Source organism: Dicentrarchus labrax, unplaced genomic scaffold (assembly GCF_905237075.1).
Source record: "Dicentrarchus labrax unplaced genomic scaffold, dlabrax2021, whole genome shotgun sequence".
NCBI lineage: Eukaryota > Metazoa > Chordata > Actinopteri > Moronidae > Dicentrarchus > Dicentrarchus labrax.
In genome coordinates, this window is record NW_026136701.1 from 2687710 (window position 1) to 2812643 (window position 124934).

A 124934-nucleotide genomic window follows, 5' to 3' on the forward strand; every position below is an offset into this window, starting at 1 on the left:
GTGTTTAAAAAATTGGAAATTGTGGAAATTAAATGAATAATCTGTTATGGCCACAAGTGATAAAGAGACATGTATTGGAAAAAATGTTTGAAGATTTGGAAATAAAAAAAGTAATTGATTTCTAATGCCACCATTAGATATTTCTATTTGATGCTTCACCGATGTGCCACAATATTTTTTTTTGAGTTTGAATATCTCCATTTGGGACCTTTCCAAGCAAATAGTGATATATGTGATTGTTTTCATTGTCTCCATGACACCCTCTGGCCACCCCATGTATATTTCTCTAGATCCGCCCCTGTCCTTCACATAAAAAGGTTTGGGAAGCCCTGCTGTAGAGGACACAATTATGCCCTAAATGCTTACATGTCTTCCCAAAAACCTCAAACATCATATGACAATGAGAATAAACACTTCTACTGCCTTTAGCTCCTATTAGCATTGTTGCTATATCACAAACAGGTCTAGTCTTATTTACATGAGAAGACTGTCTCTTCCTGTTTTACAACTGCTGGCTCCAAAGCCGTGGGCGTTTACATAGAGCACGTGGAGGCATCCTTTGGTCAACGTGCGTTTGTGTCTCTCATTGTATGGAAGCCCATTTCTGCCAATGTGACAGTGGAAAAAAAAAACTAAAATCTTTTGAGTCTAGACTTTGACTTTCTCAGAATATTGACTTAGTATCTCAAAATAATGAGAAACTTTTAAAATATTTTAAATTAGTATCTCAAAACTTTGTCATACTAGGTCATTGTGTTGAGATGCTGTATCAAACTATTGCGAAAGTTTCTCAATATAATAACTTACAAAACCTCCCGTCACACTGGCGGAAATGGTCTTCCATAGTCTCCGCCCAGACAAACAGTCAGTAACAGACAACCAGCGCAGCGACAGACAGACACACGGCACTCTGACAGAGCCAGCAGCAGCGAACTACGTTAACGTTAGCTAAAATGAAGGACAGTATTTTGTCACGAATGTTGGTGATTATCTTGTGTGCGGCGGTTTATATCGCCGTGTTGGTGGTTAACGCGTTGGCCGGAGCGGGCAGAGGTGAGTTCATGTAACGTTATTCACATTTTTCACTGCTCTAAAGTTACTCTGGCTTTTCTGAAATACGTGAAATTGGCACGTTGAATTTGTATTATGTGTATGAAGCCATTCGTTTTCTCCTGAACGTTAACGCTATACAACTGTGTGTTCAACAGTTACGAAAGTGCTAACTGGAAGGATGGGAGGCTCCGTGTTATCTAATGCTGACTGTGTATTGCTGGAAGCTCATTACGTGTCTGCCGTTTTCTTATAAAACAATGACTCACATTAACATTAGTTACTTCCAACAACATGCAGGCCTAACCTGAAGTCGCCATGTCTACTGGTTATGTAGTTAGCTGGTTATTAAACTCGACATTTAATCTACTTTTGTTTGAAGAGCCTTTGTTGAAAGAAGACTTGCTGACAGAAATGAAAGGATGAAAGGAAACCTTCTCTAACGGTCAACAGCTGGTAGTGCTGTAAAGCCTTGCATCTTTAAAATCTAAAAAAGTTGAATAGGATTCGGTTTATGGTGCTCACATTAAAAATGACCAACCTATCATATCTGTATGTAAAAAGCTGTATATAGTGTACATACAGCTGTTATTCTATTTTTTCCATTTTCATTATATCTTGTATTTTCCTATTTGTTGTGTTGTATGTGGAGCTGCTGTAGCAAGTGAATTTCCCCAGTGTGGGATCAATAGAGTCTGTCTTATCTAATCTAATGTCAACAGACATGACTGTTAGTAGTGATTATTAGAATGACCTTCGATAACAAAGATATGGAAAGAACTAAAATAAAGTTAACATAAGCGCCTGTGGTCTCCCTCCACCCTCTGGTGCTCTTGGAGAGGAAAAAAGAAGTCATCTTAAAAAGGAAAAAAATCCCACATCCATGGGTGTGGCACAAAAACTATTCAAGGCCTCCAGTGTTGATGCTCATTGGTGGATGTTTTTCCTCTTTTTGTACTTTTGAGACTTTATACTCTACTCCAACCTTTTTCATCAAGGGAGTCCTTTTCTATCATTTAGTAAACTGACCATCATATTCCATATGTTTAATAACAATAACAGTAGAGAACAGCTGATAATCTGAACAATGAACCCAACAGTGAACTCAGTAACTGCATGAAGTTTGTGTAAAATGAGAGATTTGGATGAATTTGGAGCAGATTATTTCCTGAATATTGCATGTACTGAGATGAGGTTTTGGGAACTTTTTCATACAGTTCTGACTGTATGATATTGTTTTGTTATTTATTTTCTAAATCAATCATATATACTTAATAGACCTGATGCTTGGCCATATGAAATATCCATAAAACATGCCACTTGGTCAGTATACTCAATGATAGGAAAGAAGTCTCAGAAGGAAAAAGGCTGGGAACCACTGTATTAGGCTATAGTGTGTGTTCAGGTCACCGTAGTTACTGTAACTAGCTACGACAGTAAAATGCTGCATACACACTGATGCATCAGTATTAACAGTGAGTGGTATTTTTGATGAAGCAGTTTTACTTGTAGTGGAATATCTTTACATTGTTGAAGTTAGAGCTGTGTGTTGGCAAGAATCTGGCGATATGATACGTAGCACGATACAGTGGTTACATTTCATTATATTGCAATATGTTGTGATACTGTAAGCAAGGAGATATATTGCAGGTTTTTTAAATCTAATTTTAGGAAGTTGTCATGATATAAAGCAGTGTTCTTTCAAAGTGGGGCGGAAAGTTTGAGGGAGGATGAGAGAAAATGATCTATTGTGTGTATTATTATAAGATCTAATTTTTAATATTATTTAACATATAAAAATGTTATTTGCTTCATTGATGACAGAAATTCAGTGTTGACCTGGTGGCGATATTTTTATATATTTATATACATTTTATGGACCAAACAACTAATCAATTAATCGAGTAAAATGATTGACAGCCCTAATCTTCAACCTTAAAGTTACAGTTTGTGTTTGGCCCATACAGAAATGCTTTTCCCAGTTTGGTGGGTACTGCAGAGCCCTGACATCAACCCGTCCAACCCCACAGGGATGAACTGGAACGCTGACTGAGAGCCAGGCCTCATCAGCCGGGTCAGTGTTGATCCTCTGTCTCAGGACTGACTGGATGTCTTTGTTGTTGTTTTCCAGGTCCGTTCCATGTCTCTACAGGTAATATGTCGGCCCGCTACGAGACAGAGATCACTCCGGCTGGCTGGACCTTCTCTATCTGGGGTGTTATCTATACCTGGCTCACCCTGATGGTCATATACATCACTTCATATGTATTCAGAGGGTATGCAGAGATTGACATAGTCACACCAGACATTACTCATGTAGATTTAATCTGTTGGTCAGAGCATCATGCAGCTGAAACTGATATTTCTCTTTCTGTGAATAGATCCTGGGCTCAGTGTCTGCTGCCCTACGCCTTCTATTTTTGCTGGCTGTCCAGCATGGTGTTGAACATGATATGGCTGCTGCTGTGGGACCGAGAGTACGTCTACTACCTTTACTTATTACTACAAGTGCACAGAAACAACAACAGCAATGAAAACAAATAAGGGTGTAATGTGGATGTGGGTCTCACTATGGGTGAGAGGAGGGCATTGAGGAGGACTAGAAGCACCCTGAAATGAACCATTAGTATTATTAAATGTAAAGATAATATTATTAACCTCCGTCTTGCTCATCTGCTCTGTTTGTGTCATGGCCACACACATGCAAAGCAGAGAGGCCTGTGTGTGTGAGTGAGTGTGTGTGAGTGTGTGTGTGTGTGTGTGTTTTAGTGTGTGTGTGTGTGTGTGTGTGTGTGTGTGTGTGTGTGTGTGTGTGTGTGTGTGTGTGTGTGTGTGTGTGTGTGTGTGTGTGAGTGTGTGAGTGTGTGAGTGAGTGAGTGAGTGTGGCTTTGGCTGCTTTCACACAACATGGTTCCTTCCACAGGGTTGTGCCTCTGGTATTCTGTAAGTGGTCTGAGAATCCATTTAAATACAATGTAATAGTATGTTATTTCTGACACATCAATCTATAATATCAAGGCCTTAGATAGACTAAGTGACGGATATAAAGACAATACATTTCATAGCAATCTTTGAACTGTCCACTTGTAATAGAAAGTTGTCTTTCATACTGTTGATACGATGCATTTATGGTCCCTCTGTCTTTTTCTCTGGCTGTCTTGCAGGTCGATGCTTGCAGCTCTGGTCGTATTAATCATGATAGCCATTTCCAACTACGGCGCTTTGTTCTTCTGTTGCTTTGCCACGGATTACTACGGACTCTGGTTACAGTCGTACCATCGCAAAGACCTAGGCTGTCTCTATATACTGGTACGGCAGAGTGTGTGTGTGGATATATGGGTTTATTCAGTACACTGCTGATGGCAGTTAAAAACACACTGTCCCCTGTGGGTGATGTCATCTTTGTGCTTATGCATGCTGATATGTTTAGGTCCAGAATGGTTTGGCTCTCTACACCACATGGACATCCATCGCCTCGCTGATCAACTTCTCAGTGGTTCTCCACCTGTGGGGTGTGGACAAGAGCACAGCAGCAACGGCTTCTCTGTGCATTCTGTTTGGAGAGGTGATGGGATGGTAAGCTATGACTGGACAAGGTTAAATGATGCTAGTAGAGACACACTCACCATGTGAGTTTTGTTGTCTGATGATGAATTAAAGTTGTAGTTGCAACCCCCATGTCTCACCCTCCCTTCCAAAGTGTGTAGGACAGACTATGGTGGCTACGACACATGTGAAAAACATGAAACCCCCTATCTAGAGCCAGTATGTGTGTACTGTAGAAACATGGAGGTTCAACATGGCGGGCCCGCTCCCTCTGAGGATAAAAAGGGCTCATTCTAAGGTGATGATTGCTTGGTCTTTGTGTGCAGGTTCATCCTTGAGAACTGGGTGCTGGACCGTTGGGTGCGTAACATCCTGACAGTGTACCCTGTGGTGATTGTGGCCCTGGTTGGAAACATCTTGAAACATTTTAACCGAGCTGATCCCACTACGAATTCTGTGTTTATGGGTGAGTGTAACATGCCGGCAACACCAGTCCTGCTTCCATCTTTACAGCCTAACAAGCTAACCAAGTGACTGGTTTTCATCTGACATTTCTGGTGAATGTAGGAATCCTCTCTGTTCTCAAGAGCTTTCCATTTTTAAACTGTGAGTTCTGGTGGTTAATCAGATAATTTACTGTTGCATTTCTCTCTTCTTCCTCTTCTTTTGTGTCCTATCAGTTGTACTGCTGGTGTTGGCGTGTGTCTTGCTGTTTTTCCGAATCTGTACCGTCATCTGGAGAAACATCAGGCGACCTCTCCACTCCCCAGGCTCAGCGCGGCTGATGGTATCACCCCTCGACGGCAGCAAATTCAAGATCTTTTATTAAACGATAGGAACTTGTACAGTCCTGTACCCACTGCAGCCTTTTTAACTTTCAGCCACAGACTCACACTTATTCACACTTTCACACAAGACACTGCAGTGCTCAAGGATAGATTTTAATATGAAATGTTACGCTTGTGAGGTTGTTTAACTAGTCACAGATTTGAAACTGTATTTCTTTTAATGAGATGTTAAAGATTGGCTTGAAAAAGAAAGAGAAAGTGTACTAAACCGCTGCTGTTTTCACTATTTGCCAATAATATTGTTTATATGTAAAGTACTTTTTATACAGATTAATTTGTGTGATTTGATTATCATGTTTTGATCATTTTTTGGGCGCTTTAATTTTATATCTATACACTGATAATAGATACACTGTCACTATATGTTTTATGCTTTTGACTATAATTAACATTTACATGAACAATCATTTTCTAAAAGTACTTCAGAGCTTTCTTAAATTCATTCTGATTTTCCAATTAAAGCAGTCTTTTTCACATCTAAGGCAGTTTCCTGAATATATGTAAAGTCAAATGCAAAAAAATTGTATTCTGTTGATATATACCGTAGGGGATGTGTTTCCACACCATTAAACAAATCTGTTACATGGAGACCATGTTCAAAGACCCCACACATAAAGACAGTCTGAAAGAAGCGCATATTAAGGATAAGGACTGAGTAAATGCAGAGGTGCTGGCACTGATGGATCAGCACTGTTCCTTGGTGAGTGGTGACTTCTTGAGAGGTCATGTCCTACTGCTTGCACTTCACAAAGATTTAAAGTACAGTTTCCCTCATCACAGCAGCTGTAAAAATGTGTTTTAAGTGTGAAATACATTTTTTTTAAAAGATGCTAAAGGGCACAGAAAACGACTGGTAGGAGCCAAAGACAACATACTTTGACTCCACAACAAAGGGTACATTGCTGCTCCTCCAGTCTTTTTCTGGGATCTCAGAGAGCAGCTACAGTAGTCGTCCCATCCGTGTGTTTAGCATGGTACGGTCAGATGGTATTGCTTTGACTATCACATTCCCTCGCTAACTTCTTGTTGGAGACCTTATAGGGCTTTGTCTCAGTCTTTGTTGGTAAGATCTTCCAAATGCTCACAAAGAATTCCCTGTGCTTTATATTTGGCTATGGGCACATCCACTGTCACATCCTGTCACATATATGAGATTGGTGCCAAGCATGTCTGAAGATTGGCTGAGACAGGACAAAGGGGGGTGACAGTGAAGAAAATGGAGGTGAGTTACTGTGCATGAGAGCTGCTCCAGCTCAGTGGCTCTTGTCTTCAGCTTTCTCACCAGGGTAAGCCTGTGGATTTGTTTGTGATCCCAGAAGCTTTGAGTACAGCTCATGCGGTAGTAGTGTCCACAGAGAAGAGTCGCCGGGTCCTTCAGAAGAGCCAGACACACGCAGCAAGGTTTTGCCTCATCCAGCGGACATTTTCCTTTTACCGGTGGTCGGAGTTTCATTTCCTCACAATAGACAGAAAGCTATGCTTTGATCCAAACCAAAACTCTTCCTACTATTCATGTTCATTTGCTGATCTGCAATTTATTTGCAAGTCAGCTGTTGCACCTCACTGTATGTCCAACTTGCAATTCTGTGAAAGAGGAACAAGGAAATGTGTGGCCAAAATGGACAGATCGCGTTGTGTGACAGCAGAATTGAACAGGACCTGCTTTCATTCCAGCAGGAGGCAAAGCTTGAACTTGAACTGCCAGTGTGTTTTTAACCCTTGTTTAGAAAATGAAGTGAAGCATATGTCACAAAAAGAGTCAAAACACATTTACATTGTAAAACACAAAGTACACTGTTAAAAATAATGCAATGCATTTACTGGTTTGGTCTGTTGTTGAGAAGCTTTGACACAGTTTGGCTCAGATTATTCATAACTACTTCATCAGACATCATTCGTCAGATTGTATAATATAATAGTCAAACAGGCTGTGAAAAGAGTCTACTGTAAAGAATTATGCTTTAACTATTTAACTATTTTATGATCATAAATCATTAATTATAATCGTGAAATACTGCAATCACGCAGCTGTTTTTGCCATCAAAAAGATATCAACAAGGCGCAAATTACCACAAGAATACTCACTCCTCTACTGTGTGGCTGAATGAATGGAACATGAGAAGAACAAAAGAAAAACAAAAAAGGCATAAAAAGGAGAATATCATGCAGACGTGGTTAGGATAATTAAGTAGAAATGAAAGCAAGATGGAAATAACTCCTGCTGCAGCAACACATACGTGTACTAGTGGAGTAGTACAGTATGGTGGTCTCCAGCAAATGTGATAAAAGGTAGTGAGTTTTGTGCTCCAAAATAATGTGTTTTAAATGTATACCTTTTTCTATTGAGCCATTTTAAATTGAGTTTGCAGAAAGCTTTTAGTGGTGATGACGATGCATTGTTGTGTAATGCAGAAATAACTAGGCCCAGCCCTCATAAGATAAGATAAGATGTACCTTTATTCATCCACTTTAGGAGAAATTCAAAATTGACACAGCAGCACAGGGGAATGTAGTGCAAAAGAAAGAGTACAGAAGTACAACAAGATTTTACAAAATAAAATATTACAAATACACTATGTAAGAATGGGGTGCAAATATTTGAGCAGTTTGACTAAAAACTAAACTACATGTAGAAATGAAATATAAATAGTATAAAAAGTTTGTGTGTTGTAGGTAGGAGTTTTAAACCAGTCTTTGTCTGCGGGGGTTGGAAGAACTGGGTGCTGTGGTGTTGTGGAGTCTGATGGCTGATGGTACAAATGAGCCTCCAAACCGCTTTGAGGCTCGGGGCTGGGTCAGTCTGTAGCTGAAAGTTCTCCTGAGCTCAGTTTAGAGAGGATGACAGGGGTTGTCCATGATGGCTTTCAGCTTCCCTCTCATCCTCTTCTCCGTCACAGCCTCCACACTGTCCAGCTCCATCCCCACCACAGAGCTTGCCTTCCTCACCAGCTTTCTAATCTTATTGGCACCCCCAGTGCCGATGCCTCCCCCCAACAGACCACTGCAAGGAAGAGGACACTGGCCACAACAGACTGGTAGGACATCCGCAGTAGCCGAGAGCACACGTTGAATGACCTGAGCCTCCTCAGAAAGAACAGTCTGCTCTGACCTTTCCTGTAGAGGGCCTCGGTGTGATCTGTCCAGTCCAGTTTGTTGTTGAGTGTGGTTGTTAAGTAGTGGGGGACACATGGGTGTGAACACAGTGGCACCCCGAATGAATCAGATCCAGAAAACAGCACATACATACAGTGCTCAAACTAGACAACATATCTTGCCTTGTTTTCTGTTATTTTGAGCTTTACTTTCAGGCCCTGATGCTGGGAGTTTGTTTTGTTTGCTTTGTTTTTTCTGCCCTCTAGTGGTCATAATTTCTTAATGCAGATTTAATAATATTTGTAATCAATTGTATATTTTTTGTTGTGGGGAAAAAGGTAAAATCTCAATAAACATTGTTTTAAAAAAATAAACAACTATAAAAGCATATTGCATTTGTAAATTGCCTCTGTAAATGTTATAAGGAGTTCGGTCTAGACCTGCTCTATTTGAAAAGTGTCCTGAGATAACCTCTACTATGAATCGGCGCTATACAAATAAAATTGAATTGAATTGAATTGAATTTGCTTGAGAAAAAAATATTTGCTCTGTTTTTCTGAATTTATGAGGTACCTCCAGAAGGCTTTCCATTCTCAGGACTGGCTCTTAGCCCCCCTAACTATCCCATAACCAGAGTTCCAGTGGGCCGACAAAGGTCAGAATAATAAAGCAGATTTGTTTTCTTTTTTCTTAATGAAAACTTTTCTCTGAATTCTGAGATAATAATCTCATTAATTCAGGGCAAACCTTTCTCCAACACCTCATCTTTTGCAACACTTAAAGGTAAAACATCTTCTTTGATATCACTGATTGGGGAATTCAACATGCTTCATGGTTTGAATCCATATACACAGCAATGATTTTTTTTTGCTCCATTAGACTAAAAAACACAACTAAATAAATAAATCGCCACACATTCAGAGCAAGTATTCCAACTTTACAGTGCTGTTTTAGTCCAGAGGAGGAATCTGTAAGTGTGCAATAATCATATTTTACCACAGAGACAGTGGAGATAAACCTGTGCATACTAGTTTATTCTTGACCAGTGAATAGTAGTTTGGGGATGGTTTTGCTAAGATGTGGTACAACATCTGAATGTTTGTGGTATATACAAGATTCTATAAGTATTTCAACTTTAATTTATAATGGAATCTTTTACAGCTAAAGCTAAGTGGGAAAGAGGTTACAGAATACTGAATTGGGATCAATACCTAAAGAGGCTCCATTTTTTATTATTTATTTATTATTACAATATGATGAATACCATTCATAGTACCTATTTACACTAGAGGGACTTCACAGGATGAACAACAATATTACAGAAATGTGGCCAGGGGGTAAAACAGTGACCTATATACACATCTATTGGGGATTTATTAGGGACACAACCAAGACTATCACAGGGTTAATACAGCGCAGGGACACATCAGTATTTCTATGAGATACACGCCAAAAAGCATGATTCATTAAAATGGTCTTAATAGCTGGAATGGTGAGTCATCTTCCACTTCCATGTAACTCGAGGAAATAGTCTCATACAGTATACGGCCTGTGAAAAAACATAGTATGAGGCATTTGGAAAATATGCGTGGGAACTATCAGACACATTGTATTCACTGACCTATGGTAGGGAGGGAGGGATGAACCTGGGAGGGTCTTGATGGGTGAGAGGAACTATGCTTTTTGTTATTTTTTCAAACTTCACTGATGATGTCAAAATGTTCTTAGTTGATATTTTCAATATCAGAATCACTTCTGTTGGCCAGGTAAGTGTGTGACTCCGGTTTCATGTTGCTCTCATTGTACACAGAAATAGGCATACATACAGTGAATGGTAAATGGTCTTCTGAACACTTAAAACGCTGTTACACATGTCACATTCACCCACTCACACACATTCATACAGTGATGACAAAGGCCATCACATACAGAACCTAACTCATTCATACACTGATGGCACAGCATGAGGAGCAATTTGGAGTACGACATCTTTCCCGAGGAAACTTCGGCATTGAGCCGGAGGAGCTTGGGATCAAACCACCAACCTTCTACTCAGTCTGCCTTCTGAGACACAGCCGAAAAAGACAACAAGCTTGAGAAGGTAAACATACACTGCTATGTGCAGATATAATATATATACAATAACACTTGTAGACAATAGTGCAGAGTGCAAAGGATGCTGGAATAAATGTTTTTATGTCACAGATACTATACACGAGGTAGGTGGATAGGACAGTTTATACAGTATATATGTGGACCGTAAGGTTTAATGTATGTTTTAATGAAATCAACACTACTAACGTTGTCTTAAGTCATATGCACACATAATGCACATATAGAAGATGTTAAGGAAATCATGGAAATTGTATTTTGACAATATTCTATACCCATATATATATATATATATATATATATATATTCTATATCTTCTTGGGATGGCAAGATATAAAATATAGAAACACTGCTGGAAAAGGGAATTTATGTTGTTGTTTTTAGCCAATCTAACTCTCTCCTTCTCCACTCCACTAGGTGGCGCTGATAGAGCCGACCGCCAATAACTCCAAAGAAGAAGAAGGAGAGGAAGTGCAGAAGTGCGGAAGTGCACAGTAGTACTGCGGCTTGTGTCTGCTGTCCGTAACGCTCAACTTTACGTTCAGCAGTCTTTACTACCGTGTCCAACATGTCCAAAAAACCAATCTCCGACCGCTTTAGGAAAGTAGACGTTGATGAATACGACGAGAACAAGTTCGTGGACGAGGAGGACGGAGGAGAGAGCCAGGCCGGGCCCGACGAGGCGGAAGTAGACGGTCTGCTCAGACAATATCCTTTAAAGTGCACCAAGACAGCCTGGAACAGCCTGGAACAGCCTGGAACAGCAGTGTGTAACAGCTAACGTTAGCTAGCTTTAACAACAGCTGAGGGCTAACAGTGAGCTCTGGGTTGAAGTTAGCTAACGTTAGCTAACAGCTGCTCTCTGTAGTTCTCTGTAGTTTTCTGTAGTTCTCTGTAGTTCTCAGGATAAACTCGAACTGTGGGGTCGGGTTGTGTGAGACACATGTATCGGGTGTAATGTGCAGTTGGCAGAACCTGTCCGTTGAATGTCTGTCAGTCCACAGAGGGTGTGGTCGCTTTACTGCTGCAGAGGACACTACGGAAGCCCATTACGGCCAATGTGAAGTCATTATAATGAGCAACGTTGTTTAAATATGGACACAGTCACTGTTCCTCACAGGAAGAACACATGGCTGCTCACTGTACGTTGTGTCCAGCTGAGATGAGGAGTTAGGCTCAGTGTGTAGGAGAAAGTAGAGCGGCTGTACAACTGCAGACTGTTTGTGTGAACATGTGAGCACAGTTTGATTCTCTCTGTTTTTTTAATGCATTCTCCTCATTTCATCATTCAGGGAGATTTTTGTGTTCTGCTGATTTTTGAAGAGGGATTTGTCCGTGTTAATATTTCTAAAGGCTTTCCCTAACTGGGCAGGTTATTGAAGGCAAAGTTATTTAAAGTGCTGTGGCCAAAATAATGTTACTGTTAGATGAAAACTGTGGTCAGTTCAGACAGTGGAGTCCATGAGGAGTGTCCCTTAAACACTGGCCATCATTTAGGGCCCCGTCCAGTCCTGTACTGTTATGTTGTTGTACCCTGACAACAAAATGATATTCTTATTTTACTGCTCCTATTTTACTCCAACTATAAAAACTATTCAAGTAAATAAATAGTCATTTATTTTCTGATATACAGATATACAACGGTTGCTGAGTAATGTATATGTTGATGTTTTCCAATCCATGTCACGTCTCTATGTGAACGTGATGATTCAACTCAATTCAGTTTTATTTGTATAGCACCAATTCATAACAGAAATTATCTCAGGACACTTTTCAAATAGAGCAGGTGTAGACCGAACTCTTTATAACATTATTTACAGAGACCCAACAGTTAGGATATATAATGAATCTTACTTATAGTTTCCTCCAACTCCTCTGGTCTGTACAGCACTTTGGTTAACAAGGGTTGTTTTTAAACGTGCTTTATAAATACATTTGGTTTCATTTATGTTAGCTAGGCCCCATCATAAGAGCGTGCACCAGGGCCCCTTGTAACTACTGGTTAACACCACTGGTTAAATGGAATCTCAGAAACAATGCACATGAAAGATGCAAACTAAATGCGAACACTTCATCATACTTTGGATCATACTACACTGGATTCAATAGAAATCCAGATGAAAGCAGTGATAGTCCCCTACAGTACCGGGACCAGGACTGTATGGTGTGACCAGCTATTTTTAATAAGTAAGGCTTTTATCTCTCTTGTCCTCTGCTGTGTTCATTGGGCAGCCCCTTCCTTCCCATGATGCTTTTGTTGTGCAACAGTGTAGAGATTTCTCCACAGCAAATTAGAGTGAATCAAAACTAATGAATTAGTGAGAACAATACATCAGCAACAGAGTGACAGTATATAACATTTTCTGCATGTGTTGTTTGTGTAAATAATGTAATGTAATAATATGCATGTTTTATTTGCTGTTTGTTCACTGCTCCCATTACCATACCTTGTTAGACTGAAAGTCATGAGCTGCTTCCAGGCCTTTAAAATGAACGATTAAGAACACACAGACATAAATATGAGCAGATAATGGAGCGTTTAAGGGCCAGGAGCAGCGCTGGCTCTCAGGAGACGGCTAAATGAGGATTGTTCCTCACTCTGTGGTGGCAGTGTACAGAGGCAATACTCCTCATTTCTCTGTTTATTTGGTTGAAAATCCAAATGTATCTGTGTAGTCCTTAACTCTTGTTTTGCACGGGGAACATAAATGGAGCTCTCAACGCCGTGCTAAAGAATCCTCCAATCAACACCAAGAACCAGAACGCCAAGGTATGAGTTCTCCCACTGTGTGAGTGCAGAAGGTGATGGTGTTCTGTTGCAGATGGCTGTCACATTAATAATGTGTCTATTTGGTTGTTGCAAAGTTTAGGGACCCTCTTGTTCCTCTCCAGCTCTTTATATCCTCCAGTCACTTTTAGGATGCCTGTTAATTTACAACTGTACTGTAGTCTATTCTTATGTAGTTTAAATTGGATGTATAGATCACGTCTGTGTGTGTGTGTGTGTGTGTAGGAGAGGGCGGAGCTGCTGGTGCTCAGAGTGCTGAGCAGTTTTAAGAGCAGTGACATAGAGAAGGCAGTGGGCTCTCTGGATAAAGCTGGAGTGGACCTGCTGATGAAATACATCTACAGAGGCTTTGAGAAACCCTCCGACAACAGCAGTGCCGTGCTGCTGCAGTGGCACGAAAAGGTACGTAGTTAACAGGGGGCGCTACGCAGAATTTTCTTTGTCTGGAGCACAGAACTATGAAATGAAACTATATGGTTTAACTCCCCTTTTTGCTCTGTGCTCCAATAGCAGTTAAGCAAGCCTCGGTCAACTTTCTCCTGTCCTGTGCTTAGATATGCTATGTGCTAGGCTAATCTATGTTGGAAAGACAACCAAGTCGTGTTTGTGTACAATGATCACTGAGGCCCGGATATAGATAGTGTGTAATACAGAAACACTGCTCCGGCAGCATCATAAGCAAGAGAGCGTTTCATTGGCTGCTAGATTAGTACACACCCTGAGTGCAGGAGTCATCAACCACTTTTTACCATTTTTCAGGACATAAACTAAAATACCATTAAGAATATCTTTAAAAAAAACAAAACATTTTTTGAACATCTTTTTAAATCATTGTTGGGCTAGGTACTGAGTATAGGTCACTCATTGCACAAGACGTGATACAAACATTTAAAACATCAATTTTGACTTTTGCTCAACTGTTATTGGAGCACAGAGCCAAAAGGGGCGGGACTTAAGAAGGGTCAATTATGCCTCAGGTCTTAAATCAGAGGTTTCAGGCAATATTTCTCAAGGTGCACACTCATTCACACATATATACAATATACGTGTGATTATACAACACAACATAAGAGCAGCAAACACAATTACTAAACACATGTGGACATTGTTGATAAGAGACTGTATAATGTGTTATTGGCTGTAATAAGAACACTAAAAAGGAAGCAGGGGCACAGTCAGAAGAGTACAGTGACTGCAATAGACTCCTGTCACCCAAGGAGAAAGTACCAGACTCCCTTCAAAAAATCCCAGTTTTGTGAATTGTTGAGTTATCGGAAGCACCAACTTTGTGAAATGCTGCCTATGACAAATTGGTATTTCTCTGTCTTGGTGTGAATATTTCATATTGGAGGCACGATCGTGTACTTGTTTTTTAAACCATTATATTGTGCTTGAGCAGCATGGATTGGACAGTTGCTGCAGCCAGTGTTGTCACACTTCACAAGAGCTAGCTCCAAGTTAAGTTTTCTAGATTAAAATGAACTAGTTCAGTCCAAACTTGAATGATAAAACTCAGTGTTGAAAATCTGATGAAGACAGAAACTGTAACCCTATGCAGACACTAGATCTGATGTCTGCCTTTAATGTGTGTCCACAGGTTCTGGCGGTGGGAGGAGTGGGCTCTATAGTTAGAGTCCTGACTGCCAGGAAGACCGTCTGATGGTCCATCTGTCAGCAGACGTTAGTCAAACACAACAGACCATGGGAGCTGAGCACAGGGACAGGCCTTTCCTCTTTCTGTTCTTGGACATGATTCCCATTTTTATACTGAAGCCGGGCGTCTTCCTGATGCAACTCTTTCCTCTTTTTCTTGTTTCTGCATTCACTACGTTCAGTCATACCTCTGGGATTTAGAAGTGCTGGCAGCGAGGCAGGGGAGGCGCTGGCACCTCTAACTGCGTCTGCCAGCTGCGCAGAGAACAGGCACATTTCAGATGCTTCACTTGGACACATTCTGTCCCGAACTGCTTCACAGCTGCTCTGACGCCTCTCCCTCTCTACTCTGCTCCTTTCTTCCTCCCTTCTTCTTCTGCTCTGAGGTTGAGGAAATGGGAAAGATTGGTTTTGGAAGGAGCCACATAGACTGTTTCCCTGCCTTTTGCATACTGGGATTGGAGTGCTTTTTCCCTTAATCATTCTAACTTTGTTCATTTTCTATTTTTTTCTACTCACACCATTGTTGGATTGTGTGGAACCTGGCTTTCAGGTTATAGTGCTTGTTTTTTATATCTGAAATAAAGAGAAATAAAGCGCCATGAATATCCACTGATTACTTTGCTGTCTTACTACTTATAGGTCCAGTGTGTAGGACTTAGTGGCATCTAGTGGTGAAGTTCCACATTCCTCCCGTCACCTTCCCCTTTCCAAAGGATAAGAGGAGAAACATAGCTATGAATATTGAATGTTACACACTGGACCTTTAATGACTTTATACTAATAGGTGACAGAGAGTTAAGTAATGCTGTTAGTGATTTAGAGGACAGACGCAACTGCACTCTGTGTTCCATGTTAAACACACACGCACAGGCACAGGCAGTTTGGTTTGTGTGTTTGTCGCTCTCTCTTCAGCTACAGTATTAAATGCATCAACAGGCTCAGACTGGCACATTGACAGGTGTGAAACATGTTTGACAAAATAATCAGAACTCAAAGTCCACACATCTGTTTTTAATAGACACAACTGAGCAAGTGAGATGCAGATTTTGTCAAATTAACAGACAGGAGCAGTGCGCACACGAGGGCGGTGTGTAGGTTTGAGAAACTGTGGTACATCCTCACAAATATTGGCTGAATTGAACACAGAGAAATCATTCAATAGACTGCACTCTTTCTTTAATGTAGTGAAATAATTATTCAGGAATATGACAAATGCTCCGCTCATCAGACCACCTGACTGAATATGGTCCATTCGTTGTAATCATCAGCTACCACTGCCCCTGAATGCTGCACGTTATGACGGTTGGATAAAAATAAACAAGTCACACTTTAACTGCCAAATATGCAACTATAAATGCTGCTGACATAAAACAATCTAATTTTTTGTAACAACAGCAGAAACCAGGTGTCATGGTGACACAGAGGCTGTACTGAGGGCCAAATGTTGGGCCACCAAGTCCTCAGTTCATACGCACAGAAGCACCGTCAGTTCACCCAGTCACTCATGATTAGTGTATCCGCCCCCTGGTAGTCGGTGGCAGCAGCCGTGGCGGTGCCTGCAGACCACGTTTGACAACTTCCATCCTCTTTTGCAATACTGCTCATCAACGTAAGGAGATGCATGCAAACTTTACATTTCTCTGCCACGGTACAAAAGAAAAAGAAAAGCCTATTGTTTTCCTTACACACAAACTGGGGCACGGTCTCGCCCACAAACAGAAAAAACCCTGTTTTGCTGTAATGGTGGTAATTAAAGGCTGCAACAATTAATCAATGCCAACTATTCTGATAATTGATTAATCTGTTCCTCCTGGAAGTTGCAATGGCAACAGTTAATGCAAAATCTTTTCTGCACATTTGACTTTCAGTCTTTTACCAGTCAGTCCCCCGTTTACGTAACTTTGAGCCATGTGTCAACCTACTAGCGATACGGTTCTCACTGGAACCAGTTGCCTTTCATTTTTAATAGATACAATAACCGATAATTACCTGCTTCTCGTGGCTGATCCCGATGACAATGGCATTGAGGTGTGGACAAAACAAGACATTTGAGCACCTTGGGCTTTGTGGAACATTTTTCAAAACGTTCTGACATTTTATAGCCCAAACAACTAATACATTAATTGAGAAAATGATCGATTGATCTGTAATGAAAATAACTGTTAGTTGCAGCCCTAATATGGTTTCTTGTGGGCGTGACAATGTACCCAGTCAGATGTGGAATACAATGCGGCAGTAAAATAACAGGACATTTCTGGTACAAACAGGTTTGGCATCACATTCGCTCACACACGCTTCAATTGTCACAAATGTAAAGGGCTTTCTATTCTTGGAGCTTTCAGGCTCCTCAGTTAGCTACATGGAGACTGAAACAAACCGTAATAATACATTTACCCAAACCCTCGCTGTGCGTCTGTCCTCAGAAACACACAAATGGACCCTAATGTATGAAAATAACCCAGTGACAGACGATCACCTTCCACTGGGGCTTAAACAGCAAGGGGAGTGGGTTTGTGGAGATGGCCAATACTTTAATGGTCTATGGTGCTGCAAAAATACCCTCCCAACCCACCCCACCCAACACACCCCACCCAACACACACTCCTTCACTCCATGTTACAAAAGACATTTATAAAAGGACGAGCCATAGAGAGCAGCCACAGATAATAGAGGACTTTTCCTACAGGCAACAGATCAAGACAACAGCTACGAGACTCACAGTTCAGGGTTCCCCTACGAGTCCGAAACCCCCACCAGATTACACAAACAGCACTGAGACGAGCCCCACTGACGGTGACTGTTGCTGTCATGCGTTCATACTGTCGGTCAAAGAGAAACCAGAGCTCCTTTCGCTGGGTGCTCTCCCTTGTTCCCCGTTCCAGTGATAACTGCAGCCATTCAAAGCTTCACCATTCTATAGTTTTATTTGAAAGACTAAAGAGACATGTAAAAAAAAAATAGAGAACACTCAAAACATCAAAACGGTCAGGTTCTTCAGTGTGAAAGCACATCTTACCGACTAGTATTCATGTGGTTTAACAGGTGCTTTCTCAAAGGCCCCTGTACACACTGATAACAGCACGGCACACTGTGCCAGATAGCTCTGATAAAGTAAAAGGTTGCTACCTGTGTCTGACTGCGAGATCACTTTAGAGGAATGTCTACAGAAGCAAAGAAAGGGCAGGAGTAATTCGAACTTCATAAACAACTTAAACCTAATTGTGAAAATTGAATCAGTGCTGATTTACTTATAATAATTGATGTGGTTTGTCTTAAAAAGAGCTCATTTCAAGTGCAATTCCAAACAGCTGTCAGGGTTCACAAATTCAGACGGAACATTCAAGTGCCAAATATTCAAAAACAGATATATTAAAGCTGCTCAGATTCAAATAGTTATTTCCAGATACATTTAAAACTGATTGTAAAGTCCCCTCCAGTCAGAAATCAGTGTGTCTTCTTGTCCCTACAGTGTGCTGTTTGAATGATGTGCAGAGTTTGACTCTAGAAGGATGTTTTCACATTCATCTGCTGAAAGTGGAAAGTTTCTCTGTGCTCATTGAAAAGCTGATTTTAATTTTTATGCAACTTGTACAGTGTGATGTAGAAACTTGAAGCCACCAGTGCACATCCACTGAGAATGGACTTTACAGTGAAGGAGGAGACATCTTGTGTCCAGCAGGAAAACTTATGAACAACATTTGCATATTCAGAGATTCTGGAAGTTTTAATGAGGTAGAAGGAGGAGATTACTGTTTAAGGATTAAAATGCAGAAATTATGCTTTTTTTGTAGGAAAAAAACCCACATTATTGTTCCAAGCAGACTATTTGTGTATGTGTCTTAATCCATGTCTGGAGGGGGTCTTTAAAGTCAGATCAATTTGATTGGATTGCATTGGTGGAATTCACAAGGAGAAATTTAAACTTAAACGTTCAGAATTTAATTTTGTCAGTCGTATGATCCAAGAAAGACAAATTCAGATTAGACTAGAAACCCCAGACTCTGAATTTGTCAAGAAAAAAAAAAAAAAATTGCAAAACTTGAAATTATCTGAATTTTCAAAGAGGGGAATCAAACCACATAAATCCACATCGATGGTTCTAAAAGTGAAATATTTCAATTATGGCCTTTCTTTGCTTCCATATGTATCAGATTTATCTTATATAGAGTTGACAAGCACATGCCCATGTTTGTGTATGTGTACATGTCAATAGGGATTTAAAGTGTATCTGCCGAGCAGTCCCATTTTGACAATATGGTCCTACATTCTAGACAGGGGGTCTCCAGAACTCCAACTTTGATCTGGCACAGACCAAAATCACAGCGTACAGGGGCCTTTGCTGAAGACAAATATAGTATAATACAATGTTTTTACTTGGACATTGCTGGTTGAGACTGTGAATGGACCCTGGATTTCAGAGTTGGAGAGAGTCTACAACCACTGTTACTGTAGCAGTCCATTATCTGTTTGATTTAGCTGCTGTACTGATCTGCTACCTTCTACAGAGAGAAAGATAGAAAGAGACACAAAGATACAGAGAATATAAAACAAGGTTTTTTTCTTTTTACAAGAGTCCTTTAGAGGGTTTCACCAACCCGTCCACCTCCTTCAGACACACACACTCCTCTCATCGTGTTTGTGTGTGCGCAGGTTTAGTCAAGTCCATGTGTTTACTTCCTACTGGTGAGTGTGTATGTGTGTGCGTGTGTGTTTTTGTGTGCGACTACTTGTGTTCTTTAGTCGGAGCGAAGTAGAGCTCCATGGGTTTGTTGACCTTCCAGTACTTTTCACTGACCAGCTCCAGGGAGAAGGAACCGTTCAGGACCTGTGAAAAGAGTTTAAGAGTTCAAACATCCATTTCCTGCTCTGCACCCCTCACCTTCTATAACCGACCTCTTTCATTTGTCAGGATTAGCTGAGCTCAATCTAATGCAGAGCAGATGCAAGACAAACTAGAGAATATCTTCTGCTGCAACCTCCAATTTCTCAGCTGTTTACTTATTTCATTGCTTTTATTCTCTTATTTTAGTATTTATTTATATCAACATGTTAATGGCTATTGCCTGCGATTAATCGCATTAATGTCATAGTCAACTCGCAATTAATCGCACATTTTTATCTATTCCAAATGTCCCTTGATTTCTTTTTGTCCCATTATGTTTTTCTCATTTTAATGCTCTTATCAACATGGAAAAGTGGATCGGCTTGCTTTGTCCAAATGTTGTTTACTATTGAAAACAACATTGGCATATATTGTAGTGTTCAATTTCACACTAACATTCTCACTTGGAGCAAATAATCTCTCACACAATGTAACACTGTCCATCAATAAAAGGGTGAAAAAAATACTTTGTCACACAAACAGCCCCTTCAACAGCCCTTTCTAAGGGATCAAAACAGGGTCAAAATAAAATTACAAAGTGCACATGTAAGGTAAACTAGGACTCAGCCTATAGTGTAGTTAAACCATGGCTTAATACTTTTCTCAAGTTTGCTTTGAACATAGCAGTCAGGCTACTGCTCTTTATTCACCAGAGGCTCAACCCAGCCTCTTATTTCAGAAAGAATGAACAGTAATGGTTACCAATAAAAGGTAAGCCTACTACTTCTTTGCTTTGAGCCAGTTACTCAAACAGACAAGCCTGTTGACATTTTCAGACAACAAGGAATCCATCCATTTCGGGGTCTCGCGCTCGCCATCCACTCAAAACGTAACGTCTACGACTCTTAAACAAGTGTGTGCGGCCTGCCTGTTGTTTTGTTTCCGGTCTAGCTAGATCCAGTGTGGTGTTGTAGTTTTTCTTAATAACGCGTTAAAATGACAGCACTAATTATAATTATTATTATAATTATTATTATTAACAGTGCTGGGGTAAATTGTTATTTATTACCATTTGAGCTCCTTCTCCCCAAAATTCAGACTTACAACCATTCAAATCCAGTTTTGTTCATTAAAATCAAAGTAATGGAATATTTCCAGCTGCTGAATATTACATTTTCATCTTCCAAACTAGTTTCCTCCACGATTACAATCGAATCTTTGCTGCCAGAGGTGGTAAATGGTAAATGGACCTGTACTTGTATAGCGCCTTTCTAGTCTTCCGACCACTCAAAGCGCTTTTACACTACGTGCCACATTCACCCTTTCACACACATTCACTCAGTGATGGCAAAGTCCATCGAACAGAAACTAACATTCATACATTTGATACCCATTCATACACATTCACACACCGATGCACAGCCTCGGGAGCAATTTGGGGTTCAGTATCTTGCTCAAGGATACTTCGACATGTGGCACCAGGGGCTGGGGATCGAACCCACAACCTTCCGATTTAGGAACGACCCGCTCTGCCTCTGAGCCACAGCCGCCCTAGGTGGCTGGCTGTTCTTCATTTGATACCCAGCAGTGTTTGCTATGAGTTAAGGACGCATTATACATGTATATGTATATATAAAACTAATCAGTGTGTGTGTGTGTGTGTGTGTGTGTGTACTCACAGTGAACTGGTTTCCAGCAGTAGGTATGTAAATGGTGTACTGTTTCTCTGAAGCTGCCTCCACATTAACAGGACTGGCCTCTGCGTTTCTCCTCAGTTCCTCCAGAGCCAGTCTGACGGCCAGGTATTTAGACAGGTGATCCACGGTAGCGTTGCCAGACGTCTTAATGTAGCGAGGGACGAACTCCACACTGCGGACACACACGTTCAAGCATGCATAAATGAGCAGGGTAGGCACAGTTGATGAGTGGTGGGGTGATCAAGCCTGATTTCATTAGTCCTACGTAGGCTCAGTTTCAAAGTTCAGACACACCTCCATAACTAATGTTTTATGGTGCTTTGTTTTGAAACTGCCTTGCAGGAACAGTTCCTGCTTATGTCACAGAAGTGTCACAAGTTGTCAAAACCAATATTCCCACATTAGCTTTAAAGTGTAGCTACTACACCAGAGAAATCGGACCGTTCTTTATGCCTGCTGTATTGTGGCACAGTTAAGGCACTGGTATAGTTAGAAAAGTATCAATTATTCCTTGGTATTGGTTCATCTGTTATTTGATGTCTGCTGTACAGCAACCATAAGGAGTTTAGTCATCCTTTTTATTTGTGAGAGCAGTATGAGTTGGAGCTGTAGGTGTGTGACACTACCTGTTGTGACCGTCGTCTTTCTCCATCAGGGTGGGATGTGGCCTGAACACCAGTTCTATTTCGCTGGCGCCGCCATCGATCACAGAGTCCCCGCCCCCGTTCTCAGCAGCGTTGTCCATGTCTAAACCGCTGTCGTCGCTCGTCTTGGTGCGCTTAATGCTCGGACCTGCCTCCTGGAGGGAAATGTTCAAATAGATAGCGTTTGAATGATGGCAAAAGTGGTCACATCATTACAACTCACAGTAGTGTCTAATGTTTTCCACTTGTACCGCATGTATTTTGGCTGCACTGTAGTGTACTTTAATGTCAAAGTTAGTACCTGGTACACTGAATGCATATGTGTTTGATAACATGCTAAACATCATAACACACCTGGTTGCTGTGGACAGACGCATTGCTACAGTGGGAGGAGTCTCCGTTGTCCTCCGCTCCGCTGCCGTTCTCCACTGTGTGTCTCTTACCGCGCTGCAGTCTGACAAAAACAATTGCAAATTATACCTATTAAGCAGACAATGTTTGAAGAGCATCATCTACGTGTCGACTGACAGATTAATAACTGCCAACTATTTTGATAATCTATTCATCGTTAAAGTAGCTGAATGCAAAAATGCCAGAAAATGCTGTTTTCAGCCTCTGAAAAAAAGGTGATTTAACTGCTTTTCTTTCATTTATATCATATTACAACAGAATATCTTTGGGTTTTGGGCTGACAAGACATTTAAAAGACACCACCTTGGACTTTGAGAAACTGGGACGACCACTATTTTCTGACATTAATGTAGAAAATAATCTGCAGATGAATTGGTGATGAGAATAATCATTAGTTGCAACCGTAGTTGAGATTGCGTTGTGTACCTGGTCATAGCCTGTATCTTCAGCCCCTCTTCTATGCTGTGGGACAGGGCTTGCTGGTTGTTGTGTTTGCTGATGCGGGCCAACACTCTCTCCTGGTGAGCTTCATACTCGTCACGGCTGGGATAAATCTTGCCTGATGAGTTAATATAAGACAAACTTATGGAATATAATAATAAATTAATTAATATTTGACTCACTAAACTGTGACAACTATAAATTAATCCAGATGTGAACCTCTGTGAACCGTTGTGTGGTTACTTACTAATCAGAGCATCAAAATTAGGGTCTGGACGCAGCGACCTCTTGGACACCAGCTTCTTACGACAGGTAGGACACTCTTTATTACTGCAAAGACAGGGAGGACAGTTTGAAACTCTCATCTGTACCATCAACTAAGAATCCTACTATTAATGCAAAGCAGGAGTGACGGTGCTGGTATTGTATGAAACTACAAACACATCACATCAGTTGATACCATCTTATGCTAGCTTGTCGGGATGGGGGCTAAATAATGCTCCATAGTTAGGCGCTTGAAAAACCTTTAATTTTTAAAGTAATCCCATGACCTCTGACCTTAAGATATCCAAATGAAAATGGGTTCTATGGGTACCCACTAGTCTCCCCTTTAAAGACATGCCCACTATATGTTAATAATTTTTTGCACATGGTATAAATGTGCATGCTAAACAGCATACATTAGGGATAAGTGGAAAGCTGAGAATGCAATACTAACTGTATTCATGTGTAATGACGTTTGTCCCCATAGCAGCCATTTCATTGTAGTGAGACCATTTTTTTGAAACTTGACTTTACTGTACAAAACAACTTGTGATAATACAGCCTCATGAAAATGTCAACAGTTTTTGATACCAAATAACAGCATGAAGTTTTCTACAGTGTTCCTCAAGGTCTTGCTGTCGTAATGTGGCATTTTCGAGGGGGTTTTGGCAATTTTTATCAATTTTCAAGTGGTCAAGATGAAATTCTGCACCAAATTGTGTCAAACCAGAAAATGGCTGCCACAACTTGGGAATGGCCATTATAATTACACTTCAACGATAATGTCCTAAGCCCTTATACACTTTCAATATTTGAATAGGTGCCTTCAGGTTCCCAGCTTTCATGCAATGTATATCACTTTATATTACTTATATTTTGACTTGCAAACAATACACTTCCTCTGAAAAACTAAATGAGAAGAGTCAAACCTCAATATGCACAGGTGCTTAAGGCTACATGTGGGTACTTTAGAGCAGACAATGCATAACTGACTGACACAAACATTTTCTTTGGCATTTACTTAACAACCTTTTAGAGAGTTTGTGGTCAAAAGCACATTAGAACAAATGTCACTGCCTGCAGGCATAAGAGAGCCGCAGACTCATGAGTAACTACTCCTCCAAGCTGCTCGTGTGTTTTTCTGCGCTGACAAACAGTGTAATAACATGTCATTTGACATGATTTAATGGTTGATCACAGGAGCTTGTCCAGAGCCAACATGTGTAGAGCTGAGTAGACCCCAATTTAATTGTATGGGCTAATATTAGATGAATACATTATTTAAAGGATATGTTTGCATTTTTTCCAATACTCACGTTCCCATATGTACATTGAAACAGTTGGTGGTCGCTGTAATTGTTCCTCCTGTCAATTCTTGCAGTGAGATCCCTTTCTAAAGCAATTTAAATGTAAGCAATGGGGGACTAAATCCACAATCCTCGTTCTGTGTAAAAATGACTTCTCTTTCAGCTAAGATTTATTATTTGCACAGAAATATGACACTGAAACTGCTTTAACAAGGGGTCTCTTTGTAGTGTGAATGGACATGAAAAACCATTAATGCTAACTGTCCCCATACATTTAAAAGTACACTAATTCACATAGCTCTCTCACTATTCCCACAGTTGTTTACACACTTTTCAGTTCTGCGAGCTCCAGTACTTAAGCTTTGCAGTCGGAGCGTTGGATTCTCTCTACATTTATCTTGTCTGATTGTAGACACTCTCCCTTATCTCAGAGGTCACTGCTACTCATTCTCTACAGCTCTGACATTCACAGAACTGAATCAGCTGGTGTTCCCACCCTCGGGTGTAGCAGAAACCTGAATACCACTACAGGGACAGCATGGGCTCACTTGGTTTTCTACTGCATTAGAGAACTCACCCAGATCTCAATGCTGTGATGATACAGTCAGCGCAGAAGCGGTGCAGACATTCTTTGGTTGTCATTGTGTTCTTCAACATGTCCAGACAGATGGGACACATAAGTTCGCTGTGCAAGGACCTTGGCGACACTGCTATCTCCAGTCCATCTGTTATAGCCTCCTGTGCCAGTACGAAACAGATCGAGATGAAGGTTAGTACGCACAAAGATACATCCAACTGTGGAGAGGTACTCGGTTGATACAGATCACAGGTGCTAAAAATCTCACAATCACAGCAACTGAAGAGTCATCATTTTGGATATTGCACTCGTCAGTGTTCTATTTTCAGGAGCATGGGGGAGCTCCAGATCTGACTGGGACTGTGTCACAGTGATAGTTATATGAACTGATTATGTCATTTTTTGGTACACGTCTGCCAGAAACACAAGTCAACATGCTGTGTGATTAGGAATGAAGACATGAAAATTTCATGTCATGGTTATCTTGGCCAAAATGACTGCACCTTTAAAATGGTACTAAAACCTACTGGAATCACTACCTTAGATTTTACATATTTATTATATCCATTGAGAATTAATCTCTTATGGTGGTGCTGATATCAGTGTTTTTTCTCACAATAATACTGTATATCATCCCATCCCTATGTATGATTGATAAAAATCTGTTAAAACAAAAACACATTAAGGGTGCTCCAATCAGGGTTTTTGTTTTTAACAATCACTGAAAGCATAACAGCGGACACCGAACACTGACCACTGGGTCTATTTAAAGTCTGATTTATTGAACTATTCTTAACAACACTGTGTATTAAGTATTCACGTTAAGAGATGAGAAAGTATCATGAATTAACAACTGTTTATTTACTGGCAAGCAACATATTCCACTCTCTCTCTTAGAGATACAACTTAAACCAGAGCAGCCTACACTGGTTATTGGGAGTACTTTAGAACTTAATAAATATACAGTGTTTCCCACAGAATAACTGTAGCGTAAAGTAATTTCTTATTCACCATTTTAATTGGACTTTATAAGCTTATTTTAAGGTTGGTGGAAAAACTACTTTAATGTGCTTCGTCCCTTCTCAAACAGAGCACCCTGACAAACCATGGTAGGAATTGTTACCTGTGGTGTTCTCTGTAGCTCATACAGACTCAGCTCCCAGGTCTTACTGAGGGGTTGGACCCCGTTGGTCTGAACTGTCTGAGTCATCACTGCAACACTGAAACACAAAAAAAGTTAGTGGGAATTTTTGGGTGCAGATAAATGGACTGCACTTTTAGCACTTCTCTACCATAGCAGGAAAAAAATACTCTGAGACACTGACACTGACATACGACAGGAGGGATGGAACCACAGACCCTGAAATTAATAGACAACCCACTCTAGCTTCTGAATAATTTAATTTCATTCATTTAAAGTTATGAGCACTGGGTTAATGTAAACACCCTTCTATATAGTAGCCCTGTTTTATAAATCAGTGTCATCTTTTTCTAAATTTTACTTTGGTCATGGCTCATTTGGATTATACTCATTCTGTTTTGTCTTGGGCATTCCATACACCAAAAAACTCAGGAAGTTAGATGTGAACAAGCAGCTTCCATTACAACATACCAAGCATGTCCTCGATAAAAAAGACAAGTATGAGCTCAGCCTGAAGTGAGGTTGTCAAAAGGATCAATACCACGTTTAAAATGATTTAATAGTATCATTCAATAGTATCGAAAGTACTAAAGCTAAAGTAGAAAACAGATCTACAATCAGATTTTCAATCCAAGGCTACACAGATTAAACAATTGTAGTAACAACAGTATTTTTTTCTGTACAAACACTGTACTTAAAAAGAAAAGAAAAAAAATATTATTTTTTTCCCCTTGTTGCCGTGGTATCAAGTATCTTTTTTAAACTAGTATTAGAACCCACCCGATATATATCATAGCATAAATGTTATCAGTAGGAATATTTTCCTGGTACTGATGTTTAGCCATTTATTTTATTTGTATTTATTCTTGATTTTATCAGTGTACATTTCTAGAACTGGTTGACAATTAGGCCTATATGTTAAATTATAATAATAATATTTAACTGAAATATTATTTAATAAAGTTATATGTATTCTAATTCCAGCGCAAAAAAAATCGCTGTATCGACTGCTATATTGGTAACCAGTGATTTCCCCCCCTCTACAATCGCTATTGGACTCAAAAGACCCATATGAGCCAGGCTAAATAATATTTTATCAAAGTTAAATTCTGGAATTGGGACCACTTTAGCCAAGAGAAACTATTGAGTCCATTTGTACAGCTGGTGGTGGCAGGTCAGAAGGCTTACTACAGTACAAATCTGGGGCCACATATTTGTGTGTTTGTTATCCACAGGCCTATTTTTAGGAAACGGTTGTAGTGCAATGAATGGACATTTTCATCACTGAAATGGTTGTGAAATAACAGACAGATCTGATTTTCAGCTGTACACATATCCTTGAAGCTTACTGATCAAGTTGACCCCATTAGTGAGAAACTATATTTCAATAACACATTTAAGAATTGGTATATTAAACAGTGGGGATCTATATTTAATAAAACAGAAGTATTTTATTTAGAGCAGAAGCACAAATGGAGGGGGAGAGACACCAGCTGCTTCTAATTTTATTCAGAACATCTGAATCTGACAAAGCTGCTCTTCATCATGGCTGTTCATGAGTATCTATATCCATGTTCACCATTTCTCATCATGTCTCGTTGTTTTTTAAAGTAAGACTAAACACTTTAATATGCAATCTTGAATTATTCTATTTGCAATTGCCATGCATTCACAAACATTTGTACATTCATTGTGGAAAAATGACAAACAAAAATTACATCACCAAAGGAAACGTACTTGACGCTACTCAAAAAGGTTGGGTCATGCTTGTTTAAATACATAACTACTGCACTACATTTGCATTGGCTCTGATTGGTTGTTTTCATTCAGGCCCGGTGGATTCTTGCATAAGCCACCAGGAGCACTAGAAGGAGCCAGAGGAGGTGCAAAATGCAAATATGACCAAATGTTCATAAAAATCACCTACTGCAGCTTTAAAGTTGCTTAACAATGTTACAGCATTATCCATCTTTAAGTGAAATCCCAGGAATAATATATTGCTTATTCCACAGGAGTAAATAAATATTTATCTTGAGAGCTAGAAAAGTGATTTTTCCAAATACCATAACTCAATTCAGTTCAACGGACAATTCAAAGAATTGTTTGGTTTTTGATGCCGCTTTGTCGATGCCATCTGAGACCTTGGGGCGGTGCATAGCTTAAATTCATGACCAAAATACCTTGGAGTGAACCCGGGGTAACCCACACTGGGTACTGGGCCTAATGCTATCAGCCTTTAAGACAAGACAAACAGATAAACCAAGAAATCTGAGTGTCAACATTTCAACTGCACCCTCAGATTGCCGCAGTTGTGTGGCCATGCTGCCATACATGTGACAGAGAGGTGAAAGTGGGGGTGGTCCATCAGAAACACACTGGGTGGCTCTAGGCCAACTCATCTTCCCACAGAAGCTTAAAAAACGCCAAGAAAGAGAAAAACCAACAACGGAGACACCAACCACAACTTGTGATTCCCTGTCCCCCAACCACCCTCCATGTCAATAAACAAAGCCCAATGTGTTATCATTACTGACTCAGTTTAAATACATGTTATCTACGGTTATGGGCTTCCATATGAGGATAGTTTTACTAGCTAGCGCAAGACACGGGGCAGCTGTATACTGACATTTGGTTCATCCCTTCTAATTAGCACTAACTATTAATAAAGAGCAGTAAATAGACAGCCCCCGCACACTGATTGCATGTGGAATCCGTGGGGCTCGGCAAATGCTAACTAACGTTAGCTACCACCGAAGCTAGCCAGTCTTCTAACATTACAGCCAAAATAAGCTTAAGATATAGCATTTATGTTACCGACAGAAAAGCAGGCCGTCCCTTCGTGTGTAATTAAATATTACAGCTAACGACACAGAAAGCTAATATCTCAAATATTGCGAGGGAGTCGTGAATGTAATTCGTCGCTGTGACAGAGGGAAAAACAACAACAGAGAAACAGCCGCCGCACCGATCTCCTGAGGTAGGGTTAGGGTAAGGCTTCTGGTACCTTATTTACCACTATTTAAACAGTTGCAAAGTCGAATGCGACCGGTTACAATATACTAATACACACATAACATCAAATTATCTCTAGCTTGCATAAAATATAATTGTTTCTGTACTTACATTTTCAGTTGTGGCTACGAGACGATCCGCGTTTAGGCGAAGGCAATATGGCGGACGCACACGAAGTGATGCAGTCTGGGAAATTGAGGCACTATGCCAAAGGGGGCCCGGGGTCACAAATCAAAAGGGAATGTACACATCCGTTCTCCGCCGATAGATTATTGGTCGATAATTGGACATTTACTTTATACCAATAATAAAATGAAAGCAAATTAATGATTAGCCGATATACGAAATTTATATTATTATGATAATAAAAATTATAGCTGATAAATTATAGGCCAATACTAATAATACCAATTTATTTTAAACATTTGATAGTTTTTAGGTATGTTTGTGATTTGTTTGGGGTGAACCTAAATATTAAAATAAATAAACATTTGAAGAGAGCAGCATCTTTGCTCACTACATCTCAGCCTTTCTCAACAGGTTATGAACATCTTTTTAAAATACAAAACTGTTAAATTATTGGTTATCTTATCGGTATCGACCATGAGGAGAAGGCAATTATCGGTTATCGGTATCAGCTAAATCAGCCACCCCAGCTGCCACCCTAATTTGGTATCAAATGCTGTCAAATCTAACACATTAATTAAATACATTTCAAAAATAACATGTTAAAAAATGTCAAATGAATTATCTGTTATGGCCACATTTTAGACTAAGTGATGAAATGAAAACAAATAAAACTGAATTGAATTGAATTGAAAATAGACATGTAGGCTATTTGGAAACGTCTGAAAATTTGAAATGTAATTCTGGAAAAATAATATAATGTTTTGAGTTCAAATACAAAGTGCTTTACAAAATAAATGAAAAAAAACAAACAACAAAAATAAAATATAAGCGATCATAAAAAACAAAGTTAAAATATGAGAAGAAAAGAGAAGCAAACAACACAGTGACAACATCAAGAATTACAAATCAGCCATCACAAAAGCCTATCCTATAAAAACATGTTTTAAGCAATGATTTAAAAGCAGGCAATGTGCTGACAAGCCTTATGTCCCCGGGCAGGGAGTTCCAGAGCCTAGGAGGCCATGATGGCAAAAGCCTGGTCATCCTTAGTCACCATGACCTAGGGACAGCTAACAGATAGGCTTGAGTATCTCAGGATACGATTGTGAGTGTTAAGAGCTCTGTGATGTAACTAGGGGCCAAGCCATGTTGGGCCTTAAAAGTTATTAAAAGAATTTAAAAATCAACCCAGAACTGAACTGGCAGCCGATGAAGGGAGGCAAGAATTGGGGTTACACGAGAGCTGCAGCAATGAGTACAAGCTGAAGCTGAGCTACTGAAGATTCACTGAGGCATGTACACAGAGCATCGCAGTAGACTAGGCACGAGAAGACAAAGCCATGTATAAGCCTTTCTAAGTCAGGAGAACTCAAAATGGTTTAACTTCGGTGCTATTTCTGAGGTGGAAGTAACAGAATTTAATGAGATCGTTGACATGTTGTTTGAAGTTCAGTTGGGAGTCAAAGGTAATACCTAGATTTCTTGCTGATTATTTTATTTGGTTGCTAATGAGATCACAATACAAGCAGTGGCCCCAAGCCAATTGTTTTATTGATGTATCCATGTACCCCTTTTTTATTTTATTTTTTATTTTATGCAATTATCATTTTATGTTATGTATTTTGAATGGTATGTGCTGATATTGTTTACCTGGATTTGTATGTTATCCTGTTGTTAATAAAAAAAAGATTAAATAAATAAAAAGACGAAGCAAACCCGTTAAAGCATTGCTTGGCAATGGAGAGGACAGATAGTGTCAAACACAGAAGATAGCTCCCGATAAAGCCTAAATTCTGATGGGTGAAGATTTTGGACACTGAAATGAGCTAATCTGAAAAGAAGGGATGGTACAGGAGAGGGAAACTGGTGTATAAATACAACACGTAGAGTCTATTCCCTGCCTCTCTCTTCTCTTCTCACCCCTTCAGAACCTCAGATCAGGGCTTTCATTCATTCAGATGCTACTCTCCTCTGTGCTGTAGTTTTGCATTGTTACCACAAGGAGATGTCAGAGCTCTAGTGTAGTGATCAATTAGAAATGAATTAGTGATGTTAAGTACCCAGTAATTATTGATTTGGTGATCTGCAGTACAAAAGATGTGTAACATTGGCTGGGTGGAAGCTTTTTGGATGTATAAAACCATTGTTTCACATCACCATTTAAATGGCTATATTTCCATGTAAAGCTGCACAAATTGGCAGTAGGGAAAACAGTGCAATAAAAGTGTCAAATCACCGCATTTAAACAGCATAGTATGGTTTCCTAACAATGGAACAAGGAGCCTATCAGCAGATAAAGGATCAAATATTTGGAGAACCTTGTGGAGACACATTTACATTACTGAGGCTTTAAAGGGCTCATACAGTGTACACACATTAGCACAGGCAAATGTTATAATGATAGTAATTAATAGAATGACTAAAGGTTAAAAAAAGATGAGACTGAGTGTGCAGTGGCTCCCATAAGTGCTTCTGGACACATCTTCAGCTGGTTGATGAGAATCTTAGTCAATAGTCAATAGTAATACTTGTGGTTGATTTTTTTAAAAGGATAGCCGCACATATTTAATGAAACACCAAAGAAATCAATGCACAAAACACAACACTCTGTCAACAGACTGATTTCAATTAAGATCAAATAAAAATTTCTATAAAATATTAATTAAATTGTTTAACTTTTTCTTTTCTCTTCGGTCTATGTGAACTGATAAGATCATTATTGAGGTGAGGAATGTTTCCCTACAGGGGGTCATATGTCGATCAGTTATCTTATTGGTACCTGCCAAGAGAAGCAGGTAATTCTTGTTTATTGAAAATCCATATTGTACATCCCTGCCTAGTAGAGCAGGGGTGGATCTAGGCTGCCACCCCTAAAAACTGACCAAGCATTTACTAGGGTGGCCGCTGCCACTCCATGCCACCTGTATAGTTCCGATGCCACCCTCTGGCCACCCAATCAATATTTCTCTAGGTCCGCCCCTGTAGTAGAATAACACAACTTGAAATATGCCAGACCTACAAAATAAATTCTTAAATAAAAAAAACAAACAAACAAAAAAAAACCACCCAGAACAACTCTAACCGAAACAACCAAAATGCTAAAAGCACGAGACCCAAAATGTGAACCATATGAACCAATATCGTGTGTAGTGCGCGCGAGCCCTAGCGACACCAGAAGGCGTAGCTACATCAAAAGGGGGTCGAAATGTGGGAGGAGGAAGGAGGGGAGTGAGGAGGGGAGCAGAGGTAAGGGGAGGGGAAGTGTTGTCGGTCCATGACATGAATGAACCATGTTCGGTAACGGAGGCTTAGCTCTCCCGGTCTGCTCCTTTCTCCTGCTACACCTCCCGGTTCTCCCGCTAACCAACAACTGGCCCGTTAAGGTAAATAGCTTGCAGAACAGTTAGCAGTTTGTTCACCTCTCAGAGCCGCATCCATTAGCAGAGTGCTTAAAAGTTCTGAAGGGGGTAGTAGTTTGCTCCAATGGAGAGTAGTTACTCAAAAGTCTGTCACTTTGATTCTGTCTTGCTTATCGCCAAGGGCACTGTCTAGTTTTCACCTTAAATGAATTCTTGGAGCCGTGTTTCAATTCGGCTAAGATATAATTAACCCAGCAACGAGAATGTGTGAATTAAACTACAGTCCCTAGAGTAGTACGGGCTTCGAAAACCCATTTAAGCATAGTGTAATTGTGTATGTGAAGGTAAGCTAACTGTTACCAAATGCGGGAATGTCACTGTTCCTTCGGCGAACCTCCCAGAACAGTTGATACTTTGTTGAATTAACGCCAGTAGGATGCTTGGATGCATGTTGCGTCAAGGAATGGACGGTGACGGCTTGTAAAACGGCTGTCTGAGAGCTGTTTACATTGGACGATAAACAAGGCAGCAGTGAAGTGACATAAATGATCTAAACTGTAAATGGAGTTTGGTGGACCTTCTCTCCAGAGCAATTATAACGCTGTAGAAGGAGCTTCCTACCACTCTAATTCTGCTTTCCATCACATGAACGTGACCTGTTATAATGTCTGGTTTGTTACAACACTAAAATACTTTCTGAAGGGGGGTGGGGGGACTAACTAACTAATGTTTGGACTAACATAGTGCTGGCCCCACATGGTGTATCTAAAAACTTTGAGATGAAACAGAAGGAATGCTGGCTACTATATTAATATGTTCTAATTAAGAACCTGAAGTCTTTTTTGGGTTGTCTTCTAACTCACAATTTCCACATTCTCTCCTGTACTCCCCTTCACTCTCTAGCCTTATCACCCTCATTTCTATGACAAATACATGCTTCACTCTAGCTTCATTATTATAAACCTACTCTTACAGCAGCAGTAGTAATAATTATGAAAATATATTTTTTGTCGTTTTTGCTGAAACTTTTTCTATAATCCACTGGGCCTGAAAGAAAACATCCTATCAGAGGCCAGAAAGAAGTTTGATTGTTGAGTGTCATTCCCAGGGTCCCAAAGCATCTGTATTTGACGACCTGGGAATGAGACTCAACAATGAACTATCTGCAAGCCTCCAACCCAAAGTTTCAATCTTTCTCAGCTCTGATTGGTTGTTTTTGTTCAGGCCCGGTGGATTCTTGTAAATGCCATTTCTCTCTCTGCCATAATGACAAAAAGTATTTTTTTTAAAAGTTACCTACTTCAGCTTTAAATTAGACATATGTAAGCCTAATATGGTAACTAGCATCAAGAAGGTTCCGGGTTCAAATCATAGACTGTATAATTAGAAATGGACGTAGTCTCCATGGTGTCACCCATAGGTTTCTGAAGAGCCGTTGTGAAGCTCAGTGTGGTCGGCGCTGAGGCGGGCTGGATGAAGCCTGGTTGCTGAGAAACAGACGCCTGTGATGCCACCTGTCACTCAAAGCAGCCACGTCCTTCATTATGCTTACCTTTAAGTCTTAATGTAACTTATGGAGCTGAGTTGTATAAAAAGATTCATTGTCATGAACGGTGAAATTAGTTATAGAGACCAAAAGTGTTTTTTGTACTGGCTGTAAACATGTTTTTAATATGGGGGCCTTATGGAGACTGACTCACTTCTGGAGCCAGCCTCTAGTGGCCGTTTGAGGAACTGCAGTTTTGGACACGCTTCATTTACCAGCACAGATGGTGCCGCTTGGTTCAAACCCACTGTTCAGTTGGGGGCTTTTTGTGTGTAGTTAATTGGTGGCTCTAAATTGCCTGTAGGCGTGAATGGTTGGTTATTTCTATGTGGCGACCTGTCTAGGGTGTATCCCGCCCAATGTCAGCTGGGATTGGCTCCAGTCCCCCACAAGCCTTCAAAGGATAAGCGGGTGTAGATAATGGATGGATATGGTAACTTAATTACACCTAAAGGCTCTGACACAACGAACCAACATCGAAGAATTAGTGTCTGAACTGTGGCATCGCCATATGTTGCCTGTGTCTTGGCCAAAAAGTGACACGAACACACCACACAGACTACAGAGAATGACCAACAAGCATGTACGTTCGCGCCTGCACAAGAGGCAATAACTCTCCATACCAGCAGGTAGCAGTAGTCTGCATTCATCATTCAAAAAAAGAACATTGGAAGACCTAGGACTGCAGATGGATACAAAAGCAGCTCTATGGATGTAGGTTTCATAAAACAGCTGCCTGTTCTATCTATCAAATGTCTGTATTTGAGTGTTCAGATAACTTACGAAGATACTGCTTATTACAATACAATTAAATACAATTTATGAAAAATTGCCGAGCAGTTTTGTTCAGTGATAGTTCTGGTCCACATCCAGTACTTCATTGTTTTGTCAATTTATCTCCTTGCTAATCCTCCCTAAGGACAATATTTTAACTACACAGCTCTTTGTTGTAGGAAAATCTGTTTGTCTAGTCCAAGTCCATAAGTCACTCAGTAAGTCAGTCTGTCAAGTGAACATTATCTGGCAGGAAGCAAACATGTGACTCCAGTCGCACCAGTTGCAGGATAGCCAACATCTCTGCCTTAATGCTGGAACGTTACATCACTGACTCACCATTTGGCTACACTGTGGGCTAATGTCCAGCTAGCTGACTTAGCCAAAGACTCACACAGTCTGACCATTCGACTGAGTAAAGAAAACACAGTGACAGCCAGCCAGCCTATCAGGGTGTCTTGGGGTCTCAGGGTTGAAACTCTAAACAGATGCACCACCAAAGGCTGTGCAAACAATTGTTTGCAGACACTTTTTTCTCAGCTATGGTAACCACCAGCACTCTCAGTTCTTCTTCTAAACCGTAGACATTAGACTGAACATTCGTGCCCCAGAGATAGCCGATAAAATGCTCCATATTTGTCTGGTTAGCGCCATTTTTATCATTCAGTCCATTCATTGTTGCCAGTTAAAGAAACAAACTTGTGCTGTATGGTGAAGTTAAAAGAGCTCTGGGTTTCTGGATGTGAAGCTGAGTTCTGTGGATGAAGTTGACACATAAAATTGATGGCAACAGTAAAAAGGAAAGTTGTGTAGAGCGCACAACAACTGGCGTGACATCTAAAATGTTTTTTTTTGGCAGACTATTGTAAGACGTTGTCTTCCAACAGTGCTAAAGCACATTATTACACACAAACGTAATGCACCATAGCAACAGTGAGGTAATGCTTTCTATTTGAAGGGTTGCATTTATGTTGTAGCACTGCAGTGGAGAGGTGAACTGGTTAATTCAACTGCATGCACACTAACAGGTTTTCGAGGTATATTTGGCACCAGGCCAGACATATTATATAATAATGTGTGCTCATATTTAGATGTGTTCATATTTGTGAAAAATCCCAGAGTCAAAATAGTCCAATCATGACTTTGCAATAATGGGATAAAGCTTTAATAAAATCAATTTTAGAGCAGTGGACATTTTTACATACAGTGTGTGTTTGTGACCTTGTGCCTGGATTATCACATAATCTCCAGCTTTTTATTTAGTCACTGAACCATGAATAGGCACTGGCACTGTTGCAATGCGCCCACCAAACATAAAGTTGTGTATTTTTTATGCATGTCCTGTTGACATCCTAGAAACACTGTCATTGTCATAGCTTTGATAGTTAGCAACTGTTACTGTCCATTTGAGCTCACAAATATCCAAAGACACACACACACACACACACACACACACACACACACACACACACACACACACACACTATGTGTGTTTGTGTGGTGAATTAGCCAGAGGCTAATCTGACAGAGTAAGGAGCCTGTGTGGGCTTGTTAGGGACCCTGTTGAGACAACACAGTAGTGGGACTTTGAGCCTTGATGTGTGTGTGTGTGTGTGTGTGTGTGTATGTGTGTTTGTCAGTTGAGGGTTTAAAAAATACCACCTAACTGAGACTTAAGCCAATCACATCCTTCAGATGGATGGCAAATTAAATCCATACTTCTAGCTCGACGTGGGGCAGATTAGTCAGTTTTAGGTTTTACGCTGGCACTAATTTCATGTCCGAATAATATGTGTGTTTACAACCAATGACACGATGAACTGACTTTTTTGTATGTACCGTTTTATAGCAGTGGCTTTCTGTATAGTAGCCATCCAACAAACTGTCACATTCAGTGTTAGATTGTTTAATGAATTATTTAAGGGAGCACTGGGTTGCTTTCTCAAGCCAAACAAGTAGTATTTGATTGGTCCATTGTCTAAGTCTTTTTAAAGGTCCAGTGTGTAACATTTAGGAGGATCTACTGGCAGAAATGGAATATATTATTCATAGGTATGTTTTCATTAGTGTATAATCACCTGAAAAAAGGAATCATAGTGTATTTGTTACCTTAGACTGAGCTGCTTTTATCTACAGATGCCACGGGTTGCCTTCCATTTGAGGCCGCCATGTTGAACTGCCGTGTTTTCATGTTGCAAGTAGCACTATTTTTGCACCAGGTAGTTCTATACAGTGCACTCATGCTATTAGTTATTTTTTTAGCACATCTTCTTCTAAACATTAGAGCTGCAACAATTGGTCCATTAGTTGATCAAAAGAAAATTAGTCACAAACTATTGTAATAATGGATTACTCGTTTCAGTAATTTTCAAGTGGAAATGGCAAACAAATGTCTGGTTCCAGCTTATTGGAGAATTTCCTTCTTTTCATTGTCATTCATGATAGTAAATAAAAAGTCTTTGGGTTTTGGACTGTTGGGTGGACCAAAGAAGCTATTTAAAGATGCCATGTAGGGCTCTCAAAAGCTTTGATGTGTATTTTTCATAATTGTTATTTACTTTTGTTATTTTGCTTTAATTGTTTTACGAAACAATTAACTGGTAAATCTTGAAAGTAGTCGTCAGGTTAATTGATGTTTAACTATTTATTTTATCTTTATTTATTCTTTACTTTCTCAGTGCTCATTTCTAGAATTTATATATATATATATATATGTTAAATTATTGAACATGTTAAAGAATATTTAACATAAATATATACATTCATTTTCCCCCTCTAAAATCAATATTTGTATCGGTCACAAAAAACCCATATCGGTCGGGCTCTAGTTAGTTGCAGCTCAACTTAGAATGTGAATGACTAGATATAGTTCTTATCAATCCCCAAACTCAAACTATCTTCACTTAAAGTTGTACTTAGCTGATAGAAATAGTTTTATTTGACCTCATGTGCAGTAGAATGTATTACAGCTGAACTCACGTGCTGGCTGCACCTGCAGAGACATTCTGGTGTAGTGGTCAGCAGATAGAACTTTGAAATGGTTATGTTTGCCAGTAAATTAAAGGTTCAGTTCTAACTAAATGGAGTTTTCTCATTTTGAAATATCCCTCAGTACCTCCACCCTAGTACATGGGAGCTCACAGAGTAAGTGTGTTCCGTGTTCATTTGCTGTGTCTGTGTGTGTGGTGTGTGTCTGCCAGGGCAGAAGTGAAGGGAGGGTGGAGCAGCGTAACATCCATCTACAATCACACAGCTTTGGAAGTCAGAATGTCAAACAGACAAGCAAGGTACTGTAATCACACACTCACACACACTTTTTAATGCATCAGTTTTGGAATGTGAATGTAATTTGTGTCTTAACTGTAAGATCAGATTTTATTGATCCCTCACTAGGGAAATTTACCTGCTACCGCAGCTCCAGATAGGACACAAGAGATTAGAAACTACACATTAAATAAGAATAGAATAGAACAATATAATACAAACAGAACATAAGAATAAGAGTTATATTTACACTACATAGTATAGTGGCAACAAGACCGTATCACCTCAGGTTGTGTTCTCTTGTCTGATGTATGAAGGCTGGTTCAAATTCAACACAATTTGATCATTCTTTTTTAACTCCAACCCCCAAACTTCAGTTTAATGCTCCACCTCTCCCTAAGTGGAAATTACATCCTTGATGTTTTTTTCTGACTGTTGTACTGTGTATATTTTCCCCCAGGAGGAGGTGTTTCAGTGGTGGGGGGAGTGGTCCAGTTGGTCCTCTTGTTCCAGGAGCTGTGGAGGAGGAGTGAGGAGTCAGGAGAGACACTGTCTCATACAGAGGTAGTGTGTTTAAAAAACAACAACAGTATAGTTGCATACACTAGAGGTGTAAATCCTCACTGGCCTTGTGATTTGATTCAATTGTGGTTCACCTGTCAGTGATTCCAATGCACCACGATTTTTGGTGCTACTCAATCTATCGCGTCCTAAATTTTAACATTTGACATATTTTGGTTGGTTGGTATATTTTGGTTTTGGATTGTTGGGTGGCCAAATTAAGTAATTTAAAATGTCACTTTGAGCTCCAGGAAATTATGCTGTTTTAATTTTTTTTACAGAGTTAATGATTCATTTTGAAAATAAGGGTGACCACCTTTGAAAGTTTCCTTCAGCACGCCTATAAAAATCTAAATGTGACCACACTTTACATCTTAGAAGGCTGAAAAATCTCATGAGTGCATGTATGCATGCACATACCTGGCCAATAGAAGTGATTCTGATTCTGAATTTTAAAAGTTTTAGAACTGTAATCAAAATCACCATATGTGAAATTACAGTAACTATTGCTTTTTCCAGTGTTAACCAATTTAGTTAAGTTAAGTTTACCAATAATATTTATGACGTTTCTGCTAAGAAACAATAATGATAAGTATATGTATAATTATACAAGATATCTGCCAATAAACAAACAAATTCATGTTAACATTTTATTTTGCTGTGCTTTTCAAGGAACTCTTCACTTCACAGAAGTAAAAACAATATATAAACACACACACCCACACACACACACATATATATCTATATAAGCATTTTGAGATTATTTACAGCTAAAGATCTTTCACATTATTTTACATTAGACATGTAAATTCACTGTCTATTTTTGTAATTTGATTAATATTTTCATATATTTCAGAAATACAGAAGAAAATGTAGGTAGAGCGCTGATAGAATGTGTGTGTTTGTAGCCATCTTGTTACCTTTGACCTCCCCCTGTCAGACTTGCGGAAGTTTCTGTCAACCAAGATTAACGCCACTCTGCCCTCACTGTTGGCCTTCTGTCTCTCCCGTCCTCCCCCTCTTTCTCCTGGTCTTTGTTCCTCTCCTATCCATTTTCTCCTCTCATGTCTGCCTTTTTTCCTCTCTCTTCTCCTCCTCATTTTACCTCTCCTCCTGCTTTTTCTTTCTCTCCCCTTTCTCTCCTGTCTTACCCTCATCACCTTCTACCAATTAGATGTGACACTCTCACATAGTGACCTCCAGCTCACCTCTTCCTGCTGCCTCTCCTACTCTACCGTCTAAACAGTGTAGGAGGATGGGCCGAAGAAAGAGAGACACAGATAGATAGACAGGGGAGGTGTGTGTGTGTGTGTGTGTGTGTGTGTGTGTGTGTGTGTGGGGGGGGGTTAACATGGTAATGAAAGACAGATGCATTAGCTCCATGTTGGAGTTCTGTAGGTCCTTCCCAGCACACACGCACACAGAATTAGAATCATGTAAACCATAAACTACAGCACACTTCGACAGATCTTTCTCGTACAGCTGTTGCAGACACGTTATGTGTCGTTGTGCAAACTTGTGAAGTTCTGAGAGATGTGTTTCCATCAGCTGGTTTAAAATGAATGAAGAGGTTCTTTCTCCTTTACTATCAAAAAACCCTTTCGAATTGTTAGTGTTCTTCAGAGTCAGCTAATGTTGATCACATTTATGCTTCCTCTGAAGACATAAATGTACTGCATGTACTAGTATGTGCTAGTATGGTCATACAACCACAATAGAAAACCAGTGCAACAAAATCAACCATGCCTATTGGTATAACTGTAGTGTTTTTTATTGATGGTGACTTTGTACTGTAATTGTACAAAGTTTTATGCCCATAGTACCACGCCTATATCATCACATCCATTACCTGTTATCAGTCATTTGTTACTGTTTTGTGTGAGCACAAACAAGTTTGTTCTGTCTGGAAAATACTGAAAAAATCAAGAAGATATGTTTTATTAATCCCCAGTGGGTAAATTCTTTTTTTACCCTATGTTTTACACACACATAGGCCTGAAATACAATCAAGCACACGTATAGACATGTAAAGGTAGAGAGAAGGTTGAGTGATGGGCTGCCACGTAGTGAGCGGTTAGGAGGAGAAACTTAATCAAATTAAAATGATCAACACCAGTATTGGGAATACCTCCAATACTGCTTAAAATGGGGGATTAGTGCTGTCGTGTATTGCCAAGAAAATGTCCAGGAAAGATCCTAGAAAAGGATTTCTTTAAAAGAGTGGTGGCTAGCTAAATGTCAGTAATTTGACTGACTAGATAATAAAGGAAATGTATATGGGTTCCTTCTCTGTATGTTTTTGTTCATGTTTTACAAAGGGTTTAACCTGAGCCAAAACATACAACAATGATAGCAATCATACAAGGTTAGTAGTATACATCTGTAAATAAATAATAATAGTGATGTTCATTTTTTACGCATTTGTATGTACTCAGTATCAGCCGACATGTGAAGTTCAGGTATCATCATGCAAATCATACACATACATAAAATTACTTAAAAAAAAAAGAAAAATATGACTTTGACAGGTCTTAAAAATTGATTGGATTACTGAAGTTAACAATACATTACATTGCATTTTTCAGTCTCCCTTTTTAAATGTGTTTTTGGGAAAAATCGGTTTTGCTCGTGCTGTAACAACTATAAAGCAAAACCGACATGGAACCAATACCAAGTTTCCTTTCCTGCCTCCTTCATTTTCCCTACTTACATTTTGCTAACTTAAGTATCTACTAGGAAGTGGTGGAAAAGCTGAAAGAAGTGTGTCACTTGGAAAAATGGATTGCTCTCTGGAGTTTTGGAAACATTCACCACAACAAAATGAAGGTTGAATTTAAGGGTGAAATGGCAAAGAATAGCGGTAATGTTAGTTAGTAGTCAGTGTATAAAATGCGAAACAGTAATGGGGATAACATTAGCATTAGTCAGTATGAAGCACTTTGAATGTTGTGTGAGTTTGTGCCAAGCGTCTGAGAATTGTATATAAGTACTGTTTGCTCACAGTGGCAGCTGCTCTAGCTACTCATTACAGACACAAAGTCACTTCTCATTATGAGCACTAAATGTCAGTGAATCACTGTTTATTCTACAAGGAAACAGGAATGGGTGAGATGTCACATAAGCTGTGTGTGGGCATAAGAGAATGTATACCAGAGGAAAAGATTTGGAAAAATATGGTTGCGGGTGGTAGAATTTCTTCATCATGGTTTATTCCATTTCCAAACACCCACTAAGCTTTGGTCTTCAACTGACAGCCCACAGGCTCAGTCCTCGCCATCATTGCTGTCTAACATTTCACTCTGAAATCTCCCATAGGTGTTAAGTTGGGTTGAGGTCGGTTGACTGTGAAGGCCATTTTAATACTCATCAAACCATTTAGTGAGCCCTCATGTATTGAAGCGTCTGCATTTTGCCCTGAAGCCAGTAGCGACAACTACTATTACAGCCCGTCAGTCAGTCACTGTTGTGGTCTTCAAGGTCCAGTGTGTAAGATTTAGGAGGATCTACTGGCTTGAATATTCATAGATATGTTTCCACCAGAAAGTAAGAATCGTGTTTTCATTACGTTAGAATGAGCTGTTTTTATCCAAATGCCATGATGAACTGCCATGTTTGTGCAGTAGCCCAGAACACTGGCCCTACATAGGGCCTTCCTTCCTTCTGTAGTGTTTTGTGGCCGCTGTAGTGTGAAGCAAGAGTGTTGCAATATGGAACTACGCCGTTAGATGCCACTAAATCCTAACACTTTTAAAAAGTCTAAAATCCAATAATCTGAATTCTGAATTGATGCATATTTTGTGTTGTCCATGTAATACAATATATTAAACATAAGATATTGTCTCTCCTATATTGGATGTCTCTGTCACCGTCTCAGGTTGTCCACCACCCAGAATGTAAACAGCTCATATTGTGTTGGCTCTCCTAAACAGTACCAGCTCTGTCCCAACCAGGTATGATGCTACACTAATATTGATAATATACTTATTCATTCTCTACTGACTCCTTAAAATTAGAATACAGAGTTTATATGTGTGTGCATGAAGTCTGGCTTAGGCTACCTTTGGGGAGACATTTTTTTACCAAAGACGAATTGGGGACAGCTTGTTCCATTGGGGACAAAAGCTGTGTGCTTTTAAAAATTTAAAAAAAGATACTTTTTGGGTCAATGGTTAAGGTTAGGGTTAGGCAAGTAATGGTTATGGTTTGGGTCTCCAGGGAAATGAATATAAGTCTATGTAATGTCCCCAAACTTGACCTAGTGAACATGTGTTTTTGTCTGTGTTTTTCAGCCCTGTCCCAGCCCCAGTGTTAGCTTCAAACAGCACCAGTGTTCCCAATTCAATTCTAAGGCCTTTGGAAGAAGATACTACCAGTGGATACCTCTATACCCAGGTATAATCTCAATCTGTCAGTCATTCTTCTACCTGTCTGCCTGTCTGCCTGTTTGTCCATTCAGGTATCAATCTTTAACACAGCCAAAGGAAACCACCGTGTCTCGGTATGGACGCTCTCTATACTCTTCATTAAAGGACCAGTGTGTGGGATTTTAGTGGCATCTAGTGGTGTAGTTGCTGATTGCATAACCTGCGTGTAGCCATTACACACCAAATAGATTTTTTTTAAACATTTGTCTACTAAAATGTGTGTCATGTTACTTCCTGTCCCTCATTTTCCACTATATTTTGCTGAACCTCTCGGAGGAAAACAGAGAATTTCATAGTGCATGGACAGATTTATTAGCTTTCGTCACCAATGCTGCTGGTTTACTGGCACTTCTGGGGTGAGAAATTAGCGTTATGAGGCTAAACTATGTTTGTTTTATTAGGCCTTTTGATAGTAAAGGCTAGCCCCTGGTGTAGAAGAACTATGGCGGCTGTGAAACACACAATGCCCTATTTAGAGCCAGTGTTTGGTTTGTCCGTTCTGGACTACTGTAGAAACAAGGTGGTTCAACATGGCAGACTCCATGGAAGAGGACCCGCTCCCTCTGTAGATAAAAACAGCTCATTCTAAGGGAACGAAAATACCATTTCTGATAATAGATCCTCCTAAATCTTACACACTGGACCTTAAAAAAAAGGTTGGCCTTTTTTACTGCAGTCATTTCTGCATGAAATAGTAGGGTAAACACAGGTGTCACCAATGATAGTAGCTATGGGTCCGTTCCATTCAGGGTGCTACTATTGTGCATGTTGGCTCACTGGAAAGATTCTGTTACTCTAAATGTAACGTACCTTCATTTGCTATCACCTGTGTTTACCCGACTTTTTCATGTCAGAAGAGCTGCGGTGAAAAATATGTTGTCAATGGAGTGTCTCCTGATAATCATTGAGTTTGAGTGCTTACATGGAGTATTTAAAAGTGTTACAGCAAGTGTGAAAGATTGACTTCACTCATTTACCACCTTTAGTTAAAACTGCAGTAGGCAACTTTGCATTGGGGCAATCCCAAATAATAACAAGACATATGCTATATTGAAATGTCAATAAAGTAAATCTCTTTTTAAATATGCAATTTCCTGTGTAGCTGATTACATCAGCATCTCCAATAAGCCATGTGACCTGCAGTGTACAACCATCAGTGGTGAGCGACAGCTGCTAGTCCCCGCCCATGACGGTACCTTCTGCCGCGATACCAAATACCATGGAGTCTGTATAGAGGGAATATGTCAGGTAACCAAACAAGAAAAAGTTGTAATTTCATTATTTTTCTGTGGAATTGATTTAAAGCTGTCATATTTCTTTTGTCATATTTGCTAAAACTTTCATTATATCTTGACAGTAGAACATTAGAGAGATAATGAACAACCTAACAGTCTAAAGTGTTTTTAATTTAATTTCTCCTCTCCTCCAGCCTGTAGGCTGTGATGGGGATCTGTACAGCAGTAAGACAGTAGACAGATGTGGAGTATGTGGAGGCAACGGGACATCTTGCCAGCGCGTCTCTGGATCATACAGGAAGGCACTCACACAGTTAGGTAACACACACACAGACACACATGTAGACAGATGTGAATACGAGTATAAATGATGAAACATTAGGATAAGCATCAACGTATCAGGTGTTAAATTTGGTTACAATTGCACTGTCAGCTCTCTCATCAAATTTCACTGTAATTAATGTTTGTGTTTTTGGCAGAATGTCTTGTCACAGAAGCCTGAAACTGTTAGGATGATGTGGGATGGGTTATACGATTGCGATTTGGCGCCCCCAGTTTCAGGGTGCAGTACCACTGTGGTAAATATGGACAGCTGTACTCGTGCTTACTTATGATCAAAAACTAGTGAGTCGACAACTTTGCTTAAACAGGCAAACATCAAGCAAGTACAACAACACAACACTAATATTACTGACTAGTCCAACAGCAAGAAGGTCAGCTTGCCATCTGTCTGCAGCCCTTTTTTTCACAAAGCTCTCGCCAACAACTAAAAGCCTCATCACTGTTTCTTTTTCTCTTCTTAGCTTCCTCCGTCAGTGTCCTCTTCAGTCTTTCCCACCCTGCCGTCCTCTGCCTCTGTTGAGCTTAGTAACATTTACCTGCGCCCCCAGCTCTGGGTCTGAGGCAGATCAGCCATAGGACATCAGAGGGAAAACTAGAAAACATTTTCTCCATAAAATATGATACACTTTGAACAAAATCAATGACGTAGACAGTATTGTGCTGTAAAGCGTTACACACAACCGATCCACAACCAAAAGTTAGTTTAAGAACAGGTGTACAGGGCGCAAAGTGGGAATGATAGAGGCACCATTCAGCCGATTACTCTGTTGGTGAACGCTGCTGGTGTGCACAGTCACCAGGAAGATAGTCTGGCTCACAGGAAGTAAGCTGTTTTGGCCAACTATTTCAGTTGATATTCCCCTCCCCTGTCTTCTGACACTATTTTGCAAGGGCACCATTGTTCATCCTGTGCTCAGCACTGCCCAGGACGATTGTTATTGGTTTAAAGAAATACAAATAAGCCAGTGACCCTTGTAGCAGGTCTCTCTGCAACTGTGGGTTCTCCCAGCACACAACCAAGCACAACAAATCAATTGACAAACACAAATGTATTACTTTTTCGGCTGCATACACTGTCAACACAAGTACTCAGCTTCTTTAGCTAATTCCAAGGCTTCTTTAGCCTATTTCCAAAGTCCACAACGAATAACTCCAGCATTTAGAATGGAGAAAGTGATTACTCAATGAGCACCAGCTAACTCTCTCCTGCAGCTGATTGTAAACCACACCCACCTCCACACCCCTATACCAGAATGATAATGGGTCCAGCCAGACCTTTCTTCAATGTTAACACAGCGCTAAAAGTGTACCAGGAAGAGAAATGTGCAGCCGTCCAATGATAAGAAGGAGATTTGGATCATGTGACTGTTTAAAAAAATGTAATGCATGTAATTTTGTTCCCTGTGTTTCATCAATGAAAATAAAGAGAGATTCTGTTACAGTTTTTATTTTTAAATTCCATTTGAGTAACCTTTTAGGTACTTTTTGTGTCAGCTACATTATGATTTAGTCACAGTTATTGCTTAAAGACATCTGTGTTGTCTCTTCAGCATCTCGTCTTCGACATGCAAAAAAGACCCCTGACTAATATATTTCATCACAGTTTTCCCAAATAAAATGAACACTATGCTGAAATCACAGAAACCGGTTTGATTTTAACTGTCCAGGTTTTGACTTCCAGGTCGGTACAACAGAGGTGAATGCAATTTATGGTGATCAAAGCATAAAGAAAACATTGATAGAAAATAGTTGCCCCAGCAAAATCTCTGTCTTTTTGTTCCAAAGTTCCCTGATGACAGTTTATAACATACAGTCGTGCCAGTGTTTAAAGTAGGTGTTTTTATCATCAGGCTACGTGTTCATCACCAACATCCCGGCTGGAGCTTCAGACATTCAGATCATAGAGAGACATAAGACCGAGAACATCCTGGGTGAGAACCTACAACTCCTTTAAGGTCAATAAACTGAGTAAAGTTTTAAATTGACATTTGAACCACAAAAGAACCAAAATTTGACATTTTTGAACATTTGATTGAACCATTTGAGATATTGTAAATGGTCTTTCCAAAACAAGAACCAGTAGCTATTGAACGTACCACTATATTTATAATGACTTAATCTTTCTGTGGGTTTTTTGGGTTCTGACCCAGTTTTGAATATCGTTGTCTTGGTCCCTCCCCCCCGATGTTTCCCCTCCTATCTAGCCCTCTCAGATGAAGCTGGTCATTTCTTCTTCAACGGAAACACAGTGTTTGACAATCCTCAAAACTTCCGTGTGGCAGGAACAGTGTTTAAATACAGACGTCCAAGCAATGTGTTCTCTGATGGGCTGGAGTATATCATTGCCCAGGGACCAACACTTCATGGCCTGAACGTTATGGTAGTACACACACACACACACACACACACACACACACACACACACACACACACACACACACACACACACACACACACACACACACACACAGGACAAGTATATGTGTTACTATAATGAAGAAGGGATTGTAATACCAGTAAAAAGTAGTTAACCTGTGATTTTCTCTTTGGACATGAAGTACTACAACCTGAACGGGAAGCTCCCCCACATCACCTACGAGTACACCGTCTCCCACATGTCTCATGACATCACAGCTGCAGAGGGCATCACCAACGGCCCCTCCCACTCCCACCTTAACCTCACCTATAACGAGTTAAATGAGGAAGTCAGGGGGGATCAACTTAGAGCGACCAATCACAGCAAGGGGAGTGTGACGGCTGTCCATCACTACCGGCTGGGAGCTGATGACCAATCAGACGTCCTGCTGCAGGAGAAAGAAGAAGAGGACGAGGAGGAGGAAGTAGTGTGGGAGATCAGGACACCCAGCCCTCCACCGCCAGCTGCCATGTTGGTCTACAGACCGGCTGATGTCACCAGTCACGTATTCAGCCAAAATGACCTCGAGGAGCGGGGACCTCCGGTGCCATCTGCCTACCGTGAGTCAGAGATTGATCTGTCTTCTGATAAGTGAACTATTATACTGCCATACGGGGGGGTGTGGCTCAGAGGGAGAGGAGGGTGTTTCCCCAAAAAAAGGGGGGTGGGTTTCCCCCCCCCCCCCCGCCCCCCCTCGAAAAAAACTTTAAAAAAAAAAATAAACCCCCAACCCCCCCTCCCCCCCCACATTTGTTTAAAAATATTTAAAATTTTTTTTTTTTTTTTTTAACTTTTCAAAAATAAATGAATAAAGGGTAAAAGGGGAAAAAGGGAAAAAAAGAAAAAAAATTTTTGGGGGAGAAAAAAAAAAAAAAAAAAAAAAAAAAAAAAAAAATTTATTTTTTATTTTAGTGTTTGAGTGCAAGTCATTTAAGAAGTCAGCTGACAGAAAATGAATCAGTTTGGATCTAAAAATCTGCTTTTTTGGCAATCTGTCCATCTGCACAGCAATTCCAGAGCAAGATATCTTGACTTATGACCACTACAAGTGCTTTGTGGCTAGAGCCCAACTGATATGGGATTTTTGAGAGTGAGATACACGCTCAGAAAAGAAAAATATTTAAAATTGGTTAAATTGGTTTAATTTAAATATTCTTTTAACATTGTCACACCAATTTAATTGTTGAGTTGTTGAGATAAGTTTAATGATGATATAGTGTTTTTCATAAACACATAGCATAAACAAACATTGTTGATATGGATCCCATACATATGTTTTTTTCATATCTTCCCATTCTGCAATTTCTTGTTTCTTGTACTTATTGGCCGTCATATCTGATATATCTATCATAAGCTAATGGCCAGTGTATCATCCCTTTCTGCTGTCACTGTCCATTTTACAGACTTTTACACTGTCCAGACAGCACATCTTTTGGAGTCTATTCTTATGGACTCTGTTTGTTTTTCTGTTTGTTAAGGAAGTTCCTCCAACTCAGTTGACGAGCCATCCACTGCAGATGACAACACTCTACTGCTCTCTTTCCCAGGTAGGAAAGATGAGACATTTCACAATACTTTAAAATGTTTTATTGAAATAACAGGGAATTTTGGGACTTCTGCCTCTGTTCAGTACTGTGAGTCAGCATCACTACTAACTGCTGTGGGATATGCCTCAATATCACAAATCTTTTAAACATAGAGGCTGGATAGGATGAGAATGAATGGAAAGACACTATGCCCTATACAGACTAGGGATGTGTATTGGCAGGAATCTGGTGATATGATGTGTACAACAATACAGGAGTTCAATATATTGCAATACTGTAAGCAAGGCAATATGTTTTAGGGAACGTTTTAAAGAACACGCCAATATATGCATAAAATGAGTTAAAATAAATGTATTACAGTCCCTGTAACATCCAGCATTATACTGCTGCACTATACTACTACGTTTACAACACTGTTATAATCCATACCATATCACAAAACAAAATATTGCGATAAGCGTATCAAATTCAAACACACAGACTCAACAGCGGGTTGTTCTGTAGCTGTACCTTGACTGTTGACCTCAGTGGGAAGTGAAGAGACCATGAAAATAACATTTTAAACAAAGAAAATAAATCATAAATATATTTGAAATAATATATTTCTTTAGTGTGACAGCTATTACAAAAGATTAGTTCTAGACATTTCTTTAAAAACGTATCAGAAAGTTTGTAAAATAAAGATGTTTAGTATAGCGTAACATTGAGTTATCACATTATAGTGTATCAGTTAATGTAAAAAATATCTGTATTAATAAAACCCTACATTTGTGCACTCCCAGGTGGTCAAAGTGTTCATTCTGCAGCCCTGCCAGAAGACACCCCCTATCTGCTACTGGAGGATTTACATTACAACCACACACACTCAAACACACACTCCCTCACACACTCAAACATACAGTCTGTTAAACACAGGCTCACCGATCCACATTCACCAGCAGAGACACATGCAGAAACATTGTCTACCACAGACACAGAAATACACACGGACCCGCAGTTGGAAATACACTCAGATATGCTCACCGCTACTGACACACACTCTGTCACACATGCAGAAAAAGAAACTGGCACACACTCAGACACACACACTGCCATCCTGGTACAGCTGCAACAGGCGTCTGCAGTCGGGGTGGCCAACACAGAGAGGTATGAGGGAGCAGCTATAGAATAGATATCTGCATGTCATTTCATGTAATTCACTACACATTATGCCACAATGTTCAAGTGCTCGAATCTTATTATAGTACGCTCACATAATCCTGATTATCATTCTTTTACTCTGTGCTTCTAATTTATAATGAGCAATACTTCACATAAATTATATTTATAATAAGCACTGGTGGCTTTAGGTTTCTACATCACACTGTACAAGTTGCATACTGGACCAGGACTGACTTCCTAACTATTTGTGATGTCACAAACCCTGTTGGTAGGCCCCGCCCCTTAAAATCTGCTTTTCAATGAGCTCAGAGAAAGTTTCCACTTTCAGCAGATAAATGTGAAAACATCCTTCTAGTGTCAAACTGCACAGACAGCATTCAAACAGCACACTGTTGGAACAAGAAGGAACACTGATTTCTGACTGGAGGGGACTTTACAATCAGCCCTGTGATCTTGTATCTAAACCGTTTTAATGACTGTAGAGGCTTGCCTGCAGGTCTAGGTGTTTAATTAACGTCCTTTTCTCCTGTCCTGTTACATTTATGGGTTTTTATCAAATGAAGTGGAAAATATCAGGTTTCAAAAATGTACCTGCCTCTGTTTGTGTCTTTCTCCAGCAATGACTTTGATGTGGGTCTGGACCCAGATATCAGTCTGGCAGACATGTATCGCTGGAAGGTTTCTGCTTATGCTCCATGTAGCTCAACCTGTACAACAGGTAAACCAATGCACAGCAATCATTACGACAATATGATGACACCCTGATTTAGTCTAGATTTTCTGATAACACATCTTGTGCAAGTTGTTGTAGAATTGTTATAGAAAATATTAGTGTCTGATTGGCTGGTGCTGTAGGTGTCTGTTTAAACTGCTTATCAGGACACCTCAGACAGCGTTCCAGACCACAGTTTAAACATTGTTCTAAATCAGTGTGCAAGATGTGTTACACCTTGTGTATTCCCTGTTAACACTGTGTGTCTGTGTGTATTGCCAGGTATCACCACTAGCTATGCCCTTTGTGTACGGTATGATGGCACTGAAGTCGATGACAGTTACTGTGACTCTCTGACCAGACCTGAGCCCACACATGAGTTCTGCACTGGAAAGGAATGTCCTCCAAGGTACTGCCCTTTCTGGTGTCACTTACTGACTGTCTGCTTTGTACTTTGGCACGGTTTCATTTGCCAGTGACAAGGAAGTAAGGATTTTCGGTAATACTTTATATTAAGGTACACATATTCACCATTAACATGTTTTTTTCATTAGCATGCATATTAGCAACATATTGGTGAGCCACACAGGTTCCCTATTGTAAAGCTGCCCCCTGTTCACACTTAATAAATCTGTTATAGCACACGACTACTGCAATTAACCGAACAGAATTGTTGTGTTATACCTTGAAAAAATGCATAGGAAGGGTATTTATTCATATACATTTTTATCAAGTGTCTTCAAGGCTAAGAACAAATGTACTGCTTTTCTTGTGTGAGAGATCAGAAAAGGAAATACATGTCAGATGAGATGACACCCTGGATATGTCCAGTTAAAGTTATCTGCTAAATTAAATATACAGTATAACCACATGTCCCTATCTTTAATAGAATATCAATAACCATTATTATTATTGAGGGTTCCCAAATGTCCTGGAAAACATTGAAAACCTGGAAAATTTAGAGACTAATTTTCCAGTCATGGAAACACCTGGAAAGTTGTCCTGGAAAATGTTACTGTATTTTAACCTTTCACTCAGCTCTACGCCTCAGATCGCCTACATATTTTATTTGTAGGATAACCTTCCCGGTATGACACTTCACTTTACCAGATGTGGAACGAACTTACAGCAATCTTCTTCTACATTTTTTCTGGAGCTGAAGATGAATTTGATGTAAAATTTAAGAAATTCTACCTAATTTGAATTGTTACTCATCATGAACCCTGCATCATTAACAAAGTAGGACTAAACCTGGGGATAAATGAGTCAATACTAGACCTACCAGAAAAGTATATGACCGTTTGGGAGCAAGTGCTGTCCTGTGAAGAAAAACTCCTGGAGAGTGTCCTGGAATATGATTTATTAAAAAGAGTGTAAAACCCTGAAGATTAGTTGCAAAAAAGAAAGTTTGTGGATTTTTTTTGTATATCTCAAATCAAATAGTTTTATATGCTGTTTGCTGTCATGCAGACCTACCGTGTGAAGTATTTTCAGTTCTATATTTCTTTAATTTTCAAGCAAGGATTTGTGTAGGATTTGACATTTGTTTACACTGCTGATTCCTAGTGGTAGTATCGAAAAAGACACTGTGACAGGCAGGAATGACCCAGGGACATGATGAATTGGCTGAATGCAACATAGACAACATACTGTTGACTACTAAGATTCACTGGCATTGTCAAGATTTCTACAAACAAGAACCTACGCTGAGAATTCAACATATAGAAACAAACAAGAATTTCATACTGAGGTAGAAATTCAATGACTGAACATTTGTATTCACCAAATATCTCTGAAACTGTATGACATTAACTCTCCTCAGATGGGAGACCAGCGGTTGGAGTGAGTGTTCTCGAACATGTGGTGAGGGCGTTCAGTATCGTACTGTGCGCTGCTGGAAGATGCTGTCGCCCGGCCTCGACTCCTCTGTCTACGACTCGCTGTGTCTGTCACATGACCTTCACAAACCAGCCAATAGAAAGGTCTGCCTCGGACAGAGCTGTGGACCCCAGTGGGAGGTGTCTGAGTGGTCAGAGGTAATACAGCAAGCACTGTGCACATCGGTCTGGTGTATTTTGTTTTGCATCTGGAGTATTTCCATGGTTCCTAAATTCTGATTTTGATACCATCTTGAAGTCTGATGTCTTGAAATCTGAAATTAGTGTGATCAAGCAGCAAAAAACATAATGCGAGAGTGTATTCTGTTAACCAAAAGCAAAGATTTCAACATCAGTTATCAAAATATATCCCATATAATTTCACATACTTACATTTTTATTGAGCAATTATCATTAACAAATAAAAAAAAAAAGGAAGAGATTCATTGAAGTACTGAACTGGAGTAAAACTGAAAAAATAAAACCAATAATTAACCTGGCATCCATCCATTAATTCTTGAGTGTGAAAGCCAAACAGCCCAAATGTCTTTAGAGACCTTCCTGGTCCTCCTGGAGGATCTAAGGGCTCCTGGCCAACTGGGACAGTTAATCTCTCCACCATATGCTGGGTCTGCCCTGGGGTGTCCTCCCGGTTGGGTGCCCCCAGGATATCCACCAAGGGAGACACCTAGGAGGCATCCTCACATGGTGTCTGCAGCACCTCGGCTGCTTTGTCTCCATTTTAAGGTGCAGTAATGCAACACTGAGGCAGAACTGTGGTGGTAGGTGAGGAAACACGTTAGCAGTATTGTTGTGCATGTTGATTAGTTACCTCTGACTAGACTGCTCATTCATTCTTCAACTTCATGGTCTTCTGTTAGTATAATGAACATGGCTGTTCATAGTGCTGTCACTGACGGTGAGAGTTGGTGCCCACACTATTAATAACAGGTAGCTGTTGAATCATGTTTCCTGAATTCACTTTGTTGTTAAGCAATTAGTTGACTAATGGATTAGTCAATTGACAGAAAAATAATCGCCACCTACTTTGATAATTGATTATTTGTTTAAGCATTGTTTCATTAAAACATTATAGAAAATGCTGCTTTTAGACCCTCAAATGTGAGGATTTCCTTCTTTTTTCTCATATCATATTAAACTGAATATCTGTAGGCTTTAGACATAAGACATTTGAAGACATCAGCTTGGACTTGGAGAAATTGGGATGGGCATTTTTTACTATTTTCTGACATTTTATAGAGCAAACAATTAATAGATTCATGTGAAATAATCGGCAGATCAATCAATAATGAAAATAATCGTTAGGTGCAGCCCTAGAGTGCAGTAATATTAATGCAGACAGCTTAAATAGAAAATAATTTCAAGACTTAAATTGCATGTGTGTACATACTGTGTTTGCGTGTGTGTGTGTGTGTGTGTGTGTGTCAGTGTTCGGCGCGCTGTGGCTCTCGGGGCGTCCGTACTCGGGAGGTTCGTTGCTCCATGGAAATGAGACTATGCAACAAGTCCTCTCAGCCAATAGAAAGTCAGGAATGTGAAGGCCCGCCCTGTGACAGAAGATGGACAGTTTCTGACTGGGGACCTGTGAGTTTAACACCACACACCCACCCACACACCCACCCACACCCACACCCACCCACACACCCACCCACACACCCCCCCACACACACACACACACACACACACACACACACACACACACACACACACACACACACACACACAGTTAAAAATGTGTGTATGTGCGCCAGTGCTCAGGTGTGTGTGGAGAGGGAAGGATGGTGCGAGCGGTGATGTGTCGATCGTCAGGTGGGGTAGTGATGTCAGAGGAGCAGTGTGACCAATCACTGCGCCCTTTGGCCATCTATCCCTGTGGTGACAGAGATTGCGCTCCCCACTGGGTGGAACAGGAATGGCAACAGGTAAACATTTAAAGAGGGGGGAAAGGGTGTCTCTTTCAGATAAAGAAAATCCAACAGATATATACACAGTACGTATGTAACTTTAAGTTCTGTGTGTTTGTTGTGTATGTGTGTCCCAGTGCAATGCTACATGTGGGCGTGGTGTGCGGCAACGGCAGGTGGTGTGTGCCGGGCTGGAAGGCGGTGTGTTTAAAGAGTTTCCAGACAGCAGCTGTGACCAAACCAACAAACCAGAGACTAGCTCCTCCTGCTTCCAGAGACCCTGCTCCAAATGGTTCACCACATCCTGGTCTCAGGTATCTGCAGTGGTGACTCAAGTAGAAGTACTGTTACATTATTCAAGTAAAACTAAAAATGTTTTTGAATCTGTGTAGAACTCATGTTATTAGCATAAATGTCTCCCATTGCACTGCAAACAAACAGCCAGGTATACCAGCCTATTTGGTTTCTGTTTCTCCAAATCTCGAGTCACTTAATTACTCCCAACTCCTGCGCTGTTCTGGTGACTGTGCTTTTCATGGTTTTATTTAGCCTGCAGCGTGTTTTCTGGCCATATTCGCTCAAGACACATGGAAAAAAACAACAGACGCTCTATCTGAACTGCCCAATTGGTTGATATCCTTACAAAAAAACACTGTTGCTTAGATAATAGAATTTCTATATAAATATCAGTTTTACTATAGTAATTCGATGTTTTTTTGGAACACACTACTATTATATAGTATTACTATAGTATGTTCTATCTTTCTATGGTTTTTCAGACATACAGACGAAAGTTACTATAGTAATAGTATATATTTATTAAAACATCATAATAGCATTACTATAGAAATGTTCTACAGCACGTTAAAAAAACAACTACAGAAACACTATATAATATACAATAATAATACTATTTAAAATAGCATCGGGATACTACAAAGATCTAGATACATGAAATAATATAGGTCTAATATAGCTAAAACAACACTACAGAAAAAACTATAGCAATACCGTAGCTGGTAAAAATTACAATAGAACGCTACAAATCTACTATAGTACATTTTACAATTCTTTAAGTATACTATAGTAATACTGTAGTTCATTTTTGTAAGGGCATGGGTGGTGAAAGGAAGCAGGCAGGCAGGCACTCAAGTACAAGTACCCAAAAAATGACTTCATTACAGTAACGTGAGTAGTTGTAATTTGTTACTTCGACCCCTGGGTGACTGGCACATACAAGTACAACCATAGTGATTTAAAATTAGGGCTGGCTAATTGTATAAATTCCTCCACCTTGATAAATATTCAAGTGTCTGTGTGTGATATCCATGCTTTTTATCAAATCTTTGTAGGTCTGATTATCAATAATATGAAGAGAAAACTGAAATGTCCTTCCCCCTAATGCCCCCCCTCAGTGCAGTAAGACCTGTGGAAGTGGCGTGCAGGTTCGAGAAGTGAAGTGTTACCAGGGGGAGGAGCTGGTAACCAGGGGCCACAGCTGCGACTCTACCCTCAAGCCAGAAGCCCGACAGAGCTGTGAAATTCAGAGCTGTCCGACGGAGGCACCAGGTACAAAAACAAACTGTAGGTGATGCAATATTTTAGCACACTTTCAGCCCTATCAGCTGAGGACAAATTACCTCCCACATGCGTCACTGTGACAGAGTGTTTTTCTGCAAGGCCCTAGTGTAAACGGCGCATTTCCTTTTTCAACATATCTCAGACTTTTTGTGGCTTCTGTGTGTTTATCCAGCGGCAGCTCCGGCAGCATCAGTAGCAGCAGACAACTCCTGCCAAGACAAACCAACAGCCAACTGTGCCCTGGTGCTAAAGGTGAAACTGTGTTCCCATTGGTACTACAGGAAGGCCTGCTGCCAGTCCTGTAAGGCACCAAGACCCTGAAGTCTTAACTGTAACCTCTCACCTCAACCCCTTAACACAAACCACTGGTACCAAAGGTCACATTACATTCATATTGGTGCTACACTTAAGCCTGCTGCTAGCAATGTAAGGCCTTACGAAGTTCATTCACCTTGTAGCTCTTCTTCTGGTCTCTGATGTCAACCTGTGGTCACTGTCTTTAACTCCTGTCTGTCAATGTTATCACTTTAATCTGGTTTCCTCACACCTAGAAATGCTCCTAAAAGTATATTTGTTTTCGTACGTAGTAGTATCATCACTACTAAGCAATCAAAAATACTGCTAGTGGTCATCAGTAAACTTGTTTTTGCACACAAAGCACAGTTTCTGCTCTGTAGCAATATTTAACAACTGGAAGTTTATCTAAAGTACTGACAGCATAGAAGAGCTCTGAACGCCTTAATGACACGAGTACAAGGCTTAAGTCTCCTCCACCTGACGGAGGCCATGCTCATTTATCCAGCATTCTACTAAATCTATTCACTCCTCCCTGGCAATGTGAAGATAGACTAACTGAAGGAGCAAACCAGTCTTTTGATAAACATCCTTCATCCATTCTTCATTCCTGTCCTTCTCACTGTCGCTCTCACCGTTTTAAGGACCCTTCATCCATCCCTCTGTCCATCCCTGCAAGTAACTCCCATCCCATTTTAAAAGTGCTCCCTGTAGTGGATATCTGTAATCTATCCATTCCCTTACCTTTTCATTATGATGCTATGTTCCACTAAAGGTGCATCCAATGCAGATGAAAGCCCTGTGGCAGCTTTATTGGTAACACTTTATTTGGATAGTCTGAGTATTTGTAACATTTAAAAACCATATTAGTTGAGTTTCAACAATTCAACTGTTTCACAAATAAAACCATTTTTTTGATATTACGCCACTGTGGTTAAGGTTTGGTTAGGTTTAGGTACAGAAACCATCTAGCTTAGGTTATAGGTTATGACAAAGCTAAGATTAAAATGTTACAAAGACTAAAAACTATCTGTAGGCGGACTATGTTATCGCTTTATTGTTACTGTGGCAACAGACAGACTGGACCACAGGAAGAATATGCAACTGAGCCCCCTCAGCCTTGGTCCAGACCTGTTCTACATACACATCCCTGTGAAAAAATTGGTCAGGTTGTACTACTGGTGCCATGCAGTTTTTTTTCTGCCACTCAAAAAAACTTTACACAATATACAACGGACACAACGCAGCCTGCTGCCCTAGACTGACTAACATAACAGAGTTGCTGCCAACTTTACTGATCACAAAGTCATTTCTTCATCGTGACAAGCTGATCATTGTCACGACCCCACTTTCCCTACAAAATAGCAAACTTTAGCAGTCCTTCTAAAAGTGAAAGCCTTTTAATACATCCACCAGGCACTGTGAAGGAACCTGGAGGTAGGAACTAGCTTATGCCACCTCTAGACTACTATAACATCAACACAGGTGACAGTTTGATACTAATTTAACCTACTAACCAAATAAACCAAATGCAAACAGTAGCAGTCTAAAGAAGTCAAAATACTGCATATATATAAGTCAAAATACAACACTGAAATATGATATTAGTAATGGTTCAAAGGTTCAATAGTGCAACCACTTAGACAGACAAGTCAAACTGTCTGTCTTTAGAACAGTTTAAAAGACTACTCCACATTTAGCATTGCTCTCCTGTAAAACTGTGCAGCAGATCCAGAGATATTGTCTTTTTTTAGTACACACATTCTTCCTGTTCAAAACCTGGTGCATACATTGCCCACAATCCAACTCAGCAGCTGACAGATTGGTCTAAGATTCAGGTGTGTTATGCTAGTAGCAGCTATTGTAGCCAGCTTCAAGCAGAGATGAGGAGCAGCTATAGTTTTCATTTTGAAACTCTGAAGACGTAAAAGTCTTTAAACAACTTTCTTTTCACATATTCAGTAGCACTAGCAACACCTGAAAACAGACTTTAATGTGTAAAATTGGTGGAGTTTCCCCTTAACATGTTGGATTTAACACACTGTACGATATGCTTGCCTCCCCAGGCTGAGAGGAGAAGGTCAGTATACAGCATAAACAGTCACACCCTTGGAAGTTTTCATGTTTTATTGTCTTACAACATTAAATCACAGTATACTGAATTATCTTTAAAAAAAAACAAAAAAAAATTCCACAAGTATTTCCCCCGGCAGACTGACAACTGTGCCACACCGTTTCCATTCCTTGTTCATGAAATCAAGGATATTACGTGACTTAGAAACGTTCTTACATCTATCCACTGACTGGTGTCTTGTGACCACGATTTCACAGAATTGCTTGGAATGTTTTAGTTCAATGTTTAAGTCTTCATAGTGTGGGTTACTACACTATACACTATACTATCTAACCAGAAGTTGGACCTTCCAGATACAGGTGCATTTATATCATTTATAAATGTTTATTCATGCCCCTTTGCAGACAACCATTTTCAATTTGAAGTAAAACTATATTTTTCCATTGATCTGTGGTGGTGAAAACACACCACACTAAAACAAGTATGTGTAAGTGTGTCCAGTACAGAGACCTGGATGTTATGATGTTATGATAGTCAGAAATGAGCCTCCTAAGCTGTTATTTACACATTTAACTTGTTTGACAAGTTATTTCTTGATCTTTCGAGTGCCTCGACTGTATGTAAAATCTCTGGAGTACTGTTTTCATTACGGGGTATGCACAACTTAAATTAACATAAACAAAACTTCATACAGACTCTACCAAGCTAAACCTATAAATAAGACAGCACTGGAGTTAGGTCAGTTGTTGTCTTTGTTCTCATTCAGTCTTTGGGGTAAGCTAGATGATCAATGTCTTAAAAAATGGTATTACTCTTCTCATGTGTTTCTGGGACAGCTGATACAAGCATATTTCTAAAAATGTTGAAATGTTCTTTTAAAATGGTACGGTTTTACTTGTGAAGAATTTTCTTCCTGAAAGAATTGAAATGGTCAAATGTGAGAAATGTAGAATTCGATGCCAGGGCTGTGAAAAGTAGCATCTGCAGGAGCATTAACTTCTGACTGATTATACTCCTGTAGACATCAGTGGAGTTGCTGGCTTGAAAATAGAAGAATAGTACAAACACGTCACAACCCAGAAACAGCTGAGCACCAGTATGCTACTATACCAACATCACCTATCCAATACACTGTGTACACTTGACTGTCACTGCCAGTCTCACTGTTGTTTACCTGTTGTAGCCCACAGAGCTGCTGTTGTTGTTTTTGCTTACTGTATCACACGTAAAGAATAAAAGATCAGCTGTTTTTGACAATTATCTGACTTCTGATTGCTGCTCCTCCTGGTGACAAACACTGACTAACCCACAAAACTGCTGTACATACAGTGAATGAGGTACGTTTAACCCATTAATGACTAACAATTATATTTATTATGTTAATTTGTTTCTGTCAGAGGTAGAAACTGTCTACCTTTGCTGTGGAAACGTCAAGATATGTGGCAACACAATCATTTTTTATGTTAATGCATTAATAGGTTTTTTAAAAATCACAAAAATAAGTATGAACTTTTTAAAATTCTATATGTTTAAGATCCCCTCCAGACATGTATTAAAACATGAGAGCTGCAGGTTTGGAGATGCTCTGACCCAGTCGTCTAGCCATCACAATGTGGCCCTTGTCAAAGTCGCTCAAATCCTCACACTGCCCATTTTTCCTGCTTCTAACATCAATTTTGAGGACAAAATGTTCACTTGCTGCCTGATATACCCCACCTACTGACAGGAGCCATGATAACCAGATAATCAGTGTTATTCACTTCTACCTCATTAAGACTTCCAGAATCTCTGAATATGCAAATGTTGTTGCTTTCTAAAGTTTTCCTGCTGGACACAAGATGTCTCCTACTTCACTGTAAAGTCCATTCTCAGTGGATGTGCACTGGTGGATTCAAGTTTGTACATCACACTGTACAAGTTGATACTGGACCAGGACTGACTTCCTAACTATTTGTGATGTCACAAATCCTGCTGGTAGGCTCCACCCCTTAAAAATGGGCTTTTAAGGGGAGCTCAGATAACTAGGGGTTACTCATTTTATCCCATAGGAATACTATATAAAATGTCTCTAAGGTCTGCACAGTGGAAATACTGGACCACGAAAAATCAACACATTACCATTTTTCTTTTTGAATCTATATTGTAACAATCCAGAATATGTGTTTTCCTGGGGAAAAGCGTGTGACTAACAACAGAAAACATGTTAAGAAAAACGTGCTAGTTTACTGAATTATGTTTAAACTCAACTAGTTTATGTGCTTTAAAGGAAATGATAAACTTCACTGTACATTAACAGGTTAATAATATAAAGGGAGACTATTGAAGAACAAAACAACTGAACAAACCAAGAAAATAAATTTCAATGGTTGGCAGCTTAACCATGGTAATTCGAGCTGCGGCTGTATGGAATGCAAATAGAGGGGATACAAGGCTTTATACCTTGAGAACTGTAGGTACTTATTACACTATCATCTGAAACATGAGCCTCTGGTGTGTGTATGTGAGAGTGTTGTAATTGAACGTTGTGTTGTTAAGAATCCTCGCCCCTCTTACAACGCACAATCAGCATTGTCGTGGTTACAGGAGATGGGATCCCAATGGGTGGCTCCTTGGTGAAACCAAATCACACAGGTGAATGCACACCAGTTACTCATCTGAGCCAGTCTTGACGAGGCGCTGTGGCTTACAGAGGAGGACCTCCAGGTAGATTTCATTTCATTTTCCAAAGTTAACAAGATTCAGAAACAATCAAGCTGTCATTTTATCATATTAGCTGTCATTTTTTTTTAGAAAGGAACCTTGATCAACCTCTGTGTGTGTCTTCAAGAAAAAGCAGCAGCTCCAGAGACAAGGTAAGTACTTGCACCTGGACAAACGTTGGCAGAGTAGGTGATCCAGGCTCTATGTAAGAGACAAGACTAAATGTAACACTTCCTATGTTGTGAGATAGAATACAAAATATATGAAGTTCAAATCAAACTTGACTAAAGTTAACATTTAGGTTAGTCAGTCTAATTGAAATTCCGGAGCTAGAACTCATTTGTCAGTTTTTCATTTTCAAATTTTTCTACATTATAAATGGCAGCCTGTTTATACACTGCAAAACCAAGAACAGCATATCTTAATAGAAGAAGTAAGTTAACATAACTTTATCCTCCAAACAAGTCACTCAATTCCATTAATTAAATCTTCTCTTATATCTTATATCTCATCTCTGTTAAAGTAATAACTCAGTTGTTTTAGTGAACTTCAATTGCTATAACGCTTAGGATTTTTCAATTTGTGTTTTTATTTCAGTTTATAAATCATCATATGCCCAGATTCTTAATGATTCCCTGAAGTTTAAAAATAAGATGTTAGTCACATAAAAACAGGTAGGCTATTGTTTCCAACTTTATTACAGCAGTGACAATTAAATTAATTGAACCAGAGAAGATAATCAATTAATTGTAAATTGTTTTTATCATACGTCAGTGGTTTCAACAGGTAATGTAAACGGGACTGAAAACTTAAGTGGTATAATTTGTATAAAGAAGATGCACTTAAGTGGTATAATTTGTATAAAGAAGATGCACTTAAGTGAGTCTTCTGACACATTCTGTTAACACATTTAAATAAGTTTGGAGAAATGCTGCATATGTATGTATGTAAATACATCTACTAGTTTCAAGTTTAATTAACTGAAGGGAATTAGTAGTAGAATTAACTTAATTTACCCAAGTTAACTTACCTTCAATTCTTGAGTTACTTAAGTTTAGTTACTAAATTTGAATATTTTTTCATGCCTAAATTGTCTGAGTTAAAACACTTGAATGGTTTCTCTAAAACAGTTTGAGTTGAACTAACTCATTAGGTTTTACAGTGTACCGTGTGTTACCATTTCTATGATGATGAAAATTGACAAATTGTGAAATGAATCCAATATATGTTTGATAAATGGCAGATTCAAAACAAACAGGAAGGAAGTCATCTTACATTTACCCTGAGGATGAAAAGACAGACAGGGTATGAATCAGTGATTATTAGAACTGCACTGAAACGTTTAACGCATTCCTGGAGTGCTGTGGAAATAGAGTTGTAGATTACTGAATGCTTACCCTACCATCCAGGCTTCAGTGTGCTGTTAAAAAATCTATTTGCCAACATTCAGAATGCTATCTTGAACACAGATGAGCATGTGGATTAAGTTGTATGCTTGCATATGGTGCTCTATTTAAATTCAAATCTCTATTGTTAATATTCGTTTTCCAAGTGGGATTTTCAAGCTCCTCAGTTAAACTTTATGGTCAGAAATGTTTTAAAAGGTGGTAATGTTATTTTTTGTATTTGTGTTTGTACTAATGGCGTAATTTTTTTTTTTACTATTGCATCATATTCTCCTTTTGTGTAGTCAAATGTTCTTGCAGTTTTTAATGAAGTAGCTTCAGTTTTTCTCTCAGTCATAGCTTTACCATTGCATTAAAGACAATGCTGGCAATGTATCAACACTGATATATCTTATTCCTCTGTGGCATTGTGGCCCAAAATCTATAAAAAACACATAAATGAGCCACACTGTAATACTGGGCAGTGGTGGAAGAAGAACTATCAAATACCAGCACAGCATGTACAAATACAAGTACAAGTCCTGCATTCAGAATCCTGCTCAAGTAAAAGTATTACCAGCAAATAAAGTATCAAAAGTGCAAAAGTACTTTTCCCGAGTATAAAATGTCTGCTGTGACTGCTATATTATTATACACCGATCAGCCGTAACATTCTGACCACCTGGGGTAGTTTTTTATGTCAAATTTTGATCTGGAAACTCGTATATTGGTTGTCTTGTAACCATAAAGTTCTGGTTCAATCCCTGGCTGAGTGTAGAAATATCCCATATTTTAATCCCTTATGCTGAGCGGAAGGTTGTGGGTTCAACTCCCCGGCAGGATAAATCTGGGTGGATAAAATCAAAGGCAGTGTTTGCCCCTAGCTTATTAGATAGATAGATAGATAGATAGATAGATAGATTTATCCCGAGGGAAATTCAAGAACTTACTTTACAATTACTGCCACTGAGGTGCCCTTGAGCAAGGCCCCTTGGTTGAATTTGGCAGCTTCCAGATGTGAATGTGATCAGGGCGTATCTGGAAAAGAGCATTCCCCAAAAAAGCTTTTTATTAAAGAAAATTAAACTTTATATTTGAGACTTCATTTTTAAAGATTTACATCTTCAGTAGAAACCAGTGAGCTTGAAGCTGAGAGCCACTGACAGGAAGTCAGAGAGTAGTGAGAGACGGACTAACACATGACATGGTTTTGGTCTTTTTTTAATGAGATTTGTTTACAATAAGGACATATAGAATAATCCCAGATGAGTTTGCTGCACTTTGAGAAGCAGACTGGGGGCTCTGGATCATTTGATGTTATTGGCTCTGCAGGAAGACAACTACCTGCTCAATAAAAGCCAGATGGGGCTACATGTCCCTGAGCCCCTATATGTGCATTTCTGGGAGTTATTACATTCTTGTGAAATTCTTACATTATTGTTTTCTACAAATCCCATCACTGAGGGATCTCTGAGGGTCTCTCTTCACCTGTACACCATCCCTTTTCCCCTTGGTGATCGTGTCATATTGATGTCATATTGATTGCTGCATTTGTTAAATATCTGATTCCACCAGCTGAAAGAAAAAGTTTGTATTTGATGTTGCGGGGACATTCATTGCAGCCATAAAGCGACCCCACTCTCTCCCGCTGTCTCCGGTCTGTTGCAGATGCCTCTTAAGGTTGCAGTGCTGCTTTTAGCGGTGGTGTGTGTGTGGCATGTGGACGAGTGTGTGTGCTTCCCTAACGGCTCGGTGGCGCTCTCCTGTGGCAACATGATGCCCATGCACCCACCCTTCACACCCTCCACCGGCAGCCCACCATTCACACTGTCTACGTCCAGTGCCTCCTACAGGCCTGGTGGAGTCATTACAGGTGGGTTTATGCAGCAGCATTCCTACTGCTTACTTTGTGTGAAGCCACTGTATCATATTTACATCCTCTCCTGGGTCTCATTGTCTGTATGTGTGAATATGTTTGTATGTCTGTATGTTCATTTTATTTTTATGACTTATTATCAATTTTTATTTTGTTTTGCAAGTAGCATAAAGGGAACTATATCTGAATGTCATTGTATAACCCCGAAGGAGGGGAGATATAATGTACATGGACAGACAACGACAATATGCTCATAACTTTATGCTCCGTGTTCTAGATATAAGTAATACTCATTGTATATGCACATTTTTGTATTTTTGCATTACATAATTATGAACCCAATATATACTTCACTTACAAGTATACTTATGCTATACTACACTGGTCCCCACCCCTTTTCCTTAAGAGAGCCCTTTTCTATCATTGACTAAACTGACTGAGTGAGATATTTTATGTATATTCCATATTATATTTAATGCATAACAATAACAGTAGAGAACAACTAACAACTACTGTACAATGAACTCAAACAGTGAACATACAAACTGTAGGAAGTTTGTGTAAAACCAGAAATTTGGATGAATTTTGAGCTCAGAGGTCATAGGTCATGTTTAGAAGAACCTATGCTGCATTCACATGGTTTCAGGCAAACCAGATGTCATGTTAGTGGATGACACCAGCATAACTCTGACCTCAGACTCCCCCTTCTCCGCCAACAGCATACGTTGGTGTTACTCCGCTCTGTTGGACCAGTTGCACATACATTGTCTCCTCCCTTTGCTTCACAATAACTCACATTTCTCATGTGCCAATGTTGTCTGTCTCATATTAACATGAATCCCTCTGTCCTCTCACCTCCCTCGCTGTCTACTTGCAGTGACGTTGGAGGTGGTGAAGAACAGCTCCACAGAGTTCCAGGGTTTCCTGTTGCAGGCCAGGAGCAGGGGGGGACACGGTAGAGCAAACTCTTTAATGTTTGAGAGCCTAAATGTTGCTTTGCACTGTCATTCAGAAGAAAATATATACTGGAAAATACTAGAGCACTAAAATGATTAAGTAGTAGTAGTGCTTATGGTACACCACAGATGTGGTTGGCATGGTAACCAAGGCCTGGGTTTTCACTTCTCTGTGCTGGTACTTCATACTGAGTCACTTAAAAACTGTGTCATCCCTGCAGCTGTGGCGGTAAAAACTAACAATGCGTGATTTTTCCTTTGTAAATGCACCATTCAAAGTTGGCTCCTCCTCCCAGGTCAGCAGAGGTAGAACAAGGTAGAGAGTGAATGGGAGTGAGGGAACTACGCTACTGAAAATGAAGCAGTGAGTCAGATAAACATTTCACATTGTTTCACAGCAGTTACGTTCTAAAGCACAAATAAACACAGCCACACACTGCTGTACTGTCTGCTGTGTCCCCACCACAGCCTGTGCACTGCACACGGCCTGCATGCATACAAAAAGAAAATACAGGCAGAGGGCTACAGGGTCTCTGCACACACAGACACCAGCACACACTTGTAGTGGGTCATAAGTGATGATTTGCGAAAGGGATTTTTATTGTATGAGTCTATACATTGTTTGTTGCGCTGTATGCCTTTAATTATAGCGTCCCTGCCAGTATGTTCTGTTTCAACTGAAGAAAATACTGATGGATCATGGTCAAGGAGAAGCTGCCAATGTGTGTACTGTACAGTCAGTACTATTACAAACGTAGTAATAGGTATCACAAGATTGGCCTTGAATGTTTATTAAGGACACTATTCTTCAGTTGGCTTCTATCATTATTAATTTAGTTTGAATTTATTTTCATTTAAAACCCTGTTTTGCTTTGTCATAACCTAAATGCTAAGACAGAGCATGAGAAACTATTTATTTCTAGACTTTTGTATTTTTGGGGGAACCGTATTTTGCCATCAAATGAACTCTTTGTTTTTTCTGCTTCCAGCTCTGTTGTGGCCTGTAGGAAAGTTCACCAACATCGACACCACCCTGTTTACTGCACTGCACTGTAAAAACATGGAGGTATGTGTGATCGGCACAACCCGGACACTCTGTCCATTATATATACTGTCAGTGGTTGGGAAGTTCTGGGTTAGGCTGTCCACAATGAATGAAGTCCAGCTGTGTGTGTGTGTGTGTGTGTGTGTGTGTGTGTGTGTGTGTGTGTGTGTGTGTGTGTGTGTGTGTGTGTGTGTGTGTGTGTGTGTGTGTGTGTGTGTGTGTGTGTGTGTGTGTGTGTGTTCTCGTGCAGAACTCGACTGTCAGTCAGGCTTCAGGAGCCAAGAGGAATAAAGTCCAGCTGACCTGGGCATCACCTAGCAACAGTAACTATGGTGATATCTACTTCAGGTAGACAAAGTTCCACACACACACACATCCTAACATAACATCCTTGTGCTTCTATATTACCCTGACCTCAGTCATCACAACTAAATGCCTAACCCTAACCTAATTCTAACCCTAACCCTAAAACCAAGTCTTGCTCCTCAAACAGGCCGACTATAACTTGATCCCACAAAGCTGTCAGACCCACTAGTTGGCTCCCAGTATTTGGACCCCACAAATGTAGTAAAACGAAAACCCCCCCCCCACACACACACACACACACACACACACACACACACACTATCCTTATCCTAACCCAAATCTAATTCTAACTTAAACTTTAACCAAAGTTCAAACTTCTGAAAGCGAGCATGTGCAACATTTACTGAGCCATCATGGATCGTGATCATTAACATGCATTCTAGTGGTCATTACTGCCACTGAGCCACCATCAATCAAACAGTGCCACACCCGTCACAGCAGAAATGGATCCAAACACCCGGACCAGATCTGACTTTATGATACCTCTTGACAGCGCCACTCTGGTCCAGGACTACACAACATTCTGGGTTCAGCTTAACAGCAGCACTCTGAGACTGGACAGCAGTGGGAACTCTGCAGCTGGAGTGAGTACTAATAACTGATGGACTGACAGACAGACGGAGCTGCAGTGTGATGCTGATGTGTTTCTCTCTCTCTCTCTCTTCAGGCCTTTTCCTCCTCAGCTCTGCTCTTCATCAGTCTGCTGAGTCTGCCTGCCTACTGCTGACACACACAAACACACACAGAAGTTGTGTCTTTTTAAGCCTGTTACTGGTCAAACAGTGAAAATGGAGAAGGTTTTTATTAGTGCAACATTTCCACCTTTGTTAGTTGAACATCCATGTGAATATAGAGACAACATATTGTCACAGTCCCAGCTACAATTAGGAGATCACATGACTGCTTCGCCAACATGAGTGTCTCCAATCAAAACAGACACGCACTGCTTTTTTATTTCCTTTGAACAATGTTATTAGATATTCAGAGACACAACACAGGCATTACTGTCTTTAGGGGGCAGTCCAGGAGAATCGGGATCCTGTCAATCTCCATACATAGTTCTCATGGACAGTAACAAATTCTCTGTTGTCAGAAATCTAATATTCATAGCTGTGTTTTCATTAGTGTATAATCAGTATAGGGATCATTGTGTGTTACTTTAGAATGAACGGGTCCTCTTCTACAGAGTTTATCTTAAACTCAGCATGTTCATTTCTTGTGTTAGTGTGTTTTAGATTCATGTTGTTACTTTAATATCCAACGTGAAGCAGTTTGTACCCTGCCACCAGATTTGTCTGGATGATTTCCTTCATGATGATGAACAGACTTCATATCACTAACCAATATATTACAGCTGCTTTCAGACACAGAAATATATCATGTATAAATATAACTCACTACCTGACTTTGAAACTTGAATTATCTCATTAAACATGCATTTGACCTCCTTCACCATATTATGTTTCATTCATTTACTTTACATTTACACACACAGACGAGAGGAGTCATGTAACAGTTTATTGTCTGCCTATGGCGACTTTAACACTATGCAAACAGAGTAAACATTACAGACACACTGATGGTACACATATGCATAAAAACACAGCTTCAGTTCACAGAGCTTCGTACTATTCTACAGACTGCACTGTGTGATGGTACAGATGTAATGTCACTTTGTTAAAACAGTTCTGTAAGTCCATTATTAAACCAGCAGCTGCACAGGCAGGGGTTGGTTCTCCAGCAGTAAACTGCAAAGCACAATAAGAACAGTGCTACACTAAATAATAACAGGCTGGTTATTGTGAGGAGTTTTATGACTATGACTATAATCACTCGACCAGTAATTTTACGTCTCAATAAAGTAACAGTAGCTCAGCTTCAGTGTTCACACTGCAGGCAGAAGTGGCGCAAATCTGATTTGTTTACTCAAATGTGATCAGTTTTTTCCTGACATGTGCTTGGATGTGCTTGGCTGATTTGGACCACATATGAAAGTGGCCCAAATCAGATACAGGTCTGATTCTGTGAACTTCTGTGAATTCTGTAACTTTCCATTGGCATTTGTCACAATCCTGCGCTGTTGGGAGTCACTCAGTGTGAGGAGGCAGTCAGTGGAGGGAGAGTGAGGTCTTCAGAAGTATTCAGGGTGACACTTCTGTACAAGTAAAACTAGAGGGGTCGAATTGTAACCGGTCCGTTTGCTCCGACTGCATCCACACACACCTCCGTACTGAAGTCAAATCTGGCTTTCTTTCTTTCTCCTCGTCATCATCATCTCTGAACAAAATGCTGTTTGCAGTCCTATGTTCAGGACCGTGACCACTGAATCGGATATGGGCCACATTGAAAAAATTATATGAATAGACAAAAAAAATCAGATCTGAGCAATAAATGAGAATTGAGCGCACAGGCTTGCAGCGTGAACAGAACCATGATTGAAAATGGCGACATCTTATTAATGGAGGTTAGTAAAGATACCAACGCTATCACACTGAGTGAGAATTAGGAAACAAGACTCCAAAGAGACTAGATGATGTGTTGTGATCAAGTCTTAAAATGCAAAACAGAACAGTTGACATCAGTGACAGTTGACCTTAAGCATGTCCAGTGTTCAGATACACACTGACTTTTCTCAGTGTGTTTGAAAACAACTTATGTTGGAACTTTAGTTCATATTGTATATCTGCTGTGGTATTTCTGTGTAACATCTAAAGCTATAAGACCATGTATCTGCAGCATGGTTACACACTAGAGGAAACACTAGAGACACAAAAACAACGTTCATGCACAAAACATTAGTACACAGTTGAATGATAGAAATATTTAACTACATCATAAGGCTTGTGGGGAAAATGAAACAGCTGGAAGTTGTATTAGTATAAAGGCATCAGATGGAGGGTTCAGTATTCTTTATGGAAGAGACCCTTTAAAGCTGCAATAGATAATTTTTATAGAAATAACTCATATTTGATGAAACTTTCACTATATCCTGACAGTGGTACATGAGACGGATAATTTGTGAAACAATCAGGTTCCTCTGGCTCCTCCTAGTGCTCCTAATGGTATTTGTGAGAATCCACCGGGCCTGAACAAAAACAACCAATCAGAGCCAAGAAAGATGTAACAACGCTTTGGGTTGGAGGCTTAAAGAGAGTTGATTGTTGAGTCTCAATCCCAGGGAGTCAAATACAGACGCTTTGGGACCAACCCAAGTGTCTGAATATCAGCAAATATGACAAGAAGTTATTTTTATAAACGTTCCTTATTGCAGCTTGAAGGTATAGATTTAAACAAATTGGAGAACTGTGTATGTCACTGGTGTTAGAGCATGTATTCAGTCACCTTTAAGGTGTTCAGGTCACTTGTTTAGACGGGTCACAAGGACGATCAGGAGGTAGGGTTCAAGGTGTAAAAGCACACAGTGACAGGTTACTGGACTTGAGTATAAAAGAAATAAAAGCACCCGCTCAGTAAGTATGTATGTTCTGCCCATTTTTGGTTTGGGTGCTGGCTGCAGGGTGTTTCAGTGTATGATTATACACATATCAACACCAAAGGGCTGGGATCAGTTATATTTGATTCATTCAAAATATTAGGTCAAACCTTTTAGCCAGCGTAGCACCTCAGAAAATATTCGGCTCTCCAAATACCACCATTATGACCGAGGTTAAAATACAGCAGCATAGGCCGACCCTATTCAGCTATAGAGAGTTCACCCAGGAGGCAGGTTTGTTCCTAAAAGAAGATTACTGTTGACTGTTGTTGAATCCTGAATGAAACCGGTTCAAGAACCAGAGCTAGTTTGGTGGGAAAGGGGTCCTCCTGGTCCACACTTCTCTTCCCAAGAGTTCCCGTTTGGAGCCATGATTGCAGAGTTTTTGAAACCGTTCATTTTACCTCCGTTCACTATCTTACCATCACACTTTAGCTCCTAACTAATCATGGATGTGTGAGTGCGCTACTCGTGCGACTAGCACATATTGAAACTAGATATTACAAAAAAGGTAAAACTTGTGTTAAATTACATTTTAGAGATCTTATAGCTTAGTATTAGCTAGTATTTTCATTTAGAAATTGTGTAGTATTATATGTTTTAAAATATATTGTTTTTGTTTTTTAAAAATATTTCAGAGGTTTCTCCGTACCACTCGAGAGCTCTGTGACACTGCCATGCTGAAATATTTGAAATTTGAATCAAATTTCACTTCATGGAGGGTTTGTTTGCTCTGACTTTTCTTTCTATGCATTTGATTAAGTGTAATTTTACAATTCTTACTTTTCAAAAGAAGTAAATAAAAAGTCAGATTGCTTAATGTGGATTTTGAACTGAAGGAGTTTTTGGTCAGTCCCTCCAGGAAGTTGAGTTTCAACCAATTCAACTAATCCCTGTCCATTCTGCGCCACCTAACTACTAGCAATTTTATTCTCATGCAACTATTTTTGCAATTTTCTCCTTCTCCCACAAAGTCATTGCAAAAAATACTTTAAAACATCACAACATGCATTGCAATCAGGCATCTCAGAAATCCTGGAGGGACCGGTCAGTTCATTTGATGATGTATATTGTTGAGCTCTCTACCTAAAAGGTTTGTAGACTGTACAGGTCAAGAAAATGATTAATACTTGATATTAAAGGACCAGTGTGTAGGATTTAGTGGCATCTAGAGGTGAAGTTGCAGATTGCAGCCAACTGAACGCTGCCTGGGTCTGTATTTGATGGCCTGGGAATGGGAATGGGTGTGTGTAGGAGAAACTACAGCGGCCGTGAAACTCGCAAAAGGCAATACAGCCAGTGTTTGGTTTGTCCCTTCTGGGCTACTGTAGAAAACATGGCGGACTCCATAGAAGGCGAAATGCGGTGTCTGTAGATAAAAACAGCTCATTCTAAGGTAACCAAAACTTAAATAAAATACTTAATAGATGCTCCTAAATGTTACACACTGGACCTTTAATGCTTGTGTGGCCATGGCAGCAGCAGTGTGACACACTCTGAGAGAATGAACACTGAAGAACACTGACACTGTATCAGCTCAGGAGCTGCTACTAGTTTTAATTAAAGGCTCAACCTGGAAATATGCTGCATTTATGTCATAAGGGAAAGAGGTCTGTACATGAACTCAGTTACTTCTGATGACCTTAAATCCTCTTAACTAAGTTTAGTGATGACCTGGAAGAGGAGGGACATTGTGGTGCAGTAATCACACCTGAGATTCTGTCATATATGTAAATGAATGTAATTGGAAGCATCCAATCAGATGTAGCTCCAGCGCCAGTGGGAAGTGTTGGTGGCCTCGCCGCTCTCTTTCTGTGTGTCTCAAAGCCCAACAATGGCCACTCAGAGGTCACAGAGGACCTCCAGCACAGTGGCCAGAGACCAGGCCTGGGTCTCGCAGCTGAACGGGCAGTACTGGCCATTCTCATTGGTCAGCTCGGGCAGACCCTTCCATGGAGACCTAAGAGAGCACAGGGGGGGTCAGAGCTGACAATACACCAGCAATAAAGACAGCAATACAATGATTCAAACAGACAGCTGTACCTCTCCAGGTGAGTATAATGTCGGGACAGAACATTTTTCACCAGGATGACGGTTTTGCTGTAGGTTTCTTCTCCCATCTTCTTGGCAAAGTAGAGCTTAGCACGCAGGAAGTAGCCTACCGGCCACAGCCACTCCTGCACACACACACACACACACACACACACACACACACACACACACACACACACACACACACACACACACACACACACACACACACACACACACACACACACACACACACACAAGAGAGAGTTGGTTATGTGTACAGTAAGAAAAAATGTATATACCAGAGAGGAGGTTTCACAGACAGATAATGACAATGTGAGCAGTGTCAAAAAGCTCATAATGTCATACTCGTAATTCTGCATAATTATACAGCAGACTGAGAGCGCCTTGCTCACAGCACTGGGAAAACAGACCAACAGTCGGATGGGACAAAAAAATGGAATACATGAAGTCATATCGTTTACAAAAAATGGAATAAATTATATTAAATAAAATGATTTTGTGTGTATTATTTTATGAAATGTATTAATTATTAGTGTCTCGTCGTCCCCATTGTTTTCTCCTTGTGTGAGGGAACTATGTAACATCTGGTTTTAAATTCCGTTGTGGAGGACAGCAAAAAGTTTAAATATTTTTACTTTGGACTGCAATGCCGTTACTGTTGTACTCGATTTTACCGTCCTGCATGAGCAAAAATGTGTTTTGGGAAGTCACAATGACACATTGTATATATGTCTGTTATATATGTGTGTATATGTAATAGCTGTTATATATGTGTGTATATGTAATAGCTGTTATATATGTGTGTATATGTAATAGCTGTTATATATGTGTGTATATGTAATAGCTGTTATATATGTGTGTATATGTAACAGCTGTTATATATGTGTGTGTATGTTATAGCTATTATATATGTGTGTATATGTAATAGCTGTTATATATGTGTGTATATGTAATAGCTGTTATATATGTGTGTATATGTAATAGCTGTTATATATGTGTGTATATGTATAGCTGTTATATATGTGTGTATATGTAATAGCTGTTATAGAGTATATGTATATGAAGGCTGAAGATGTATGGCTGCTTGTTGTTTCACTCACTGGTCCTTGATGGTAGTTGAAGCCTTTTGCCAGGTTGTAGTTGTCGTTGTCCAGAGCGTTGTCATAGACACCGCAGTACACCATGTCACTGGAAGGACAACACAAATGCAATATCAGTATGAGCCTGAATATGAAACAAACAGCTCACACACTGTCATCATTACCCTAAACTTGTCATGAAGCAGTAAGACACAATTATATTTACAACAATGGGGGAATACACTAGATCTACCACGTGTGTGTGTGTGTATACTGAGAGTGTGTGAAGATCAGTGTTACTCAGGGTCAAGTGTCTTCATTCCCAGTGGTCCCAGTAGTTTCTTCTCAGCCACGTCCAGAGCCTCCCAGGCTCTCTCCACTGTAAACAGCTCTGGAGCCTTAAACACACATACAGACCTTTTAGCCCATACAGCCACAGATTACTGACACAGCTGGGGGCAGGTTTCACTCTGCTTACCACCACCATGGCAATAGCGAAGTTGGGTCTCAGCTGGTAGTCACACCAAGGGCTGGAGGCTCCGTAGCTGTCCTTATAGATGCCTTTTTTATGCACCAGATCCGGGTGCTTCTCATTGGGGTCATTTGGGGCCCCAGACACCCAGAAACCAGCTTCAAAGGACTGCTGGAGCTGCTGGTTCCACTGGGAGTAGGAGATAAACACTTCCTGACCTGGAACACAGTGGAGAGTGTTTATTAGAGATGGCCGCTGTGTTTCAGAGTGCGGGACACATTTATTTATCTGAAAACACAGGTGTGTGTGTGTGTGTGTGTGTGTGTGTGTGTGTGTGTGTGTGTTGTGTGTGTGTGTGTGTGTGTGTGTGTAATACCATCTCTGTGTACTTTAGCTCCATCATAAGGGAACAGTCCGTTGGCGTGGAGCTCCACCACCCAGCGCACAGCTGACTTACTGAGACCAACTATCTCCACTGCTGCTCCATCTCTGGACAGAAAAAGGAAACAGAAAACAAATCAGACAGATTTAACTATTCTCTTCATTACTGATTAATCTCTAATTAATATCTAAATATGTTTTCAATTATGGGATTCATTATTTGATCTATCTAAGACATCAGAAAATAGTGTTTCAAATGTGTTTTCTTCAGCTAACAGTCAAAAATCTGTGTGTGTGTTTGTGTGTGTGTCTGTGTGTGTGTGTGTATGTATGTTACCTTGGAGTAGCAGGCATGCCTTTGTTCCTCGCTCTCTCGCTCTCTCCCATTTTGTCCATCCATGTGCCACAGTTAAAGCGGTTTCCTCCCATCACAAAACCTGTGGCTGGATCCACCTTAGCAACCACATTGAACCCTGGGAGGGAGAGGAAGAGCTCAGAGATACAGTGGGTGGTACTGAGGAACACACACATCCCCTTACATTATCCTGACCCTACATTACACACACACACACACACACACTCCCTATAATACCTTCATCTCTCATGTTCATGTCTATCTTGGAACCAGCATTTCTCTCTCTGTAGGAAATTCCCTCCAGGTGGCGCTGCAGAGCCTCCTGGATCACATCATACAGAGGCAGCTCCTACACACCCACACACACACACACACACACACACACACATTCGCATGATGATGGTTGAGTGTTGGTTTAATTGAAATTAGTGCTGTCAAATGATTAAAATATTTAATCGCGATTAATCGCATTAATGTCATAGTCAATTCGCAATTAATCGCACATTTTTATCTATTCTAAATGTCCCTTGATTTCTTTTTGTCCCATTATTTTTTCTCATTTTAATGCTCTTATCAACATGGAAAAGTGGATCGGCTTGCTTTGTGCAAATGTTGTTTTTATTGAAAACAACATTGGCATATATTGTAGTGTTCAATTTCACACTAACATTCTCACTTGGAGCAAATAATCTCTCACACAATGTAACACTGTCCATCAATAAAAGGGTGAAAAAAATACTTTGTCACACAAACAGCCCCTTCAACAGCCCTTTCTAAGGGATCAAAGAACTTTCCATTCAGAATATTATTGGCATCCATTTCGGTGTCTTGCGCTCGCCATCCACTCAAAATGTAACGTCTACTACTCTTAGACAAGTGTGTGCGGCGTGCCTGTTGTTTTGTTTCCGGTCTAGCTAGATCCGGTGTGGTGTTGTAGTTTTTCTAACGTTACTAGTTGTTGCAACAGCATGTGAAAAAAACTACAAAGTGTGCTAGGCCAAGAAAAACGTTAATCTCACGATAAAAACATTTACGCCATTAAAATGGGTTTGCGTTAACGCCGTTAATAACGCGTTTAACTGACAGCACTAATTGAAATCAAGAAAGGCTTTATGGCAGACAGCAGAGCATGATGCTAACCTGTACCTGTGAGAGTGTGTGTGTGTGTGTGTGTGTGTGTGTGTGAGACTTAGCTGTACATACCACCTCTCCAGGTTTGCAGGGTTCACAGTCATCAGTAGGGTACATGCGTGTGACAGGGCAGCGAAGGATTTCATGCCCTTTAGGAACGTGGGTAGCGTAGTCCTGAACAAAAGCATAAGTAAGTAATTAAGTTCATCATCACACACCACCATGTTTCCATTTATTTAGGTTAATACATCTAGATACAACTTTTCTAAATATAGTTAGAAATAACTTGTGAAAACAGATCAACTCTAATGGCAAAAAAAAAAATCTATTAAATTGAGATAATCCCTTCTTTCCTGTCGACAGTTGAAATAGTCAGCGCAGCAACAGAATCTTACTTTATGTTTGATCAGCACTGGCTAGTTTGACAGTCTGAACTGAGTTTGGTGCGTTGAGCTGGACGGTTCTCACTGAGAGTGAGCTGTCAATCACAAGGTAGCCACATCTCGTCTATTTTACTCTAAATGGGACCATTGTTCACTAAATGAACATCATGCTGTATGGAAGACTGAAGACTGAAGCTAGAGACTGACACCATCAACTCATTAGGAGCTTATAAACCAAGTCAGAAGTCAGCTCATTTCTCCATAAGACTCAATACTACAGGATTTCTTTTTTTGCTGGCGCTGCCCCCTGCTGGTCCCTGAAAGAATGGTCTGTCCATTATATATACTGTCTATGGTACCTCCTGTATTACAGTGTCCTCCTACCTGGATGCACTGCAGCCACCACCACACAGCATCACGACAGTTGTACCTAGCACAGCGACCCTCGCCCAGCAGGTTGGGGATCAAACCGTGACGCAGCGTCCCCGCGAAGGCCAGGATGATGTTACTATGGAGACCATGAGACATTCATATTAGGGTTTAGTTACTGTGAGCTTTTGCAGGCTGATACTGTTATAAATCTGCTGGCAAATTAAATTTGGACTAGCCACACACACACACAAACACACACACACACACACACACACACACACACACACACACACACACACACACACACACACACACACACACACACACACACACAGAGATATGTACCGAGCCTCAGTATATCTCCCAGTGATTAACATCAGTCCTCTGAGGGCGATGAAAGTGTCTCTGCCCCAGCAACGGAAAATTCCAGAGGAGAAATGAGGAAGACCTAAAGAATATCAATTTGTTAAATCAGCTAATGACTGCCCACCTACTGTATATACTGTATGTCATACAAATCTCATCTTATCTCACACTCCTGCTGATTGAAACAAACATTTTTAAAGGCAATACCTTTAAGCTAAATAAAAATTGTTTTTAATTTCACTTGAATCAATTATTTTCTCAGTTTACTTCAGCATATCCAGAGACACCATTAAGTCTCTGTTGCTAGGCTACCTGCAGCCAATGAGACACAGCACTGCTCCTTCTGGCCTGTGATTGGACTGATGCGGTAGGGAACGTCGTCGATCTTGGTAGAAACTGGAGGGAGGGCAGGGAAGCGTCCAACGCCGCACATCTGGACTGAACCCAGCGCCAGGTGACGGACAAAGCTGGAGCCATTCTGGATGAAACTGTTTGGACGGGAAGGTGGAAAAATCAGGAATCCAGGAAGAAATGTGCTCGTTCGAATTTTCACTTGGCTGCAACAAATTAGTTCATAGTTTTACATTTAAATATTAGATGCCATCTCCAGAATCCACCCTACCTCGACATGAGTTTGTTAGTTGCGTCCAGGGCTGTGGTGTAGGTGGACACCAGGATGGCATCAAAATAACAGGGGATGAGGTAGCGAGGGATGTGTTTCAAGAAGGTGAACATGGCAGCCAACCACTGACCCACCTGCAGACACACAATGTTACAATGGAAAATCTGTTCCAGGATTCCAGCATCCAACTTAAGGGCTGTGGATACTCATTGCAAAAAAAAGGCCCACTGCCCAAACTTTTTATCGTCACATATCCATATTCCTCAACCTGGGGGTCAAAATAATTCAACAGCAGAAACAGCTCCAGCTAAGATACAACCGAAATGTCACAGCAGAGAGCAACAGATACACAGTAAATACATATGAACGCTGACTGCACTTGAGAGAATGGAATCGGTTGGTGGGTAAAGTGTCAGTTAACAGCACCATTGATAATATTCCATTCACTGTCACTATACTATACTGAAGTCTCAGCATAAATATCAGAGGAAGTTATTTCAAAACATGAACAAGTAAAACCATATCTGTGTTCATGGCTAGATACCAGTAGAGATTAGATAAGAAATATGTCTTTTTGTTTGTGGCTTTTTAAAAGTGTAAAAGCCTCACCTGTGCCAGTGGTCCATCTTTGTTTATCAGTCTGTTGGAGACATAGTCTATCAGCCAGTCCCCTTGTCTGAGGTTAGCGCACACAGGATGGCCCAGGTCGTTGTTGGGACGGATATCAGCCAACACTGACATCAGACCTGCACACACACACACCAACTATATTAACACTGCTGTTATATTAGGCCAGTAATGTGAGAAACACCAACGTCCACAATCCGAGTGAAGACAAAACGAGCCTGTCCAGAGGTTTAGTCAAATCTAATCATGTCTAGTCATTTGAGTATCACAGTATTTTGTTTTGTGATACTGTATAGATTCTCTAGAACACTGTATGGAGTTTTGTGTTTAAACCCCCAACTGCTAGATAGCAGTGTTGTAAATTGCAAGCTATCTTCCTTATCTCTGCTGCATGCTCAGCATAATCACAGAGCAAGTGTGTGTGTGTGAGAGAGCTGTGGGTACATGCAGTGCTGCAAACAACAGTCCTGAGTATAATACAACACTTTTAAAATCACTTGGCTGACAGCAATGCTGAATCCTTAAATTTAGCACAAAAATGTGATTTGCTCATTATTTTAAGATACCTTATAATTTGTTCAGTCACTGTGTACACTTGATGAACTAGAAACTGTGTGAAGCATCTGTGTAACTACCTTGTAGTCCAGCATATTTGAAGCTCTCCCATCCTGGGATACTGTAACAGCCTCCACCATCTTCTTGTTCTTCTGAATCGCAGCGAAAAAGCAAGACATTCATGTCTGCTAACGTCAGCTTAGACATCAGCCTGTGAAACACACACAGCTTTAAAGGGTATATATACAAGCTTTTAAGCATTAACATAGCAGCAAACAACTATTGACACATGGTGTCACTCTCCCTCTGCCTGTGTTGCTTTCACAGCCTCTCTGTGGTTTGTTTCCATAGCTGGTCTGCTGAGTAGAGCGACTGAAACTGCTGTTTTTATCATCTACGTCTGTGAATTTTATTTTTATTTCCACCAAAGCAGAGTTGGTGATTGTTGGAACAGTCGAAAGACCTACAAAGACTGTTTTAGTGAGTTTTATTTTGTTTGTGTCAACTTTGAAGAAAGTTATGATGTTACAACGGTAACTAGCTATGTAAAATTAGCGTTTTTGTTTATGGAGTTTGGTGGTGAGTAATAGTCATATTACAGGTGTTTCTGATTAAACAAAAGGTCTATTTTTATAGGGTCCTTTCCATAATGTTGTGTTCGTGCAGCTCTTTTCGGAGCCACAAAATAATTTATACAACTTTTTTTCACATATGCAGTGAAAACAACAACTGGAAACAGAATTAGAAAGTTAAGTAACTCTTGTCTATCACAATTTTATTCTTAAAGGACACTAAGTCTAATTTACAAGTAAAAGGTAAACCTAGTTCAGTTGGGTTTAACCCTTACTATCTGCATACAACCAATGTAGGAGTTACAAAAAGTCATCTCTCAATAGGGCAGCAGCGATGTACTCACTGTGCCAGGGGCATCTGCAGTGCTTCTGGTGGGTTTTCATCTGCTACACTGCCTCTCCTGTATTTGGGGCTGAACTGGGACAGATAGTACCTCAGCATCCCCACCAGCTTTTGGGCCTTGGGGTCCAAACTAACCCTGTGAGGAGGAGAGAGAGCGACAGAAAACTTTGTGACCAACAACTTAACAAAATGTACAATGCTAATGAATTAGCTTTAAAAAAACGATGGAAAGGCAGATAAATATGCCTGGAAATGTTTTCTCAAGGATAATGAAGGTCTATGTGTAGATTACCTGAAGGCAATGACGCTGCCAGGTGTCAGCTTCTGAAAGGTGATTTCCTGCACAAACTCTGACCGGCCTTTAGACGTCACTCCGGCTTGCTTCACCACTGTACTCTCCTGTAACTTTATAAAAATATTAGAATTACTTTATTGATATGCTCATTTATTTCAACCATATGCAGAATTACAATCATCCTATATCTTACACCAAATATTTACCGGTATATGCTCTTTTATTTCCACAGTGTATTCTGGCATGCCGTTGATGTAATTGTCATCCTTCTTGTAACTCCCAGCATGCCTTTCCACTGTTCTTGCCTCCAGTACCACTTCCTCTATCTTCCCTTAAGAGAGAGAGGGGGGAGAAAAATATTCTCAGCATTGGGATTAGGGGCGGCTGTGGTGCAGAGGCAGAGCAGAGGGGGTGGTCCCCTAATCGGAAGGTTGTTGCTTCGATCCCCGGCTCCTCCCAACACATGTCAGAGTATCCTTGAGCAAGATACTGAACCCCAAATTGCTCCTGATGCTGTGCATCGGTGTGTGAATGTGTATGAATGAGTTAGTTTCTGTTTGATGGGCTTTGCCATCGCTGAGTGAATGTGTGTGAAAGGGTGAATGTGGCACGTAGTGTAAAAGCGCTTTGAGTGGTCAGAAGATTAGAAAGGTAATATACAAGTACAGGACCATTTACCATTTAGCATTGGAAAGCCATGTTGGTTATCACCAGTGACCTCCCAAGGCTCCAGACTAACTTTTTGCATTGGTTGCACTGGTGCGCCTTACTGTTTTTTTTTTAGGTGCACCAGCACAAAATTTAGGTGCACCCAAATTTTTCATTGCGTTGCCTTTAACGCCATAAGGTCACCTTTTTACCGCTCTCCATAACTTTCATATAATGTGAATGATTTTTAAACAAGAATAAGGTGTAGAGAAATGCTTGTCTTTATTTGAAGCACAATTATATATAAATAGAAAAATAAAGTGTTTAAAGTGCTTCACTGAGCTGAAATTGAACATTTCAAACTAAAACACTAAGCAAAATAAAACATTTCCAAATAAAAGAGGACCTGATCACTACTACCTGCCGCTGAAATGCAGCTGGGAGGGGCCACTTTCTCTACACACTTGTCACGGCATATCGTGTGTTTTTTAGACATGTTATGTTTTTTTAAAGTTTTGATATGAAACGTTGTTGACCCGTTCACAAATGCACTATTTCCGGCCATATTCTGACCACACTCCTGACAGTACACGCAGTGCATTGCGTTACGTCCTTTGTTGTACCTCAGCCAGGGAAATTGTTTCAGCTAGTCCTGTCTGAAGGAATATATTTTGGCCTTTTTAATTTGGGTCTCGGAGCCGGGCTCTATCCCAGACTCGGTTGTCTCCTCCTCTGGTTCCGAGTCTGATGCTGTCGCCTTAGGACCGGGGCTTGGTATCTCACCAGGGACCGAGGGCTCCGTGTCTTGACGGGATGGACTCTCAGTAGTGGGGATGGATGGGATTATAGTAGTAGGGCTGGTTGTAGGCTTAGTTTTCTTAATAAAAAAACGTTCAATATTTCTGCCTCTCTTGATTTTCCCTCGTTTTGTCGCGTTTATTTTATTTTTCCGTTTCAGTTAGTCAGCTGTTCTGGCGCTCGGGTCGCGTGCAATTTTTAAACACACACAACTTAGCGCGGTGAACAGGACCACAGCCAATCAGAGGCAAAGACCCGCCGAGCTCTGTCTCTTATTGGTTTAGAACACGATATGATCCTACCATGAGTGTGTGAGTTTGGTCACAGGAGAACACAGAGAGATGATGCGCTTGCGAAATAAATTTATGTTTTCACCCGGGCAGCGTCAGGTGCACCAGTGCGACCTAGAAAAATTATTAGTTGCACTCTTAAAAATTCTGGTCGTACTCTGGAGCCCTGCCTCCGCCCAGGACTACAGATGAAAATGAGCTTAAGTTGCATGAGTTAAAGAATTGCTATATGTGACAAAGTGCAAGAAACACATGAATACTACAAAACAATGCAACAAAAATATTTAGAAATGTATTTTCTAACATAAAGATATCGTCATACCAGGTATGAACATGGGTGGGACGTTGGCTTCGTACTGGTGGGTTTTGGGGTTCCAGAAGGCTGTCCTGCACACTGACACCACAGACTGGTGCGTGCTGGGACAGTGACGAGTAATTGCAACAATATCTGCATCAACCTGGTCGACATACACCTGGAGAGGAAGATAACTATTGATTAAACTGATTTCTGGGAAAGGTAGTACAGAAACACAGCTACTGTTAGCGTGCAGCACCAAAGATGGAAATATTTCTGGTCATACTTGCATAAATACATAAAAAACAGATTGCAGAATGAGCTTAGTGTGAGCCGATGTCCCACTAACACACACACAAAGTGCATGATGGTACCTGGATGAATCCCTGGGCAGCCAGTTCCTGGTGCAGCGTGTTGAGTGCCAGTTTGCCAGCTATAATGCCAGACTTGAATCCAACCTCACCTGTGGAGGTTGGGGGCGCTGAGGGGTTCCACTTGGGGTAAAAACGCTCCTCCTTCACCACAGAGATCTACAAACACACACACACACACACACACACACACACACACACACACACACACACACACACACACACACACACACACACAGACATACCAAACACTGTCAGTATTGTCTGTTAATCTTCTAATGCTATTCTTGTAGTTCTTCTACTAACGCCAGCAGTTGAGCAGGTGTATGTTGTATCCAGTATATGCCAGGTGCTGTATGGCAATAATAGATTATATCACCCTGTATACAGCAGCTCAGTGTCTGTATAGAGTATATACTGTATTTTATACACTATATTGGTACTAACTTATCATATTTCCACATAAACATTGTCGCCAAGCCAGTGTGCATAAGCAAGTGTGTGTTTTACTCATTTATTAGACCCCACACAAACAAACTCTTTGTTTTTTGGGGGTCAGTTCAAATGAATTTCAGTTTAAAAAATTTTTGTGAAAATCCAAAACACAGACAATAAGTAAAGAGGGACATTAAATGTGAAGGGTCGAACGTGAATCATGTACCTTCTTTGGTAGCATAACTGGTTGCAGTTTAGCAGCTGTCTCTCAAGTATCTGCTTTAAAATTCCCAGCAGCAGTGCCTGCAGGAAACTATCCAGCTCTCTATCCTCTTTATTATGATACACTAGCTCTGCATAGAGCTTTTCAAATGACAGACTTCACTAGCTTTAATCATATTTATATTTGCAATAAATGAGCCAAAAATGGGGAATTTGTTTCTTTGGGTGAATTCACACATGCAGCATGGTTCATTTTGGGCTGAGGGAAAAGAATGATACATTGTTGCATTTTAGCTCTTGAATTGAATTGAATTAATAGCTTGTATATGTGTGTTTGTGAATAACCTGATGTGGCACTAATTCATCGTATCCTCTGGTGGATCCAGTCGCGCAGCAGGCCATAGAGACCATAGCAGAGCTGGGGAGGGAGTCCAGTGCTGAACGCAGCTGTATAACATAGAGAGGCAGCAGTTACACATGTACACACAGTTAGACATCTAGATAGTTACACTGCAACACAGTGACCCTATCACACTTACTTTTTGATTGTTTGGCTATTATCTCATTTTTTCTACTTATTTGATCAGGTAAAAATACTGAAAGCAGCAACAGAATGAAGGCTACTATTAAATTGGAATTGTATACATTGCTGGAATGATAGGAATTGAATATGGTAAGGAAAACCCACAAACATAGCTTAGATATTATATAGATATCTACAGTGTGTATATATAAAAAGAAGCATTTTCAGTCATCCAACTCCACCCTAACCTGACCTTGACAGATACCCACCTGTATGGGACACTCGTTGTCATGGGTTACATCAAGGAACATGGCATGGGCGATGGAGGGCATCAGTGGGCGGAGACTGGGCTGAACGAGAGCTCCGACCGGCTCACCTCCATAACGGTACACCAATCTGCCTTCTTCGTGGCTGTCACCAGCTGACATGGCCTCTATAGACAGGGTGGGAGGAGGAAAAGTTCATGAGAGGGAGGGTGGTTATCACAACACAGTCCATACTGCTTCAGCACGGTGAGCGACTTCACACAATTCCAACATTCCAGTCTGGCAGTGCAGGTGGTTTTGAGAGCTGATGGACACAAGCTTACCTTCAGTAAATATATTTAGGGCTCACAGGCATGACTAGTCCAGAAAATTCTGGATTTTCTAAAATGTTTTTAAATGTAACATTCAACAAGATTTCCGTCATATATCGATATATTATAATTAGAAAATTATGATGAGTAATTGATTTTTTTAAACTGCCACAAGGGGGAGCCCGCATCTTGATCCTGTCACCATGGCTGAAGGCTCGGCTTGGCTCAGGTCTTCACCCCTTATCCGGTTTATATCTAATAATCTAAACTTTAAAAATAACAATGACCAAAATACTGAGATATAGTATGTAGGTGTGTGTAGTGCATTTTGAACATAACGATTACTGTACCTCGTATGAGCGATGTGATCCCTAGCTTGGTTACGAAGATATTATCCAGCTCCTCGCTGCCGGTGAACAGTTCAGCCACCACATACAGGTTAGGACAAACTGTTCTGGCCACGTCCAGCATGAACTGGTCAACCACAGCAAGGCAACACGCCAACACCAGTGCAGGCCAGTGCAAGAGGTCATGATTTGGACAAAGGAAGAGAGAGGAGGAGGAGGAGGTTGGGGAAGAGATGAGAAAGGAGGAGGAGGAGGAGGAGGAGAGTTAATTTGAAGGGGATGCAGCCAGTTAGTGATAACAAGCCTCAAAGTAACCACACCATGCAGTCATACAGAGCGGTGAGTAAGAGTGAAGAGGTAAAGTGAGAGGGAGGGGATGTTTGGGTGTGAAGAAGAAGAAGAACAATGCAGAACAATGCAGTAAGAAGAGAAGACAAAAACACAAAGTTAGGTCATGCATGAGAGTTGTACCTCGTATGAGGCTGCTTATTCCCAGCCGGTTAACAAACACATTGTCAATGAGCTCGCTGCCTGTAAACAGTTCAGCTATCACATACAGATTGGGTCTGACCAACCGCGCTGCATCTAACATGGCCTGGACAGGACAATACAGCATTACACACAGGGAGAGAAGAAGGGTCTGCTGTTAACACTGATATACAGTATGCTTCTACCTTTATACACACATGAAGACTGCAATGGAATTTGCTTTTACCACTATTTACATGTTTGTTTTTACTGTTTTTTTCTTAAACTAATCCTATTCAATGTTACAATCGTTTGCATATGGACACTATAGCAGCCAGGTCCATTGGTTTTTGTAGTAACCTGACATTATGAGGTGTAGGAAATCTACTGATGTTGCATCGCAAGGTGACATATCTGAACTGAGAAATCTGCACATTTAACACAGAGTTGGTTCTTTACATGGTCAGAAAGGCCGATGTATATGTCTGCCATTTATTCATATAACACAGAGTGCCCAAAAAAATAGAAATACCTGCATGATTTAATGCAATGCAGGATTATAGGCCTACAACAAATCAGGGTTTCTGCAGGTTCCAACAGGTTTTTAAAACTTTTTAAGACCTTTTTAGACAATTAAAAATTAAATTTAAGACCTATTTCAAAATAAAGAAAAAAAGAACAAAGAATAGGAAAGAAAATTGGTATCGGTTTTGTCTGTATTGGTGTTGGTTTGGTAGTTGTTACAGCATGATGAATATTATATATACATATATATATTATATATTATTCCAAAAGTACATTTAAAAGGGAGACAAGTGCAACATTATACAAGTAACGTTAACAAAGCTAAAAGTTTAAGACCTGTCAAAGTCATATGAAGAAGAAGAAGAAACTTTAAGGCCTAAAAAACTGACCCTGCAACACCATGATAAATATAATGCAAAATGTTCCATTGACTCAACTGTACTGGTCATTTTTGAGGCTGTACTTTGTGGTGACCTTGCATAGGACTGCATTCCGTAATATTTTTAGTAGTAATGGATACTATAATAATAATAGTGCGTATAGTATTTTGGTTTTGAGCCTCATCTCAGCTTCTTAATGTAAGTAACACTGGGCTCTGGAAAACTGATGAGCATTTTTCAAGATTATTTTTTTATAAACACTGAAAGAGAGAAGGTTGATTGTTCAGTCACATTCCCAGGTCGTCAAATATCGATGCTGGGAAAGAGACTCACCAATCAACTATCTTCAAGCCATCAGCCAAAAGCCTCTTAATGTCTTTCTCAGCTCTGATTGGTTGTTTTCCCGGTGGATTCTTGAAAATGCCATTAGGAGCACTAGGAGGAGCCAGAGGAACCTGCTTTTTTCACAGATTGTCTGTCTCATGTACTACTGTCAGGATATAGTAAAAGTTTCTGGTAATAATAACAAAAAGTTATTTTAAAAAAAGTGACCTACTGCAGCTTTAAGTATGTACCCAGTTTGGTATCACTCTTTACTACTCAGGGTTTTTTAGCTTCTCCATCTGATCACCAGTAATGAAAAACAAGAATGACAATTTTTGCTCTGCATTACATGTCAGACTAATTTCATTTATCATCATAGTTTTACTTTTTCTGACTAACTACTTCGTAACTTGAGTTGAGTAAGGGTTAACAGGCTTTCTGACACTGTGAACAACTATTAATCATAATGAAAAGTTTAACAGAGGTGGTATTTACCACTGTACAATGCAACTTCTCCCAGTTAAATCAGTGCATTTAAGGACATCTTCCTAACTGTATGATAATATGATAATATATGACAGTACCTCAGCCACATGTAGTGGTGTAGAGTGGCAGTTGTCCAGTCTGACTCCATGGAAATATTTGGCTGTGGTTTCAGTGTATTCCTGCATGTGGGCCCACAGGTACGGGCAGTCTTCAGGGCCCTTGCCATAGCGGAGTTTGACACTGTCGCCCCAGCATACCAGCTCCCGACGCACATACACATTGGAGCCTATATGTAGCACACACACAGATCAGTACTGATCAGTACTACAGTGCAGTGTTTAACATGTAGCCTGAAAATAGCTTATACTCAATTGACATTGTCAGGTCCCTGTTAATGGACACACATATTCAAATGCATTTCACCCATGCAACGTCGAAAGCGACGTGTAATATCTTGGATGTAACAGAAAATGCCTTAGTTACAGTATATTTATCAGGGTTTCTGCAGGTTTCAACAGGTTACATTTAAGACCCTTTAAAGACCTTTTACAGACTGTTATGAATGCAATTCAAGACCTTTTTCAGGTCCATACGGGCAACAAAAGTACAAAGAATCTGAAGGAAAATCCCAGACTTACAAAGTAAATGAATTTATTCACATTCAACTGAACTTTTCTGACTTCCCATTAAGCTCTCATGCCTTTATACCTTCCCAGCCAAATTTTAACATTAATTTATTATTATTTTGAACAGGCTTGAACAGAGCACTCAATGTGCTGTTCTCAAACAAGTACTCGAGCTGGAACTGAACTTGCACATATTAGATGAAAGTAACATTAAAATAAACAATCTTTACTTATTACTTGTTTTTTCAACAGCTGGGTGTGCTTTGGTAAACTGCAGCGTGATATAACCTGCATGGTTAAACTTTCCCCAAAAACGTTTAAAAGTGATACCTTATAAATACTTTATAATTCAATCAAGACATTTTAAGGCCTAAAATTCAGATCATTGGATTTTAAACTTTCTAAGGCCCTGCAGAAACTCTTGTACCTGACTGTTTTCTAGAAGTTAAACATATTTACCTGGTTCAGCAAAGTTGCGCAGTGGATCGTCACCCATCACCCAACCGTTGTGAGCCAGGAAGTGACACGTCTTGTCCGGCTGGTCCAGCAGCTGCAGCTCCTGCTCCAGGGTCATGTCTTGATATGGGAAGGTGAAGTACCTGAAACAGACAGATGAAAAGACCAACTTTCAGCCTTGCTTCACAGCTAGCATTATCATGGACCTTATACTCCTGTTAATTGTATAGGATCTAGTTTAATATTTATACCTGGCATTACTATGTGTAGATGGTGTCAGACTGATATAACAGTGCTTTCACTCATAAATGCAGATTACCAAGTCAGTCTTACTTCTGGGTTTTATTCATAAAGTTTCAACTACTGCCACCTGTTTCAGTAAGAAGGCTGATTTAGAAATGATACAGTGTGTGCTACTAAGAAATGAGTTAAGGGTTACAGGGTTCACACTAAAAGCATATGAGAAGGATATCCTTATGCTACAACTTCACAATGCTCACAGGTTTAAGTTACTGCCCAGTACACATCTAAAATATTTTTGCCTTGCTGGTAGCGGTTAGAATGTGGGAATGTCACTCAGCACATTTTTTCAGACTATGGTTTTTTGAAAACTCCATGAGCAACTGAGCCAAAATATCACCTTTGCACACAAAATAGCTGGGTACATTTCCATGAATCAGCTTCACACCTTCATGCTCTATTCAAGCTGCCATTCATTTCTTTTTTAATTTTTACGTTTTAAGTGTTCTTTTTTGTAGCATCACCCTTAGGACAAACTACTGGTATAGCTCTAAGCATAAGAAAAATGTGTGAAAGAAGTGTCTCTTCCATCTTTCCATCCCTCCACTTCTCTTCTTCCACATCTTGCTCTCTCCTTTAACCCATATCTTTAAATTCCTTACCTGGTAACCAGAGGGTTCTTCCGGTTAACGGGACCAAGTTTGGGGCCATGGTCTGCCAGACGCTCATACACCACATTTCCCACAATGCAGTTGGCAGCCTTAAGGAAAGAAAAGAAGAACAGAATGAGCACTGACTGATTTGTGTGCTTTAGGAACCCTTGGTATGTCTACCATTCCACACTTTATACTAATACTATGTAGAATATACTGCGTTCTAATGTTGACTATGCACTGTTTTTAGTATACATAAAATACATGATGAACCTGTACTATACATGACATGAGACCTTCTGACATTTGCAGTATGTATGTCAGTATCTCATCCCTGACTGCACTAAGAGGTGTCAGGTTTGGCTCCAGCTGGTTCCCATGTGCACTCGCACGACTGCTCAGACATGTAGGATCTTCCTTTAGTGCTCATATTATGCTGTTGTACTGCATTCTAAATATTTATATACCTCCATCAGCAGCAATCCTACCTGATGCTACTTGACACTCAGGGCCTCTTGCAAAAAGTGTTGCACAGCAAAGTGTGCAGATAGCAAATGGTGTGTTGGTCTTAAAATGAGGTCTGGCCAGGTTCATTGTTGGCAAAGCAATTGTTTCATTGACCAACAAAAAGCTGGTCTAAACTCAATGGCGCAGAATATTTAAAGGGTGTATTAATCAGACAGTAAGATGTGCCTACACATGAGGGTTCGTGACACAGATTGTGTTATTTGTTGGGTTTTAGATGTGATACTATAGATAAGTAAAAGAAGCAAAATACATAAAAGTTGGTTTGTGATGTTGGAGAGCACTGTGTGCCTCTAATAACTAAAGCCACAACTGTGGCGTTTTGTGCTCTCTCCAGTTTTCATTACGGACCAAAAAGCCTGAAAGACTGGAGACAGCTGCAGAAACTGCTCCTCTCACTGTAAAAATAACTTTACTGATCTTATAATACATCCATGACCTGTATACATCTTCTTATGTGCAGCACCATATTTCTCCCCTCCACCTGCCGCTCCAGGTTAAGTTCAGCTCTGCTGCATTAAAATCCCAGTTTAATACCGTACAAAAAAGAAAATTTTGTTTAAATTTGACCGAAAATCACTCAGATGTCAATTCTTCCAGGAATAAAATTATCACATGACCTCTGTGTTTGGTGAAATATTGTAGGTAATTTTCAGGGGAATTTTTACTTCACACATTATGGACATGACAGATTCACATGATGGCATGAGTAGTACGATTAAGATCAATTCCTACACATTACTACAGGTCCCCAGATAATACTAGTCCTGTGCGAATAGTCTCTTGTCTCCAGATAATCTGAGAGGAGATGATACAAGTCTTTTACAGCCTGGCAGGATAAGGGTCAGCAGCTCTTTTTCCTCAGCAGAAAACTGTTCACTTCTCCAACTTGCCAAAACCTGTTGTTTAAATAGCAACGTTCCCCTTTAAAGGGGAGGTGGCATTCTGATTTAATGGTTTAATCTGTGTTATGCCCAAAGCATACCTATGGTTAATCAAGAGACTAAATACAATCAAAGCAAAAGTGCAGTTGGACATGCCCTATGTGGACTCTTGAGATGTGCTATAGATGGTTTAAACAGGGCCCTTAAGCTCACCTGCTCCTGATGCTGGTGCATGATGTGGTACTGTTCATCATTCAGCTCGTTCAGCTTCTGTCTCAGCCAACCACAGCACTCCTCGATGTGCTGCGGGGAGGAGCTTTAGAGAGAGGCAGCATTAAACAAAAAATACCACTAGTCTACATTCTGCACAGTGCTACACACATATACACCAATCAGCCATAACATCATGAGCACTGACAGGTGAAGTGAATAACACAGATTATCTGATTATTATACCACCTGTCAGTGGGTGGGGTATATCAGGCAGCAAGTGAACATTTTGAAAGTGCTCCAAGAAAAGGATTCCTAATTGGAATTTTTGTTTATGATGTGTGGCCAACAATGGAACCACAAACATATAATCCTGCAGACTGATTTACAGCTGTCTCTTTCAAAACAGAATCACATGTTAACTTCATGTATGTATTAGGGTTGGACATGTCAGATTTTAGAAATACAAGACAATGATGTTAATTGAGTTGACAGCAAATCTTCAGTATCTCCCATTTTATAGAGACGTAGAGACTGAGAAACAACATATGTTAGTTTCAATTTTCTGAATAAAGAAAAAAAAGAAAATGTCTACAAAACTTAAAAAAATTTTAGTGCCATGCAATGTTTGTGTCAGAACCTGACTGGTTTTCAAATCAGCATTCATGAAAGAATACAACGAACAAGAAAACTGTCATACTTCATACAAAACACAGATATTTTAAACAATGACAGCAGTAGCTTGAAGTGTTGAGTCTGACCTGTGAGGTACAAATGTCTCCAGAGCAGAGTCCATGTCCACTGTGTTGCCATAACGATGGTAATTTGGGTCCTGAATGATCTTCAGGCCCTTCGACCCTCCAGTCTTACTGTGGTCTGGTTTAGTGCCTAAAAACACATACAGACAGAGGATAGTTAAAGTCTGTTAATCAAATGTCTCTACATTGTCTCTCTACATTAGCACACTACGATGTGTATTGGGCTCTGAGCGCTGCTGAACGCAGGCGACCTACACAGCAGTTCTGTGCCTCACTGAAGCTGAAACCTTGCAATTATTACAAAGTTCACCTAGTCCTGCGGTAATATTTCTAATCGTCACTGATCTACACTAATACAGACCATTTTGTAGTAGAGTCCTGAACTGCTCCACAGCGGTGTCCACTTTGATCTGGAAGAACTCCCACAGTTTGACCTGAGGATACACGTCCTGCCACAGCACACTACGGATGGCCTGATACACACACATCAACATACACAGAAAGAAGCAAACACACACATTATCACTATTATTACATTAGCAATTCTTACTACTGTAGAGCTTTCATGGCCTTTTTTTTTAAAAGTATTTTTGTTGTGGCTTTTATTGCCTTTATTAGATAGGACAGCTGGAGATAGACAGGAAAGGGGGGGGCAGAGAGGGGAGACACGCGGTCAGATTTGAACACTCTGCAGCAAGGAAGGCGCCGACCCACTGAGCTAACCGGGCACCCAACAATGATGTTTATTTCATTGAAATAGGCAGAATTAATGTTTCTAGTAAAAGAATACATTAGCCAAGATTATTTGTTATTAATTGTTTTTTAATCCCATGTTCCCATATCTAGTGTATTATTATTATTATTACTATATTATTATATATAATATGTATTGGCTTTAAATCAATTTTTTATAAAATAAAGCTATGCTAAAAATGGTTTGATGTAAAAAGCACAATGTAAATAAAGACTAATAAATAAAGATAATTCAATATAGAATAAATATGTAATAGCCAAGTTCACCGGTGTTTCCTGGTGTTTTCTAAAGTAGCCCGTCTAATGAGGTTGTTCCCTGCCAATCAGTGTGATTCTTATTGTATTTTATCTTCAATCATTTTGCTAAAATTTGTGAACACTGAAGACAACTCTCGGCAGGACACAACCCATCAGCTGAGCACGCACACACACATTCTGTAGAGCATGTGGGGCTGGGACTGATATAGAGAGACAGGCATGTTTCTCTATTATCATGATCGCACTGTTTTGAAGTGGAAAATGGCGATCGGACAATGTACACGCAAAGTGAATCGCAACTTGTTCATCAAAACTACAACTAAAAAATGAATATAAAAAAATATAAAACAGCTGTGTTGTTTACTCAAAACATTTCATGTGCATGTTTGTAATGTACCTAAAACTACTGAAAGCATACACTGCTTCTAACAAAGTTAATAACACCCCTTGTCAACCGTCTGAAGATGTGGTATGGTCATCATCACACTTACTCAGGCTTAACTCATGCCACTAACTACAATTAGTAGTGCAGATAAACACATTTCAAGTGGCAGGCTGAACAAATATCACGGTTGGAGGTCATGTTCTGGCAGCACTTGAGTTGTAAATTACAACCTTTTCTACATTTTGTCAAAGATCTGTACTGCAACATTTAGTATTATGGCCTTTGTCACAGCCCAATAGACGGATTAATGCTGCAATATGATCCACATGTGTATCCTCACAGTCATGCAATGCCATTAAGTGTGTCATGTCCACTCTTTTGTGTACAGTTGTGCAGTGAGTACCCAGCTGGACTGTGCTGACTCACGTTCAGATGGCTCTCATTGGTAATGTCAGCAGGAAGTCCTTTATCTTTGTAGCGTCCCTCTGCTACTCTGGTGGTTAAATGCCAGATAGCTCTGTCTAAGACCCAGGCTGGTCGCAGGTGGGGAGAGTTCACCAGGTTGTAACCGCACTCTGGGTGTTTTTTGATCCACACACTGTTGGCAGCTGTAAAGAGAAGAAAAAGACATAATGTAATCACCACCATTTAGCTATGTTATTACCAAGTGATAAAACAGTCTTAGGTATGATGAATGCTGGAAACTCTATCTCTAACATGATTCCCTGATTGAACAGATACTCTTTACTGAAACTAAATTCAATTTTCAGCTGAAAAGGAAGATTTAGTGGCATATAGTGGTGAAGTTCAACATGATAGACTCTGTAGAAGAGGGAGCCTCTGTAGATAAAAACAGTTCATTGCGGGTGCCCGGTTAGCTCAGTGGGTAGAGCTGGCGACCCATGTACCGAGGCTGAGTCCTTGCTGCAGCGGCCCAGGGTTCGAATCCGACCTGCGGCCCTTTGCTGTTTGTCATCTCCTCTTTCTCTCTGCCCCCCTTTCCTGTCTATCTTCAGCTGTCCTATCAAATAAAGGCAATAAAAGCCACAAAAAAATACTTAAAAACAAAAAAAAATTCCAAGATCAACGATCCTGTGAATGGGCTGAATGTATATATATTTTGAGCAGCAGCTCATGAACCAACACTATTTAAGTACTTTAGAGAATGTTACCATATAAAAAACAATGAAGTGAAAATTTAATTTTTTTTTGTAGTTTGTAGAGATCTGTAAATAGACTCACACACACAGTATTAGTTAGATAGTAAATCAACCACCCGGTGAGTCTTTAACCTTTTAATCTGGCTCATTTTACTGACCTTTACTGACCTTTACTGACCTTTTCTGGGAAAGCCAGGATGGGATGATATGGGTAAACGGGTACACGATGCTAACATACGACAGCACATAGAGTACAGAGCTGCAGTGTCCTTTCTTTTACTTTCATGTTAGTTTGTCCAGTTTTTATTAATGAGATAAATCCCATTTCATGCACTTTAACCAGTAAACTGAAGCCATAACAGGTTTACCACTGATTTCTCTGAAACATGACATCACAACAGCGTCAATCAGGAATATTCTTCTTCTAACTTGTTTAAAATAAGCCATTGTTCTTTTACATATGAATGCATTCTTGGTCTTTACCTCATGGGTTCACATACTCTACACATTAAATAGGTAGGGAAACTCAACGGACATTAGAGACATTGATGCTGACATTGATGCTGACATTTTGTATTATTATTATTGTTAATGCGTGAGTCCTTATCGGTCTAAAGGAGTTCTGAATTTAACCAAATGTCTGGGTGTTGTATCCCTATAATGTCCAATGTTTTCACACGTTAGCGTAGTGTGTAGTACTCTGTGTAGCATTCACTCATTTAGTGGGGTCACCTTCCTCCCTTCAGTGTTCCCTCTGAGGGCTCGTAACTCTGCTTTATGGCTTGATGCCAGTGGCCTCTTTATTAATGTGAAGTCAGGTCCTGGTTTAGCATGCAGCTCACACACACCACATACTTCACAATGCGTGTGTGTGTCTGTGTGTGTGAGAGAGAGACAGAGAGAGAGACTAGAAGGTAATATACTCTGAAAGTTGAAGAGTCTCATGCAGAGTTGTGCATTGTATGTAGAACTTATTAAAGGCATAATTCTAATCTCAAAGTGGATGTTTTAAAGGACCCTTCAAGTTTCTCTAATCCACTGACATTAACTTGATACTAGTGGGGGTCATGGTGGCCTTTTGGCCTAAGATGCATACCACAAAACTGTTCTAGAGAGAGAGAGAGAGAGAGAGAGAGAGAGAGAGAGAGAGAGGGAGCAGTAACTTTAAAACCTTATGATAGCAGGAATGAAAACGGGTCGGGGTGAAAAAGGTGAGAATGATATTACCCCTCTAGGGAGGTCCGGGGGCATGCTCCCCAAGAAGAAAAATTTTAATATTCCATATTTTAAAGCATCAATCTGATGCATTTTGAGATGTCATTTTTTGCCAACCTGGGGAGAGCTGGAGAAACTTAACTTCACTAGAAAAAACTATGCAAACCATTTCATGCCAGCCTGTCACTGGGTCTAACATTTACAGTATATGAGGCACAATGTGGTAAGGGTACCACAAATGGCTTAATGCATAACCCCCACAAGAGATGGTGGACATGCTGTAACTTAACTTGTCTACTCTTCCATCATGATTGACAGCCAATACAATGTTATGTAATTCAGATTTCACTGGAGAGGGATAAGACAGTTTTCTCTCTCAGGATGCATTTAGGCCATTAGTAGGCCCTGAGTGTTAGGGACGCTCATTCCTCACACTAACCCCTGGTACAGTTTATTAAGTTTATAAGAGAACGTCCGACATGCACAAGCATTGACTGACAGGACATGAAGTAAGCAACATTTAATTCTTATTTGCTCACATGGTGTATGTAAAATGTCTGTTGTATATTATACCTATAAGAGCTGGTATTAAAAAGACTGAAAATATAGAGAGGGTGTAGTATGCAGGTCTTTTTTTAAGCTCTTTTACCCTGGTCACACAGTGAAGGGATGGTTTTTATAGACTGATCTGACATGAGAAGATCGATCTTTAAAAATTAGAACCAGATTGATGTGGGATTTTCTAGACGATACCAATTTTAGAGTGGAGAAATTCACTGATTACTGATATGTTGGTTGATGTTGTGAACTTTTGAGCTGAAATCAAAATTGACCTTTTCTATGAGGATTTTGCATTAAATATTTATTTAACTTATGTAAGTTAAATATTCTTTAAAATGTTAAATAATTGAACATATACATTGCTAACCAATTCTAGTCAACAGTGTTGAGAGCTGCTTCTTCTCTCTTACTCTGTGCTGCTTTCCACAGCATTGCAACTCACAGCGCACTCTGCTGGAGAAACTCTGCAGTGACACTAATATATTACCACAAATACTTTCTTCTGCATATCGACACATTTTGGATAACGTATACACAGACATCAATTCCAATATGTCTGTGATAGGCCAATATCACCATTATATTGGACAGGCTCAACTTAAAAACAGGCTCTTTCACAGTGTTGCCTAGTTCATTAAACTGATTTTGTGCGTAAGGAATGAAGAGTAAGATATGTAATTTACCCTAATGAAGAAGATGTGCATTTCTCTCTTTCTGCATGTGTCACCATGTGCTGCTACAGGCTTTACATTAATCCAACAGCTTCAGTTCAGACATGTGTCTTGTTGAAGGAAATGTTATGAGCTCCAACCTAGTAAACTTGCAGTTTTGAGTCCTAAGTAAAAGTGACCTGGGTGCTTATTGAGACATGCTAAACCTGTCCACCTGCTCATATGCTCACATGCTAAATTGCCATCAGATTAATGTAACTGATGTAATGTCACTACATGTCATGTTAACCATAAACTCAGTGTAGAGTAGTTACTATATGATGTGATATACTATGATGATACGACAGCATATTGGGATATGGTGAGGAAAGAAATATTGAAATATAAACATTTAATTCAAATGACTCTTTCTTGGTGCAGTGACCTAGTTTCTTCATGATAGATCTTGATAGATAAACTAACGTAAACACACTGTCAGTAAGGTTAATGAACTGTGTGTGAAAGGAAAGGCTCATGGACTGCTGCTCCTTCATTCTCATCATCACCTCCAGTGACTTAAAAGCCTGTTCAGACCTTTAACTGTAAACCTATCATCATCTACAAGCACTGGAATATATTCAATTTACAAGGTGCCCCTTTAGAATGTGATTGGAATATTAATACATTGCCAGTGAGATCACTGGACACACTTAGCAATATGATTATAGACTTCCCATAATTAAGCAGAAGCACTTAAATTCTCAGTTTGTCATATTTTAGTCTGGTCTCCACTATGGTTGTGCTGTAAACCAGTTGGAATACATAGTGCACACAGTTACTCACCAGTATGATTGTATACCACATCTGTAATACACAGCATGTTCCAGTCTTTCTTTAACTTCTCCACCAGCTCCCCCACATCAGCCCAGCCGTAGCTCTGACCCTCTGGGCTGAACTCAGGGTTGAAGGTCAGCTGGTCTGCCAAGGAGTAACACGACCTGGACTCTCCTAGAGTCTGGAGAGGCGTGAAGTGGATCATGTTGTATCCTGTAAGAGACACACACTAAGGCAATGTACCATACTTTTTAATACTACTAATGCTAATGATAATGTGCATCCTGCGTGCTGTGAAGGTTCCAGCTCCCTGTGAACTGGCTACGGTAGCCTACTGTCTTTACACCCTAGTACAGTACACACAGGGGTAATGATTCATCTGAGTTCAGCCGTTTGAACTCAAGGTGAGGACTAAAATAACGTACAGTAAACAACGACTGTCAATATGGTCCAGTGGCCTCAGGTGAACTCTCCGGTTCAGGTGGAGCTTCACAGACATTCTTACAAATCTGTTCAGATGGGGACCCTGGTTGAAATAGCGGCTGTTATACTTTGTTGTGTCACTTTGTCTGTAAGTCTGTAAAATGGTTCTTTGTAATGAGTTTGATTTATAAACATATATCTTAACAACTAATTCGGCAGCTAATTTGTTCACCTAAACTATAAAACTGTGCCCACAAAATAGTGATTGTACTATATAATAAGATGTCAGTATTTGATTTCTACATACTGAGCTATATGCATAGCGACCTCCTCCTACTGGTTGAAACCTGGCTACTGCTTCGTTATTGGCCGATCTGGAGGAGGGTGATGTGGTGGAAGCTTTCGCCACAACCAACCCCCAGTCCCCATCTTATCCTATAAAAACCAACGTCTCAACTCTGCAGACTGAGGCCTGCTGTGTAGCCTGGCACTAGCTGCCAGACACCGGAGAGTTAGCCTGTCTGAGCCGCTAGCTTACCTAACGCTACAACACAGGTACACACAGAAACTTTTGCAAATGACCATGAATGTGTTTTTAGTGACTGTCAAAGCTCCAATGGACTCTGTGTTTCCAGTGCAGAGACACATGCACAGACACAGACACACACACACACACACACACACACACACACCTGACTCCTTGGCTACTCTCAGTCTATCTGGCCAGTCATCCAAGTGTCCCAGACATTTGGACAGGTAGGTCTGGATGGTGATGCAGTCCAATAGGAGAACATGATTGTCTGCTCCGACACGAAGGAGTGGGTCAACAACAAAGTATCCTCCTCCTGACTGCTCCATGTCTCTGTGGGGAAAAAGAATCAAATAAATGAAATGATACAGGAAAATAGAAATGATGAAAAAGTTCATCAATTAAATAAAAGGTGTAAAGTGTTTTTTTTTAAAGTTATGACTATATTCTTACAGAGTATAGCTATACAGAATGTAGTGCTTTTGTTTTCTCCTGGCATTTTATATATGCAATCAGAATAAGGCAGGAAGTGAAAGACAGACTGGATGAGATGGAAAGATTAAAGCCTGTACTGTGCTACTTATTGTTGACTCATTGCATCTCAGTTAACTCATGTGATTAGTTTATTCTTAAATAATGGCTAAAAACCTATTTTAAGGTCACAATGACCTTTGACCTGTGAGACAAAAACTTTACCAACTCAGTGTTTGATCAACTGGGAAATATGGTTAAAATCTCCCCTTCTGTTTCTGAGTTATGGTGTTGAATAACAGACAAAAAGTGGTTTTCCAGAACATTATAATGTCAGTTTGGTTAAAAAATCACTTCATCACTGTATTCCATCAAATATCTGTGAAATTCTGTCATAATTACCGCATCAATTACGACCAAAAACTTGTTTGTCAAGGTCATTTTGAGGTCACTGTGACCTTTGAATCAAATAGGTCATCAATTCATTGTCCGACCATCTGTGAAATATGTAGTGCTGCACAATTAATCAATATATTCACGAAATCACAATATGGCAGAAGCTGCAATTTTAATAAAATAAAGTACCTTTAGACCTGAAGAGATGGCCATCATCATAATCTCAATAGCTGTTTTCAGTGAAAATTTATTTTGTGAGGCAAAAATGATCATTCCCACACTAATCGCGACTCATATCTTGCAGCCCTAGAAATATGGCCATCAATTCTTGAGTCATGAAAAAAAGACACGTTTTGTGATGTCATGTAAGCTTTGACCGAAGAAATTCATAGGTGTTCGCGTTCACAAAAAAGGGACAGACCTATGGACAAATGCACCACCTGAAAACATAACACCTCTGGCCACGGCTATTGCCTGTGCAGAGGCGTAAAAAACGTGACTGGGACATCCCTAATACACATCACATCAAAGACTGACTGAGTGACAGTGATCTCTCTCACACGTTGCTACTTCAGTGGTGGCAAAGCTGCATTACATAACAGCTGGTATCAATTAACACTACTATCCTAACTCAAGGTCAACTTACTAGCTTTTTACCTGCCTGTCAACCAAAGCACAAGACTACAATTTCCAAAATCAATTCACTTTTTTGCCTAACTTTTAAACCAACACGAAGTTGTCCTAAAAGTGCTGTGGATGAAACTGTGCTAACTCCATTAGGTTCAAGATGAACTCAGCTAGTATCATGTTAAGTTATGCACACTGACATCAGTGTTACATTACTTTACCATGCCATGATAAATTCCCTGTCAATGGTCCTACTTTCAGTATACACTGTCCAGAAACCAAGAAGACATCATGTACAGTAATGCTGTTCTGAAGACAGATATTTATACTGGTGGTAATTTGCCTTCTGAAGACAACTGACTGGAGCTAACTCTCACACTTCCTCAGCTCTCATTAGAGAAATATACTATTATTTCTAATGTTTTCAAATGTGGGACATAGCCTTTAGTCCATTATCAGGAGGGTCTTACCCATATCCAAAGTAGTACTGATAGGACCCGGCTATCTTGAGGTCCAGAGAGCAAAACTTATCAGAGTCATCCTCCCTTCCTGTTGGGTAGTTCCACGCCAAAACACGGAAGTTGTGTCGTTTAAAATGCTGTCCTTCAAGTGGGTAGTTGGTGTGCACCATAACCCTCCTCCCCTGAAGGCTGGGACCCAGGCGGAACTGGAGCTCAAACCCTGAGGAGACAGACAAATTGCTTTATTTCAACATATGCTTAATGAATGAAAGACAAACTGGTATGTTTAAATGCTTATGGCTGTACCATGTGACCAACAATAGTCCAGTTTTTGTCCATTTTACCTTGACGTTTAATTGATTTTGTGTTATTTTTATAGGTGAAAGTATCAGTTTCATTGATAAAACTCTTATCATGAGTGAGATTATTTGCTTGCTCCCCATCCATACTGGCCTTTTATAGTCTCAACATTGGTACTCTAACATAATTGGTGCTCTGCAGCTCTGAAATAAACAAAGAAATACTTCACACATACAGTCACTCAGTGTGAGATTCGCCAAAAAAGACTTCCTGATCCTCCGGACTCTGGTCCATGACAGAGTTGTCTATATATAGTCCAGCCCTTAAAATCCCTATCAGGTTCAGAGTGCTGTAAATGTCAAATGGTACATTTCTTCCTCTAAGACAACCCCCCCACACACACACACACACACACATCCTTGTGTTACTTTATTCAACCCATCATTGAATATTTATTCCCTAACCTTAACCATCAGAACTAAGTGCTTAATGCTAACCCTAACCCTCAAATAGACAAAACATTTTGATTCACAAAAAGCTGTTGGACCCCACAAGTGTAACAGGCTCCTGGTTTTCAGACTAACCCTAACCCTAACCCACATCCATCCTTCTAATTATACACCTTTAACAAAAAGGTCTATCTCTGTAGGGATTTTGTCAGACATTTCTAATAACAATCCACAAAGTGGAAGTACACTGACGGTGCCCAATTATGTCCTAGCCTGTTTCTGGATGTAAGGCTCTCACTCGATACTGGACCACATTAGTCACTTAGACATGAAAGGGTGTTGTTCCGAGTCGAAAAATACCAAAGTTTACCTTTATATCACGAAAATTCAACCCACCAAAAAATTCTACCAGCATTACTACCTGAACACTATCTATCACCGATTCCCATTGCACTAGTAGTGTACTGCAGGACGTCTAAGAATCTAGAACATGAGTTTGCCTTACAATCAGTCAGTTGTTTTTTTCCACTAGCAATATGTGTTTGATGACATATGCATACACATACACACCACCCAGCCAGAGTTACAGTTCTGGTAGAAACAAGGTACTGAATACAAGCATAACATATCTACAGCTTCAACCCAAACCATATCAATATCTGAATTAGCTACAGCAGCAGAGTCCTCCTCTATGATACAACTACTACTGTATATAAAGTAGAAGACAGCCTCCCCTATAAATTCAGCAATTAAATCAGAAAGGAAGATTTACCTTGTTCAAGTCTGAACAGAGTCCTCTCTAAATTCTCCTTGTCATTCAGCATAAGGACTCGGATCTGCTTCAGGTGTTGAGGCAACATCTTGAGAAGATCTCTTCAAACTTAACTGATTCCTGGCCTCCTGTGGAGAGAAAAATACAGGTTACTACATAGTTATAAACATTTATCTACCACAAAACACTTTCCCATTTACTCAACCATTTTTTTAGGCTTCTAAAATGAAAACCCTCAACCATGAGGAAACGCTTCCTGTCCAATAACTGGAATTCTACATGCAGGCAGTATGTTGGCAGCTGGATACACACCACGTGTGAACAGTTTACACTGAAACTACAGACAGGTGACAAATATAATAAAATCCTCAATAAATTAGTGAAGTAACTCCCTGAGCCGGTTAGCTCAGTGGGTAGGGCTGGAGACCCATCTACTGAGGCTGAGTCCTTGCTGCAGCGGCCCAGGGTTCGAATCTGATCTGCGGCCCTTTGCTGCGTGTCATCCCCACTCTCTGTACCCCCCTTTCCTGCCTATCTTCGGCTGTCTCTATCAAATAAAGGCAATTAAAAGTACAAAATAAAAACAAGGTTTATTTTGTACTTTTTAAGTGAGGAAACTGACAGATCTCCAAAGGGGTCAAACCATCTGTGATAGATGCTCAAAAGATCAGTCAAAAACAGCTCATTTAAAGGTATTTAAAAAAATAAAATAAACTTAGCACAAAAAGTAAGGAAATTTGTGTTTGGTTGATTATTTCTCTGTGGTAACAATGCCGTTGGAAAGCCGGTTTAGTTCACTTTCAAATGGTGCCCCATTTGTAAGGAACATGCACATGTGGGATGAGCAGCAGAGCTGAGTATGTGGGTTGCACCCATGAAAAATTTGCCAAATCTTCTCTGCCAATGCCAAACAGCTTATTCTGCCACTGACTCATTTGGTGTTTGGTGGATTGGATGATTGAAGTTTGAAGAAACAAGACATATTGGCAATTTAACAATTTATTCATTTCAAAATCAGGAGCCTCAGTAGCGTGTGGAAGAACCATACACAGCCACAACGGCCTGGCACCTCCTCCTCATGCTGGTCACCAGCCTGGTCACACACTGCTGTGGGATGGCATCCCATTCTTCAACCAGTATCTGTCGCAAGTCAGCCGACGTGGTTGTGTCGGTCACTCTGGCACGAACAGCACGCCCAAGCTGATCCCACAAGTGTTCAATGGGATTGAGGTCAGGACTGCTGGCAGGCCATTCCATCCTCTCCACTCCCACATTCTGGAGGTAGTCTCTGATAAACACCGCCCTTTGGGGGCGAGCGTTGTCATCTTGGAGGATAGAGTTCGGTCCCAGACTGCGGAGATATGGGATTGCCACTGGTTGCAGAATCTCATCTCTATATCTCTCTGCATTGAGATTGCCTCCAATGATGACAAGCCTTGTTTTTCCAGTGAGGGATATGCTGCCCCACACCAGCACACTGCCTCCACCAAAAGATGTTATTCTATCGGTGCAGCAATCAGCATAGCGTTCTCCGCGTCTTCTCCACACTTTGACCCCACGATCCAACTGCCGTAGGCAGAATCTGGACTCATCACTGAACATAACGTTCCTCCACATGTTCAGGTTCCAGTGCACGTGTTGCCGACACCAGCGCAAACGGGCCTGATGGTGAAGGGCGGTCATGGCAGGACTCCTGGCAGCCCTATGAGACCGGAGATTGGCTGCGTGTAGACTGTTCCGGATTGTCTGGGCAGAGAGCCGTCGGCCATATCGTCCTGCAAACCTTGACTGCAAATCTGTAGAAGACAGCCTACGGCACCTAAGTGCTGACAGGGTGAGGAAATGGTCTTCTTGGGGTGTCGTCTTCTTGGGACGCCCACTTCGCAGCCTGTCTTTGACATCCCCCGTTATATGGAACTTGGCCTTCAGTTTGGAGATGGTACTAGGGCTCACTCCAAATAATGCCGCAACTTGGTTTTGCGGAACACCAGCTTGACGTTGGCCTATTGCCCCATTAGTTGCCCAACTGGCACCTGATTGGCAGCACCTGAGGGGGTACCAGAAGCTCAAAACAAATGTCAAAAGCAACAGCAAAATAACCTGTTTGGCAATGGCAGAAAAGATTTGGCAAATTTTTCATGGGCGCAACCCACATACTCAGTGCTGCTGCTCATCCCACAAATGCATGTTCCCTACAAATCGGGCACCATTTGAAAGGGAACTAAAAAGGCTTTCCAATGGTATAAGATGTATTGCCAAAAAGCACTGTTACACAAATTTCCTTACTTTTTGTGCTAAGTTTAAATAAAAAATAACAGCACAACCAATCAGTGCCAAGAAAGATAGTTGAGTCTCATTACGAGGTCATCAAATACAGACGCTAGGACTGAGACTCAACAATCAACTTTCTTCAAGCCTCCACCGCAAAGTGTCTTTTTGTCTCTGATTGTTTTTTTTCATTCAGGCCTGGTGGATTCTTGCAATTACCATTAGGAGCAAAATCGTAATATTGCGAGAATAAAGTCGTTATATTGCGAGAATAAAGTAGTAATTTTATGAGAACACTTACAAGAAAGAGCAGTCTTCCCTCTGCGTTAAAATGAGGAATGTTGAGCATCTTGTGAAGTTATACTTTGGTATTGGTTTCACAAATAAGGAAATACTTAATCTTTTGGCACATCAGCATTAAATTATTATCAGTATCAGGACTTTGAAATGATTGTGCAAACGACTGTGTCTATTTCGAAGAAAGAACCACACGGACTTGGAAGAAATTGCTTCTTTTGTACTTTATTCTCATAATATTACGACTTTATTCTGGTAATATTATGACTTTATTCTCATAATATTACGACTTTATTCTGGTAATATTATGACTTTATTCTCATAATTTCCAAAATTGTATTTATTTAATTTTCCTCTTAGTCTGGCCCTAATACTCAGAGCCATGTACTACGGTTAGGACATTCAAAAATATGACAGAAAGTTATTTTTATAAAAATGACCTACAACAAGTCAAGAGTAAAAGTTTGGGAAATCATGACAACACATCTCAAACACAAAATGAACCTCATTTAGTTACATGACTGACATAAACAGCAAATATGGCATGGCATGAAAATAAGAAGGGTTAAATGTTAAACAAGATTTTTTAGGCAATCAGTTGATTGAGACATGCGTTGTGCAAACACAGCATGAGGAAGTACCTGAAGTATGCACTGTAGTTCAGACAGACAATAGCTGCTGGTAAACTGATTTTCAACACACATTTTTCCTCTTCCTTACTCAAGCACTGTACTTAAGTACAAGGTACTTTACTTCACTTACTTTAATATTTAAATTCCACCTACTTTATACCTCTACTCCCCTGCATTTCAGAGTAAATATAATATTACTACAAATATTGTACTTTATATTGCATTAAATATGGTGCCTTTCAATGGAATAATCTGTCCCAGACATATGAAGTAGTAAAATATGTCTGCACAGCGCACATAAACATGAATGCATCAGATTCAGCACTATAACAGATTATATATGATTCTGGAGGCATTATGCAGTATTTACTTTATTTCCTTACTTGGCTATTAATTGTTATGGAGTATTTTTACAGTGTGGTATTACTACTTTTACCCAAGTAAAGGATGTGAATACCTGACATCACACACCAGACTATTTCATCTTCTTGGATTATCAGATTACTTCCATATGCACAAATTACAAATGACTGTTTGTACTGCTTGTTGCCTTACAGTGTGCCATCTGACTTTCAAGGACTACAGTTGAATTCCAGAGTAACATAAATATCACAGACCCTCAAATTACTAGAATCAGACTCCACATACATTTGATTTAATTCCAGTAAAATCAAAACATTTTTGATGAATTAGAAATATAGAACTACATGTGCAATGCATTTTTTGTTCAAGGACTTCCTGGAACTCCCTCATGGACCCACATAGCTACCAACAAGTAGTAGCCGTACACTAGACCAGATCAGATCTTGAGAGTTTGGGATTTGGGTTCAGTTCTGCAGCAACCAGAGCAGGTTAATGCATCCAGAGTCACTGAACCCTGCTGTACCCTCCCACTGAGTCTGCGCAGTGCATCGGTCCGACCAGAACAAGGTCAGGAATCCAGCCTTTAATGTCACACTATTTATAAAACTTCTCCCTGTTGCCTGGCACATCGGGTCCATACCGACACAGTGTGACAAACAGATATATGGACGCACAATCACACCGAGATGGCGGTAGATAATTATTCGCCACGGTGATGCAGGAACCTGCAAAGCTTGCGGCTGGGCACCAATTTCCATTCAAAAGAGTGGTAATTTAATGTTGCCTCGCTTCCTGGCATACCCTTAATGTCCATAAAACATAAAGCAAATCCCCAATTTCATTGTTAGCAACCACTTAACAATTCGGCATGCGTGTAGTTTACCGAAGGCATCTTATTTGAATAAAGCAACATCATTTAGTTGTGCTTCCTTCGGTACTTCATACAGTCGGCCCCCACCAGAAGGCACCGCAGTGGGCGGTGCCGTCAGGTTGAAATTTTACTAAAAAGAACTCACGGTGGGTCGTTCTGAGAATGGGTTGTATTCGTTATTACACAGGGTGACGTTTGAAACCTCCATTAATAACTGACATTTTGAATGGTTATCAACATCCGTTGACTCAAACCTGAGAATGAGTTCTCCCATATTAGGACGCAAAGCTGAACTGACAACGTAAAAAGCGTCACGATAATATTAAGAGTTCGGTTCTAACAGTTAGCTAAACTTGTGTCAGCTAGCTAACGTTGCTAGTGACTTATCTTCCGACCTGTCTCCACTCGCTGAGGATAAAACCCGGAAAAGCTTAATAATATTTGTCGATATTCCACGAGAGTGCACAAACATGCTTAAATGTCCAGTCCTACTCACCTGTCAATTGTGTCTTCGGTCAGTCACAGCAACAGGAGGACAGTTTGCAGCTGACAGCTCTATTTTTCCTGCATGTACAGTGGCTGAACTGAGGGGGCGTGGTCCGAAGACCAGAGTCCGCTACCGTAATGACCCGAGTAAAACGGATACGACGGAGTATTAGGGCCAGACTAAGAAAAACAATTATTTTATTTTTTTGGAAATTACGAGAATAAGGTCATAATATTACGAGAATACAGTGGTAATAATAGGAGAATAATGTGATCGTTTTAATGAGAAAAAAGCTTCGATAGAGTTATCAAGATCTGACGTGAGCAGCTCAACCAATCAGCAGCCTCAGCCTGAGCCCAGCAGCCGCTCCTACCGTACATCAACAGGTACACTAACGTATGGATAATTCCGTCGTTCAACAGCTGGTTGAGCCAACAGGCTGACAGTTCTCTTAAAATTACTACTTTATTCTCGCAATATTATGACTTTATTCTGGTTATATTACGATTTTATTCTCGTAATCCCCAGTTAGGATCTTTATTCTCTTAGTATAACTCTAATATTATGTACTTTTATTCTCGTTTTTTTTAATAAACCCTTTTAATTAACTGAAAATAGTAGTCATTTTGTTTAGTTGTTCAGAAAGTTGTTTTTGCCATATTAGCTGACAGTACATGAGACAGATAAAATGTGAAATAAAACAGTTCCTCTGGCTGCTCCTAGTGCTCCTAATGGGATTTGCAAAAATCCACAGTACCCTACAGAAAACAACCAATCAGAGAGATCCTTGATTGTTGAGTCTCATTCCCAGCGTCGGTATTAAGACGACCTGGGAATGAGATGAGAATGAGATCTTTCAAGCATCATCAATTATCTTGAAGCCACCAACCCAAAGTGTCTTACTATCTTTATCGGCTCTGATGGGTTGTTTTCTTTCGGGTTTGGTGGACTTTTGCAAATACCATTAGGAGCACTAGGATGAACCAGAGGAACCTGAGTTTTTCACAGATTATCTGTCTCATGTATTACTTTCAGGGTATAGTGAAAGTTTCAGCAAATATGTTAAAACAGTTATTTTTATAAAAGTTACCTACTGCAGCTTTAAGTACTTAACTACCTTTTATCAAATGTATTTGTACCAACCCTCAACCCCAGTCACACAGTTTCTATATTTCTAATATGGACGTATTTCTTGAATTTTCACAGCATTTTAAACAAGAAAGTGGCGACATATATGTAGTATTTTATTTGTTTTAAATAATGATTTTCATATTTTGAAAGTCTAATTTACACAATGTATTCCGCTTGGATGCAACCGTATGCGTATGCCAAAAAAACAATGTAATCTTGTATGTTTACAGCAATAACTAATGAATTGTAATAGGACATTGCACAGTTTTCAGTTGCATCATTTCTGTTGCACAATTTCTAAGCTTTACCAGACACAAGGCAGTTACATAACCTGGCACTGCAGTGCAGTCAGAGAGCAGCACACCAGCTGGACTGCAAGAGCACTGGCTGGTAACATAATGCCAGGATTATGTCATCCATTGACATAGATAAGGTAAATTAAAACGTTATCTGAAATCATGAAAGAATTACCTCTCAGTATCACATGCAATCATCCAAACCAAGACTTCATAAAGATTCAGTTCATCCACACATACAATATTGACATTATTAGACATGCGTATGTTAACATACATTATGTGTATTCAGTAATTCTCTAAAGTGGTACTTTACTTGACTGTTTCCATTTTATGCCACCTTGGGGAAATATTGTACTTTTTACTCCACTACATGTAGTTTAAATCTTTGGTGACTTAACAGACTTAGATAATCAATGCAAAATAAATGATGGTGTATTATTATTATAGATTAAGCTAACCAGCGGGATATAAAGTCATTCAAATAAGTTCCACCTTCAGCATCCGCAACATTAAACATTAAAGTGATTCTTTATAATTATTATAAATAATAATATGATATAATTCTGAAATGGGCCATTCCGCATAATGAGTAATTTTACTTTAGGTACATGTTACTGGTTTGAAAATATGTATATTATATATCAATATGTAAAACACTATTGTTACTACTGTAAAACAAGCAAACCCTGTCTTGGGTCGAATCTGCCTCATGATGTTTAATTTGCTCTGGCAGATGCAAATTAGTCTAAAAATACCAGGCTAGTTAAAAACTGTAAGAAAGTGTAGAGTGAGAGGCTCCAAAGACATTGCACAAAACAAAATAATAAAATACTGAAATCTCCTAAACGTTTTTTTATATGACTTGCTACTTCTCAATTACCAAAATAGAACTGACAGCAGTGATCCAAATCGGAAGTGTAGTTAATAGTGCAGTGCTTCCCAACCCGGGGATCGGACATATCAGCATTTGGTTCCCTTCTGTGAAGAAAATTATATGTAAAGTTAATTGTAGAGTATTGTCTACACTGCCCACACATTTGTGTACAGCTGTGGTTGCCAGAACTTTATCATAATAAATACGGATAGAACCTTTTTCTACTATTACGGTAAAAGGATATTAGTGCATTTTAAGTCCATATTTCACAAGTTTTTACCATCAAAAGAAACTGTTTTGCCATATGAATGCTATGACAGTGGTTTTCTGTGCAATTTACAGTAGGTAATATAAAAATAATTAATTCTGTATAAATTCTATCAAAAAGTAACACAAATGAGAGATTGCAATGAGATATCACAGTGTTTTACTCTTACAGAAACTTATTTATAACCTATTTAGAGTTTACGGTCTTTTACTGTCATGGTTTACCTGTAAAATCGAGCCAAGTGTCAGGAACAAGTAAAACCTGAATTTGTCAAAAAGAAGTCTATTAAGTATTTATGATTGGTAAAAATGATAATAAAAAAAAACATAATACCGAATTGTATAAAAAGTTTCCTAAAAAAGAAAATAATCTGCTCAAAATTCCCTTGTTTTACACAGACTTCTTGCAGGGGTAGTCCATTTACTAAATAAAAGAAAAGGAAAAAGGTTCAGAACCACTGTAATAGTGCGTTGTCAACATCAGTACGCAGTTATATTTTACAGTTTGGAATTGGGACGCAAAGTAGAAATCCTCCCAACAGTGCATGGTATTTTGCAGGAGCTTTTTAAAATATGTTTACTCCCATTTGATGGCTGCAGCAGAGGTAAAAAGCAAATGAAGCCATGATGTATATGAAGACATAAAGATATGAAGTGTGGCTCGTGGAGACTGGGGTGTAAATTAGCACCAATTGTCTTACTGTGGAACTTCACTCTTTTCTGTTTTAGATGAAATATCTCTCTTTATTTTATTTTACTTAGAAAACAATTTGATCATGAATAATAGTCTTGTGAAAAACCTTTCTCTTAAAATCTCTGTTAAATGTATTATTATTCATTGTTTATTTAAATGGTCATCTTAACCTAAAGCACATTATATATATTTGTTCTCAGAAAACATCTAATGAAAAATATACCTAAATTCATTGCACACTTCCAAAATCCTAGTGTGCATTTGTTCAACCACATGATGGCAGTAGGGGACAATATGAAACTGTGAGATGGCAGCAGGGCCCCAACGACATGTGGCTTGTTCTGATGTTCACACTGAAATACTGATAAGCATTCTAGCTCTTTACAGTGAGATCATGTGGCTCAGCTCAGCAATTAGCTCTTCTGGCTCCCAAATGGCTCGTCATTCAGTACCACTTCTGGCTTTTATAATGCAGCCAAATTTAACAAACTTTTGACCTATGATTGTTATGTGTGCTCATATATCACCTAAATTATTCAATACCATTATACCATACCATACCATAAAATCATTTTACATTATTCTTGAAAAAACCTTAAATAATGTTAAAATATCAAAGGCTATTATACATATTTGTGATTAAAATGTTATTTATATTGAAATATTTTTGTGACTGACACAACATACAAAAGTCGCACCATGCTTTGGTCTCAGTGTTATTATCAAAGTGAAACGTTTGTGGATCATATTTAACAAATATGTTTTAGAGTTTATCTTACAATCACTGGAGTCACATTAGCTTTCCATTGCCCCACATTAAGCCTTTAAGGACTAGCATTTAGTGGCAGTAGTTGCAGATTGCAACTACACTCCAAGCGGACGCAATATGCAGAAAAAATGCAAATGCCCCTATCTATAGCCAATGTTTGGTTTGCCCCTTCTGGGCTACTGTAGAAACATGGTGGACTCCATGGATTGTGACCCGCTGTGTCTGTAGATAAAAACAGTTCATTCTAAGGTCACGAAAACACAACAATTCTTATATTCAGGTGGTTATACACTAATGAAAACATAGCTATGAATATTATATTCCATTTATAACGATAGATCCTCCTAAATGGTACACACTGGACCTTTAACACAGGGATATGTGATGCACCTTAATACAGCAGTCACCTTAATGCACCTTAATACAGCAGTCGACTGGTAGAAAATACAAGCTTGGACCACTGATGTCAATATATTGTAAAACCAGCTGCTGTAAAGCACAGGATGTTGTGTCCTGCAAAATCAGCAAATTGCCGGAAGTCCAAATACCTCATCAGATTGATCAGGAACATATCCTGGCATGAAGGTGAAATCAGTTACTCAGTAGATGTAAATGGAATGTAAATGTGATAAAGTAATGAAAACACCCTGACCCAGAGTGAAAAGTCTTATCAGGATGTTCCAATAGTCCATCCATCAGGTTGTAAAACTGCAGCAATAATACCTCATGGTACACTTTGAAACACACACACACACACACACACACACACACACACACACACACACACACACACACACACACACACACACAGGAACAGTGGAAGTGACATTGCACTAACACATATATAATCACGCTTGGAAATTATTACACAGAGTTAAGACAGTTTGTCTACTGCAGCAGAGTGGTGAGTACAACAGCCGTATTGGTCAGTTCAGGGTTTGTCTTTCTTGAAGTAGACAATTTTTTTCATTTGTTAATTTCTATGACAGTTTTGGCCTGGGGTTTCTTAGCAAAGTCAAGGCAAAGTGTCACAAAGGACATTAATAAAAATGTGGTGCAGTGATGAGGATAGATGTGTGCTAAACTGTGTTTTGATCTGGCTCAGAGATAGATATTGTCTGTGTGCAGTGAGGAAGTAAGTGCTGACTTGGCAGTATTTCGCTAAAATTATAAATAACTTATATCTTAATTTCTCAATTGAAATATTGGAAGGTTAGTTGCAGGTTAAAGCAGTTACATGGGATTGAGTTGTAGTTGAATTTTGCTATATCAGCATAACTGACTCATACAGTATGCACCTAGCAATTGTTAGATGACTGTTTTAGTCTAAAACAGAGTTGTATGCAACAGTACGCTCAAATTCATTCAAATGATCTGACTTTCTGGACACCTAAACAGCATTGTGTGAGAACTTTGTACAATTAAAGCCAAACTCACCAGGGCAACATCTCTTCCCCAGCTCACTCCATTGCTAAGAAGACAATTTACGCTCATTGTAGTGTTCCACATTCATGTTATGTTGTCACAATGGCATCACTAGCCCTGCAGTGACACCATTTACTGTAACTAGAAAGTTAGCTTAATGTAGCTAATTTTACTGTGTCACAGGCTATGTAGCTAACAACCTTTTAATTATGTGTCTCAGCAATTCCAACACTGTTTATAGATCCCAATGTGCAGAAATATTCAAATACACTATGCAGAAATAACACATTAATACCACATGCAAAAAACTGCATGATTTTTGTACAAAAACTGCATGGGATTAGCATAAAGTGGGCATGTCTGGAAAAGTGGGATTTGTGGGTACCCATAGAACCAATTCATTCACAGATCTTGAGGTCAAAATGTAGCCTAACTTTGGAGCTGTATTTAGGTCCCCTCCCATCACGCTAGCACAGCATGGTTACAATGGTAACAATGGATGCGTTAGGCCATCTCATTTTATATGATACCAGTATCTTCACTCTAGCTTTAAAACAGCCTCTGGAAGACGGATAATGAGGTGGCCTCAAAATTCACACTTTACAACTGGAGTCATAAGCACATTTCTCATAGAGGTATATTTGTTTTTGATTAGACTCTTCATAATAGATCTCATAGCAGACATTCTGACCTGTTTATCAAACATAATAAATAACATTAATTGCATTCAAATTCATTATATTAATGTGTGCTAGTGCCTGTTGTGTATGCTGACATTGCTTAATGGGGCAGACATCATTATCGTGTTATTAGTCAGGATTTCTCCTCTCAGTATGGTCAGTTCTGTAGTTTGTAGGTCTTGCTCATGGTCATGTTGAATTCATTCTTCGGTGGAATGTGTTTCATTTCAGACTTCGTGGACACATTACATTACACATACACTTTACCCTGTAGATGTCTCCCGTGGGTGTGTATTGTCTTCTCTTTATCTCCGTCTCAGTGTGTTACTGGGTACCAGCAGGGTGCTATGCCAACGGCAAGGTCTCCAAAGCCTGTGGCAGCATGGAACCCCATCATGGTGCCTCTGGTCAGACCACTCACAGTCCCTACCGCCTAGAAACCAACACAACCACGTTCAGTCCCACAGATCGGATCCAAGGTAACACAACACTGCCAATACCTGCATATCAATGAAACCCAGTGCTGATTAAGCTCCTAATGTGAAAGATATAATGTGCAAATTTATATCCAATCAATCTCAAATCCACCATAAAACACAATCCAGTCTGTCAATGTCACTACTATTAGCAGACTCAGATTGAAACAGGTTTCAGTGTACTGACTGAGCTTTGTAAGTGAATAGAAATGATTGTTCACCTCAATATAATTTTCTTTAATTTTCTTTTTACTTTTTGAAACTTTTCCAGTCATCCTATCTGGAACAACGTATTTCGAGGGTTTCCTGCTTGAGGCCAGAGATGCAGCCACTCATGCCACAGCATCCACGGTTGGCACCTTCACCCTGACCAATCCGATGAGGACACAGCTGCTCACCTGTAATAAGCACCAGGTGTACATACACACACATGCACACAACAACACAAAATGAGTACTAGTAGTGTAGAAGTAGAAGTAGAAGTACTATGAAGTTTAAAAACAAAAAGTAACAAATATCAAAAAGTAAAACATTTACTGGACATAAAACCCAGAAAGGTAACACTCCGATTGGATTGTGTGTGTGTGTGTGTGTGTGTGTGTGTGTGTGTGTGTGTGTGTGTGTGTGTGTGTGTGTGTGTGTGTGTGTGTGTCCAGGGTTCAGCAGTGAGCCATAAGAGTGATGCCAGACAGACAGAGGTTGTTGTCATCTGGAATGCTCCTACAGATGCTCCCAGACAGGTTCAGTTTTTGTGAGTTCCGTCTTTATAATAGCTAATTTAAAGCTAGCCTATGAAACGTTTAACAGGGGCCACTGTGGTCACTCACAAGAAATAATTACTATATAACTGGATATACCACAAGCGTAAAAAAGTCAGCAAACTGACAGTTACAGAGCATTAAAGGTTATACATACAACATTCAGTTGACACTAGATGTTGCACCAAAACAATGGCCGCTACAGCAGACCAGACAAAACAAAATTAAATTCACTTTGTTAGTCTTTCCACAGTTTTTCCAACAATTACAAACTCTGGTTTAGTCAAAATAAACCCTTAACTCACAGAGTTAGATGGGAAAATAGCTGTGAAACAGGTCATGTAGCATTAGCTAATCCTTGGGGACAAATGCACCCTTCACAATACGTTCACTAAAAGTGTTTAGACAACATTAAGGAAAGGATCCCCACAGAGATAGACCTTTTGTTAAACCAGAAACAGACTCCATAGAGAAAAATAGTAACTTGGACTTTTGTGATTTTTGAATTTGTGATTGAAAAATTCAAAGTGGACAACAAAATAAAACTAACAGTCTTTGTTAGACTGACGAAGATGAAGGAGCTCATAGTGGATCTGAGGAGGGCGAAAACACCAGTGACCCCTGTTTCCATCCAGGGGGTCCCTGTGGACACTGTGGAGGAGTATAAGTACCTGGGGGTGTACTTTAATAACAAGTTGGACTGGACCAGAAATACTGAGGCGGTCTACAAGAAGGGCCAAAGCTCTTTCCTCTTTTTCCTGAGGAGGCTGAGGTCCTTTAACATCTGCCGGACGATGCTGAGGAGGTCGCAGACACCAACAGACTTAACAAACGGATCAGGAGGGCCGGTGATGTCGTGGGGAGGAGCTGGACACTCTGACGACCGTAGCAGAGAGGAGGATGCTGTCCAGGCTTCAGTCCATCTTGGACAATGTCTCACACCCTCTCTACGACACACTGGCTCAGCAGAGGAGCACCTTCAGCAGAAGACCCCTCTCACCCAGATGCACCACAGAGCGCCACAGGAAATCATTCCTGCCTGTGGTCATTAAACTCTACAACGCCTCCCTCTGAGAGTCAGACCCCCCCTCTCCATAATACATAGTCTTACACATAGTTACTGTACACATAGTCACTTTACACTTGCCATTTTTGCACATTTGAAAGTGTGACTTTAAACTGTACATTTTAAACCTTTTATATTCTTAATTCTTAATATATTCTTAATTCATATTCTTAATATTCTTAATATATTGTATGTCCTATTCTGTTTTTTCAATTACATATGGAGTATATGTAACAAAAGTAATTTCCCCCTGGGATTATTAAAGTATTTCTGATTCTGATTCTAGTCTTCCCACTGTTCCAACAATCCAACTCTGTTTGGTTAGAATAAATCCTTAATTCACCGACATAAATTATGTCATAAATGTTTCGGTCGCTCTACTCAGCTGCACACATAGTACACCGGCTATAGAAACAAACCACAGAGAGGCTGTGATAGCAATATTACTTTATAAAAAAATATGCCTGTTATAATACATGTGTATCTATGGATATTCCAGTGTGACTGTAGTTGCGCACTACAACAAGTTTTGGGTGAAGCTGCCTGGACCAATCATCTATCAGAATGGGGTTACTCCCCACCCACCTCAGTCAGACACTACACCTCATCCAGTGCCAACGACCACACCCTCCGACCTGCCTGGGCCTGTGAGTGTTACAACATTTGGATTACTGATTGTGACATTGATTCCCTATCTGAATACGCAGTAATCAATAACTCCCCCTCTCATCTTACACCTTTAGTTTACTTCTGAAGGATGTGGCCAATCAAAATCCTGCCTGCTAGATCCTTCAGGTTGTGATCCAAAGGAAGATCCTCACTGCTTCTTCCTGTCTATGGCTACAGAGGGGCCTGGAAATACGGTTTGACTTTTATCCGTTTCATTTAGTGGTGCAATTAATACTATTAAAGGTCCTACATTAAAACTGAGACATTTGTTTGTCACCAGGGTATAATCTGCTACATTGCCTTGCAGCCCAAAATAAGAAACTGTAATTTATGTTGCTAGTAACATATAGTTTTATTCTGTTTGGACAACCCCATCTCACTCCCAAGTCGTCAAATACTGCAGCTGTGTCCTTCCACTTCAAAATATGACAAAAAATGAGGAATACTATAGTAAATATTGACAGAATACATCCAATAATTCATGAAGGAAAATGTACGTTTCTCTTACCATCTTGTTTAAGGCCTGACATCGTTCATAGCTACAGTACATGCACACTCGACTATCTGAATTAGAGCATTAGATGATATATTCAATAAGACTGAAAAACATTTATTATTATTATATAACGTTTTTATCACTCTTTTCTGCAGTCTGTGATATTTGAGCTGAGTGGCCCAGTGGAGGGATACATTGCCTTTGCACTGTCCTGGGACACATGGATGGTAAGCGAGTACCTCAGTGTGCTACAAGAATTTGTACAGCAGATATAGAGCCAGTTGATATTCCAATTTTGCTCAAGTCTCAGTGTGCTGCAGAGTTCTTCTTTCATGATCCAATTACCAACATGTTGTACCTCTATTAACCTAAATATCACTGTATATACTGCATGTATTCTGTGCTTATGGATGTGTATGTGTGTGTGTGTAGGGCAATGACGATGTGTATATGTGTGTAAAAGAGGGGCACAGAGTATCAGTGAGGGCTGCCTTCGTCAGTGGACGGACACATCCTGAGGACCAGTCACAGGTGACACACACTTTCTCTGAATGAATCCATAGCAATATAAACGGAATGTACAGGAGCGGCAAACAGAAATACTACAGTTGATATCACTAAAAAGCAAAATGAAAAATAGACTTACACACATACACTCTGTACCGTTTTTGCCATCCTGGAAAAAAAGGATGCAATATTGCGTCCTGGAGACTTCTTGTGAGGATGCCAAGTTTGGTACCATCGTGCCTGCACCGACCAAATCCAGTGCTTATTAACTGTATGGCAACCACAGCCAGAGACACTGCACAGGCTATCCCCAAGCAAGGCTATCTTTTTCCTCTTGCTTCCAGTAATTATGCCAGGCTAAGCTAACCACATGAGTGAGTCCAACTCTGTACTTAAGGCACACCAAGGAGATTAATATCTATCTTTTCACAAAGAGTGCAAATAAACATATTTTACATTTTAAGCCATAAACCACCAAATTGTTTGTTCTTTCTGTGTGTGTTTGCAGTCTGGTCTCTCCTCAGTGTCATGGCGGCTGGCAGATGGAATGATCCAGTGCAGGTTCAGTAGACCAATCAAACTGAGCAATCAAGACCCAGCCCGCTACGATCTGGACCAGGAGTACTTTCTGTTTCTAGCTAATGGATATGCTCAGCATGGTGAGAGTGTATGCACACACGCCTTGGAAATTGAACCCATTGACCCTGGTAATCTTCCTGTGTCTAAAAGGCCAATTAAATTCTTATCAATCTGTCAAGCTTTATTATGTCACATGACAGTTTGATGTGCATCAAATCTTGGAATTACCCATTCCAAGATTCCAGGATCATTAAGGTCATTAACAGGAAATGTTGATCACTGTTGTTTTTGTTTTTACATTCTGGTTAATGACCAATGGTCAATTGGCCTTGCAATATTGAAATGATCTGACTCTGTGACATGAGTTTGCAGTGTTTAACCATATTTAACACACATCTGATGAATAAGGATTGGTTTTATGCGTTTGTTCAGAGCGTCAGTACTGTCAGCTTCGTCTGAAGGTCTGGCATTCCTAGAATGACTGTTAATCAGTAACACGGAAGACTTTTATGTTCCTCTTGAATACATCTGGGGTAGTAGTCGTAGTAGCCAGTTTTCTGACATGTACAGTAATTATTCAAATTTAAACATGCATTATTTTTGTGTCTCTAGGTAATATATGGAGACATAGTCACCAGCCACTAATCTCCACCAAGAGAAAAAACATCACTGGAACCCCTGAGGTCCTAAGAAGCTCCCGGGGTCCCATTATTATGAAAATTCATGGTGCACTAATGCTGTTAGCCTGGATGCTAACAGGAAGTGTTGGTACCTTCATCGCCAGCTTCTACAAACCTGATTGGCCAAATCAAACTCTGCTTGGCCAGAAAGTCTGGTTCCAGGTAGATATTATGCACACAAATGTTTACTTATGTCACTTTTGGTTATTACATTAGGGACATGACTTTTGTCCCCAGTTTGTCCCTCAATTAACAGGTCTTTAGTCTGAAATGTGTCCCTGATGTCCACAACCTCACCTTAGATCACATAACATGAACTGCATTAAACGAGTTAAACACACTCACTGTGTGAGGAGGAGTCTCTCAAACGGTTTGTCAGACCATTCCTCCTCGGAGTCAGTACAGGACTGCCCAGGCTGAAGAGCCTCTCCACAGGTGCACTAGATGGCGTCGCTGTGTTAAATGTTATGGATATTGTCTGGAAACGGTTCATTGTGGTACAGACAAATGCAATGTGATTACACCCAACACTGACCCTTGCTTTAACCCTAGCTTCCCCCTAAAATGTATGTAAAATGGAGACTTGCATTTTGTCCCCAAAAGGTAGGCTGGTCCCCATAATGTGAGTGTGTAAACATTAGTAATACCATAAGTCCATATCAACATACCTTTCAACATCACAGCAGTGACATTTTTTTTTGTGTGTATAGGTTCATCGAGTCCTGATGCTGCTAACTGTGACTCTGACCGTTGTAGCCTTTTGCCTCCCATTTTTCTACAGGAAAGGTTGGAGCAAGGTACAGTACACACATACACAGATGCCTATGGGCACCAAATGGACTATTCAGAGCATGAAGTACCAGTGACTCACAATGTTTCAAGTTACTTTGCATTCTCCCTGTTGTTAAAATGATGGTAAAGAGAATAAATTACCCATCTGGACATGATATTCTCATAATTCCAATTTAATTTTCAGTAATTACTTACTTTTTTATGTGTGTATTTTTTATTATTGTACATGTCCATTTACAACAGTGCGACAAATCCATAAACTGTAACAAAAAATATACTGTCTGGTTGTCGAATTCATTCATTCAGTCAAGAGGGATGTTGGATCAGTTACTGCACAACTATTTGTGTGTGTGTGTGTGTGTGTGTGTGTGTGTGTGTGTGTGTGTGTGCGTTGTGTGTGCGGCGCAGCATGCAGGTGTCCATCCATACCTAGGCTGCTGTGTCTTGGCATTATCTCTGATTCAACCAATAATGGCTGTGATCAGGCCATCACCTGACTCACACAGGTAAACGCTACTATATATTTTGATGCAGATGCCACTACAATGTTTATTATTACAGTATACAGTATATCAATACATTGGTATTATTTGTATCTCTGTCCAGGAGATATGTCTTTAACTGGGCCCACTGGGGAGTTGGGTCTTTGACTGAGATCATGGCAGGTTTGTCTGCATTCAACTTTTAAACAGATCTGACAAACGACTTTTAAAAATGTAAACCCAACAAAAATTAGGAACTTATTGGATAAATCCTCTGTTGCAAATGTTATCTTTGTATGTCCAGTTAAGCCTTCCTAAGCCCTTCCCCTTTTTTGGCTGTGCTCCAATTACAGTTGAGTCCGAACACTTTCTCGACATATTCATCACATCTTAAGTTAGCTATTGTTAAAATGCTGCCTATCTAACGATTGACGTAAATTAGCCAGTTAGATAGTATTTTGCTGTTATTAGCTTTCAGATGTAACTAGCTAGCTAGTTAGGTAGTGTCTTGTTCTGTAACAAACAAGTGTGAACCTTTCATGACGTCATATATATATATATGTGTGTGTGTGTGTGTGTGTGTGTGTATCAAAATCTTTTAACCAGTACAGTAAAAGTTGACTGAAGTTTTGATCAAGGCTTGCTCAACTGTTATTGGAGAACAGAGCAAAAAGGGGTCAATTGGTGGGGGAAACCATACAGTCTGGATAGATATAGCATGGAAAATATAGCTGTTTTTTTCCTTTTTCATAAAAAGTATTGGTTAACGAAAGTTTCATCTTGTCTCTATGTTACTACAGTGGCAGCCATGTTCCTGGGGATGCGTCAATCATCACTGCTCCTCCCCCAGCCGTGGGCAACACATGTTCTGATTGGCTATGTGATGTGGCTGGCCTCATTTAGGATCTTCCTCCTGATGCACAAGCACCTTTACATCAAAAAGTGTATGAAAGCTTTAGAGTTTTACGACTAGACAGCTAGTTGAAATATGATGACAAGAAATTATTCTTCATGACATGAGTACTGAGAGCGCTGTTGAGTGACTCCCCATACTTATCTCTATAGGTACCTATCTAACTGTTGTTTGTTTGACCAGCAGCACAGGAGTCAGATGACACCCAGGGAATCCTCTCTGACCAATCAGAGCATCGTCACTGGGTAGGTATCAGCTGCAAACAAACAGTTCCCCTAGGTTAATGCAGTGCTCTATCTGTATATAACATTAATCATCTACATTCACTTCCTGTGCCAGGGCTGAGCTGGGCCACTTACATTACTCACTGACACACCTAAATGGATGTTTAGTGATTCTTTACACCTGTGCCTTTCTTGCTAGAGCCGTGCACTAAATATGCAATAAGGCATATAACAGTGCTCTTGCTGATATCAACAGCTCACCAGGTTTACCAACACCGTTATCAAAATTTTAATTTTATTTAAGCAGTTTTAACCTACAACCTGTCTCCCCTCCGCGTCCTCCCTGTTGCGTTAAAAAAAACCTACACATCTAAAAATCGAAAAACTAATTGTGATGATATATAATTACATTGCCACTGGTTGATGTGAAATGTATCCTGTAATATGTTTCTACCCCACGGTCACACAAGTCTAGGGAGACTAGGCCTAGTGAGAACACTTTTTGCCTGAATGAGGACTATGAGGACACGTGAGATATTTTCTAACTTGTACCATACTTTCTGTTTCAGGGGTCCTTCATAAAGTCTCTCATCTTGGCTGTGTTGGCTCTCGGAAACGCTGGTCTCCTAATGGCCTTGTTGTCTTCTATTGCTGAAATTTGACATTTGATGGCAAAACATTTAAATAACTTTCACAACCATGATTGACAGCTATTTTAAAGGTTGATTTGATTTTATGCAAAGCTTGGAATACCAGTAACATTCCAAGTCCAGCAAAGCCAGATAACATAAAGAAGGAGGAACTTAACTTTATTATGTCAACCACACAATCATTTAATTATTTATTTAATATCTGTATTAAGGCCTAAGAGAAATCTAAGTAAATTGTTTCCTCTCCTGTGTTTATTACGGTGGCCTACAAGGGCAAACTCGCCGCAAACGGCAAAACACTTCAAACACATAAAACAAATGCAACAGAAACGCCAAAAATAAACCAAAAACAAATGCAACAGAAAAATGCTGCAAATTTCAAAAACACCAAAACAACTGCAAGATATAAACGCTGCAAATTCGCTCGACAAAACGGAAGTGCGCCAGGCCACTAGGGGGACCCGACCTGAGGGATGGACCAGTCCTCTGGGACCAGACCTGTAAGACCTGAAGAAGAAGAAGAAGAAGAAGAAGAAGAAGAAGAAGAAAAAGAAGAAAGTTGGCTAAGTTTTGGAGAGGAGAGTAAAAAGGTATGTTTTCCTTTATGTCTTTTTTAAACACTTGGCCGTAATCTTTTATATTATTATAATATTATATCATCCACCATATTAAATCATATTAAATAGTATTAAATATTTAATATTATAATATAATATATATATTTTTTATAATCCTATAATAATTATATAATATTTTTATAATCCTATAATGATTATATTATATATTTATAATAATATAATTATTATAGAAGAATATTATAATAATTATAATATTCTTCTATAGTATTAAATCATATTAAATAGTATTAAATATTTAATACTATTTAATATGATTTAATATGGTGGATGATATAATATTATAATAATATAAAAGATTACGTCCAAGTGTTTAAAAAGACATAAAGGAAAACATACCTTTTTACTCTCTTACTTCTTCTACTTCTTCTTTCTTTTCTTCTTCTTCTTCTTCTTTTTCTTCTTCTTCTTCTTCTTCTTCTTCTTCTTCTTCTTCAGGTCTTACAGGTCTGGTCCCAGAGGACTGGTCCATCCCTCAGGTCGGGTCCCCCTAGTGGCCTGGCGCACTTCCGTTTTGTCGAGCGAATTTGCAGCGTTTATGTCTTGCAGTTGTTTTGGTGTTTTTGAAATTTGCAGCATTTTTCTGTTGCATTTGTTTTGTGGGTTTTTAAGTTTGTGCTTCTGCTTCCTTTCTGTGATTGCAGCATTTTCTGTTGCTGCGTTTTTCTGTTGCATTTGTTTTATGTGTTTGTGTGTTTTTGGATTTGCATCATTCCTGTGTTTGAAGCGTTTTGCCGTTTGCAGCGCGTTTGCCCTTGTCGGCCACCATAGTTTATGACTAAAAAATGGATGAAAACAAAAAGTTTGGGCCACATAATCTTTCCTTAAGTTACTTAATGTTAATTATTATTATTATTAATATTCAAAATTAGTGTAATAACAACAAACACAACATAAAAAAAATAATATTGAACTATGCATTGATTGTCTTAATAACTGTAAATACAGCTGAGCCTTAACTAAAATACAGAAAGTTGAACTGGAAGGAAATATCTAAAACTATTATTTGACCTTTTTTTGCACAGTAAATATTAATTATATTATATTGTATAATCTTTATTTTATTTGTTCTGCACCCCTGAAATGGTTGAACTGTTAACAAATACACAACCTCCTACTTTGTAGCTAACAACAAGACATTTTCGCAATGTGTTAGTGCTCCACTTCATATGGGACTATTTTGAATTCAGATTGAATGTGAACAAAAGCCATTAAAGATTATATGTAACATATATAATTCAGAAGGAAAAAGAACATTGCCACATACTTATACATTTGTCAACATGGACCTAAATCACAGCACACCAAATATGATGTAAATATAAATATGTGAAATTGTGAATCTTGAGCAGTGACCTGTTAAAAGAAAATAATACACTTTGGTGGTTGATTGTTCAGCTTACATGAAATATGACATGTAGCAACAAATCATATCAAAACAGTACATCAAAATTACATTACAATTCTACATTACTTTTAACCTCATGACAGTACATGATGCTGAACCTTTGAAAGTGATGATGAAAGGCACCACCAACTTGACATGTACACGTGAATTTACCATGAGCAGTACTGGTAAGCTGGTGAAAACAGTTGTATCATGTCTTTTGGCCATCAGGGTCATCTCTGCTTTGGCTTGGAGAATTTAAGGTTCAAACAGAAATTCATTTTTTTAATTTAGGTTTTAATTAAGCTGGGGCGCCTTGGTAGCTCACTTGGCAGAGCTGGCCTATGTACCCGGGTGAGTCCTGACTGCAGTGGCCATGAGTTTGGGTCCAACCTGTGGCCCTTTGCTGTGTGTCATCCCCTCACTCCTGCCCCTTTCCTGTCACGCTTGAGCTGTCCTGTCCTGTCAGAAAAGTTGTTCCCTTGTGATAACTTATCTTTTTATCTCTAAACAAAGTTGTTTTCTCATGAAAAACAATCTCCTTATCTTGAGAAATTGGCCTTTTGTTTTCTCAAGATAACAAGATATATTAACTCTTGATCTTGAGTTAACAGCATTTTTAAATAACTGCAAACCTGGCCGTTCTTGGGCTCCGATTTTGTTGACAAAAAGTGAGTGATAACAGCTTCTGTCGGACCACCTGTCTCCCTCCAACATGGTGTTGGTCCAGAGTGATGCACAGGTCAGAATGACCACCAAGTAGGCTGTATGGTCCCTTTCATATTTCCATGACAACTACATAAATTAGCCCAGTCCCACTCACTATTAAAGGTCACACCTTGGAAACAAAATATTTGCTCAAACCTTTTTGTTTTATTCATGTAGCATCATATATCATGTTCACTTTCTTATGAAAGCCTGCTTTTCTACTTCCTGCCATGAAAAAAGATTTATTTAGACTCTTACATAACCTACATGTTAATTCAATTTTCAATTTTATTTGTATAGCGCCAATTCATAACAGAAGTTATCTCAGGACACTTTTCAAATAGAGCAGGTGTATACCGAACTCCTTATAACATTATTTACAGAGACCCAACAGTACCACCATGAGCAAGACCTTGGAGACGGGGGCAAGGAAAAACTGCCTGTTAAAAGGCAGAAACCTAGGACAGACCCTTCGGCTCTAGGTGGGGTGAGAGAGGGAGAGACAGAGAGAGACAGAGAGAGAGAGAGACAGAGAAACAGACAGATAGACAGGTGCACAGCAACAACAGTAGCAACAACTACACTAATAGTAGTGACTGATGATGATGAACATGACAACAGCAACGATGGGGGACAATGAGCAGTGACAACAGCAACAACAGTAACCATAGCAATAATAATACTTATAATAATAATAACACTAATATCAGTGATATTGGCAATGGCAGTCAAGCAGGACCATGGCAGGAGGCTCCACCAGGATCAACGAGAACCTGCGAGACGAGAAAGCACAAGAACTCTGGGGAAGAAGTGAAGTTAGTAACATGCATTAATGGGACATGAATGAGTGCAGAAAGAGAGAGGAAGAGAGGAGCTCAGTGCACCATGGGAAATCCCCCGATAGTCTAGGCCTATAGCAGCATAACTAAGGGATGGTTCAGGACTCACCTGATCCAGCCCTAACTATAAGCTTTATCAAAGAGGAATGTCTTAAGCCTACTCTTGAATGTGGTGAGGGTGTCTGCCTCCCTGAACCACAACTGGAAGCTGGTTCCACAGGAGAGGAGCTTGGTAACTGAAGGCTCTGGCTCCTGTTCTACTTTTAGAGACTATAGGAACCACAAGTAGCCCAGCATTCAGAGAAAATGTATTATAATAATAATGTATTTGTTTCCTTTTTAATATATTATATGACTAATAATTTCATGTAATGTCCCAAGGCTTATGTTGTTCAGTGTTGTCTTGTTATCCATAACTGCTCGGAGTAAAAATACTACACCGGTGTGCCATCACATTATACATCAGTATATTACATAACAGTCTTACCCCCACACAACATTGCATGTAAATCAGTATGATTTTACAAACCGCAGCTTTTCCCTGCCCCGTATGAAACACAAGGACCGTTATGCTGCAAAGACATCAAACACAAAATCACAGCCAATGACGACCACAGACATACAATGAGTGCGTGTAGGAGATTATCAAGTTTCAACGTAAAAAAAATAAAA

The 124934-nt window shown here is 39.8% G+C and overlaps 7 protein-coding genes and 1 long non-coding RNA gene across 15 annotated transcripts; 5 read left to right on the forward strand and 3 right to left on the reverse strand.

The window, feature by feature from the left end:
• The first annotated feature begins 856 nt into the window (after nt 1-856).
• On the forward strand, nt 857-5925 carry LOC127370076 (uncharacterized). Its single transcript, XM_051411793.1, has 7 exons — nt 857-1053; nt 3182-3326; nt 3432-3527; nt 4215-4359; nt 4481-4626; nt 4923-5062; nt 5277-5925. Exons 1-7 carry the CDS (start codon nt 954-956, stop codon nt 5423-5425), a joined length of 921 nt encoding a protein of 306 aa, XP_051267753.1. The 5' UTR covers nt 857-953; the 3' UTR covers nt 5426-5925.
• Nucleotides 5926-9753: 3828 nt separating this feature from the next.
• LOC127370344 (uncharacterized) lies at nt 9754-11089 on the reverse strand. The gene is made up of 2 exons (XR_007886202.1): nt 10159-11089; nt 9754-10086 (listed from the first exon to the last, which is right to left on the reverse strand). It is a non-coding gene; the product is annotated as an uncharacterized LOC127370344 (long non-coding RNA).
• Nucleotides 11090-11116: 27 nt separating this feature from the next.
• Nucleotides 11117-15706, forward strand: LOC127370207 (actin-related protein 2/3 complex subunit 5). Its single transcript, XM_051412054.1, has 4 exons — nt 11117-11357; nt 13347-13419; nt 13663-13839; nt 15035-15706. Exons 1-4 carry the CDS (start codon nt 11218-11220, stop codon nt 15095-15097), a joined length of 453 nt encoding a protein of 150 aa, XP_051268014.1. The 5' UTR covers nt 11117-11217; the 3' UTR covers nt 15098-15706.
• A 2284-nt stretch (nt 15707-17990) lies between these two features.
• Nucleotides 17991-29599, reverse strand: rnf2 (ring finger protein 2). Of its 2 annotated transcripts, none has more exons than XM_051411697.1 (9): nt 29521-29599; nt 26379-26476; nt 25257-25422; nt 23356-23438; nt 23094-23226; nt 22611-22710; nt 22239-22411; nt 21595-21784; nt 17991-19918 (listed from the first exon to the last, which is right to left on the reverse strand). In XM_051411697.1, exons 2-9 carry the CDS (start codon nt 26464-26466, stop codon nt 19817-19819), a joined length of 1035 nt encoding a protein of 344 aa, XP_051267657.1. In that variant the 5' UTR covers nt 26467-26476; nt 29521-29599; the 3' UTR covers nt 17991-19816. The 2 variants fall into 2 exon arrangements, with proteins under 2 accessions (XP_051267657.1, XP_051267667.1); XM_051411707.1 differs by having other exon boundaries at nt 25257-25417; nt 26380-26476; nt 29521-29570.
• Nucleotides 29600-32799: 3200 nt separating this feature from the next.
• Nucleotides 32800-59887, forward strand: si:ch211-267e7.3 (ADAMTS-like protein 2). Of its 3 annotated transcripts, none has more exons than XM_051411271.1 (20): nt 32800-32921; nt 38418-38504; nt 38942-39045; nt 42917-42992; nt 43332-43434; nt 44569-44714; nt 44896-45019; nt 46894-46974; nt 47248-47423; nt 47602-48019; nt 48938-49006; nt 49789-50152; nt 50785-50885; nt 51162-51288; nt 52702-52915; nt 54206-54361; nt 54529-54699; nt 54819-54995; nt 56097-56265; nt 56435-59887. In XM_051411271.1, the coding sequence occupies exons 1-20, from the start codon at nt 32829-32831 to the stop codon at nt 56581-56583; spliced, it is 3105 nt and encodes a 1034-aa protein (XP_051267231.1). In that variant the 5' UTR covers nt 32800-32828; the 3' UTR covers nt 56584-59887. The 3 variants fall into 3 exon arrangements, with proteins under 3 accessions (XP_051267231.1, XP_051267239.1, XP_051267250.1); XM_051411279.1 differs by having other exon boundaries at nt 56097-56250; XM_051411290.1 differs by lacking the exons at nt 54819-54995; nt 56097-56265; nt 56435-59887 and having other exon boundaries at nt 54536-54640.
• A 1401-nt stretch (nt 59888-61288) lies between these two features.
• Nucleotides 61289-67986, forward strand: si:ch73-14h1.2 (putative ferric-chelate reductase 1). Its single transcript, XM_051411998.1, has 8 exons — nt 61289-61333; nt 61421-61482; nt 64384-64588; nt 65469-65546; nt 66537-66613; nt 66843-66940; nt 67452-67542; nt 67626-67986. The coding sequence occupies exons 3-8, from the start codon at nt 64384-64386 to the stop codon at nt 67683-67685; spliced, it is 609 nt and encodes a 202-aa protein (XP_051267958.1). The 5' UTR covers nt 61289-61333; nt 61421-61482; the 3' UTR covers nt 67686-67986.
• A 476-nt stretch (nt 67987-68462) lies between these two features.
• Nucleotides 68463-106377, reverse strand: agla (amylo-alpha-1, 6-glucosidase, 4-alpha-glucanotransferase a). Of its 2 annotated transcripts, none has more exons than XM_051411112.1 (35): nt 106272-106377; nt 101345-101472; nt 99833-100043; nt 98032-98201; nt 96926-97129; nt 92923-93104; nt 91462-91573; nt 91104-91230; nt 90346-90448; nt 88733-88830; nt 87834-87973; nt 86847-87034; nt 84569-84692; nt 83911-84074; nt 83464-83565; nt 82465-82620; nt 82118-82268; nt 80266-80390; nt 80057-80169; nt 79766-79900; nt 78930-79060; nt 78277-78413; nt 77668-77801; nt 77358-77533; nt 77025-77127; nt 76692-76815; nt 75997-76098; nt 75031-75142; nt 74776-74911; nt 74434-74546; nt 74064-74275; nt 73886-73983; nt 73607-73694; nt 72495-72628; nt 68463-72411 (listed from the first exon to the last, which is right to left on the reverse strand). In XM_051411112.1, the coding sequence occupies exons 2-35, from the start codon at nt 101430-101432 to the stop codon at nt 72294-72296; spliced, it is 4611 nt and encodes a 1536-aa protein (XP_051267072.1). In that variant the 5' UTR covers nt 101433-101472; nt 106272-106377; the 3' UTR covers nt 68463-72293. The 2 variants fall into 2 exon arrangements, with proteins under 2 accessions (XP_051267072.1, XP_051267082.1); XM_051411122.1 differs by lacking the exon at nt 84569-84692 and adding an exon at nt 85037-85160.
• A 4668-nt stretch (nt 106378-111045) lies between these two features.
• Nucleotides 111046-121001, forward strand: frrs1a (ferric-chelate reductase 1a). Of its 4 annotated transcripts, none has more exons than XM_051411553.1 (16): nt 111047-111200; nt 112633-112880; nt 113149-113291; nt 113534-113628; nt 115201-115348; nt 115445-115564; nt 116022-116093; nt 116299-116397; nt 116882-117032; nt 117565-117794; nt 118343-118429; nt 118833-118930; nt 119031-119089; nt 119707-119850; nt 120003-120064; nt 120613-121001. In XM_051411553.1, exons 2-16 carry the CDS (start codon nt 112676-112678, stop codon nt 120703-120705), a joined length of 1806 nt encoding a protein of 601 aa, XP_051267513.1. In that variant the 5' UTR covers nt 111047-111200; nt 112633-112675; the 3' UTR covers nt 120706-121001. The 4 variants fall into 4 exon arrangements, with proteins under 4 accessions (XP_051267528.1, XP_051267513.1, XP_051267523.1 ...); XM_051411563.1 differs by having other exon boundaries at nt 120006-120064; XM_051411568.1 differs by lacking the exons at nt 119031-119089; nt 120613-121001 and having other exon boundaries at nt 111046-111200; nt 120003-120056.
• The last annotated feature ends 3933 nt before the right edge of the window (nt 121002-124934 follow it).

What these genes read in the sequence shown, in the direction of transcription:
- LOC127370207 (XM_051412054.1), top strand. Translation starts at nt 11,218, where the DNA reads ATGTCCAAAAAACCAATCTCCGACCGCTTTAGGAAAGTAGACGTTGAT. An exon ending in GTAGACGGTCTGCTCAGACA is followed by an intron (nt 11,358 to 13,346) that starts ATATCCTTTAAA and finishes CTTGTTTTGCAC; the next exon opens with GGGGAACATAAATGGAGCTC. An exon ending in TGCTGCAGTGGCACGAAAAG is followed by an intron (nt 13,840 to 15,034) that starts GTACGTAGTTAA and finishes GTGTGTCCACAG; the next exon opens with GTTCTGGCGGTGGGAGGAGT.
- frrs1a (XM_051411553.1), top strand. Translation starts at nt 112,676, where the DNA reads ATGTCTCCCGTGGGTGTGTATTGTCTTCTCTTTATCTCCGTCTCAGTG. An exon ending in TAATGGATATGCTCAGCATG is followed by an intron (nt 117,033 to 117,564) that starts GTGAGAGTGTAT and finishes TTGTGTCTCTAG; the next exon opens with GTAATATATGGAGACATAGT. An exon ending in GCACCTTTACATCAAAAAGT is followed by an intron (nt 119,851 to 120,002) that starts GTATGAAAGCTT and finishes TTGTTTGACCAG; the next exon opens with CAGCACAGGAGTCAGATGAC.
- agla (XM_051411112.1), bottom strand. Translation starts at nt 101,432, where the DNA reads ATGTTGCCTCAACACCTGAAGCAGATCCGAGTCCTTATGCTGAATGAC. An exon ending in ACTAACAAACTCATGTCGAG is followed by an intron (nt 77,534 to 77,667) that starts GTAGGGTGGATT and finishes CCGTCCAAACAG; the next exon opens with TTTCATCCAGAATGGCTCCA. An exon ending in GGCATGCCTGCTACTCCAAG is followed by an intron (nt 74,547 to 74,775) that starts GTAACATACATA and finishes TTTTCTGTCCAG; the next exon opens with AGATGGAGCAGCAGTGGAGA.
- rnf2 (XM_051411697.1), bottom strand. Translation starts at nt 26,466, where the DNA reads ATGACTCAGACAGTTCAGACCAACGGGGTCCAACCCCTCAGTAAGACC. An exon ending in AAGATACAGGCTATGACCAG is followed by an intron (nt 22,711 to 23,093) that starts GTACACAACGCA and finishes TGTTTTTGTCAG; the next exon opens with ACTGCAGCGCGGTAAGAGAC. An exon ending in CGTCTGTCCACAGCAACCAG is followed by an intron (nt 22,412 to 22,610) that starts GTGTGTTATGAT and finishes ATTTCCCTCCAG; the next exon opens with GAGGCAGGTCCGAGCATTAA.
- si:ch73-14h1.2 (XM_051411998.1), top strand. Translation starts at nt 64,384, where the DNA reads ATGCCTCTTAAGGTTGCAGTGCTGCTTTTAGCGGTGGTGTGTGTGTGG. An exon ending in TATGGTGATATCTACTTCAG is followed by an intron (nt 66,941 to 67,451) that starts GTAGACAAAGTT and finishes ACCTCTTGACAG; the next exon opens with CGCCACTCTGGTCCAGGACT. An exon ending in GTGGGAACTCTGCAGCTGGA is followed by an intron (nt 67,543 to 67,625) that starts GTGAGTACTAAT and finishes CTCTCTCTTCAG; the next exon opens with GCCTTTTCCTCCTCAGCTCT.
- LOC127370076 (XM_051411793.1), top strand. Translation starts at nt 954, where the DNA reads ATGAAGGACAGTATTTTGTCACGAATGTTGGTGATTATCTTGTGTGCG. An exon ending in ACTTCATATGTATTCAGAGG is followed by an intron (nt 3,327 to 3,431) that starts GTATGCAGAGAT and finishes TTCTGTGAATAG; the next exon opens with ATCCTGGGCTCAGTGTCTGC. An exon ending in TAGGCTGTCTCTATATACTG is followed by an intron (nt 4,360 to 4,480) that starts GTACGGCAGAGT and finishes TGATATGTTTAG; the next exon opens with GTCCAGAATGGTTTGGCTCT.
- si:ch211-267e7.3 (XM_051411271.1), top strand. Translation starts at nt 32,829, where the DNA reads ATGTTCGGTAACGGAGGCTTAGCTCTCCCGGTCTGCTCCTTTCTCCTG. An exon ending in GGGGTGGCCAACACAGAGAG is followed by an intron (nt 50,153 to 50,784) that starts GTATGAGGGAGC and finishes GTCTTTCTCCAG; the next exon opens with CAATGACTTTGATGTGGGTC. An exon ending in CAGTTTCTGACTGGGGACCT is followed by an intron (nt 54,362 to 54,528) that starts GTGAGTTTAACA and finishes TATGTGCGCCAG; the next exon opens with TGCTCAGGTGTGTGTGGAGA.